Raw genomic sequence first — 140,067 nt, forward strand, 5'->3', positions numbered from 1 at the left:
AAAAAAAAGAGAACTGGGATGGCAGTGGTGCCTTACACGACACCACTGGCCACCCACCCCTGTCCCCTCACCATACCCTGCAGCTACCACTGGCCGTCCACGCTCCTACCCTATAGCCACCCTACAGCCTACCTTAGCCATCCCTATAGCCACCCTACTCCACTCGATCCTTAAAGTCCCATTTTCTTTCCCTTTTAAGGGTTTGCTCGACACAGATCTCGTTCCCACCCATCAGAAAACTTTAATTCTCCCTCACCCTGAAAAGTCCTAGCTTTCCACACTCAAAAAAACCCCAACCTCCCACAAAACTTTCTACCCATCAGAAAACTAGACAAAAAAATCCAAACACCCAAATAGAAATAAAAAAATAAAGACAAACAGCCTTCCCCGTAGGGAGGAACCCAGCATCCAAAAAGGTGTCTGCAACAAAAAAAAATCATAAGTTTAAGTCTTTAAAAAAAAAAGAGAGAAACTTCAAAAATCGATTCGCAACTATCAAAGTTTCTTCCGGTAATAAGAAGGTCAGATTTGGATAGGGGGCATCGAGAGGAGTTTTTGGTGATTTTTTTTACTTCTTTATGGTCACCGAGGTCGACCGTCGACACGACGTCGATTTCTAGCAAAGCCAGAGAGAATTGGGAGAGTTGAAAAAAAATTTTTTTCTGAAAGGGGAAAAGAATGAGCTGAAAAAAATGGAGGTATTTTATAGGGAACAAAGAACCAAAACGACGTCGTCTGGACCAGGGAGGATTCGCACTCGTGCCGTGACCCGACCAAGGATCCGCTCAACGACCCGCTGACTTAGTTCCTCCAACAACTCTGAGTGGGTTCGATCAAATCGGACTGAACCACTCCTCAGTCGTTCGACTGAACCGCAAGCCGAACTAACCCCTTTTTGGTCGAGTCGAATCGATCGTTGACCGGATCGTTGATCAATCCGGTTCAAGTAAAATTTTTTTTTTTAAATTTCCTAATTTTTTTATATATTATCATTTTTGTTATTTTGAGTATTTTTTTTATTCGTGTATGTTAAATTTAATAATAATAAAAATGAAAATAAAATAAGATAATAACTAAGCAAATATTAAAAATGCTTAAATAATAATAATAGTAGAATAATTTTTTATTTTTTCTACCTAGATGTTGGAGGGAATAAAAACATATTTCTAAAAATAATTTCGCCTAGATGTTGGAAAATTATTATAAATAAATTTTCATAAAAAAATATATATGAACATTTTTTTTAATTAATTTTAAAAAATCATAAAAATCAAACTTGTTCTGAAAGTCCGCCTAGATGTTAAAGATTTTTGAAAATGTTCGCGTTTTCTTAAAACCCTAAAATCCAAATCCTAAACCCTTTGAACCATAAAATTGAAATCCAAAAATTTTGAACCCAAAAACTAAAACCACTAAAATCCAAAATCCCTCAAACCAAAACTTTAAAATTTGAATATTCAAAATCTTGAAACCCTAACCTTTAAAACCTCTACGCAAGCTCTTACTCAAAACATTCTGAAAATCCTAAGAACATGTATGAGAATCTTATTTGAAATGATTCGTTCTCGAATACTGCATAGATGATGGAGTATTTAAGAAACTTTATTTCATTAAGTTTTTCATACGAGTTCTTAATTCACATTAATAATAACATTAATAAATAAAAAGTATAATAGTAAATTTGAATCTTAAATATAAACAGTCGCACCTAAGCTCTGCCTAGATGTTGGAGAGTCAGGGTTGTCTCATTATACTTAAGAATCTAATTTTTAAATTGCATTTTATTTTACATGACATTCATTAGCATACATACGTTAGCGTGTTATCATCGATAATTGTCTACATTATTCTCTCTTTAATTTTTATTTACTATTTGATGATAAAATATTTTATAATAAAAAAAGAATAATACATTTTAAAAAATGTGATATTATAAAATAAAATAAAAATAACATTCCGAAGGAAATAATTCTTGGCACTTTGCCTAGATGTTGGAGAGTCACTAATATTTATCTTCTATAAAGATTGTTACTTCATTTTAAGGATTATCGTGTTAAATCTTAAGCGAAAAGAGTTATTTTAAATTTTACCTAGATGTTGAAAAATTTTAAAATAATTCTTTAACTTCAAGATTTTTTCGATATTCCTAAATAAAGAGTTTGAGCAAAATTTTATTTTTTCAAATGAAGGAAATTACTATTAAATTTCAAGTTAAAACCATTTTTATCTAACATCGAAAATAGCGCATAATTAAATGGTACCAATTTATAGGCGTTGTGGGGGTGCTAATCTTTCTCCACACATAACCGACTCCCGAGCCTAACCTGATTTTTCGTAGATCGAAATTTATCTTTTTGATAAACTTTAAACTCGTTTTTATAGTTTTGTTAAAAAGATAAACTTTTTGGTGGTCAATCACATCCTAAAAAAGATTGGTGGTAACTCCCCTTTTATTTCTCTCAATTTTAAAACTTTTTACGTCCGGCGGTCCCAAAATCGTACGATAGCTTGGTGACTCTACTGGAGGCTTTTGAGAGTCAGGCCAAATTTTAGTTATGCGCTATTAATAACTGTTGGATTTAATTGGTTTTATTTGATATTTAATTTAATTCTTTTTATTTTAATTTTTCAAAATATATACATACAAGTTAATAAATAAATTGCTTGTTAGCTATTACTTTATTTTGATTTTGTGTTTATGATTTATTCATGTTATTTTGATTAATACATTACTGTGTACACTCTTTGCATATTTACTCGCATGCATGAGTTTTAGACCCAAGCTCTTTCCGTTTTAAGAGAAAGTGAAGTAGCTACGCTCTCATGAGGTGATAACCTTCGTATTTGCTAGCGAAACACTTCCACTCAGATTGAACCATTTTCGTTAGTAGCCTGTAATGGGTAAGGATCGGAGAACCTTACTAGTCTATAACAGATGATGATGTGAGAAATAGTCTGGAAATTGTTAGACGCATAAACCTTAACCCAACATATCGTGAGCCATATGAAGCTAGCCTAGGGTAGAGCCTTGTCGATCTTTTTATAGAAATAACCAAAAATAGATGATAAAAGAAAGCATTTTCTTGAAAAAAAATAAGTTGTCTCCTTACATGTAGTTCATTCATTTGGTAATTGTTCAAATTTTACAATTTCATAAAATATTTTAGAATAAAGTTATTTTTTTTAAGCATTATCCAACAAGCTAAAAAAATAAAATAAAAAAAAAAGGTTTTCAAAAAAATTAAAGATTTTTCTTAAATTCTTTGTTTATTGGCCCAATCAAAAAATCGATTTTCAAGTCCTAGTTATTTTGTTTCATCTTTTGCATTTCATACATCATAAAAAATAATACATGCATCCCATCCCATATGCATAATAAAAGGTAGTGTCAGTTTCACTAAGTTGGCATAATACAAGCATTGCATTCCATGTAAAAATATAATATGCACTTTATAGGTTCATGCATTCCATACAAGTATTCTGTTTAGTCATAGGAATACATCTCATCATTCATGTAAATATGTCATTACATTTCATGCATATAAATTCATGAATGGTAGGGTTGTATGGAACAAACGTTGCATTTCATATCCCACTATCCCTGCAACATAACATTCCTTACATGCGCATTCATGGTTGATAAAAATTTTCATTTGGGCCTTGTACATATAAAAATCCATTGTCATAGGCATATATGCATTTCATGACATTCTTTAGCCATCGTATTCATGTATTCATACTTCATGTGTCATTATTTTTGTGATATTCATTCAATAAGGTTAATAATCTAGAATTTTTATCTAAGTCCTGAAATAAAATGTCTGTCTTGGTGGGAATCAAAGTGAAAAAAATGGGAGATCAATTGGAAGCAAAGATTAGTGCTTTGAAGTTAGATCAAAAGGAATTATGGCTTGAGCTTCGAGAGATGAAACGACAAATGGCTCAATTGATAGAAATGGTTAAAGGTAGTGCTAGAGTTGAGTTTGTTCCTCTTTAAGGATCATTGTCACTTTCAATTCCATCAAATTAAGATCAACTGGCTCTTATTAGTTTTAGCACTCTTCCAAAGCATGCTAAAGTATTTGGTGACCTGAATAGTGACCAAGGTTTGGGCAAACTCAATAGAAGAATGAATGAACTAGCCAATCAGATGGCTGAGCTCAAAGTTTGATTTTTAAATAGGAATTGCCTGGTTTCAAACAACCATTACCAACTCTTTCGAGTCCAAACTCACACCCAAATCTTTTTTATGATTACTTTCAACCTCTTTTTTTGAGCACTTATGATTAGGCCCTCAAATATCATGTGACCTTTAAAAATTTCACATATGAATCTATGTCCACCATCTCATATTTTACAATCGTTTGTTCAGCGTGCTATCCTGTCACCACTTCATCAACCTAATCTTTAACCTAAAATTTTTTAATTCACTTCAAGACCAACCATACCACCATCTTTTCAGCAAAGTAAACCAATTGTAGGGTAGAAAAACTCTAACAACACTAAAGAAAAAACCCTTATTGATCCAATACCCATGTCTTACATAAAGTTATACCCGTTACTTCTAGAAAATTACCTCATTGCCCCTATCCTCGCTGAACCTCGCAAACCACCTTTCCCCAAATGGTATGACCCAAATTCCCAATATGAATGCCATTTTGGCATCACGGGCCATTTTTTGAAAGGCTACACCGTTTTGAAACATAGGGTGCAAGGACTGATAAAAGTTAGATATCTGAGTTTTGATGCCAAGATGAAGCTAGTTATTCAAAATAACCGTGTTTTTGATCCATGTTGAGATGGTAGGTAGTGCTGTAGGTAATAGTAAGGTTGGTTAGAATGATGAATAAAAAGCTTTTTAAAGCAAAAAATTGTCTTTTCCAATAATCACAGTAAACTATTTTTAGATTTTTTAGGTAAAATAAGAGGGAATGAGAGTAAGTTTAGCATTTTTTAGTCTTAGCCCTAGAATAGTTCATGATGTGTAAACTTGATGCTTTTGAAAATGAATGGAAACTTCTTTTGACCTAAATTTTCTATGAATTGATGCATCTATTTATTTAATTGGCGTGCCTAAAAGAGTGTAAGAAAGAATGATGATTGTAAGTATGTCTTCACCAAACTTTTGAGACATAAAGGATATATCTAGATGACCCATTTTAAATACAAGATGGAATTCAAGTTTCCTCTCACCAAAATAATAAAATTTGACTTGCATATCATGCATTATTTGCTTGAATTCATTGCTTTTCATGTCAGCTAAGGATAATGAATAATAATTGTAAATATACTTTCGTCAAACCTTCGAAGTAATTTTTTTATAATAGAATTCATGCCATGCATTTCTAACTTCTAGTAATTAATAAAAGGTTCAAGGATAGCTATTCTACGAAACGAGATCAGTTGAGTCTGCACACTTATAACACTTGAGTCAGTACTAGAATTATGAAAAATAAAGATACCAATCAAATGGATAGAGTAAAAAAAACCCAATGAGAGATCAATGAAACAGTTACGAGAATGCAACAAAACATGAACAGACAGTTGACAGAATTAAAATAGATGTTAATGAAGTTGACAAAAGGAAAAAGAGTTATTGAAATACATGAGGCAAGGGAGAAAACAATTGTCGAGACACTATTGCATCCGTCTGGGTCCACATATGTTCAAGACTCTCATATGCCACAAGTAGCTCCAACTACTCATCAACCTTTTACTGACATTTCTGCTAAGATGCCATCAATTTAGACAAATGTCGATCTCAAATGCACTCTTAACGACTCCACTGCTGTGCCTAATGGGGATGATCTTAAAGAATAAAAAAATTAAATAGGGTGCCAGATCCATCAAGAGATACAATAATGAAAGATAAATTTGATCTATTGAAAGAGAGATTGAAGGTAATTAAAGGCTATGATGTGTACGAGAATGTTGACGCCAATGAACTTAGTCTAGTGTCTGATCTCATTATTTCATCAAGATTCAAAGCCCTAGATTTTGAAAAGTATAACGGAACTAGATGTCCTAAAATACATTTAGCTCAATACTGTCACAAAATGGTTGGGTATGCTAGTGATGAAATACTGCTTATTCATGTCTTTCAAGAAAGTTTGACTGGGGCAGTAGCTAATTGGTATTATAGTCTGAAAAGCAATCAAATTTGTACTTGAAAGAATTTATCACAGATATTCTTGAAGCAATACCAGTATATATTAGAGTTGGTTCCAAACCGATTAACCTTTCAAAATATGAGAAAAAATCTCAATGAGAGCTACAAAAATTATGTTGTTAGATGAAAAAATATGACATCGTAAGTACAACCATCTCTTACCAATAGAGAGTTAAATTATCTGTTTATGGATACCCTTTCTTCTCTCTATTATGATAAGTTGATCGGCAATACTTCATTAGAGTTTATGAATTTATTATTTGCTGTGGGTAGAATTGAGAATGAGATAAGAAGAAGAAGAATTATAGATACTGGTGATGAAAAAAGATGAGATATTTTTACAAAACAAGCCCAAAAAATAATTGTTAAAGGGCAAAATGAGAGAAATCTCACCATGATGCAAGAAGATCCAACAGATAATTATTCACAATGGCTATCATATTATCCCCAACCAATATTTTTGATCGATGATTTTCCTCGACCACTTCATCTGTGTGCTCAAATTTCTTCATCATAAATAGAACCAAGGATCAACTTAAGCCATTCACAGAGTCATAAGAGAAAGAGAGCCAAAGTGTATCATTCACTTTCAATACCTTATATTGAGCTTTTTACTTTACTGATCAAGAATCATATGATCTCTGTTGTTCCTGTAAAACCCAAAAAACCTTCGTACCTGAAATGATATGATCCTAATATTAAATGTGAATTTTATGATGGAGTTAAAAGGCATTTCATAAAAGATTGTACTACCTTCAAAGATGAAGTTCAAGCTTTGATCGATACAGACACTGTAAAATTTAAAGAGCTAGTTGGTGGTCTTGATAATTGATAGTAATAGAGTTATACGTTAGTGATGCTAAAGTTGAAATATCAAGGGAGAATTTTTATTTGTGTAACTTTGGATATCATCTCAAAAGTACAATCAAGATGATAATTTTTTTGGTCAATTCTTAAGGTTTGCATTGCATGAGTAAACGTGGTGCATCATAGTATCTTATGATTATATTATCATTTGAGGTTTTTTACTTTGTATAAGTTTTTATATATAGTTATTTTTTTTTTAAAAAAGAGAAAAGATGTTAGATATGAATAAAGCCCCATGTGGTTAAGTATTGAGGCTAGAGAAATGTCTTAAAAAAAAGACATCAAAAAAAAGAAAAAAAGAAGTTTTGAGTCTAAAATGAATTGGCGATCACTATTAGGAATTTTTCAAATACCTAAATGCCAATTTGCTCATTCAATTGACCCCATTTCATCAGTCATGACCCTTTGATAGCTTTGAATTTGAATTTGCGAACCTTATTTTCACCTTATATTGTTGTTATATTAAAAGGTAATATTCTTTTCTAAGGCAATGAACAAATGAAACAGTCACTAAAAAATGTGTGGTTCCTAAAAAATCAAGTCTATATGACTTTCTTTTTTTTAGAATTCAAATGTGATATTTTGATATGACAAGATTATGCTGGAGTTTCAAAATTTTCAAATCCAAGTTTTGTAAAATGCACTCAAGCATACTACCATTTCAGCTTTTTATCCCAAAATTGATCCGATCCTTTGTCTTGAGGTATATTTATCAGAAAAAAAATACCTCATTACCTTTAAGGTAACTTTAGTTATGATTAACCCTTTTGTTCTCTTTTTGTGGAGTAACTTAGATCATTGGATACCTTAAACATGTTTATCCCACATAATCCTTTTCTCATCCATTCCATATGACCATTCTCTTGTAATTACTTTTATTATGGGTGGTTTGCTAAAATGAGACATCTTCCATGAAATGTGTTACTGGTAAAATGAATCTAGGTGTGAGCTATGGGGGTATAAAAAAATTAAAAAAAGAAAAAAAGGCAAAAAAATTGGTTATGACATCATGCACTTAAAAAATTTGAGTAAATCCAAAAAAAGTTCTGACAAAGTCAAAGTTTTGAAAAAAAAAAAACCAAAAATTTTTTAGATAAAATTTTTTTTTTCAAGTTCATTTTCCTAAAGAGTAGTATTCAATTTAAGTGTTTATGCTTGAAATGACAAATTGTCATCTTTCATTATCCCTTCACAAAAGTAAAAATTTATCTCTTGTTACCCCTTTGAGCCTGATTGAATTTTTTCAAAAAAACCCTAACTAAAGATCACCTTCCACATTAGGGGCAAAAAAAAATGTGTTTGAAGGTTAAGAATGAGAATGTCTAATGGAATCTCATATGATAGGGGAGTAAAAACCCAATATAAAAGTTCATAAAAGTTTTGAATCCGTTCAGTGAAAGGATGCAAAAAAAAAAAAAAATGAAAGCAAAGGAAGAATAAAAGAAAAAAAAAGAAAGAAATGAATGGGTGGAAAGCATAAAATAAAATATGCCTTAGAGTGTATCCTTTCAATAAAAAATGATCCTTAGTTTCAAATACCTTTAAATACTTATTTTGGGCCTTTCTATTCTTTTCTTTGGCAACCATGAGCCTTAACCTACATTACAACCTTTGAAAAGTCCATACTGGATCATGTATGAAAGCTTAAACTTGAAGAGTTTCTCTTGAAAAAATGAACATGAATCTTTTGAGTTTTCCTTTTATTACCTAATTTCCTATTTGAACCGTTAAACCCTTTCAAAAAAATTCTTTTCCTCTTTTGGAATAGATTTGAATTTTCAAATGTATGGTGTGTAAAAAAAATCAAATAAAAAAAAGAGAAAAATAGAAATAAAAACAGTTCTAGGGTGAAAACCCTCAAAAAGGCAGTCTAGAGCCAACCCTGAAAGGTCACTCCTGATGCTAAATATGGTGGATGCTAAACAAAAATAAAGCCAAACCTTTTTGAAAGATCTGAAATATCAAAGCCATAGAAGTTTGAGATGGGTTGATGTCAAAAATCTTAATTTTTGTTTATTCTCAAATAACCCTTTAAAATCTCAAGCCCTTACAGCTGATCTTGATATATATCAAAATGTCGCATTTGAAGACTAAGAAAAATGTTGAATATGTTTGATTTTCAAGGAATTCATGCTTTTAGAAAAGCTTATGTTTCATTTGTGAGCTTGCATGAAAAATGATATGCCTCTTTCACTCCCTTTAAGGGTTGAAACCTTTTGAATAAACATCGCTATCTACAGAACTATTACATCCATTTGGAAAGAAAATCCTCACTTTTTTCATATTTGATAGGGATTGCCAAATTTTTTTAAAAAAATAAAATTTAAGCCCAGTTTATCTAACCTCAAATAAGGTTTTAAGCCCAGTTTATCTGACCATCAATAAAGTTTTAAGCCCAATTTATCTGGTCATTAATGAAGCTTTAAGCCCAGTTATCTGGCCATCAATAAAGTTTTAAGCCTAGTTTATTTGGCCATTAATAAAGCTTTAAGCTTAGTTTATCTTGCCATTAATGAAATTTAAGCTCAGTTTATCTGACCATCAATAAAGTTTTAAGTCCAGTTTATTTGACTTTAAATGAGGTTTTAAGCCCAGTTTAGCTGGCCTTCAATAAAATTTAAGCCCAGTTTATTTGGCCCTAAAAGAAATTTTAGAGTTTCAAGGTTCTATCCAGAATTAAAAAATTTTTTGATGCAAAACTTTTTGAAAGATCTTCCATTTGCATTACTTGTATCATAAGAAAGACATTTGATCTAAAAAAAAAAGATATTCAAATTTGTATCTCTCATCTGTGTATTATGACAGGGATATTTGCATTTGCATCACTTGTATTTGTACTTGCGTAAAATATTTACATTTGCACCATAAGAAAATTCACATTTGCACCATGGCATCCGCATCTTAAGAAAAGATATTTGTAGGAGCATTTACATGAAAAGAACATTGTCATTGTCAAATGTAGTTGCATCAAGCATTCGCATTCTTGTAATTACATTGAGATTTATATTTATATCAACATTTCCATTAGCATCATTTGATCAAGATAGACATTTGTATCATTGATTGCATTCATTAACTCTAATTGGGAAAAATTCATTTTCAAAATTTTTTTAAATTTTCAAAGTTCTATTGCTTCTGATTGAGAGGAGCATTTAAATATCATAATTTTTAAGATCTCTAGGCATAATTTTGATTCGCGGTGTTGTCCCAATCGATTCATTATTCTTGACTTATGATGTTATCCCAGTCGATTCTGTAAGATCTCTGAGCATAATTTTGATTCGCAGTGTTATCCCGATCGATTCATTATTCTTGATTTACGGTGTTATCCTAGTTGATTCTGTAAGACCTCTGGACATAATTTTTGTAAGACTTTCGAGCATGATTTCGATTCGTAGTGTTATCCCGATCGATTCTTTAATTTTGACTTACGATGTTATCTCAGTCGATTTTGTAAGACCTCCGGGCATGATTTTGATTCGCGATATTATTCCGATCGATTCTTTAATTTTGACTTACGGTGTTATCTCAGTCGATTCTGTAAGACCTTTGGATATGATTTTTGTAAGACCTCCAAGCATGATTTCGATTCGCGGTGTTATCCCGATCGATTCATTATTCTTGACTTGCGATATTGTCTCAGTTGATTCTATAAGACCTCTAGGCATGATTTTTGTAAGACTTCCGAATATAATTTTGATTTACGGTGTTATCCCGATCGATTTATTATTCTTGACTTGCGGTGTTATCTCAATCAATTCTTTAATACCTTCGGACCTGATTTCTGTAAGACCTCCGGGCATGATTTCGATTCGCGATATTATCCCTATCAATTTTTTAATTTCGACTTACGGTGTTATCCCAATCGATTCTGTAAGACCTTCGGGCATAATTTTGATTTGTGATGTTATCTCGATCGATTCATTATTCTCAACTTATGGTGTTATCTTAGTCGATTCTGTAAGACCTTTGGACATGATTTCTAAGACCTCCAAACATAATTTTGATTCGCGGTGTTATCCTGATCGATTCATTATTCTCGACTTACGATGTTGTCCCAGTCGATTTTGTAAGATCTTCGGACATGATTTTGATTCACGGTGTTATCTCATCGATTTTTTAATTTTGACTTGCGGTGTTGTCACAGACAATTTTGTAAGACCCCCGGGTATGATTTCTAATACCTCTGAGCATAATTTTGATTCGTGATATTATCTCGATCGATTCATTATTTTCGACTTGCGTTGTTGTCCCAGTCGAATTAATAAGACCTCTGACCATGATTTCTAAGATCCTCGGGCATAATTTTGATTCGTGATATTATCTCGATCGATTTTTTAATTTTGACTACGATGTTGTTTTGATCGATTCTGTAAGACCTTCGAGTATAATTTTGATTCATGATATTGTCCCAATTGATTCTTTATTTCTCGACTTGCAGTGTTGTCCCGATCAATTCTTTACTTCTCGACTCGCGGTGTTGTCCTGATCATTTTTGTTTACGTCTCAACTTACGGTGTTGTCCCAATCGTTTTCTTTATCACTTGACTTGTGGTTAAAAGAAAAAAGAGAAGAAAAACTTTTAAAAAATCCATGATTTGCTTTCAGATAAAATCGTTGTCTTTATCTTTGTCCTATTCTTGATTTTATCCTGGTCTACTATTTTCAGTTTTTGTTTATTAATAATAATAATATTGGTTTAATTAAAATTAAAAATTAATTAATTAAAAATTATTAAAAAATAATATAAAATATAAAATACAGAAAAAACAAAAAAAGAGAACTGGGATGGTTGTGGTGCCTTGCACGACACCACTGGCCACCCACCCCTATCCCCTTACCATACCCTGCAACCACCACTGGCCACCCATGTTTCTACTCTATAGCCACCCTACAACCTACCCTAGCCATCCCTGCAGCCACCTTATTCCACCTAATCCTTAAAGTCTCAGTTTCTTCCCCTTTTAATAGCTCGCTCGACACAGATCTTGTTCCTACCCATCAGAAAACCCCAACTCTCCCTTACCTCGAAAAGTCCTAGCTTCTCATACTCAGAAAAACCCTAACCTCCCATAAAACTTCCTACCCATCAGAAAACCAGACAAAAAAACTCAAATACCCAAACAGAAACACACAAACAGAAACAAAAAAAATAAAGACAAACAGTCTTCCTCGTAGGGAGGAACTTAACGCCAAAGAAGGTCCTTGCAACAAAAAAGAGAAATCATAAGTTTAAGTCTTTCAAAAAAAAAAAAGAGAGAAACTTCAAAGATCGATTTGTAACTATCAAAGTTTCTTCCAGTAATAAGAAGGTCAGATTCAGATAGAGGGATCAAGAGGAGTTTTTGGTGATTTTTTTTACTTCTTTATAGTCACCGACGGCCATTGATGATGATTGCCGACGGTGACTTCAGCCGCGATCGACGCGATGGCACGGTACTGATTTCTGGCAAAGCCAGAGAGAATTGGAAGAATTGAAAAAAAATTTTTCTGAAAGGGGAAATGAATGAGCTGAAAAAAATAAGGGTTTTTTATAGGGAACAAAGAACCAAAACGACATCATCTAGACCAGGGAGGATCCGCGCGAGCATCCGTGACCTGACTTGGGATTCGCGCAACGACCTGCTGACCCGATTCCTTCAATAGCTCTGAATCGATTTGATCAAATTGGACTGAACCGCTCCTCAGTCGGTTCAATTGAATCGCGAGCCGAACCAACCCCTTTTCGGTCCAGTCGAACTGGTCGTTGATCGGACCGTTGACCGGTCCGGTTCAAGTGAAAAAAATTTTTTTTTTTGAATTTTTAAAATTTTTTATATATTATCATTTTTGTTATTTTGAGTATTTTTTTTATTCATGCATGTTAAATTTAATAATAATAAAAATAAAAATAAAATAAGATAATAACTAAACAAATATTAAAAATGCTTAAATAATAATAATAGTAAAATAATTTTTTATTCTCCCTGCCAAGATGTTGGAGGGAATAAAAACATATTTCTAAAAATAATTTAGCTTAGATGTTGGGGAATTATTATAAATAAATTTTCATAAAAAAAAATATATGAAAATTTTTTAATTAATTTTAAAAAATATAAAAATCGAACTTGTTCTGAAAGTCCGCATAGATGTTAGGGACTTTTAGATATGTTTGCGTTTTCTTTAAACCCTAAAATCCAAATCCTAAACCCTCTGAACCATAAAATTGAAATCAAAAAATTTTGAACCCTAAAACTAAAACCTCTAAAATCCAAAATCCCTCAAACCAAAACCCTAAAATCCGAATCTTCAAAATCTTGAAACCCTAACCTTTAAAACCTCTACACAAGCATTTACTCAAAAGATTCTGAAAATCCTAAGGACACGTGTGAGAATCTCATTTGAAATGATTCATTCCCAAATGATGCCTAGATGATGGGGTATTTAGGAAACTTTATTTCAATAAATTTTTCATATAAGTTCTTAATTCGCATTAATAATAACATTAATAAATAAAAAGTATAATAGTAAATTGGGATCTTAAATATAAACAGTCGCACCTAAGCTCTGCCTAGATGTTGAAAAGTCAAGGTGATCTCATTATACTTAAGAATCCAACTTTTAAATTACATTTTATTTTACATGACATTCATTAGCATACATACGTTAGCATGTTATCATCGATAATTGTCTGCATTATTCTCTCTTTAATTTTTATTTACTATTTGATGATAAAATTTTTATAATAAAAAAAGAATAATACATTTAAAAAAATGTGATATTATAAAATAAAATAAAAATAACATTCTGAAAAAAATAATTCTTGATACTCTACCTAGATGTTAGAGAGTCACTAACATTTATCTTCTATAAAGATTATTATTTCATTTTAAGGATTATCATATTAAATCTTAAGCGAAAAAAGTTATTTTAAATTCTGCCTAGATGTTGGAGAATTTTAAAATAATTCTTTAACTTCAAGATTTTCTCGATATTCATAAATAAAGAGATTTAGCAAAATTTAATTTTTTCAAATGAAGGGAATTACTATTAAATTTCAAGTCAAAACCATTTTTATCCAACACCGAAAATAATGCATAATTAAATGGTACCAATTTATGGGTGTTGTGAAGGTACTAATCCTTCCCTACACATAACCGACTCTCGAGCCTAATCTAATTTTTCGTAGACCAAAATTTATCTTTTTGATAAATTTTAAACTCGTTTTTATAGTTTTGTTAAAAAGATAAACTTTTGGGTGACCAATCACACTCTAAAAAAGATTGGTGGTAACTCCCCTTTTATTTCTCTCGATTTTAAAACTTTTTACTTCTGGAGGTCCCAAAACCGTTACAATAATGATAAAAAAATATAAAATTAGTGGAAAAGTAGTTAAAGATGCATTATCCTTAATCTAGAGCTACTTATACAAAATGTGTGTCGTAGGTTAATTAATAAAATGATTTTAAATTATGAATGTTAATATTGAAATAATAAAAATTGTAAGTGAATGATGGTCTAACAATGGTAAATTGATTGATATTGAAATATTTTATTCTACCATTAACATTTAGAGATCCCTTAATTTAGAATAATAAAATAAAATAAATTTATTATATTTAATAATGACAATAAAACAAATTAAAATTTAATTACATCAACATGCATTAATATCAAATAATAAAATTATAAAATATTACAAATGAAATCAATGTGTATTAATATTTTATCAAATGAAATCAAATGAAATCATATTTATTGAAATATAAATGTGTCAATCAAATATAAAATAATAAAATATTTTATTCCATTAATTTAATTATGGAATAAAATTTGATATATTTGCTTTATACATTTACACATGAAATAAATTATGAAATACATCAATTACTTAAATAGATATTATATTTAATCAAATATAAATGTATCAAATAATTAATTAGAGAATCAACAATTTTTTAACTGTAATTGTAGTATTTACTAATTTATTAATTATATATTGATTGATTTAATTTATCAAATTAATAAATTTTTAATACTTTTAATATGAATTGAATTAAGAGTGATTTAAAATCAATAATAAAAATATAAATATAATCAATTTAGTTTTTTGAATTAAATTTGCTTTATATATTTACACATGAAATACATTAATTACTAGATACTATATTTAATCAAATATAAATGTATCAAATAATTGATTAGAGAATCAACTATTTTATAATTGTAATTGTAGTATTTATTTAATTATATATTAATTGATTTAATTTATTAAATTAATAAATTATTAAAATTTTAATACTTTTAATATGAATTGAATTGAGAGTGATTTAAGGTTAATAATAAAAACATAAATATAATCAATTTAGTTTTTTGAATTATTTTTAAATTAAAAATATATTAAATAAAATAAAATTTATTTATTAAATATCACGTAACGATTTTTAAAATTAATCACATATCAACATTTTAAGTTATCCATATAGAATTTTTTTATTTTTGCCAAAAATTGTAATTTTATGTATTTATATAAGATTTGGTTGGTAGATGAAAGATTTGAATTATAGTCCAATATTTTCCCTCTTTGGGTTTACTCTTTCCTTTTATTAGTGTTGTAACGTTTACTAAGATGTTCTTATCATACCGTACATAAGCACTATCGAAACTAAAGTCCAAGCACCAACACCCAAAGGTTAGAACCTCGCTCAAGCACCAGGTCGGAAGACAAGTCCTGCCAGAGTTACCTGATGCTGAAAAGGCTCAGCCCTTACACTGTCACCTCATTCGGCATCATACTTCCTCCGTTAGCTCACCCACCACGTCATCATAACCTTTGTCGTAATAGCAAACGCATCCTTTTCCTTCATTTTATTTTTTCATTTGTTCTAAATAATTTTTTTTAACTAAAACTTTAATATTCGTGCCTTTTTTTATATTTTAACATATCGATTACGTTTAAAATAGTTCTATTCTTTTTTTTCCGTGGTAAATGATCCGCAAGTGCTTGTTACGTTAAAGATTGAAAGAGAGCTGATATGGACGATGGGGAAGAGACCCGATATGGCTACAACGCAACGAGAAAGGATGTTGGGCTAATTAAGGAAGAACAAAGTAGGTAACACTATCATAACGAAAAGCAGCAGAAAGAATCCATGTGAAAAGCCATCCGTCTATTGTCATTTATAGGACAGGTGGATTCCTTCTGTGACATTGTTCTCTACACAACAGTAGATATTACCAGGCAAGGCTTCATTCTCTTTTATAGATATCAGACTTTCTCTTTCTTCTGTAATGGGGTTGAAGAACGATTCATAAAAGTAAAATTCCACAACATAATTAATAGTCCTCCCACTACATCTTTCGGTGTTGATTACAAGAGGATCAGGCAAAGACATGGACAAACTTCACAAACAACATATTTTTTTAAAGAGCACCCAGGTACTCATCAGTGCAGGGGATTTTATTCAGGAGATGTGGCCAAACCATCCATTCAACGGGACAACATAATTAGCTTGATGAAGAAAATAAAACAAATTTGACGGTGAAGAAATAAACAGACAAAGCAACAGCTTTACGAGCAACAACCACAAGGGAAATGAGATGGAAGTGATCAAAATACTACTTTCTTAGCATGTTTCTTTTTAATCCACCAGTGAGTTTATACAAAGGATAAGAAGCAAAAAGTCAGGAGAAGAGAGAGAACTTTGAAGAGAATACAATTTGAGAATATAATAACCAAAATAACATGTGTAGAAGTTGTAAACAAGATATAATATCAATGATATTTAATCAGTTCAAGAGCGAAAGCACCTCTGGAAGAGGCAGGTCTTCTGCTTTCCCCTAACTGTCATCCACCGTGCCTTAATTCATCCACCTGGTGAATCCACATTACAAGCAGCTGGATGACATGCTTTAACCTTCAATAACTTGTACAGGAGTCCTGCAGCAGATATTAATGCCTAAACCAAACTGGCAGAATAATTTAAAAATATAAGTATGTATTGTGCACTTGGAAGGATCCATTACATACCCAAATGGGCTTTATTTGATGGCTAGTAGTCAACATCCAACTGCAGGTTAGAGAAGAAACAGAATGGTGAAGATGCAGAAAAGGAGGGGAGGGTAATGTAACGGCTACATGCACACTTTTAGAGCAAACTATATCCTCAAATAAAATTTATTCTATATTCTATGATTTATTTATTTTAATTGTAATCTATTACATAAAGACACTCTGCCTTGTCAACATCGTGTAAAGAAAGGTCACAAACCAAAACTATTAGTAGAACATAAAAATATTTAGACTGGTCTTGCCAATTTGTTGTGTAAAAAGAGGGAGCAAAAACTTTAAGAGGTGGCCTTCAATGTGTTCCCAATGTCAATGACAAATCGGTATTTGACATCTGATTTGAGAAGGCGTTCCATGGCTGTGTTCACATAATCCATAGGTATAACTTCAATGTCTGGTTTTATGTTGTGTTTAGCTGCAAAATCAACCATCTCTTGAGTCTCTTTCATCCCTCCAATGCAACTACCACCAACCAGCTTCCTCCCTGCCATTTTTAATGTCAAATTATGTCAATATATTTGAAGATATATAGTATAAAAGATCGACTCAAATTTGGGATATCTATCAAGATCTGATCACGTCATCACTCTTATAAAACACATGAAGAATAGATTCTAATTATTACCTTGGAGCAAAGAAAAGGCTGGTAACTCAAGTGGTTTCTCTGGAGCACCAACAAGAACAAGCTTCCCATCAGTCTTCAACAACCCAAGCAAAGGCATCAGAGGGTGTTGAGCAGATACTGTATCGATGATTCCATCCAATGTGCCTTTGGCAGCCTAAACACAGTAGACATATATGTATTGAATTTAAAACTATCATACCCTGACAATAAATTCGCTTATTAATAATTATTGTAAAAAAAAACGTTTTCAAAACTAAACCTGAAGTTGATCTTGGTCTCGACTGAGCAAAAACGAATCAGCACCAAGATTTCCCAAAGCTTCCTTCTTCTTATTTGAAGAGGTGCTGATCACTGTAACTTTGACCCCCAAAGCCTTGGCAAATTTCACAGCCATATGGCCTAGGCCTCCGAGTCCAACAACACCTATATGCAAATCAGGCCTATCAAGTCCATAATATCTCAGTGGACTATACACTGTGATTCCAGCGCAAAGAAGAGGAGCGGCGGCATCAAGAGGCAGGTTGTCAGGAATGCGGACGATAAAGTGCTCATCAGCGACCATAGTGTCAGAGTAACCTCCATATGTAATAGTTCCATCATAGTACTTTGCCCCATAGGTAAGTATAAGTTTGGGGCAATAGTTCTCAAGATTGTTGGTGCAGTCATTGCAGGAATGGCATGATCCAACCATGCACCCCACTCCAACCCTGTCTCCAACTTTAAACTTTTGTACCTTACTTCCCACCTCTGTCACTTCACCGACAATCTCATGCCTGCATCCAATAAGAATGGTTAAAATATAATCTATACTGTTCAGGTTCGTCGATAAATCGTGGTGCCTCATTGCATTCTGTCCGTGGAAGCTTAAATCATGTATTTAAATCATGATTACCGAAAATGCAAAAGCGAGAGTTCTCTGTTTTCTCACCAAATGAAGCATCAAAAAGCAATTGCTAAGTGATTGGAGATTAAATGAAAATGTTTTTAAAATGAGAGAAACGTAGTATGGATCAATAGAGACACACCCAGGGACAAGAGGGTAGACGGAAGAGCCCCATTCATTCTTGACCATATGAAGATCAGAATGACATATCCCACAATAAAGCACCTTGAAAGCCACATCCTTTTCTCCTGTTGCCCTGTAAATTCACATCATATTAATTAAACAAAACGTTTCGAAAAAACAAAGACCCATTGGAAGAAGAAACACAGATTTACCTTCTGGAAAATTTGAAGGGAGAGAGAACACCAGAAGTGTCTCTGGCTGCCCACCCAAAAGCCTTGTTGGTGTGCTCTTCTTCTGGCAATCTTGTCATTGTTGGATGTCTAATTGTTTGATCTCTTCAAGTTACAAAGCAAAGCGAAGCAAATGATAGTAACGCTGTAGAATGAAGTGGGAAGTTGTTTGAGTTGGCTTATTTATCGAAGGCATTTGTTGGACTATGCTGACGTATTGGGTGAGCTAAATGGGATGGGAATGTATATTTTCCTATTCAGACGGAAGTAACGAAATTTTTGACGTAACGGAAGTTTTAATATTTGTTTAAATTTATTTTGATATTTAATTTAAAATCATTAAATTTCAATCATAAATTTAATTATAAATGTATTATTTGAATAAAGTAATAAAATCTTTATTAATTTTTAAATAATTGAGAAGATTTTTTTCGGCTTAGTTCATGTATTTACCTATAAAATAAATACTATTTATATAGAAAGTTTATTTTTATATACAATAATTTAGGGATGCCAATGACTACCGGTAAATAAGTACTTAAAATTGCTCGACCCTATTAAGTTTAAAATATCTTATAATTTAATTCGAATAAAATTTGAATAATAAAATTATTACTCATGAATTTGAGTAGTTATTTTTGGATATTTACTCTTTGAACCCAATTATAAATTTTTTTTAAAATTATATATTTTATATTTATAAATTATTTATTATTAATGTAATGCTTAATTAAATTAATTTAGTAAATATTTTATTTGTGATTTTTTTTAATTTTTTTATAAGTTAATTTTTATTTATTAATTTAATTTTTTAATAATATGTATTAAAATTAATTTTAAATTTAAATTTAAAAGTCAAACATCATTTTATTAAACTGATATTCAGTGAGTTCGAGTAATTAATAGGTATTCCTTATAATATTATATAGGTAGGGTTCGAGTAGTAGAAATTAAAAATATTCAAGCAATTATTAGATTTAGATATTTTCATAAATTATTGAGTTTAGGTATGAGTACTTAAAAAATAATGGTTATTTTATGCATTGATATCCTTAATTGCTAATGTAATTTTTTAATTTTACAAGCAAGTTAAGAGATAATCATATGTTTCATTTTTTAATTATTTTTTATTTTAAATATATGTGTCATCCTAATAATTTTGTTTATTGATTTTAAAAATTTTAAATAGTGGATTAGATAATTTTTCATATATATATATATAAAAATTTATATATGATATATTTTCAAATTTTTTATATACTATTAGTTAATTATATGAGGTTATTTTATTAATAAAAAATAAATATAAATTTATACAAATCATTAAAATAAATACATAATTTTTTTAATTTTTTTATTAATGAAGTAGAATTGTATGATTTATTAATGATATATAAATTTTATAAATTGAAAGTACACACACATATATATATATATATATGAAAAAAAAAGAGTATATATATATATATTTTAAATTCAATGGTCCAGATAGCCAATTACAAATAAATTGTTAGCACTAATTTAGTTGGTAGATGAAAAGGTCTGAATCATAGACCAATATTTACCCTCTATGGGTTTACTCTGTCCTTTGATTAGGGTGCGACGTTTACTAGGGTGCTCTCACCTCATTCGTCATCATAGTTCCTTCGTTAGCTCACCCACCACGTCATCATATCATCATAGTTCCTGCCTTTGCTCACCTACTACGTCATCATAATTCATATGCACCTTTGTCCCAATAGTAAACGCATCCTTTCCTTCATTAATTTATTTATTTTTTTACTAAAACTTTAATATTCTTACCTTTTTATATTTAACATATCAATTACGTTTAAAATAGTTCTATTCTTTTCTATTCCATGGTAACGTTCAATGATCCGCAAGTGCTTGTTACGTTAAAGATTGAAAGAGAAAAAAAAATAAAAAAGAAAGAAGAGGTGAATGAGAGGGGGGGGGGAGGGGCAAAAGATTTATAGCATCTATGTTTGGAATGAAGACAAATAAAAATAATGTGAACACCATGCTTAATTCATATAATTATTAAAAAATATAATAATTTTAAATTTTAATATTATAAATTTTTTATTTTAAAATTATAATTCTCTTCATAAATGACATGACAATTGGCATGCATGCAGCACAAAATTAACGTTGCCTGTCCAAGTGTCCACGCACTATTTATTAAATAAAGCGTAGATTAATAGATTATAAATACCACTCAACAATCTCGTGAGATTGTTGGTTAAGTCACAGAGGTGATATTTAATTTGAGTTATATTATTATTTATAAGAAAATAATATTTAATAAGTTTTAAATTTTGAATATTATAATTTTGTTAGTTTTATTTTATAACTTAAAAAAATCAAAATTGAAGATAAAGTTCCATGGTTGGGTCATGTCACTCCTGCGGTGACTGCACTAAGAATCTTGAAAATTAGTGGCAAAGCACTTTTGTTGGAACTATTACATATGAAAGTTACTCTGACACTATAAAATATATAATTTTATAAATAATTAAGCATTACATTAATAATAAATAATTTATAAATATAAAATATATAATATTAAAAAAAATTATAATTAGTTTCAAATAATAAATATCCAAAACTAGCTACTCAAATCCATGATGAGTAATAATTTTACTATCCAAATTTTATTCGAATTAAATTATAAGATATCTTAATCTTAATAGGATCGAGCAATTTTAAGTACTTATTTACAGGGTAGTCATTGGCATCCCTAAATTATTGTATATAAAAATAAACTTTCTATATAAATAGTATTTATTTTATAGGTAGATACATGAACTAAGCCGAAAAAAATCTTCTCAATTATTTAAAAATTAATAAAGATTTTATTACTTTATTCAAATAATACATTTATAATTAAATTTATGATTGAAATTTAATGATTTTAAATTAAATATCAAAATAAATTTAAACAAATATTAAAACTTCCGTTACGTCAAAAATTTCGTTACTTCCGTCTGAACTGGAAAATATACATTCCCATCCCATTTAGCTCACCCAATACGTCAGCATAGTCCAACAAATGCCTTCGATAAATAAGCCAACTCAAACAACTTCCCACTTCATTCTACAGCGTTACTATCATTGGCTTCGCTTTGCTTTGTAACTTGAAGAGATCAAACAATTAGACATCCAACAATGACAAGATTGCCAGAAGAAGAGCACACCAACAAGGCTTTTGGGTGGGCAGCCAGAGACACTTCTGGTGTTCTCTCTCCCTTCAAATTTTCCAGAAGGTAAATCTGTGTTTCTTCTTCCAATGGGTCTTTGTTTTTTCGAAACGTTTTGTTTAATTAATATGATGTGAATTTACAGGGCAACAGGAGAAAAGGATGTGGCTTTCAAGGTGCTTTATTGTGGGATATGTCATTCTGATCTTCATATGGTCAAGAATGAATGGGCCTCTTCCGTCTACCCTCTTGTCCCTGGGTATGTCTCTATTGATTCATACTACGTTTCTCTCATTTTAAAAACATTTTCATTTAATCTCCAATCACTTAGCAATTGCTTTTTGATGCTTCATTTGGTGAGAAAACAGAGAACTCTCGCTTTTGCATTTTCGGTAATCATGATTTAAATACATGATTTAAGCTTCCACGGACAGAATGCAATGAGGCACCACGATTTATCGACGAACCTGAACAGTATAGATTATATTTTAACCATTCTTATTGGATGCAGGCATGAGATTGTCGGTGAAGTGACAGAGGTGGGAAGTAAGGTACAAAAGTTTAAAGTTGGAGACAGGGTTGGAGTGGGGTGCATGGTTGGATCATGCCATTCCTGCAATGACTGCACCAACAATCTTGAGAACTATTGCCCCAAACTTATACTTACCTATGGGGCAAAGTACTATGATGGAACTATTACATATGGAGGTTACTCTGACACTATGGTCGCTGATGAGCACTTTATCGTCCGCATTCCTGACAACCTGCCTCTTGATGCCGCCGCTCCTCTTCTTTGCGCTGGAATCACAGTGTATAGTCCACTGAGATATTATGGACTTGATAGGCCTGATTTGCATATAGGTGTTGTTGGACTCGGAGGCCTAGGCCATATGGCTGTGAAATTTGCCAAGGCTTTGGGGGTCAAAGTTACAGTGATCAGCACCTCTTCAAATAAGAAGAAGGAAGCTTTGGGAAATCTTGGTGCTGATTCGTTTTTGCTCAGTCGAGACCAAGATCAACTTCAGGTTTAGTTTTGAAAACGTTTTTTTTTTCAATAATTATTAATAAGCGAATTTATTGTCAGGGTATGATAGTTTTAAATTCAATACATATATGTCTACTGTGTTTAGGCTGCCAAAGGCACATTGGATGGAATCATCGATACAGTATCTGCTCAACACCCTCTGATGCCTTTGCTTGGGTTGTTGAAGACTGATGGGAAGCTTGTTCTTGTTGGTGCTCCAGAGAAACCACTTGAGTTACCAGCCTTTTCTTTGCTCCAAGGTAATAATTAGAATTTATTCTTCATGTGTTTTATAAGAGCGAGGACGTGATAAGATCTTGATAGATATCCCAAATTTGAGTCGATCTTTTATACTATATATCTTCAAATATATTGACATAATTTGACATTAAAAATGGCAGGGAGGAAGCTGGTTGGTGGTAGTTGCATTGGAGGGATGAAAGAGACTGAAGAGATGGTTGCTTTTGCAGCTAAACACAACATAAAACCAGACATTGAAGTTATACCTATGGATTATGTGAACACTGCCATGGAACGCCTTCTCAAATCAGATGTCAAATACCGATTTGTCATTGACATTGGGAACACATTGAAGGCCACCTCTTAAAGTTTTTGCTCCCTCTTTTTACGCAACAAATTGGCAAGACCAGTCTAAATATTTTTATGTTCTACTAATAGTTTTGGTTTGTGATCTTTCTTTACACGATGTTGACAAGGCAGAGTGTCTTTTTGTAATAGATTACAATTAAAATAAATAAATCATAGAATAAATTTTATTTGAGCATATAGTTTGCTCTAAAAGTGTGCATTTAACCGTTACATTATCCTCCCCTTCTTTTCTGCATCTTCACCATTCTGTTTCTTCTCTAACCTGCAGTTGGATGTTGAGCTACTAGCCATGAAATAAAGCCCATTTGGATCCTTCCAAGTACACAATACATATTTATACTTTAAAACTATTCTGCCAGTTTGGTTCAGACATTAATATCCGCTGCAGGACTCCTGTACAAGTTATCGAAGGTTAAAGCATGTAATCCAGCTGCTTGTAATGTGGATTCACCAGGTGGATGAATTAAGGCACGGAAGATGACAATTTGGGGAAAGTAGATGACCTGCCCCTTTCTTCATTCTTTAGAATGGAGCCAGAGGTGCTTTCGCTCTTGAACTGATTAAATATCATTGATATTATATCTTGTTTGCAACTTCTACGCATGTTATTTTGGTTATTATATTCTCAAATTGTATTCTCTCCAATGTTCTCTCTCTTCTCCTGACTGTTTGCTTCTTATCTTTTGTATAAACACACTGGTGGATTAAAAAGAAACATGCTAAGAAAGTAGTATTTTTATCACTTCCATCTCATTTTCCTTGTGGTTGTTGCTCGTATAGCTGTTGTTTCGTCTGTTTATTTCTTCATCGTAAAATTTGTTTTATTTTCTTCATCAAGCTAATTATGTTGTCCTGTTGAATGGATGGTTTGGCCACATCTCCAGAATAAAATCCCCTGCACTGATGAGTACCTGGGTGCTCTTTAAAAAAATATGTTGTTTGTGAAGTTTGTCCATGTCTTTGTCTGATCCTCTTGTGATCAACATCGAAAGTTGTAGTGGGAGGACTATTAATTATGTTGTAGAATTTAACTTTTATGAATTGTTCTTCAACCACATTACAGAAGAAGGAGAAAGTCTGATATCTATAAAAGAGCCATGAAGCCTAGCCTGGTAATATCTACCGTTATGTAGAGAACAATGCCACAAAAGGAATCCACCTCTCCTATAAATGACAATAGAGGGATGGCTTTTCATATGGATTCTTTCTGCTACTTTTCGTTACGATATAGTTACCTACTTTATTCTTCCTCTCTGGCCTTTTAATTAGCCCAACATCCTTTCTCGTTGCGTTGTGGCCATGTCAGGTCTCTTCCCCTTCGTCCATATCAGCTCTTTTTCAATCTTTAACGTAACAAGCACTTGCGGATCATTTACCACGGAAAAAAAAAGAATAGAACTATTTTAAACGTAATCGATATGTTAAATACAAAAAAAAAGGTAAGAATATTAAAGTTTTAGTTTAAAAATTTATTTAGAACAAATGAAAAAATAAAATGAAGGAGAAGGATGCGTTTGCTATTATGACAAAGGTTATGATGACGTGGTGAGTGATCTAACGGAGGAACTATGATGCCGAATGAGGTGACAGTGTAAGTGCTGAGAGTTTAAGCCTTTTGAGCATCAGGTAACTCTCGCAGGACTTATTCTTGCGCTCTGGTGCTTGAGCGAGGGGAGGCACTGGTGCTCGGACTTTGGTCTCAATAGTGCTTACTTACGGTATGACAAGAACATCTTAGTAAACGTTACAACACTAATAAAAGGAAAGAGTAAACCCAGAAAGGGAAAATATTGGACTATAATTCAAACCTTTTCATTTACCGACCAAATCTTATATTAATATATAGAAGTTAAAGTTTTTGACAAAAATAAAAAAATTCTATGTGAACGACTTAAAATGTTGATATGTGATTAATTTTAAAAATAATCACGTGATATTTAATAAATATATTTTATTTTATTTTATATATTCTTAATTTAAAAATAATTCAAAAAACTAAATTGATTATATTTATGTTTTTATTATTAACCTTAAATCACTCTCAATTCAATTTATATTAAAAGTATTAAAATTTTAATAATTTCTTAATTTAACAAATTAAATCAATCAATATATAATTAAATAAATATTGTAATTACAATTATAAAATAGTTGATTCTCTAATTAATTATTTGATACATTTATATTTGATTAAATATAATATCTACTAATTGATATATTTCATGTGTAAATATATAAAGCAAATTTAATTCAAAAAACTAAATTGATTATATTTATGTTTTTATTATTGATTTTAAATCATTCTTAATTCAATTCATATTAAAAGTATTATAATTTTAAAAATTTCTTAATTTGACAAATTAAATCAATCAATATATAATTAATAAATTAGTAAATACTACAATTGCAATTATAAAATAATTGATTCTCTAATTAATTATTTGATACATTTATATTTGATTAAATATAATATCTATTTGAGTAATTAATGTATTTCATAATGTATTTCATGTGTAAATATATAAAACAAATATATCAAATTAATTCTTCATAATTAAATTAATGAAATAAGATATTTTATTAATTTATATTTGATTGGTACATTTATATTTCAATAAATACAATTTCATTTGATTTTATTTGATAAAATATTAATACACATTGATTTCATTTGCAATATTTTATAATTTTATTATTTGATATTGATGCACGTTGTTGTAATTAAAATTTAATTTGTTTTATTGTCATTATTAAATATATTAAATTTATTTTATTTTATTATTTTAAATTAAGAGATCTCTAAATGTTAATGTCATAATAACATATTTCAATATTAATCAACTTGTCATTGTTGTACCATTATTCACTCACAATTTTTATTATTTCAATATTCACTTTCATAATTTAAAATTATCTTATTAATTAACTTACGACACACATTTTGTAGATGTAGCTCTAGGTTAAGTATAATATATCTTTAGCTACTTTTCATTGATTTTATATCTTTTGATCACTATTCAACTCTACTTAAATTTTCTCTCTAATTTTCACTTTACAACATTTCTTGATCTATGTTGCTTAAAATTTATTCTCTTTTTATATTTTATATTTCTTTAACTATGAAGTTAACTTTTTTTTTTAATTTTTTTTGTTGATGATTGATTTAAAGATGATTGGGTATATATAAAGAAAATCTTTCATTAGTAGAGTCACTATCATGAAAGTTAATACCACTTTTGGTTAATACTATATGTCATGTCAATGTAATAAGAAACTATTTGAAATTGACAAGAAATTTCAATGTTATTTTTGCAATTTTGATGCCCCTAATTCAACTACAAGGTAATTAGTATTTATATTTTTTATATTTGATATAAAAAAAATTATTATTCTATAATGATAATAAAAGTATTTTAAATTATTATATTATATTTATAATTATAGAAATTTACATTTTTTATAGATACAAGTTGAATATTGAGACATATGATAATTTTGGAAGGATGATGTTCATACTATTCAATACAAAAATTAAGGATTTAATTAATAGAGATATTGACAATCTTTATAAAATATCTATTAAGGTATTGAGTTAAAAATTATTTTAATATTATTTAATATCAAATTAATTGAATAATATATTTATACTTATAATTTAGGAAAATGAAGATTATAAAATCTAGGAGATATTCAAAAATCTCAAAGATAAAATTTGTGTATTCGAGACTAGGGCAACTAAGTATAATATTGAAATAAATAGTACCAAACTTACAGTGACTAATGATTTTGATCTTAAGCTTGCATGTAAAAAATTATTGGAATAGGTATGTATAAACTTATTATAATAATTATATTTATTATAAAATTATATAGTATAAATTATAACTCAACTGTTATCAAATTATAGATTATTGTTTTATCTATCTCTTCACCTCTATTTTTGAAATTTTATTAACTCATCAAGTAAAATGACATATGTTTCAAGATAGCAAGAAATATTGAAAAATCAATTGTTGCATATTCGCTTCAATAACAACTTATGAAAGAATCTCCCATGAAAAAAGTTCATATGTAAGATTGATTTCAAGGATGAAATTTTTAATTTTTTGATATAGAATACATTGTCTTTTGTCTAGAGATTATTTAAATTCAATAAATTTTAGTTTGATTTTTCTTTAGAATTGATAATAATTGTATAAGTATATTCAATATATAATTAATTTATTTTATTATATTAAAATATATAATTTTAAATAAAAATATTTATATAAATTATAAGTTATTCATAAATTTCATTGCTTATATTATTATTTTAAAAAATTTATATTTATATAAAATTTATTGATATATAAATATATTTTCGTGCGTTGCACCAATTTAAAACTAGTTAGTACTAACAATTTAATTGTCATTTGACTATGTTGACCATTGAATTTTTTTTAAAAGTATATATACTCTTTTTTTCATAAATATACGCACTTCCAATTTATAAATTTCATAAACGGGTAATAAATCATATAATTTTATTTTATTAATAAAAATTTTAAAAAATTGTGTATTTATTTCAATAATTTATAAATATTTATATTTATATTTATATTTTATTAATGAAATAGTATTATATAATTAACCGATAGTATATAAAATTTTTATAATATGTCAAATATAAACTTAAATATATGAAAAATTATCTAATTCACTATTTGAAGTTTTAAAAATTTATAAGTTAGTAGGATAACATACATATATCTTTTAGAGTATATTAAAAATATAAAAAATTAATTAAAAAATGAAATATATGATAATCTCTTAACTTGCTTATAAAAATTAAAAAATTACACTATTAATTAAGAATGTCAATAAGTAAGATAGCTGCTATTTTTTAAATACTCATATTTGAATTTGATTTTTTATTAAGATATTCGGATTCAATAATTATTCAAATATTTTTATTTGTTATTACTCGAATCCTATCCATATATTATAGGGATTACTCATTAATTACTCGAACCCACTAAACACCAATTTATTAAGTTAATATTTGACTTTTAAATTTAAATTTAATACTAATTTTAATTTTAATACATATTATTAAAAAAATAAATTAATAAATTAAAATTAACTCATAAAAATAAATTGAAATTAACTCATAAAAATAAAATATTTAATAAATTAATTTAGTTAAGCATTAAATTAATAATAAAATAATTTATAAATACAAAATATATTATATTAAAATAATATTTTTATAATGGGGTTCGAACAGTAAACACCCTACAATCACTATTTAAAACATGATGGGTAATAATTTTACTGTATGAACTTTACTCAAATTTAATTGTAAAATATCTTAATCTTATTTGACTGGATCCAGTAGTTTCGAGTACCTATTTATAAGGTACTCATTTTCATCCCTAAACTATCCGTATATAAAAATAAAATTTTTATATATACAATATTTATTTCATAGGTAAATACGTGAACTAAGCTGAAAAAAATTGAAGTATTTGGATCGATTTTTCTTTGATAGAACAATTTACGATTTATATTTAGATCGATCCCTATTTAGTTCAGAAAATTTTTTTTCTATTATTTAAACATTAATAAAGATTTCATTACTTATAATTATTATTATTCAAAGATAAATAATATAATTATAATTAAATTTATGATTGAAATTTGATTATTTTAAATTAAATATAAAAATAAATTTAAAATAAAAATAATTTAAACAAATATTAAAACTACCGTTACTTTTGTTTGAACAGGGAAAATATACATTCCCATTTAGCTCACCCAATACGTCAGCTTAGTCCAACAAATCCCCTATAAATAAGCTGGCTCAACAACTTCCCATTTCATACTACAACATTACGTATCATTTGCTTCGCATTGCGTTGTAACTCGAAGAGATCAAAGAATTAGACGTCCAACAATGACGATATTGCCAGAAGAAGAGCACCCCAACAAGGTTTTTGGATGGGCAGCCAGAGACAATTCTGGTGTTCTCTCTCCCTTCAAATTTTCCAGAAGGTTTTTATGTTCTTTCTTTGAATCTGTGTTTCTTCTTCCAATGGGAACGTTCTGTTTGATTAGAATGATGTGAATTTGCAGGGCAACAGGAGAAAAGGATGTGGCTTGGAAGGTGCTTTATTGTGGAATATGTCATTCTGATCTTAATATGATCAAGAATGATTGGGGCACTTCCGTCTACCCGCTTGTCCCTGGGTATGTCTCCATTGATTCACACTACGTTTCCCTCATTTCAAAAACATTTTCAATTAATCTCCCTTCACTTAGGGTCGTTTGGTAACGTTTTCGTTTTTAGTTTTTTATTTTTTGTTTTTGAAAACTGAAAACAAAATTTTGAAAAATTCTGAAAATTATTGAAAAGAGAAAATTTGTGTTCTCATTTTTTATAAACAACTTGATACTGTTACCATATCGACACTGTTTAGAAAAATTACAATTAAATCGTTACAGTGACGTTATAATTATTATATTAATAAAATAATATTTTATTATATATATATATATATTATATTAATAAATATTATTATATTTGTTGTATAAATAATATTATATTAAGAAATTATATATTATTTTAATTAATAAATAATATATTATATATAAATACATGATTTAAGCTTCCATGGACAGGAATTTGGAACATGCAATGATGCACCACGATTTATTGACGAAACTGAAAAAAATATAGATTAGATTTTAACCATTCATATTGGATGCAGGCATGAGATTGTCGGTGAAGTGACAGAGGTGGGAAGTAAGGTACAAAAGTTTAAAGTTGGAGACAGAGTTGGAGTGGGGTGCTGGTTGGATCATGTCATTCCTGCAATGACTGCACCAACAATCTTGAGAACTATTGCCCCAAACGTATATTTACCTCTGGGGCAAAGTACCATGATGGAACTATGACACTATGGTTGCTGATGAGCACTTTATCGTCCGCATTCCTGACAACCTGCCTCTTGATGCCGCCGGTCCTCTTCTTTGCGCTGGAATCACAGTGTATAGTACACTGAGATATTATGGACTTGATAAGCCTGATTTGCATATAGGTGTTGTTGGACTTGGAGGCCTAGGTCATATTGCTGTGAAATTTGCCAAGGCTTTGGGGGTCAAAGTTACAGTGATCAGCACCTCTTCAAATAAGAAGAAGGAAGCTTTGGAAAATCTTGGTGCTGACTCATTTTTGCTCGGTCGAGACCAAGAACAACTTCAGGTTTAGTTTTGAAAACCCTCTTTTTCTTTCAATAATTTATTAATGATGGAATTTATTGTCTGGGTATGATAGTTTTAAATTCAATACATATATGTTTACTGTGTTTAGGCTGCCATTGGCACACTGGATGGAATCATCGATACAGTATCTGCTCAACACGCTCTGATGCCTTTGCTTGGGTTGTTGAAGACTGATGGGAAGCTTGTTCTTGTTGGTGCTGCAGAGAAACCACTCGAGTTACCAATCTTTTCTTTGATCCTAGGTAATAATTAGAATCTATTTTTAATAAGTTTTCTAAGAGTGATGACGTGATCAGATCTTGGTAGATATCCTAAATTCGAGTCGTAATGCGATCTTTTATACTATATATCTTCAAACATATTGACATAATTTGACATTAAAACTGGCAGGGAGGAAGCTAGTTGGTGGTAGTTGCATTGGAGGGATGAAAGAGACTCAAGAGATGGTTGATTTCGCAGCTAAACACAACATAAAACCAGACATTGAAGTTATATCTATGGATTACGTGAACACTGCCATGGAACGCCTTCTCAAAGCAGATGTCAAATACCGATTTGTCATTGACGTTGGGAGCACATTGAAGGCCACCTCTTAAAGCTGGTGCTCCCTCCTTTTATACAGCAAATTGGCAATACCAGTCCAAATATTTTCTTGTTCTAGTAATAGTTTTGGTTTGTGATCTTTCTTAACAAGATGTTGACAAGGCAGATTGCCTTGGTTTGTGATCTTTCTTTACAAGATGATGACAAGGCAGAGTGCCTTTATGTAATAGATTGCAATTAAAATAAATAAATCATAGAATAAATTTTGTTTGAGGATATAGTTCGTTTTAAAAATGTGTATGTAACCATTACATTATCCTCCCGTCCTTTTATGCATCTTCACCATTCTGTTTCTTCTCTAACCTGCTGTTGGATTTTTAGCTACTAGCCATCAAACAAAGCCCATTTGGGTAAGCAATGGATCCTTCCAATTACACAATACATATTATATTTTTAAACTATTCTGCCAGTTTGGTTTAGACATTAATATCTGCTGCAGGACTCCTGTAAAAGTTACTGAAGGTTAAAGCATGGAATCCAGCTGCTTGTGATGTGGATTCTCTGCGTGGATGAATTAAGTCACAGAAGATGGCGGTTTGGGGAAAGTAGAAGGCCTGCTTTTTTTCTCCATTCTTTAGAATGGAGCCAGAGGTGCTTTCGTTCTTGAACTGATTAAATATCATTGGTATTAAAGCCTGTTTACAACTTCTACACATGTTATTTTGTTTATTATAATCTTAAATTGTACTCTCCAAAGTTCTCCCTCTTCTCCTGACTCTTTGCTTCTTATCTTTTGTATAAACTCACTGGTGGATTAAAAAGAAACATGCTAAGAAAGTAGTATTTTGATCACTTCCATCTCATTTCCCTTGTAGTTGTTGCTTGTATAGCTGTTGCTTTGTCTGGTTATTTCTTCATTGTAAAATTTGTTTTTATTTTCTTCATCGAGCTGATAATGTTGTCCTGTTCAATGGATGGTTGGCCACATCTCCGGAAAAAAAATCCCCCTGCCCTCATGAGTACTTAGGTGCTCTTTAAAAAAATATGTTGTTTGTGGAGTTTGTCCATGTCTTTGCCTGATCCACTTGTGATCAACATTGAAAGTTGTAGTGGGAGGACTATTGATTATGTTGTTGAATTTAACTTTTATGATATGTTCTTCAACCCGATTTCAGAAGAAGGAGAAAGTCTGATTTCTATAAAAGAGCCATGAAGCCTTGCCTGGTAATATCTACCATTATGTAGAGAACAAAGTTAGCAATTCCTTCCCTAAGGATGCCACAGTAGGAATCCACCTGTCCTATAAATGACAAAAGAGGGTTGGTTTTTCATATGGATTCTTTCTGCTACTTTTCATTATGATAGAGTTACCTACTTTATTCTTCCTCTCAGGCCTTTTAATTAGCCCAGCATCCTTTCTCGTTGCATTGTACCCATATCAGCTCTCTTCGCCTTCGTCCATGCACGATGATCTCAACGGAGCTGAATGCAAAGCCATTCTTCATTTGCATCTATATTTCCTTTCTTCTTTTCCTTGGTCATTACTGTTCTTCCCAGAAAACTTGTCCTAGCTGTGGTTCCATAGAGGTCCCATATCCTCTAAGCACACACCCTAACTGCGGTGACCCAGGCTATTCTCTTCGTTGTGATTCCCAGTCTCAGAAACTTTACTTTGAAGCCTTGAACGGAAGTTCTTACCTTGTCACTAGAATCATGGCTTCATTTCAACGCATGGTTGTTCAACCATCACCATGGCTGCCTGGCAAATGTGTAACCCAAGACATGCTTGTGAGTGAGGGCCTCTGGTTAAATCAAACACTCCCTTTTAACATCACTTCCTCAAACACCATCTTTCTTTTCAACTGTTCACCCCGCCTTTTGGTCTCTCCTCTTAACTGCACTCCGACCAGTCTTTGTCACCATTATTTGGAGAGCTCTGGACATATTGAAGCGAAACGAGCACTGCAGTGTGCAAGTGGACCTGATCCATGCTGCACCTTCATTGCCGGTGGGATGCCTTCAGCTTACAAAATACGGCTTCACAGTTCAGGTTGTAAAGCTTTCAGAAGCATCCTTCATTTGGATCCAGAAAAGCCCGCAGATGAATGGGAAGAGGGGTTGGAAATTCAGTGGGCTCCTCCGCCTGAACTTGTCTGTCAAAGCCAACTGGATTGCTCTGGGGCTTCTAAATGTTCACCTTCCGGTGCAAACAGCCTCTCTCGATGTCTTTGCAATAAGGGCTACAACTGGGACCCTGTTCTTGGAAAATGCTTGAGAAAGAAGAAAAACACTAGAGCTAGCGTCAGCATAAAGGTAATTGTAGGAGTAATCTCCATTTTCACACTAGCTCTGGCAACTGCTGCAATTACTTTCCGAAAATCCTGGAAAAATTCTAACCAGGCAAAGCTCATGAAGGCAAGAGAAGACATGTTGAAATCAAACAATAGTGGCAAACCAGCTAAGATTTTTCGATTGAAAGAGGTGAAAAAAGCAACAAATGATTTTTCTAGAGACAGGCTTCTGGGGAGTGGTGGCTTTGGGGAAGTCTACAAAGGAGAGTTTCCAGATGGAGCTGTTGTGGCAGTTAAGTCGGCTAAAGTTGGGAACATCAAAAGCACCCAGCAAGTTCTCAACGAAGTTGGGATTCTTTCTCAAGTCAACCACAAGAACTTGGTTAGACTCCTTGGTTGTTGCGTGGAAGCTGAGCAACCATTGATCATCTACGAGTATATCTCAAATGGGACCCTACATGATCATTTACAGGGAAAGTATTCCACTTTTCTAGACTGGAAAACAAGGCTGAAAATTGCTTTACAAACTGCTGAAGCATTGGCCTATCTACATTCTGCAGCTTACACCCCCATTTACCATAGGGATGTCAAGTCAACAAACATACTATTAGATGATGACTTCAATGCAAAAGTTTCAGATTTCGGGCTTTCCAGATTGGCCAGCCCAGGCCTGAGCCATGTGTCAACCTGTGCTCAGGGAACCCTTGGGTACATGGATCCTGAGTACTATCGCAACTACCAGTTGACTGATAAAAGTGATGTTTATAGTTATGGAGTGGTGTTACTAGAGTTACTGACTTCCCAAAGGGCTATTGACTTCTCAAGAGATCAGGATGATGTCAATCTAGCCATTTATGTTAGCCAACGGGCCAGTGATGGTGCAATAATTGAAGTTGTGGATCAGCGGCTACTTGGAAAGGAGCCGTCAGTTAATATTCTAAAGAGTTTTAAACTGTTCTCAGACCTTGCATTTGCCTGTCTGAGAGAGAAGAAGGTAGATAGGCCTGGCATGAAGGAAGTTGTCCAAGATATCCAGTCCATAATCCAAACTATGGATCAGGAAACTGTTGCTAAAGAGGTTAGCGTTGAGATTATATAATTATAAATAAACGCTGTTACTTTTTTGAGTGTTTGACTTCAAATAATGTTTCCATGGATCTCTATAATATCTGAATATTCATATTGCAAAGGAAAAGATTAGTTTAAGAGCTATGGAGAAAATGATGCTAGAGGGACCTCGGTTTTAAATATTGCACACAAAGCAAAAGTGGATTGATTCCAAGGATGGATTTGAGTGGATGGAAAGACAGAGAAAAAGATTGGGATCAGATTCTTGCTTTTCCATAGAAAGTATTAGATGGTCCAAAGGCCGAGGGACCTAAAGATGTGGGCTGCTTTTCGGAAGCATTAGCCTATAAAGTTTTAATGAAGGTAGTAGGCTTGCCATATGAGGAAAGCTTTACCTAGATTTCACTTGCTTTTCCAATATCATTTGTAATAATTACAGCTCTCTCTCGCTCTCAATGTACATGGAAATGTATGATATAAAATCTATGTCAAAATGCATATCTAATGTAGTTTGCTATTGCTTCCCCACTAATGTTTTAGTGGAGTTCTATCTTCAACTTTGGTTCATTGGCCATGTCAAACGAAGGAGAGAAAAGACAAACTAGTTTTAATTATATGAACTGTTATAAAAACATCAAGCAATCCCTTTGCTTGAAAATTTTGGAATTTTTGCTTTACAGACAAAAGCTATTGTTGTCCTGTCAAGTAACATATCTTGTTAAGCGATTTTCTATCCAACGAAACGCCAACTGTACTCGCGAATCAGTAGATATACATCAAGAGGTATAGCTGTTCTAGAAATGGTGGAACTGAATTTATCTTCTTTTTTGTGATCTGGGTTTAACTATAACTTCGCATTTGGAAGAAGGAACAAATAATATACACATGATCTTTTCTTTTGTACTCAACTGGCAATTCTGCTACCTTTTTATAAAGATAAGAATTAACATGTTCTAAAATCACAAGCTCTAAAGTAGCTAAGATGTGACCAACATTTTCGACCAGATGCTGAATTTTCAAGGAATATCTACTCTTTCTTTTTTTCCTTCATTGAGGATGCCAGCTGCACGGTATAACCAGAATATCTTTGAAGTTCTAGTCCTACATTTCATTTTCATCATAAAGGAATGGTTGATGGAATTAACTTCCATTTTGATATCTGCAATGATCTAATCCTTAGCCTCCTCATGTACTTCAAAACAAATTCTAATCTCAAACGCCACAAAAGAACATTTTAATGCCATAAAATTAATTTGGTTTGATAGATTCATACATTTACTATACATATTTGTTACAATCAAATCAGAGATCATTTGGTAGCGCAGTCTGAAGGGTTTCCACCGCGCTACAAAACCAAGTTTGACATACTTGGTTTAGATATTGGTAGCAAAAACCAACGTAGGTGACTTGTTCTAGAATTTATTTTATTTTTCAAACCATCGTATTTCACATGCTATATGATGAACAAATTGGATTGGTTATTGACCTCTTTTTCTCTCGGGCAGTCTAGGCTGATATAATTAATAAGAACAAAATGGAACAACAATCCTTCAATATAAAGAGCATATTGGACAGGGATACGCTATGTATATCTTTCCTTTGTCCAATAGGACATCGACAACGGAAAGATTTATGAACATGTAAATGAAGATAGAAAGTCACATTTTTTTTTTTTTTTTTGAGAATGGGATTAGTCAAAAGCAAAAACAATTGCTCCCAATATTTTGCTTATGATGTTCCTATAAAGTTTTCCACTGCTTCCTAAGTGTGGCAATTAGCAATCATGCTCAATTAAACCAAAATTTTGTAACCACTGTCCAAAGTTTTGTGTAAAAGCCTTCAGTCAGATGTCCAAAGTCTGGTAATTAGCAATCATCCCATGTGCTAGTTGGGCAAAACACTCATTTGAGGTGGGGATTAAGAATTTGCTTTGCAAAAAGGCTTATCACTTTTAAAATGCACTATCATTTTTAAATTACTCTGCTTGTTTTACCTTATATTTGGATAAACAATAAGATTTATTGTGATAAAATTAAAAAAAAATAATAATAAAATTAATTATTATAATATTAAACATGAATATTGTAACTATGAAATTAAAATTAATAGTGAAATATATGTTTAAATGCAAACACAATAATAACAAAATTATTTAATATTTATAAAATTAATAAATATATAAAATATTAAAATATTTTATATAAACAATAAATCATGAGAGTTAATAAAAATAAATATTTTGAAAATATTTAAGTAAAAATAAAAATAAATTAACAAATAAAAAAGTCGATATTATAAATTTATTTATCATTTAAATAATTAAAAAAAAAATCTTGAAGAGAAAAAGGGGCAAAGAAGAAAAAAGGTGCGACACAGTTGCTCACTGGATCTTTTCCTTCAGTCAAAAACTAATATGCAGTTAGGGACCGCACCGCATGTTATACAAAAAACGTGGTGCGAGTGCAAAAAAACAAAAACCAATGAAATCACGTCGCACTGGTGCTTCAGTGGAATCCAGAAGGGCTCTTAATTATTCATCACCGAGAATCGAAGTATTATATTTAATATGACAATTTCATGAAACAAAAACAAGACATAAGCATGACAGCCTGACTACTGAGAAAAATTAATAACCAGCAATTGCTTTTAATATTAGTATGTCTTTGGACGTTTTCTTTCTTAAAGTAACAGTAGTTCAGTGGAAGGAGAATTGGGGATCTTCCTTTGAGTTCTCTAAATTTATAGCTTTATCATGTTCTTCCAAACCTCTGTAAGTCTGATATATTTAATTCCTCACTGGTAACTAGGGACTTGTTTTCGGTGACAGGATTTGTATCCCATTCAAATTCCACAAACATGGGCCCAAAACCAATGATAAGCGATGCTTATTCATGTCTCCAAATTTCCTAAACGACACAAATAAATCCTACCATGGAACTATCAATCTGCCAATATGAACATATGTATCAATAGCCTAATTATCTTGCAAAAATATAAGGAAAATAACCTGATCAAAACCAAGGGGGAGGGGGAAATTGTTTACAGACTGGGAATATATTTTCTCTGGGGACTGTACTGTTAGGTGAAATTGTATCATGTTGAGAGATAAACAACTACAATCAAAGAGCCTAATTTCAATATCCAATTCCAACAACATTTCAGTGTGATAGTAAAGTGCCAGAGACCAATGGAAATATATTGGTCACAAACTGAAAGTGATGAGGAGAGGAAAAATCCAGCCCACCACGGGATAAAAAATAAGAATACTTCTTATTCACATATCTTTTTAGTAATACCACAAAATCTATTACATGACATACTTTAACGGTTATCTTGAGTAAGAATTTCAAGGCAGGCAGTTACAGCTTGCACAGTTGAAATTGCAAAATTAGCCACATTACCTACGGTAGCGATAGCGCTTGAAGTTAAAATATACATGCAAAATTCCACGTTCGAATGTACATTTAAATCCCTTCTTATGAGAATATTCCCACTCCTTGTTTACAATCCTGAAAGCCTGTCGAACAATTTAGAATAAGTTAGTATTGTACTCATGAAAAAACATTTAGAATAACATTTATAGTTGGATTAATAATTTGCTCAAGAAAAGGCTATACGAAGTTAACTTACAATGTCCTCGTAGGGTGGTCCAGCATGGAACCTTATGATACATGTCTCTGAACTGTTTCCATCCTTCTCAATAGTGTAAACAGGAGCCTTTGTCTTGTCGACAAGGTCTGGATAGAAGATATTAAATTTATATCCTTGCACAATTTTGGGAGGTGGATTATCATGATCATAATGAGTCTGATTGTACTTGTTCCACTCATATCCAGTGTGAACACGGTTGAAATATTTTGGTTTTCTAGGTCGGTATTTATCATGCCACCAATACACCTGCGCCAATATATATTAGTCGATTTAAAAAAATGAAAATAGAGTAGCCAACTGCCAATTCCTAATTTTATTTGAATAAAAATGGATGAGTGGCTAAGATACCTGTGAGTCCAAGCTAACTTCAGCACCAGAGCCAAATACTGCATCTCCCTCCTCCATTGCTCCCATAGCTTTCATGGCTTTTAGCTCAAAGTTATCTTCTGAAGGGGCAGGTTTCGATGCCATAGCTTCTTGCATCCGTCTTTGCTGCTCCTCTAACACAGCCATACGTTTCCTTTCCTGTTAACAAGAAACATGGTTAACCACAGATACTATTTAGCTAGCATGCTCATTAATGGGCAATAAAGATATTGAGTTACCAATATAGCCCTGTCCTCTTCAGGGTCAATAGCTTCTTCATTTTCATCACCATGCAATAATTCTGGTGAAAATGATCCAGCATCTTTTTCCACCTCATGAGTCTCTTCTTGTAGAATGGGTTCTGGAGAATATGTTTCAGCTTCTATAGGGGAAAGAAAAATTAGCAAATGATCCTAGGTTCAGAAAGTTAAAGATGGAACCACAATATCCCTGAGGCCTTGGCTAAGCACATACCTTTCACATCGTGATCACTTTCTTCCTCTCCAGGTCTTAAACCATGATCAGATTCCAGTCTATCTTCACCTTCTGAAGTTTGCTCAAGGCGTTGTAAATGTTTACGCAGCATTTTAGCATGTATTTCCTTCAAACAGGCCTGTTAACACATAAAGTTACACATAAGTCTCACATAAACATAGTGGATTAAACAATATTACCATGAAGAATATCAAAACAGCAGTACCTTGGCTTTGAAAATATGAAGACGTTTAAGAACAGCCTCCCAATACTCAACAACCTTTGCAGTGCCAGTTCGCATCTGTGACTCAATTTGGGATTGTAATGCCTCCAGCTCCTGGTGGGTCTTCCCTTCCAGGAGATTCTTGACATCTGCCTCAATACTAGAATGCAGACCTCGTTCTTCTGCCAGCAGCTCAGCTGGAGGTTCCTCCCCACGCACCCTAGCTCGATCAAGTGCATCCTTCTTCCGGGCTTCAGCTAGCTCCCAATCACATACCACCATAAGTGCCTATGGAATTAAACACATCAAGATTTTGTCAAAGAGCATTGGTGAAAAAGATAGAAAAAAAAAAGAAAAAAAAATTCTAAGGGACATGCTTTACTGCTCTTGATTCATTAAACTTTTACCACAACCAATTAAAGTAAGCAATGTGAATCCTTTTCAGCGATTTCCTTCTATCTGGGGCTCTTATATTTTACAAATTCAAGAGAGTATGGTGGATGGAAAATTCAAATAAGTAAAATCAAATTAGAAATTGCCTGATGGGAATCTTTGCAATAGACACTGTGAAATCCAAAAACAGTAGAATCCATATCCAGAGTGAGTAAAGAGGAAAGGGACAATACCTCCCAGTACACTATGTGTGTTGGAGTTGCCCTGTCCAAATCAAGATGCATTTTGATGTCATCACGAAGCTCTTCCATCTCTTTAACAGTCAAGCCCTGAATCAGACACATCAAACACCAAGGTCAATAATAATCACAAATAAGACTATTGAATGTTAAAAATGTTTTATATCAGAGTACAGTAGTCAACTACTCATGATAGTGCAATGCTAAGGGTCACTACCCAGTTTCAGTCCCATTCAAGTGACGCACTGAAACAACACAAAATATAGTCCAGTAATTACGAGAGAAAGAAAGAGAACTTCCATAGTCTAACTATATTTACCAAATTGGTCATCACTAAAAGAATCTTTAAAATGTTCTAACTTACAAGTTTAAGGTTAGAAAAAGTGTCAACTCCAAGGGAAACAAAGATGGAGGGAGATATACCTTGAAAACCATATATGGTTCATTTAGCTCTATATCCATATAATCCAGGGGATTAAGGTGCTTGGACAAAACATCAATAGGCTTTGTACGGCCTTCACGCAATCTAATCTCTGATCTGACTTTGCTTTGATCAAAATGAAACTGTAGATAGCACATGTTACTAAACCAACAAACTTTAACTGGAAGAGAAAAAATAGCATCAACAACAACTCAGCACCATACCTCCTCCTCCTTCTTCTCCCAATCTTGGAACTCAGCTCGAGCACGTTCTCTGGCTATCATAGCCTAAAAGAAGAGACGCAGTTAACACCGCAAAAGATATTTACCAAGAAAACAAAGAGAAAGTTTAATTTAGAAATAGATCACAATCAAAATCTTCCAAAAACCAAACTTTACCATTTCTTCCTCATGTTGTGCTTTCTCAATAGCTCTTTCCTCTCTTCTCTTTTTAACCTTTTCAATCTCAGCCTGCAACATGAATTTGAATAAGCATTTATGAAAAATTAGATTTCATGTCACAATCACATGTCAATATGGTTCCTAACTATACCAACTTACCATTCTTTCTTTCTGTCTCTTCTTCTCAGCTTTCACTGAAAACATGTCCAACGGCACTCCTTGGGCAACATCACGCTCAATTTTCTTTCGCCACACAAATCTACAAACCACATAAAATCACATTTTTACTCAAATAAGAAACAAAAAGAATTTTGCATCATACATCTAATTCTGTCAATGGTAATAACAAAATTGCCTAATCAATGGTAAGGTCAGAAGTACTCTAATTGCGCTGATGCATATAATCTGCAAAGTTTGAGTTTCTTATAGTTTATTTCTTATAGTTTGATCAGGTTCTAACACTCTAAACTTTCACCACTACTAATAATGAGTCATTCATAAATAAAATAAAATTTGAAAAAGATAAACTTTACTTTTCGTTGAGATTGGAATCGCCAAAAGGATTTGAATCATTCGAATAACCAGACACCGTTTGGGCTTTCAATTTCTTCGCAGCTCGCATTGCCTAATTGAAAAAAAAAATCAATTATTAAATCACCATAAAAATCCAAAATTTTCTACCAAAAATATTAAAGGAAAGGAAAAAAAAAAAAAAAAACCTTTTTTTGAGCTTTCTTGGCCATATACTCTGCAATTTCCTCCTCCGTGATTTTTCTAGAAGATCTCCTCTTCTTACTACTGCCTCGATCGCTTTCATCGCTATCTTCACCGGAAGAATCATCTTCGTAGTCACGGTCACGACGGCTTCGGCTATGGCGGCTACTTTTGCTTTTACTGCAACGGCTTCTATCCTCGCCACGTTTGCGGGAGCTTCTGTCAGGGGAAGAGTCTCGGCTGTCGATTTCGTCTGATTCGGACTCGGAAGCAGAATAGTCATCGGATCGTCTTTTGCTTCGACTGCTTGTGGCCATGGTTTAGAGAAAGTTAGGGCTTTTGATTTGCCGGTTTGGGTTTATCGGACTTTAATAACGAGCAAAGAAGAGATTCAAAAAGAATGTTAAATATAAAAATAGTCTGTATCATTCATCTTTTTTCAGTCTGCTATTTAAAATACTAAATTATTTTGTTATTTTAATCAGTTATTTATTTTTTCACTTTAAATTTTTAATATTATTAATTAATTTATTGACATGATATAAACAATTAATATAATATTAATATATGTCAAAAAATTTAATCATCCTTATATTATCAATTATTACATTACCATTAATAGAAATTTTCTTAAAAAATTTTAAAAATTTCAAAAGAATTTAAAACATATTTTAAGAAATCTCAAATATTTTAAAAAATAATAAAATATAAAAAATGAAATGTTTTTCAAAATTATAAAAATAAAAAATTATTAAAACATTAAAATTTTCAAAATTTTTCAAAATTTTAATAAAAAAATTAAAAATTAAAAATTAAAATAATATATGAAAAATTAAAATAATACAAATTTTAATAAAAATAAAATTTTCTCAAATTTCAAAAAAATATTCACAAAAACTTAAAAAATTGAAAATAAAAAAATCTAAAACTTTTCAAAAATTTTTGAAAAATAAAAAATCTAAAACATCTAAAAAAATCTAAAATTTTCATAAAATATATTAAAAATTAATTTTTTATAATTTTTTTATTTTTTTTAAAATTTTATATTTTTATATATTTTATAATTTTTTAAATATTTCAATTTTTAGTTTTTTAATATTTTTAAAAATATTTCAAATTTTTAAAAAATTTTAGAACTTTTTAAAATTTTGTGAATTTTGGAAATTTTTTTTACTCTTAACGTGATAATTGATGATATAACACTAATTAAATTTTTTTATAAAAGTCAATATCTTATTAGATATTTATGTCACATTAATAAATTAAATAATAATATTAATTTCAAATATAAAGTGTACGATGGAATGAAAATTAAAATATCAAATTAACAAAAAAAAATGAAAGTTAAGAGTATAAATTAACAAAAAAAATAGTTCAGAGCCATTTTTATATTTAACCCAAAAAATAAAATACAATGAGTAAAGTGATAATAATAAAATAAAAAGTACCTAATTTCTTTAAAATTTCATAATTTAAAATAAAAAATAATTAAAAAATAAGTAAAATGTGTAACAACATTCCTTGTGTAAAATTAAAATATTTTATTAACAATATGTAAAGCCACTATTTTTTACCTATATTCATTTGATAAAGTAAATAAAAAATAGAAATAAAAAATAATAGGAATGTCACAATAATAAATGGTGGAATTATTATATAAATAAAGAAAATATTGAAAAAAAAAAAAGAAAATCATGAAACAAATAGCAAAATAATTGTAAAAGCTGAATTTGAATGTGAAATAAAATTTAGATGTAACAAAATCCATACAAGAGAAAAGAAAAACATTAGATAGTTTGGCTTACCTTGCTATGGGGAAAGTAAAGGATTCGATTCAGAAGCTAAAGAGGGAAGAAGTAGAATTTACAATAATAAGCTACTACTCCAAGTTTAAGTAAGCAAAACTAATTTAGCCTTTAAAGAAATTTGAAGTTATAAAATTTAATTGCATTGCATCTCTATAAAGGAAAAAGAATGTTCAAACTTCAAAGTACCAAAAACATCCTAAAAGAAAAATTAACTGAAAGAGTACTGTTGTGAGGACTGGGAAAATTTTAAAGGTTCAATACTCTGATACTTGGATATCAAAAATTTAGTTCCTGTTAAGAGCTTCAGATGGTTTTTATTTTGAAGACAACTGCCATTCCTTTTTTTTTTCAGTTGACTGCAACTTCAGCAGACAGGAAACTTGAATGAAGGGCATCTTGGCCAGACACTTTAGCATTTGAGAGCTTCAGCACTTCCACAGCTTCCTCCACTTTGGTAGCCAAAGATTCTGGTGATTCTAATAAAAGAAGCAGTTCAGAGTTGTCCATCTCTAAAAGCATCCCTGTGATCTTCGGAACCAGATTAGGCTGTAGATAAAGAACATACGGAGTATATTAACTCGGGATATCGAAACACCCTTACCACTATATATATACCTTAGTATATATTATAGAAATTCTATGGAAATTACCTGGTGTTTCTGCACAAGGGGGTAGAGTCGTTCACCGAGTATTGTTTTTTGCTGCTCAGGGGAAGCGGCAGCAAGCATACTACTCAACATCTCAGATCCTTGTGATACAGCTGCAATAGAATTGGAAGCAGCTGCTGGGACTCCAGAGCCTTTGTTCACCTCTCTTGCACTACCATTTGGTACATATTTAGCTTGTCCTGCCCGCTGCAAAATGTAGCTCTCAGGGATCAGAAAGTTTCAATTATAGCTTGAACATGAATGACAGTGAATCTTTATAAAAGGAAAAATGAGATGAAAAAACAATGAACTGAGCATACATATAACCACTGAATAAAATCGAAAAAATAGAATCAAGTCAAGAGAAAACAACCTGTTGGTTCTTTAACCACTAAAAAAATGGAATCAAGTCAAAAGAAAACAACCTGTTGGTTACTTTGATCTTTGGAAGAAGTGACTGCTTGGGTTGGCTGTTGCAATTGTGGCACATAAGAGACAGAGTGAGAACCACCCTGCGGAAGAGCATGCCCATTCAACCTACCCCGGTTTTGCCTAGTTTGTCTTGGAGCACTAGGAACCTATGGTACAAAATAGAAGTATTGAAATAGTTGTTTGCACCACTAATGTACTCATTAAGATGTTACAGGAATGATTAGTGCAATTAAAATGAGTTAAGATAAATGAATACCATAGGCAGTGATGATGGTTGAAAAGTTGGTCTGGTTGGAGGTGCAAAGCCATTAGCCCTCCATCCTGGCCTCAAACCTAAAGGTTGGTACATCATCCCTGGCCGTGGAGGTACTTGTGAAACAATGCCAGTTGGAGCTGTGTAGTAGACTGGAGGATATCCTCCGGGGAGAACAGCTGTGGAAGGCCCTGCTAATCCTGCCAGACGTTGTGCATACTGAAGTTGTAATTGTGCTTGTCTATCCTCCTTCCTTTGAGCAATAGCTACATACAACGGCTTGCGATGAAACATATATCCTGTAAGATATGCAAGGATGGGATCATTGACAACTTCACCGAAAAAGCATGAGTAATGCAAGGATGGGATACATTGCAAAATAACTTAAGATGCAAGGTACAAGTGAATTTTAAGATAAATTCCGAGATGATCTCCATTCAGATTTCAACCATTAAGGGTAGAACAATCCCTTTGCTTTTCCACTATATTTCAACCATCAAGGGTAGGACTCATTAACATACCATGAAATGAGCTCACAGCTTTAGCGGCCTCCTCAGGAGCAGAGAAGCAGACAAATCCAAACCCCTTGCTTATTCCTTTGTCATCTCGCATAACTTTTGCAGAAGTAATTGTGCCATACTGACTGAAATGTTCTCTCAGCTCTTCATCGGTCACATCATCATCAATATTCTTCACATAAACATTTGAAGCCTGAAATTTGGAGAAAGGAATACAATCAATGATAAAAGGCATAAACAATTAGGATCATGAATTGCATCAGGTAGAAAAATGAGCTCAGGCTTACTTTATATTTCATGATCTGCTCCTTTCGTCTGTCCTCAAACTGATTACGCAGTATTTGCTCACGCTCTGCTTTCTTTTGTGCCCTTGCTACATATAGAACCTTGGAGCCTAATCCATACAAGTATACAGCCATATATCAAAATATGATAAGTAAATCAGTCAGTTATTCCCAGCAATTAAGGCAAAAAGGGTTAGAAAACCTACCAAGTTGTGATCCATTCATCAGTTCCATGGCCCGCTTGGCATCATCTGGACTATCAAAGTTTACAAAGCCAAAACCTCTAGAGGCCTTATTTTCATCCTTTGCTATGACCAGGCTAGCAATTTTCCCAAACGCAGAAAATTTCTCTTGCAAAAGCTCTTCTGTGATATCTGGATCCAAGTTCTTTATATACAAATTTGTATATTTGACATCAGGACTTGGCAAAACACGATCACTCTTTTTCATAAATTTCCCAACATATCTGGGCCAAAAAATAAAATTATAATTTTGAAATGATTAATTTCCAGAGCAAAGAAGAAGGGAAAATGCTTGAACAAAAACATCCATACAGAATCACATTAAAAAGAAGACATGAAAATATAGAACTTAGAAATGAAGATTCATAATTTTAAGAAATTTCATACATCTGCTTATGACCAATGGTGGTGTCGTTGAGTTTCTCAATAGCAGCATTTGCAGATTCTTCTGACTCAAATTGAACAAAGCCGTAACCCTTACTCTTCCCATCCTCAAATGTTGCAACTTTACAAGATGTTACATTTCCAAACTTGCTGAATAACTCTTGCAGTCCCACATTATCAATTGAGTCACTGAGATTCTGATATGATCAAATACACCGAATACTTTTCACATTCAAAATTCCACTAATGAAGGGAAAAATAAAATGACAGTAATAATATTTGCTCAATCTTAATTAACATATCTGTTAAGGGAATGGGAAGACTTGTACCTTAACAAACACATTTCCAACTCCATTTTTTCTTGCATCAGGATCTCGAAGAGACCACATCACCCTTATCATTTTTCCATTCAGTAATGTGTGATTCTTTGCCTCGATAGCATGATGTGCTAGTCATATCAGAAAAGAAAAAAGGGACATTTTAAAGATGAACCGTATATAAAAGTTGAACCGAGAATGTACATACAAAATTAGAAACTACACCAACCAAAAAGCCAGACATAACAGTATAGGAAACATTCTGTCATTTCATAATAAGCATTTGCTCCACACTATCAAAGAGATTAACAATAGCAGGACACTCGAGGAAGAATTCCTTAATTATACTAGTAGGAGTATTTCCTTTTTTTTTTTAATAAATTATGGTGTTTTATTATCCAAAAGAAGTAGGGAAAAAGTATCTATCTACCAATAAACTGTGCAAAAACTATATGTCACCAGACTGTACAGTAAAAATTAACAAATACAAAACAAAACCTATGAACAATTAAGGAAGCCCGATTTTCCAATTATACCAAATGGAGAGACTCCCTGTAGTTACCCCTTGCTTCAGTCCACATAGTCTGAATCTGACACTGTCTTTGTCTAAACAGGTTTTAAAGACCAGAAAGTAATGGAGGATGAATGATTTTAAAAGATCAAGAAAACCCAAGGTTTAACAGAATCAATAAAAGTAAAATTAATGCAAATATAAAACATTTCATATGATCTTAAATCTGGTGAGGGTAATATAAAGATGATGACTGAAACTTCACTCTTCCCATATATTTTCATTAATTATGATCTTTAACTTTTGAATCCCTTTGTGCTTGTCTTATAGTAGTAAACCAGGATCTGAATAGAGCTTTAGAAATTGATTCAACCGAAAATTATTGAAGATCAAACGTAATTGGACAAGTGAAACATGTCCTTTTTTTGGGAAAAGCCAAAATCCCAACCCAAGTTCCATTACATAAACTTTTTTCCTTCTACTCCACTCAATATCCAATCTACAAAAATCCAAAAAACGCCGTTGATTCCAAACCAAGCGCCCAATATTTCACATTATTCCAATACCAAACAAGACCCTTTAGAAAGAAGAAGAAAAAAAAAAGTAAAATTTTGGAAAATTTTTTACAATCTGTTTGTAACCCACAACAGATAAAAGATCAAACTTTTGAAACAATATGAACGGAAAAGCAGTGAATAATTTGAAAAAGAAAATTACTAACAAAATTAACGTACCATCCTGAGGAGACATGAAGTTGACATAGCCGTAACAAAGAGACCTCCCAGTAGAAGAATTCCTACAAACACGAACAGAGGCCAAGCTCTTGAACTCAGAGAAAGCCTCAAACAGTTGTCCATCAGATACGTCAGGGTGCAAGTCCCCAACGTACAATGACGCCAGCGTTGCCGCTACCGTTACCGCCGATGGAAGAGCCATTGTTATCAATTATAATTCCCACTTCTAGTACCGCAAAATATTCACGAAATTCCCAACAAACTTAAAAAACAGCTGTACCCCAACAAAACCGACAATAACAATGGCGTTTAGGGATTGTTCTAGAAAGAATGGAGAGAGAAGTGGCGTTTCCTTTCGGTTATCTTGAGAGCGATTAATGAAGAGAAGTTAGGGTTTTGTTAGGGAGAGAGGAAAAATAACAGAGAATTTTTTGCATGGATGGAAGGGGTGTTTGGGACGTGCAACTATAAGGGTTGCAACATACCCGTTCATTATCCTACGCGCTGTTTCAGAACGTTTCAACCACTTCCCTTTTTTTTTTTCTTTTTTTTTTAATTTTATCTATTGTCATAATAAAACTTAGTATTAGTAAAATAAAAACTTTCTCAATTATCTTTTCTTAATCTCATTAATCTTATCATAAAAACTATTAATATTTTGTCTTGTGGTCATTATTTTTTAAAAAATTTATTAATTATTACTATTACAAATCATTTACTATCTAATTAATTTTTTATTAATAATTTTATTTTTAATTAAAGTGTCAATTTTCTATAAAAACACTAATAGTCCTTGTTTAATTAATATTTCAATGTTATTATAAAAAATTAAAAGATGACATCAATAAATTTAAAGTTTAAATTTTAAAATTTATAAATTTTTTATTTTCATATTATGATTTTTTATTACAAAATATATTAATATTTTAATTTCTTTATTTATCTAGAAAATTACTAATTCTTGTGTTTTTTAAATAACTTTTATCTAAATAGTTTCAAGCTGAAAGTGTAGTTGCAAAGGAGCGTGTAGAAATATTGGAAGCCTTTTAGTAAAGAATTTTACACATGCGAATTTCGAAGTCCAAAAGTAAAAAAATAAAAAGTGAAAAGATAGATCCAAAAGACTACTTCAAAGTTCAAACTTAAGAAAAAACGCTTTTTACTGTGATTTTTCGGAACCTTTTACAGCCTCTGTTTACCCTAACACCACGCCTTCTTTTACGCACACGTGTCCTCTTCAACTTTTTATACCCGTTTAATATATTTTCCGCTTATTTTTAACAAATTTTTAATTTACTTTTGACATAAAAAACTATGGAATATCAAAATTATAGATAATTCAAAGTTTTTATGGATAATTTTTTTAATCTTTAATTATCTACACCAAGTTTATTATGGAATAAATTTTGAACATTTTATGAATCAAAAATGTTTTTTGAACATTTAACCCTAAATTTTAAACACAGTATTTTTTTAATATGTAAAAAATTTAGAAGTACTTTTATTGGAAATAAAAAATTTAATTCAGCTTGGTTACAAAAAATCTTAAAACTTTTGTTTTTGCTAATAACATCATAATTTGTTAATAGAATATTACACTTTTAATTTCAGTAATTATGATTTAAATCCTAATAACATCTAGTATTAAAAAAAACTTAATATTTTTTCATTTTATATCTTATTTTATATAAATATATAAAAATCAAAACCTTTAGTAAAAAAAAAAATTATCCAACATGGATAGCTTATATAAATAACATGTAGATGGTTTTAAAAAATAGTCATATATCTTGCAATTAATTTTTTATTTAATTTGATTTAGATTAAAAATATTTTAAATAATTAATTATATTTCTTTACTTTTAAAACTTTAATTTAATTACTTACTTTTTTACATTTATGTGACTTTTTATAATCTTTTATATTAAGATTTTAACTTAAATTATATTAAATAGCAATATTTTTTCCATATTTGTCAAAAGACTTTAATATAAATTTAAATTGTCCACAATCATGCTTGATTTTATGTCAAAATAAGTTATGTAATGAGATTATTTTTTGCAATATATTATTATTACCTGAAATTTTTCTTTTAATTTACGATCAACTTTTCATATTTAAACTTCAAAATTTTAAATATTTTATAACTAACTTCTCATGACCTACCATAATTATAAATTGGATGTTGATTTAGAGAGCGATAAAGCTTTTAAGTTTAAGTTTGTATGGAAAATTTTTTACAACCCAATCTTTGTCTACGTATTCATTTGCATATTGAAATGATCTTATGATAATGTCTTTGCATGTATATTTTGTTATGTACGGTGCAATATTTTATTTGCTTAATTTTTTTAGGATCCATGTATAATTTTTTAGAGAGTTTAGCAATTCTATCTATGTATTACTTTTTATATTAAGAATTACAATATGTGTTTCATAGTAAAATTTACAGCAATTTGATTTTGTATGCAAGTGGTCTTAGCCAAAGTATACAAAACAGTTGATATTAAGAAATTGTAGACTATTGTAGAAGTCCAAAGAAATAATTATTTATCTTGGTTAAAAGTACAATAATTCTTGATAATTAGATTTAATTCTTTATATGCTTCATATAAAAATTATTCTGCTCATAAGGTTTTGAAATAAATTGATGAGGATATCAAAGGATGATTTAGTAACTACAAAAGAATTACCCAGAATGTTGGCATTTTTCCAATTTAAGGCATCATTCAAAAATACTTGATTGATTGTTTTCTTTAATAGTTTTTTTTTTTATTACAAATAAGATGTTATATATCATTTTTAATTTGATTGTAGGGTTTTTTTTTTTTTTTTTGTGAGCTATAGTTGATTTACAATTTTGATTTTTGATTTAGCATGTTTGTTTTAATAACTTGGATAAATAATTAATTGATGCTATTGTAGTTTATTAAATTTTATATAAAATTTCTTTTCATTTTAGTTGATATTAAGTTTATTTTTTTACATGAGTATGTTTGGAGATGATGTGAATAAGTTTTAAATATGTCATATTTTTCTTATATTCTTTTTGTAATCAAAATATAAAACTTATTTTTGTTGAATTATTTATTACAAAAAATAAAATACAAACAATGTTGTAACTAATTAAAAAGTATTTTATTATAATACTTTAAGCCTAAAACACAAGGAAAAGGAAAGAATGAAAAAGTATGAACACTTATATATTAAACAAACAATGATGTTTTACAAAATTGACTTGTAACCTGGACACAATATGCCATTTCTACATCTCTAACTAAATCAAACCAAGTAGTGACCGGAAAAAGGAAAATGAGTACCCTTGTTCTGCTTCCAATGGAGACATAGTTCATCCTTACAACAACTTGAATCTGGTAGAGATAGATAATATACAGTTCTAGCAATGTTGGACATGGAGGATCCTTTACAAGGAGAAGGCCAAGTTATCCATACGAAGAAGAGAAAGACTCATATCGCGCCATTCGCAAGCAATCCAAACCAGAGAAGAATCTTAAGGTGTTGCTATCTGAGTAAAAACTAAAAAGTGCAAATGCCTTGCCATCACCATGAATAAAGATTGGATAATCGTCTATATATTGAACAAGGAAAGAATGAATTTTGCGGACTTGAGGTTTAAATTACAAAAACTGGAATTCCACAAACTCCAAGAGTTGTATTAGTAGAGTTATAAAACTCAAGGGTATAAGCTTCAATAGCATCTCTCTTGTTGAGTTACTTACACTCACCTGTCCTTCATTTATGAAGTCCTTACTGGAAGTAATGGAGACATTTACAGATAATGAACCTAAGAAGTAGAAATTCCGAGAAATGTAAGAGACAATAGTGCTAAATGAAGCAATAAAACTTTAGGGGGAAAAGCATAAAATTTCCTTATCGGTTGAACTTACAATCATAATTAGCCCATCCAATTCGTTGACGAGCAAGATCATAAACAAATATCTTATCTTTTAGGACAAGATCTGCAAAATGGATAAACCACAAAATGGTTAAATTCATCTTTAAGAAAGTAAAGAAGTTGAGCAAATACATGAAAATGTAATCGTTATGTAGTGTAAATAGCAGGTGTTACTTGCTGAAACCCTCCATTCAAAAAGTCCCTCAACTTTGATGGTTTATCGATTCATGCAGAAATACTAACACTCATTTTAAACTGTGGAGCAAAAACAAAAAAACTAGGAGCTGAAGCAAATTGTTTCTTGCTCCAAACTTAATTCAATTCAAAGAAAACCATATCTAACCTCCTAAAATTGTTATTCCAGTCTGAACCTTTTGGAAACCGATGCACCACATTGTAGCACCATTCTGCAAAAACAAAGTGATCCATTACACTTAACAGTTCACACAGCAGAATTTCGATTCACAGCAATCATTTCTACTTCATAACTTTGAGAGATGTTGAATTTAACAGAATACTTGGGTAGGACAACTTACATAGAAACCGGAGCGTATAAGATACTCTTCTGGTTTTAACATCATTGATGCACCAGCAGCAAAATTTAGACTAACCAGGGGAAATATCTCATTTACACTGAAAATAAAATAGATGTCAATCATAAAAGGATATTAGGTGCAGTGAAGTGATATGTAGGAGGAGATCAGAAAAGCAAAGGAAAACAAAAAATTTCTCCAAAGATAAACATAATTATGAAATTACTACATAAAACATAAAACTAGAGAATTAACCTGGTGGGGACTAGATAACACGGGTTTCCTTTAGAAATGGTGGGAGTCACAGATGGTGAAACAGCAGCAGTTATCTGCAAATTCAACTTGCAAGTCAACTTCAAAACACATTAGTAGTAAAGTAATACAATAAAAGTAAATATCTTATGCTTTCATCTCAAGAAGAGATAATTTGTTTTCATTTTAAAGAAAACTGAAAGAATATTAATACTTACAGCACTAACAAATGGATCATATGCCTCTTGCACAAGGTATGCCAAAGTTGTTCCAGAGTCAACAATAGTACCACGATTACTTGATGTTGTGAAAACTGCTGGATCAATTGGCAGCAACTGTCCATTGACAGCAATGCTCTGTAGAATTAAATTATAATGGGGCCTGAAAATTTTAAGTAAGGAAATGGTCAAACTTGCTGCAAAATTGGTAGCCATATATTCCAAATGAAACTGAAAGATCATCTGTTTGGAAAGGAAATGTTTACACAGCAAAGACTGAGATGGTTCAGGAAAACATCCATTCACCAACCAAAAAATAAATAAATAAGCATGTTGACAACATCTACCCCACCTCTTCATTCATCTAAACTCCTTTCCATCCCACTATAAAAAGAATAGCAAAAAATATGATGTGGGATGGCAGAAAAACCAAGCTTTTGCAAGATTCAAGAGTGGCCTCGACTCCTGTAAAGAGTGGTAATATAAGGAACACGCACAGCTGTATCAAGTAATGTCTTACCCATAATACCACAAATACAATCATAGCAAACTTTCAGAAGTTAAAAACAACATTTAAAACAAGAGGGAAATCCAATTTCTAGAAGCACAGTCAATGCAAATTGTTAGCAACACCAATCTTGTCTTTATGTTATGCCAACAAAGTCCACCCACCAAGCCACTAACTGCTGGGAAAAATGAAATATTAGTTCTCAACAAGGTTTAAAGTTCAAATAACAAAGAAAATGGCATGATAGGGTGAAAAGGCCCGAAAGGCCGGTCTAGCACCAGCAAATGCCCTACTTTTCCTTTCTTTGCCATGAAATGTTACCTAGGTCCCTAGCTGAGCACTAGTACTAATAAGTGGAATGAAATTCAAAATAACCAACAGCATATGACCCGTTTAGACTAATGGAATAAGAAAGACGATATTATCTAATTGCAGCATGAACAAATCTGAATTACTTTACCAACAGTATTTATAAATGTTCCACTTCAAGCAAATAGATTCAAACCATCAAAGTAAAAGCAGCATGGGCAAAGACAACAAAAGTTATACAAGAAAGAGGACATACTGTGATGTGACAAGTGGACTATAAACAATGTTGGGCTCCAAAATCTCACCAAGAACCATTATACCCCCTCCATTGCCATCTCCTTTCAAACAATGTGAGAAAACTCTAGGTGTTATACCCCGTGATGACAATTGTGATATAACAGACAGATCACCTCGGCCAAAGCCAAATATCCCATCCACTGCTTTATCTGTCTTAGTTAAGTCGCCAGACTGATATGTGCTGCACCTGTTTCGACAACATATCCATAGGGGAAAAAGTTTTAAACAACATAGTAAACTGAGATTAACATAAGACAAACAACTATTAAGATAGTTATTTGATGAAAGACGGTCAAAAGAGAAAAAATAACCAAAATTTCTTTGTTGCAGATGGAAGATAGTATGTGCAACTTAATTACATGACCAAGCTTACATTCCTTCCTCTAGCAGAATTCAACATTAAACTCACATTAACCTCATTCCATTTCCCAGGTGCTCAATTACTTATGATTTCATAACATCCAATCAAATGTCATGACATTTAAACATTTTAATTTTATAGTCCATCTCTGTATTTAAGGATCATCCCCCACTGACACTGATTGATAACCATATAAACTTTATCTCACAAGAAGAATTCCATAATAGACTAAGGTTGTTGGGCAGTTTTTTTTTTTTTTTTCTTCCATGTCTTCAATTTATTTTAACGGTTTTTCCCAATCCTGTATTATTAGCAGACAGCAAATCTCTACTGAGTCATGGTAGCTCACCCAAACACAATGAGAGCTGAAGAGTTCGCAATCCAAGACTGTCCCAAAACTGCATCAAAATACAACGTATCAGATACATAATAACCTGATGTCCCACTTCCATCTCCATACTGGAAGGTGTAACTGCACTGATTGCTCTGAGAGCACTGAGTTGCAGTACTTTGAAATTCTGAAGAACACATTGGATCTGAACAAGAAACCAGCCTAGCAGATGATGAACTTGCAGTGTCAAATAAGCTGAGCTGAATCTGTACAACACATGACAGAACAAGTTAGCAATTACATTTTCGATTTTCAATTTCATGGTAAAAATTTATCAAATTATTGATGTAAAGGGAAGGTATTTTACTCCGAGTCCACTGGATTGGGGACAATCTGTGCAAGAAGTGCAGGTGACCCATAAAATGTCACTTCCAGTGTCTATCTGTACATTGAATTCTCTAGGAGGAGACCCGAGTTTCACCTTTGTAAAGTAAAGCCTAAACAAAAAAAAAAAAAAAATTAAAAACAAAATCAAAGGATGAAGAGCAAAATTAATGCTACTATCTATATTCCTCTACATCATCAATTACATTTCCATGATAAAGAAAGCATGGAAAAACAAAAAACAACTCAAGAGAACAGAGACAAAACTGAATGACAAGAACACTAGCGATAGAAAGCAAATGTAAGGAAAAGGAAGACAAGATTTCATCCTTGGAAAACCCAAAAAGACAAAAAAAAAAGTTTTTCCTTTTCTTTTTTTTCATTTTTTTTTCTTTTCCCTTCAGCCTTCATTATCTTCCACTTCCTTAGCAGTCAAAAGTAAATGTTTAAACGCAACATTCAGCAAATGATAACAAAAGAAAAAAATTCTTGATAAATAAAGAATGTAGTTTAGCCATTTTCGTAATCTACAAATTCACCAAAGAAAACCCATTAAAGGACATAAACTAGAAATTCAAACTGTAAAGAATAAATAGAAACTTCTCTAAAGACGAGCAAAAATTCAGTATAAAAAAAACCTTTGAAGCAAAACCCAAAAAGAACCTTGGAATCTGAAAACAAGAAATAAAGAAACAAAAGGATAAGCTAAAATTACCCGACGAGGTAGGGATCGGAGGAACCTTGAACAGAGAAGTCGACGACCCCACCAACGAAACCCTGCAACATTCGGGAGTGTCTGAGTTGGTCTCGAGCTACGAGTTGGCTCAACTCAACTCGTTTGTTCAAAGGAAAAGCTCTCTCCAGAGGGATAATGGCAGAGCAAACCACCGACAAAACTGCTAAAAATCCCAAGATAAGCAAACTCAAAGCCCTCATTTTCCAAAGGCTTTGAGAAAATTTTAAAAAATGGGTTTTTCCTCTTTTTCTATAAAGAGAGATCGAAATGAAAAGATCGATCTTGTTTGGTTCTCTGCATTGAGAGCAAAAGAGAGAGAAAAGAAAAGAAAAGAAAACGAGAGTGTTTAGACTTGAGAGAAAGGTAGAGACATTAACCGGAGATTTAAACAAAATGGAGAAATGGATTAGATTGATTAATTAGGAGCTACATTGGGGGTTAAGCGAATAATATAGGCGTTAAGATAAAGGATCAGAAAGACGAAACTATCCTTCATTTATTAAGGACGAGGAAATTCAGTTGGCAATGATTTGGCGGTAAATTTCTTGGTGACATACGACACTTTTTTTCAGTTGGCAATCATACTTTTTTTTTTGAAGAATTTTGTTACGAGTGTTTTAAGATAATAATATTTTTTTGTTGAAAGAAAATATTACTTTATAAATTAACTTTAAAAAAATATCTTTCACAAAATTATAATTTTATATTTTGAGACGAGTAGAATAGATTTGCCTGTAAGCTTGGTTTGTACAAAATTATTAATTAAAACCAAGCATGTATGATTTTGAGGATAAAAGGAAGTTGCTATCTAATGATTTTGAGGATAACAGGAAGTTGCCAAGAAGAGGAGAATGTTGACTCTAAGTCTTCGAATGGTACAAAAATATTAATGATATAGTTTGACTCGATCCAAATCATGAATAAAAAGAGCTTGTTACTTTTAGGGAGTTCATTGGTTGAAGTATTGAAGGCATTAGTCTTAAAATTGACATGAATTTGATGTAACATTAATAAGGAATATGTCTTGATTCTTGAATATGATTTATACGAAATTGGCAATTAAGTCGTTTTCAAAAAAAAAAAACAAAAAGACAAATATAATAACTATAGCATTAATTCACATTTTATTATATTTGTTGACGAGATCTAAATATGATTTTATATCATTATAATCAAGATTTAGAATTCGTAATAAAATTATATTTACATAAAGGTTAATAATAATAATAGTTACATCATCCAATTAATTATACATGATACAAAAATTATATAAAATAAATATATAAATTTTACATTAAATATTTTTATATTGGCAACGCTCTCTCTTATAATTAAATTAAATATCGAAATGTATTTTGAAATTAAAATTTCAATATTTTTTAATTATTTTTTATTTTTTGACAAAATTTTTTATTCATTTAGAGCAATTACTCTACATCAACACGTACAAATCTCTCAAACATCGTTAGCAATGTTCATTTACTTACTCATAAAGAGTTATAATGAGCACAAGCAATGTAACTTTATGATAATGACACATTTTTAGACTCGACAAATTATTGAATCAAGATCTAATAATAAACCATCAAAGGGTAATTTTGACCATGTAAGAATTTAAGCTTTATAATCGAAAGAAAAGGCAAAAGGATTGTACTTGAATACGTTGGCAGATGTAATTAAAGTTATAACAATAAGGGTTGTTAAAAATAATAAAATAATAGCCGTGAAGGACGCTGCAAAGTGGGTATGGACGTGTGGTTTAGAATCCAAATTTAAAGAGCGTACGGTGCGTATTAGCACGCCTGACTTGACCAAAAGAGGCCAAAGGAGAATCGGAAGACTCAGGACAGCATCATGCCCAGCTGTTGGGTGACGAAGATTTGGACGCGATGATTGTTGACGAATTGCCAGGAACCAATGTGGGTCCCACTACTTCAAAGGGCAATTATGACGGGAAAAAAATTTTTGGAATATAGAACTTGATTTTTTTTTTATGTTCGAAGATTGAGACAACTTAATTGCTTATATTATGTACATTGATATAACGTTTATGTTCATTAAATTACTTGTAATCTTAAATAAAAAAGAAAATTAGTAATTCTTGTATTAATCATTTTGTTAATAATGTCTTTAGATCATGTTTGATGTATAAAATAATAAATAAAATAAGGTAATAATTATTTTTATTATATTTGATTTATATTTAAATAAAATGATTGAATTATCAAAAAAATTAATCATTTTTTTATAAGATGATTCAATCATTTTAAATATAAAAAATTATTTTTAATATATAAAATTAAATTTATATGTTTTATTATACGTTTAAAAATTATATATATATTATATTTAACATACATAGTTACTATATAGTATTTGCTATTTGGACACTTACTTGAATAATTTTTTTTTTGAAACGTAAGATAATTTTTAAAATTTCTCATTATAATATTATATAAGATATTTATTAATTTTTAATTATTTATAAAATATATATTTTATAAATATTAAATTATCTTAAATTTTAAAATTTAATCAAAAACCAATTTAAATTCTAATGAAATTCTTTTCTTTTATATATCACATTATCTCTATTTGAAACTAATTTTAAAATAATTTATCTTTTTTAATTTATTTACAGTTAATATGATTATTTAAATTTATCATAATTTTTTAAATATTATTTAATGTTTTTAATATTTTTGATAAATAATTCTTATATTATCTCTAGCTTTTAAATATATTAATTATAAATAAAAATAATTTTAATAAACAATCTACTAGCTTTAAAAAATATATTTAGATATATTTGAATAAAAATAAAATTTAAATTTAAATCAATATTTGTTATAAACTTTAATATTAATATTTAACGAAAATGTAAAAAAAAAATATAAATACTAAAATAATTTCAAAAAAGCCTTTATTGTTGGTAGTTTTTAGTTATATAGTTTTCTCAATGTCACACGAAGCATATGAGTTAAATATATTTTCTCTACTATTAATTTAATCTCTCATTTTATAAGTCTATTATTACTATAGGAACTAAAATATTTTTTTTTTATTTTATGATAGGTACTATTTTACTAAACATACTATTCATTCCATAAGGTAAGATTTTTTTTTTAAAATCAATTGTAACATTTTGTTTTTTTATTTCTCAATTCATAATAAATTTAATTAGAACACACTTAAGCTAATATCTTTTTATAATGATTTAAAAATAAATAAGAAAATAAACTTAATAAATTTGCTTTATTTATTTATGTAAAAGATGGAGATGCTAAAGTGAAAAAAAATATTAGAAGAGTTGAGAGGTCGTTCATATATTTTTGAAATAGAACTCAATGATTACAATTTTTTTTTATGAAAGTTCAAGATTGATTGTTATATATGTTTATTAGATACTTTATGCAGAAGATAGTTGATATTTACTTGAAAAAAATACAAAAGATAAGCAGTTTGATACATTTCATTAAAATCCTTTGCCAATAATTTTTTTAAATAATTGTTTATAATTTAATATTATTATTTACTCAAAATTTAAAACTATTTCATTTTAGTTTTTACAAGAACATAATTCTGTATTAGATATCAACCTCAAAATAATTGAAAGGCACAAATATTTGAAAAATCATATAGATGCTGAAAATTATGATATTATTGAAACTCTTAAAAACTTATATATACACACAAGTTAGTTATCACGTATATTATTTGAACATTTAAAATCATTGTTTCTCTTAAACAAATAAAACTTATCTTAAAACTATATAAATCTGCAGGTGTATAAAAATGATAAAAGAAGCTGAAGATATGCAAATTGAATAAAGTTTACTTGAAGTGATAAGATTTTTAGTTGCTATTTTAATATTTTATTGGTATACTTAATAATATTATTTATAATATCTTCTTATGTTTTTTCTTTCTCCAATATTGTTTATTATATATTTTAAAGTTTGTTAATTTTTTAATTAAAATTTTTATTTTTATTATGATTGGATATTTTAATTATATTATGTATATTTTACATATATTTTGAACATGTAAATAATTCAATAATATTAATTTATATTTTTATTTAAATTTAAATAAAATAAAAATAATCCGTGCATTAGTAGTAAGCTAGTTTCATAAATAATTTAAATATTATAAATTTTAAAAAATGTTAATTTTGACCAATAAATAAATTATTTTATTCTAATTCTTGCTCACATCAAACACAATATAAGATTATATTATTTAATTTAATCATATTCACAATATCATCTTATCCCGTCCTATCCTAATCTTGTGCACTAAATACATCATTAAAGCATTATTTAAGATTATTATATATTCATGCAATCACATTGCATTTAATAGATTTGAAGTTTAAATTACAATATCTTTAACTCTTTTTTATTTTTAAATTACAATATTTTTAATAAAAAATATATTTATCTAATGCATTAAAAATCATGATTAAAATGATCAATTATTACATTTAATATCAAATTATTATTATAAATAATATATTATTAATCTTAAAAAATATCTTAAAGAAACTAATTAACAAAATCCTTCATTAAAAAAATGCTCTATTTGCAGTTATTAGCGTGTGATTCTTTCTATCATTCCTTTTTAAAGAGTAATCACTTCATCATTTTATGTTCTAAGAAGTATTTATGAAACTTCAATGTAATTTATCATTAGTTTAGAATTCATGTTGTCATTGTATTAAGTAAGCATATATTTGTGTGTTTTGAAAAAAAGCATAGTAATGTAAATTAAAACTAATGTATATCCAAGTTTAGTTTAGGGACTCAGTGATTAAATTGAACTCTCAAATCAAGGATCAGTTACTATCTTTCTGCTGTGTAAACAAATCTAACAATGAATCATTAACTGTAAATTTGAACATGTCAATCATATTTATCATCTCTTACACTTAGGTAACCTAATTAAACATATGATTGTTCGATAAATATGATAAAGAAAAAAGAATTATAGTCAATTTGAAGTCATTTTCATCGAGCCTGGCACATATTTGCAGAAGTTGGATATCCGATTGAGACTAGACATGGATTTTGTGCCATTGGTCTTGCTTCAACGGCTAATATTAAGCAGCAGTCCAGGCAGCATTTCCTGCTTTGAAGTGTAACCTACTCAAAAGAAACGCCCCCAGCCAATCAATATTTCTGATAGAATTCCCTCCCAATATATTCTTTAATAAAGTTGAAGATCGATCAGGTTTTCCTTATAAAAAATAGGGTTGCTTTTCTTGTTGAAACACTATGCCTTTATATGGTCGATGCTGATGTTTATCTGCTTTATTTTTTCAAAGGGTATGCATTTTGTTTATAAAAAAACCATGGATGAATCCAGCTCGAATTTGGAAAGCTAGATACACACATTTGGCAACGATGATAATCACATTAGATCAAATGAATATATAAAAAGATTTACTAATCTTTTTATAAAGGAAACCATAACTTAAAAATAAAAAAAAAATTGTAGTTATTAAAATTTGAATTTTAAATTTGATGAATTCAAGATCTACTAATTTAAACAAAGAAAGAGAAAATTGAATGCGTTTGGGGAGTTAGACGAGACTAAATAAAGCAATAGAAGATGAGAGTGCTTTAAAGCTTTTGTTTGTTTTTGCATTTTGATGTGTTGGCCAAAGCAAAAGGTGGAAATTTCGGCGAGTGAAAGGGCTTTGTGATCAGCAATTCAGCTAATCAATCAGCATAAATTAAGAAGGATCGATATACCTTGTGGAAGTTTGCCTCTTTCAATTGAGAAAAGGTGAAAAGGACAATTTATTCCAAAAAAAAGAAAGAGCAAAAGGGGAGAGACTGACACTACTCCAAGTAGGAAAAAAAAATGCATCAATGGAAAGTATAAAAATAGTTTGGGGTGTGTGGTTTAAAAAGAAAGCAAAAAAGAAGTTGACCCTCCCATTTCTATAGTACCTCATCAATATCTTTTGGAACATGATCACATGATTGTGTAGGAAAGAGCTAAGAATTGAAGAGATAATCATTTTTTTAGTACAACATTAGTTAGAACCACCTAAAATTCATATAAAAGTTAATAATTTTTCATGTTTAACTGTGGCAGGCTGGCTGGTAGCCCAAAAGCAGCTTGCAAACATTGTTTGATTCATTCAAGCACAGCCTGGCATATAATTACAGAAGAAGGATTTTTGGTTGAGACATTCCATAGTTTTCTGTCACCAAAAAAGTGGATATAAATGCTAAGTTAAAGCAAACTCAATCCTAATTTGGATCCTTCTTGTTGTTTTTATTAGCTAGCAATGTTGGAAATTCTTTGGCTATTTTCTTCGAAGTATAACTCACTCAAAAGACTAATCTCATGGTCAATATTATTTATAGCACGAGGATATCATTCAAGAAATCTCAAAATTGATCATTTTTAGCAAATTACCAAATCTTTAATATAAGTTGAAGATCAAGCATTTTTCAATTTAATAAGATTGCTTTTCTTGTTGACAAATCGACTTCATTTCTTGTTATTTGAAACTTGATGCTTATCTTTCCACTCCTTTGATCTATTAAAAGTAGGCTTGTAGTTCACAAAAACCACAAATAATTCAAGGTCCGGCTCAAATTTGGGAAGAGATACTTTTTTCAATGCTTTATTTGGATGGTAGGATTTTCTTATCACGTGGCTTTGAGATCGAATCCCTAACATAAGTCTTTTAGTGGGAAATTATCATATTTGGTTATAATGATAATCTCATTTGTTCAAAGATCTATTGGTTGCATTCAAGCACATGGAGTAAAGAAAAAACCTGAATATGTGGTCTTATACACGAGAGAATAATTGTACATGCTCAACTGAGATGCCATAAAAAGAGACTCGAATATGAGTGGTTTGAAACTTAATTTTTATTTGGATTTCATCGCATATTTGATACTATACGATTGAGTTTATTATATTTTAATTAAATCTAAATATTAACTTCCGTAATATTTATTTAATATAAAATTTTTTATTAAAATTTTTTTAATCGTAATTATAATAATTTTTATTATTTTTTTTAATTTTATTAAAATCAATTTCACCGTAAGTTTTAATTTGTCTGCTTTGCATTTTTTAGTTGTTGATATCGGCCAAGTGGAAAAAAAAAAATGGTGACTGTGGCAAAATTAAAGGGCATTGTTCACCCAACGAATTTCTGTGCCACAATTGAGAAGGTTTGTTGGCATTCACTTCTTTTTCACTGAGGAATGGGTAGAAAGCCAATTATAAGTAGGAAAAAGATGCATGATGGATCACTTTTATATTGTTTCAACTTTCAAATTTTTTAGACTAAAAACAGTTGATTGGCTTGTTTAAAATTAAGAAAAAAATAGGCTCAACTTGTAGCAAGGGTTTTTAAAATTTTTCATATGCGGACAAAAGATAGAGTTTGAAACTAATTAATATGTTTTGCTAAGTAATTGTTTTTTATAAACAAAATCACAGCGTGAAAACAAAAAAAAAAAAAATTATAATGTTGAGATTGAGATTTAAATTTTAAATTAATTGAATGATTATTTCAAAAGTTGACATCAAAATTATGAGATATAAAATTTAATTTATTATTATTGAATGATTTTTTTAAAATAATTATATTAATCAATTAAATTAAATTCTAAATTCATATCTTAGGGAATATTTTGGACAATCATGTCAAAGAAAGAACTTGTTATACTCAGATTAATGTTAGTTGAAAAGGGCAGAATTTTCTTTACAAAAAAGCAAAAATTTCCTTGATTTTCCCACTTGGTGAAGTAAAATTCTTCATTAGGAGTTGAAAAGGAATTCTTGAAATCTGGTGGGAAATTTATTTGAATAGGATTCTTGGTCCCTCCTATCTATGCTAACTTGGATTGAAGAAATTTTTTTTTTATATTAAAGTATTAATTTGGATGCTTTTTTAATTCTACTTTTTTGAAAGATGGAAATAAAGAGGGAGAAGAACACAGTCCATTATTCCACGCGGAACGGAGAGCTTTTATTTGATCATTTTGTGGTCACGAGTGTCTGTAAGTTAAGGAAACGGCGGACTATCTACACTTGTTTAAGAGTTAAATTACTCATTTAAATTTAAAAGTTTATTCAAATTTTGAAAGAGTTTTGATAAAATATTTAAAATTATTAAATAAATTTAATTTTTAAAACTTTTTAACTTTAGAATTGAATTTTAAATAAAAAATTTAAAACTTGAATTCGGTTCTATTCAAATTTATATATATATATATATAAATTTTTTTCTTATATATATAATTCATATATATATAAATTAAAAATAAAAAATATATATTTTATTAATTTTAATTTTTATATATATGTAAACTAAATATAATCTCATTAAGTTTAATTTAATTTTTTAAATTTTTTATTATATAAATTAAATTTAATGAGTGAATTTAATATTTATTTTTTTAATTTAAGTCAAACTTGCTAGATCGTATATAGATAAATATATAAGTTATTAATATCAAATATGATTTCAATCAAAATTTGATTCGATATGATTTATGAACATTTTTACCCTGATCAAAGTTGTATTTTTTTAATATAATGAATATTTTTAAATTATTATGAAATCTATTTAAATTATAAAAGTATTAATTAATGTAATATTTAAAGTTATTTATTCATCATACATCATCATTTAAAATTAATCACATTAAAAATAAATATCTCATTAATTAATATATTTATAATTTAGATACCATGCTATACGTTTTTAAAATTTAAATGTTATATGAAATATTTCATTATAATTTAAAAATCATTCATAATATTTATCTTTTTTATAAAGGAATAATTGGCAAATAAGGTCTTCTTATTATAAAGTAAAATGAATATAAGAAAAAAATTATTGTAAAAGACAATTATCTCCTCTATCCTTAATAAAGTATTTAGATTTTACAAAAGTTAATAAATTTGTATAACTCCTTAGGGGACATTAAAAAAATAAATATGTGATATTTTTTAATTTTATTTTTAAAGTTAAAAAATTTTATTATAAAAAAAATTCTAAAAAAATAAAAAAATAACGTCATTGGCCTAAGAGCCTTGCTAATGTGTCCATATGAAATTGGATTAATGGAAGGATAAGCCTTATATAGACTTCGGATAATATCCACAAGGCTCAAATGGGCCAGACTACGTACACGGCAGGTATGAAGGCCCAGTATATATGGAGAGTTAAAAAGAAATAAATTATTGTGCCTGTTTGGGAAATATTTTTTTCTTAAAATTATTCCAAAATATTTCTATGAAAAAGTTAAATTTTTAATGATTTTAAGGTGGTGTTTATCACATGAATTATTGGATTTTTATTGAAGCCGATATTCAATTTAATTGATTTATACAATAATTTTTAAAAAATTTAAAATTTTTTATTTTTACATTGCTACTTCTAAAAAATATTAACTCTTTGGAGAAAATTTATAGTAACAAAATTTTAGATAAAAGTATTTTAATATATTAAAGAAAATTTTAGTAATTAAAAATTATGAAAGAGAAATTAAAAGAGAAAAAAAAAATTTCTTACGAAGCCCCAAATATGTAACTATCAATATAATTTTATTTTACTGTTATAAATCACAGCTGAACTTCATTTTTTTTTTCTAATTTCCTTAAAAAAATAAAGTAATAAGATTAATTAGTTTGACCGTCCTCATTAAAAAGAAATATTAACAGATAACTTTCCCGTTTAAAAATGACTGCGTCGCTGAAAAGAAAATTATCGCGTCGGTATTAAGCTAAACTTAAGTCGGTTAATCGGTAACACGTACCACTCTATAACTTTCTCTCCTAATCACCCAAACAGAAGAAGAAACCGATTTACCTTTTCCTGTTTGTTCCCTTCAATTCGAGAACTTCATGGCTGACAGCGCCGCAGACTCCGCCACGCCCACCAATGCTGCCGCCGAGGTGCCACCGTTACAAGAAACCAAAAAGGCCACCGATGCTTCAACACGATGGGCCGATATAGAAGACGATGCTCCGGAGGAACCGAGCGCTTCCTCAACATCGGAAGAAAGAGGCGCGCCGGAACTCGACGTAGAAAACCTAGCAATCGACGAGAATAAAAAGATCAACAAGTTCCTGGACGAACCTGAGGACTCCAACATCAAAGCCGTATATATCCCTGAACCCAAAAACTTTAGCTTTTTCTTCATAGTTTGACTGAGATTTATGGTTTTGACCTTTGTAAGGTTTTGTTTATTTTTAGGTTACATCAGGGGATACACCATATACGTCAGCATTTACATTTGAGGAATTGAAGTTGTCACCAGAATTATTGAAGGGGTTATATGTTGAAATGAAATTTGAAAAGCCTAGTAAAATTCAAGCTATTAGTTTACCAATGATTTTGACTCCCCCTTTCATGGATTTAATTGCTCAAGCTCATAATGGTTCTGGAAAAACCACTTGTTTTACACTTGGAATGCTATCTCGTGTTGATCCGAATATAAAAGCTCCTCAAGCACTTTGCATTTGTCCCACAAGAGAATTGGCTATTCAGGTTAAGTTTTTGGAATTTTGAATTTTCGAGGTTTTAATGAAATTTGGCTTGTGATTTTGGTTTTGATTATAGAATTTGCGTTCTTTTTTTTTTTTTTTCTCTCTTTTTTGCAGAATTTGGAAGTGCTTCGGAAGATGGGGAAGCATACTGGGATAACTTCAGAATGTGCTATTCCGATGGATAGTTCTAATTATATTTCAATTAATAAACGGTCGCCTGTTACAGCCCAAGTAGTTATTGGTACTCCTGGCACTATTAAGAAGTGGATGTCCGCGAAGAAATTGGGTATGAGTTATGTGAAGATTCTTGTGTTTGATGAAGCTGATCACATGCTGGCTGAGGTAACCTTTGCTTTGCTGGTTTATTTGCTTGTTGTTTTGATGGAATTTAGAATTTACAGTTCTCTTGTTTTCAGTATTAGGAAATAAAAAAAAATTTGTTGCAACTTAAAATTATAAGTAATGTTGTTTCTTGTGGAACATTTTTTAACTTTATTTCTCTATGTATGAACTTGTGACTACCTTAGTTTGGTTGGGTGAGCTGTATAGGTATATATGATAATGTTTTATACGTGTTTATTAGTGAAGCATTTTATGCATGTGAGGAGGCATATCGGGACTTATCTTTCTAGTGGTATGTAGTATTTATAGCTGTCTTAGCTATTGGTTTGCATCTTACAGATTGATTTTTCACAGCCAGCGGTTAACTTTTTTGGATTTAAGAAGTGTTCAGAATTTTTACAATAATTCTTTGTCTGTTATTCATCTTATTGGCACAGAAATGCAGGATCCCCAAAGCATGATGACAAGAATAGGGTTCAAGTAATAATGGGACGGGTGATAAAACCATTTAAATTAGGTGAATGGTAGGATTAATGTGCCATTAAATGATTTTGTTTTCTCTTTGCTATCAAGAATTCCAAAAAACTTTGTTTATCGTATTCATTGAGAAGGACTGGAAATGTGTGTTTGCGAGAGAGCATTGAGAAGGAGTGGAATGATTTTGCTTGTAGACGATTGATTTTGGAAGGAAGGGCATTGTTTTAACTATGTAGTGCATTTATATGATCTAATGGTTTGAGTAAATTCCGTGCTTAGAGGAATGTGTTGTTGATTATTGATTTGCTTATGTACATTTCTTTGCTGCAGGATGGATTTAAAGACGACTCCTTGAGAATAATGAGGGATATTGAAAGGATGAGTTCTCATTGCCAGGTTTGTATTAAAGATGCCTTGTAAAGTTATTTGGATCTAGGATGTGGTATGTCAACCTTTTTTTATATACTGTCTTAACATTTTTTTATCTAGAGATCGTTGGAAAAATGTTACTTATAGTATCGTTGGAAAGATAGTACACTTGATGAATATTTTCTATATGGTATCTTAACATTTCTTTATCTTGATATTGTTGGAAAAATGCTACATATAGTTTATCAATTTGGATGAATCAAGTGCCTAATAACATTGGAAAATGACATAATAGTGGTGGTCTTAGGTACGGGTAAAATAGAACACTATACTTGGAAACTTTTCAGAATGAAGCGAGACATAAATAATAAACTAATTATTCTGCTAGTTGGCTAGATTTCCATTTTTTTGAAGAATGCTTGTGCATTGAAATTTGCTAACATCTTGATGCCAATGGGCTTGAATATGTATCTTTTTGTCTATAAAGGGCTAGTCTATATGGGTAAGAAAGCAGGGTTATCCTCGCAACTTAGTTGCATGCTTGGTATTGGAGAACAATGACTGACTGAATGCTTGGTTTTGAATCAATTTCAAGGTTCTCCTGTTTTCTGCCACATTTAATGATACAGTCAAGAATTTTGTATCAAAGATAGTTAAGAGAGATCACAATCAACTATTTGTCAAGAAGGAAGAACTATCGTTGGAGTCAGTGAAGCAGTACAAGGTGAATGTTCCAGATGAACTTTCCAAGGTTATGGTGATTAAAGAGAGAATTTTTGAATTTGGAGAGCGCCTAGGGCAGACGATAATATTTGTACGCACAAGGCATAGTGCAAGCATGTTGCATAAGTCACTTGTCGATCTTGGTTACGATGTTACCACAATTCAGGGTGCTCTCAAGCAGGAGGACCGAGACAAGATTGTCAAAGAGTTTAAAGATGGTTTGACTCAAGTCCTCATTTCAACTGACCTTCTTGCCCGGGGTTTTGACCAGCAACAGGTATCTCTTCCCCTTATTCCTGAGTTGTCCGGTTGTGTACAAGGTATGTCATCCTTTTATTGTATCTTTCTGCAGGTTAATTTGGTCATCAATTATGATCTTCCTGTGAAACATGACAATCGAATGGAGCCTGATTGTGAGGTTTACTTGCATAGAATTGGCAGAGCTGGGCGTTTTGGTCGCAAAGGTAGGTTTCTGAATCAAAATGTGATAAATGCTGGAATTGAGCCCCATTTCCATTCCTCATTATGAGTGTTAATTCTTGCTTGTTGAGGCCTGACAAACCTGACCGGTAGCTAGATATAGAGTTGTTAGCATGATTATAATTTGAGCACTTGGATGTATTAGTGATAACTCAACTTGTTTTTGGTTCAAGCAGCAACCAATTGTTTGGGGAGGGTTTTCACTTTATGCTGTTTTATGAACATTCATGGAAGAGTAAATTATTGAGAGCTATTGCTATCTGATTTACAGGAGCTGTGTTCAACATGCTCTGTGGCGATATGGACCAAATGATAATGTCCAAAATCGAAAATCATTTTGGCACCAAAGTAGCAGAGGTAAGCACTCCATTATCTATGGTTGTTTTTCTTTTTATACTTTTCATTTTCATCCAATTGCTTTTAACATGTTATCTTGGATGCAGGTTCCTAACTGGAGGAATGAGGAAGACTTTAAAGCTGCTCTCAGATCAGCTGGTTTATTGTAAACGAACCTTCCTGTCAAAACTGTCATGGTGAAAGGCTAGAGAAACCAGCAGATTGTGATTTTATTCTGTTATATGCTCTACTGTTTGGAAAAATGAATTTGTTTGATTTGATTTCTTGATCTCCTGTTTTATGAAGTTGCTATACGAGAATCTTTCAACTGATAAAAGGAAAATAAATTATTTGCGGTCTTAAATTTGTAAGCTACATGGGAGAATTTTGATGAGTTCATTGCATCCAAATCATAGTTTCAGTTTTATGTTTTGAAACTAAAGATTGTAATTTTCCAATGGATTCTTAGATCAAGTTCATGAGGCTTTTATTAAAAATGATCAAATTATTAAAAAAATGAAAGTAATACTCGAACTGAAAGTTGAACTGTCCAAATTGCTAAGAGCCAAGTTCTGAGTCTTGGATTATGTTCATACTTAAATCACCATTGAGCATAACAAGGTTTTGAAAATTTTCTGTTTTTAAAGAAAGAGGGAAATGAGGAGACAATTGGTCATGGCAATTCTCATCGACATGGTAACTTTAAAATTAAGATCCTAATTGTTGGAGAAGCCAAACCAAGAACTCTTATCTCATATGATACCAAGTTTATAATTTGTGTTTAGTAAGTGGTGGATGAAGAATTGTGAATTAAGCATAATAAAAAAAAATCACAATTCATTGTTAAGGGTTTTTAATATTTTTGGCCAATATAAGGTTTTTTAATTCACAATTATAAAAAAAATTATGTTACAGCTTTTTGAGGGTCAAATCATGTTAACCTGTTTGTCCAAAAAAAGAAAATACCATTAAAGCGAAATTATGACTTCAGTTTGGTACTTCTAAGAAAATAAGAGTCATATACGTTCCTTATGTATAAAACTTTCTTTCTTTTTTAATCTTATAATAATTTTAATTTTTTTTTTATATATAGAAGTTGTAGTTTGAGAGAAATAAAGAAGTCGAAGTGTTAAAATTTAAAAATTAAAATTATTAGATATTATCTTTTAAAAATAATTTTATAAATTAATTAAATTAAAATTTAAATTCGTATAACTTAGATTTTTAACCTCTTAACCTCTTATTCATACATGAAATGGTGTACTAACCATAAGGAAGACCAATAACTACAGAAAAATTTTATTATTGGGGGGATCATGCATATATTAATTAAAAAATAGGCAGTTCTACCTATATATCATGAATTAAACAATTCTTCCTCAAAATATATCTTTATTTAGGCATCTGACTTGAAAAATATATATAAACTATGCACATAACATAAGATAACGAAAAAAGGAGTGCACGTCTCAAGTAGTGCTCTTCCACCCCTGCCCCTAATTCAGGACACCTTCACCATCTTCCTTGTATTATATACGGTGCTTCTTCTAAGGCAAATATGTCCAAAGAAGAAGAGTCGAAATCGTAAAAGATGGCTACGATGGTGTTGATGTTAATTGCAGCCTCGGTTTTGATGGGATGCACCACTAATCAAGCAGGAGCCACCTTGGCTCCTGGCCTCCAAGTTATAAATCTTGGTGGGAAAGTCTTGTGCCAGGACTGCACCAAGGGCTATGGGGAATGGGCCCAAGGCACCCAACCTATCAAAGGTAGGTTGGAATATCGATCAATGTTAATTTCCTTTTTATTTCTTTTCTAACATAATGTTTGAATATATTTTCTTCAATAAATTTCATCTTTCATCCATTCATCAATATACCAATAAATATTTTGAACAATTTTAACTATATATATATATATATCCATTCAAGCATCGATTAACAAATTTTTATTCAAATTCTAACAGCATATTAATTGATTAATGAATTTGAAATAAATTCAAAAACTTTCAAATTTTTTAAATCGGATTGAAATTAAAGCATTATGAATAACTCAAGGATAATTAATGAATGATTTGCAGGTTGCAAGTTATCAGTAACATGCATGGATGACAGGAGCAGGATCATGTACTATGGAAGTGATGAAACCGACGAGCAAGGGCAATTCAACATGGTTGTAAACAAATACATCAATGGCAAAGAATTGCAACCAAAATCATGCTTGGTTAGGCTGGTTTCGTCCCCTCATCCAACATGCAACATTCCCACCAACTTCGCTGGAGGACAAACTGGAGTGAAACTCCCCATTAGGCCTACTGTTCTCTACCGTGATTTGGTTCAATATCAACTTGGCACCTTTTTCTACACTACCCCAAGGTGTGATAAACCAGCTGCTGGCACCGATCAGTCCTTGGAATGCAATGGAAACAATAATTACTAATTACTTGTTTTTGGGGAGAATCAAACTTCCATTCTTCCTCTCTTTGTTTTCTCAAAATTCACTGACATTTTTTTAATGCATAAATAATATTTTTAATTGAAATTCAGGTTTAATTTGTTACTATTTCTGAATCAATATCAGACTTTTGTTAATGATATTTATATTAATATTTCATGAAATATTTTAATTTTGTTAATTTTAATAAAAAATTCAATGGAATTAAAATTACTTTTACAGAATTTATCATTTGGAGTATCTGCTAAATATTCCAGTTTCATTATTTTATTGTTAAGAATTAATTAAATTGATAATATAATATCATTTGGAGTATCAAAGTCCAACTTTAATTCTTCTTGCCTTATATTATTTTTATATTTTAATAGCAGAAAATTATATTACACTAAAAATGATGTCAGCTGACCCAAAAATATATTTTTTTATAGAAATGAATAAAAGAAAATTTTTATGTTCATTTAATTTGCAGTGGCATTAGCTGAAATTGCCACGTGGCAAAACCTTAATCTGTCGTGTATCTACTTACCAAAAATATAATTGAAATCCTAATTATGAGGAGCAATTAGCTAGAACCCTCCACAGCTGTGCTTCACCCATGGCCACTCGGCTTGCGAGAAAGCTGCTTGCATCGTCGTCGTTGGTTTCTTCGTCGTCTTTGATTACTAGATCAACGGTAGAGATCTCATCTCCGTTGGTTAGCCATGGCGGGTCCAGACTCAGGTGGTCCTCTTCTTCCTCTTCGTCCTCAGCACCAACAGCTTCTAATTCTTCATCGTCGAAGCGCGAGAAAAAGATAACCGACCGTTTATCAGCCGTGATAGACGCCGTCAACGATCGTAAACTTCCTCCCGAGCTACGTGGCCAACGCAACGCCGTCAGGTCTGAATAATTCGATTTTGTGTATCTTCATAGTTTCACTTTACCTCGTTTTGACATCAACTACAATATTATATAAAAAATTCAAAATTTTAGTTAAATAATGAAAATTTTTCATATTTAGTCTCAATTATTTTCAATTCTTCATGATTCTTTCGTACAATTCACATCGCTGGCAAGAGCCTCTTCGATTTGGGCATTGAAGGTGACCTGATATTCCTTGTAGAAATGGATCTGGTCCTGTTTCTATGTGCTAGTTGTCACTTGACTTCAACTTAAACCTCCCATTTTTGTTGGCTTATTGGTACTATGATTGATCTGGTTGTTTTCTTATATTGGCTTCATTTTGGGGTCTGCTTGGGTTTAATGGGGTTGGCTTCCTTTGTTTTGGGACCTTAAAAACTGTTGATTTTGGTGTGTGATTTTTGCTTTTGAAAAAGAGGTGGCTATGGTATTAATTCTACCATTGTTAATTTAGAGGAAAACTTTGGAATAGACGCGTGCGGATGCATTATACATACTTATTTCAATGATTCACATTCAGGGTAGAAAACTTTAATGGTTTCAAAAGTCTTTCCAATTTGATATCCACCTTTTTAGAGCAATGTCATGGTTGGGTTCTTTGCTGAGATAAAAATCTGTCATGTAATTGTTTTGGACAGGTCAGAAACCGACATTATCAATGTAGTCGAGCAAAGAATATGGCATTCAATGGAAGAGGGTCAGTTTGAGAATTTACCAGGAAAAGGCAAACCTCTTAACCTTGACACAAATCCTCATGCAGATCCAGCAGAAGACACCCTCTATAGGATTCTCTCAAAGAATGGATGTGCACCCGAGTGGGTTGAACTTAACAAAGAGATCAGGAGTAAAGTATCCGAATGGCGAGTTGCCTTAAAGATAGCATGGACAAGCAAATGCAATGGAGATCATGTCGAATGGATCGAGCGTTGTGAAGCACTAAAGATGCAACTGCGTGACATTAATGATAAGGTAACCCCTTAATGCATTGTGTTATTCTCTGTATTTGGTTACTAATGTGTCCCAAAGTAAATGAAAATGGTATTTGGATTGCAGGTTTTCCGGTATAATCTGATTGTTCCTTTTGGCCGGCAGATGTTTGGACTGAAATGGGAAAAAGAAGTAGCTCGCCTAGAAGAATAATTGGAGTCTCCATATCTCCTAGTCTTATGTTTTCTCTTACAATCTTTTTGCTAGTCATAGATATATGCATATTTGTTGGTTTGATACAAAAGTAGTAAGGCATATCATAACTGCCAAATTTGGGTTCTGATTATCTCAATAAATATTATAGAAATGTAGTAATACAAATGTAAATATATGCACATCTTCCCATCTCGCTAAACTGCCAAATTCATTTTGTCATTTTAAAGTATATATGATTCTTCTCAATCTAGCTGGAGGCTGAATGAAGGATCGAATTGAACACAATAAAACTACAAGGATTTAATCGATCGGAAAAAGTTCCAAGGTTTTATTCGGCTTTTCGCCTAAAACAAAGTGAGAATATATGAATTTCATACACCAAGAACAAGCAACAGCCTCTCACTAATAAGGTATACAATGGATAACTATCTCCAGGTTTTCTCATCATCCAAATGGAGATGTTTTAGCTGCAAGATGAATGAGAGCTCGCCGGTGGTAAGTAGTTCGGAGCTTCTTGTACTTTTGAACAAAAGTCCCTAGGTCTATCTCCTTGTCAAGGAGCTGCCTGTGCACAATTTCTGATTCCTTTTCTGTCTCATTCATTGCATCTGCAAAGAAGAACACACTATCCTTAATTTCTATGTATCAATGATCTCAACCCTCGAACTTAGGAATATATAATCAGTAATAAGTACCTTGAAGCCTATTGATAAATGATGCGGGGGAGTAGAACTTCAAAATCTCTTCTTTCTGTTTCTCAAGCTCATTTAGTTTTTCCTGAGCTGCAGCCAGTTCAGTTGTTCGGATAATTCTGCACTGTGAAAGGAAAAGAAGAAAAAAACAAGGTTTTACAATTGATATACTGACATTAATTAATGGAAAATAGAAATAAGACAGTTCTGAAAATCTCACCTGGTTTCTTAGCTCAATTATTCGTGGTTCTTTATCCACATTGTTCCCTGTTTAGTTAGAAAATATAAATTAGCATTCGTCTCCAGTTGCACATTTCTATCTATGAAATTCATGACACTATCAGAACTATGTTGGAATAAGAACTCACTAGCAAGCTGCAAAGTCTCCTTGCGAAGTTCATCTCTTATCTGGTGAAAGTTATCAAGAAAGAGTAAGAAACCACCGAAATGATGAAATACGCAATAATGACAAACATGGTTTTCTCGTTGCATGCATGTGTTGTTCAATCCAATGGAATTCCAACTTCAGATAGCTAAGAGAGTAATCACATCATAATACCAACAAGGAACTGAAACAGTAACTGCAATTTACATTAAGATAGAACACAGAACAAGGTCATAGTTTATGATGAGTAGTGCTCCTATTTAAAAGCACATCTGAATGAATGAAACAAGGTGAACCAAAAAGATCCAGCTAACAGAATTTGACAGGCTAGCCAACAGAACCATGAGGTCATCTTTGCCTCAGTACTTGGAGTTGAGTCTTACTTTCCATGTCTTTTAAATGGTCCTAATAACAACCATTGTGGACTAATCCTTTTTAAACAGGAACGTGGTCCCACTACCGAAGCAATCAAAACTTTATGAGACCCTAGCTCCTTACTACTATGTACCTGTGGGCAACCAATAATGGCCTATCTTTATAGCCCCTATAGTATCAGCATTTGGGGGTTGGGATATATGACAAGGCAACACCAGCACACAAAAACTAGTATTATGAGTCAATAATCTGAATAGCCCTTATCCTCTAAACATTTTGATTTTGGGGTCCGCAATAGACAATCAATCTCGACAAACTGACTGGTTAACCAAAAATCTTCGTTTATGCTATGGCCTAAAAGCCAAACCATCAGGCTATTTGAGACCAAAGGGGAAAACCACAAACCATGAACATGACATATGGTGCAAAAGGACAGACAACATGCAAAATTCTTACTTTGAAAAGGTGAATTCAAATAAACTAGAGCAAATTTTGCTACTCACATTGTTTTGGATTTTAACCTGGTCAACTGATAGTAAAAACTGATTGTATGCATCCTTGTCAGACAAAAGCTTCCGTAATTCATCAACACTAAGAAAAAAAGAAAGTGATTAGGAGTCAAGATACATTCTTAAGAAAAACAAGCACTCTTCCTTCAATAATTTCCCAACATTTTCTTAAGCCACAAATGCAAATAATCAAAACTGAAAAATGAAAATTAATAAAAGAGAATAATTCATTAGTAAAGCAAAAAAATAATATGGAATTAGAAATTTAAATGTTTGTCACAAGAGGAAAAGAAGATTGGCTTTGCCAATAGCATGATGAAGTGCAAGAACCAGACGTCTCACCTTTTGTCCTTTAAAAGTGCAATGATTCCTGCAGCTTCAGGAGGTGAAACAGGTGAGGAAGAATGTGGCCGTTCTGCAGGCTTCTGTAAGTTGAAGCTGTTAGAAGCACTGCCACTAGGAGTCATAGGTCGGGAAGAACTAGGAGAGCTGACAGAAGGAGGATACCAAGAATGTGAAGAACCCTCTTGCGGACGTGGCTGAGCTTGTTGCTCCTGTGAACCCCTGCAACATTGTCAAAATTTTAGTGAAACCAAAATAAACTTCACAAATTATATGTGAGTGGAAAGATAAATAACTCCAAATAAAGATACCAAGATCACGTTTAACCGTGGACCATTATTGTATGAGTACAACTACAACGCAACTTTATGTACCCACGCAACTTTTTAAAATGATATAATTTCCAAAGCATTTGTCAGGGTTACCCCATTGAAATCCATCATAAGGTGTATAAATTGCTGGTGAATATTAAAAGAACTAGGTAATAGCACCAACAATACAAGAAACATGTCTACACTTGAGACTTGCCCTAACATGTTAAGCAATTAGGAGATGCTCATCCTTAAATCCAACTTCATGAAAATAAATATTAGCAACTAAAATCCCACGTTATGCTTATTTAAAACTGCTAATGCAAGTTTCATTTCTGTCATGCATTTGTTCTATATTTCAAACAACAAACGAAGGGAAGAAGATTGAACGCTTTTGGTTTAGTTAAATTTTTCATCCAACTAAAACAAGTTTTATACTACAAAAATAAAATGACCCAACTGTCCTTTAGCATAAATTTTGGTCTTTTTGATAATCAAACAGCCTTTCAACGCCCAAAAAAATTGTAAATGGTGATTCTAAATATACAGTATACATTAAAATTCTAAGGAAATGGGGAATAACTCACAAGTTAACCCTAAAAATCAAACAAACCCGCAATTATATGAATTTCAAAGAAACTTCGAACAAAGTTTAAACAAAGTCACAAATCTAAGTGAAATTAATCAAAATTCACAACAATTGAAAAAATCAGCATAAAAAAAAAAAAAAAACAACAAAATTAGAATCTGGATATCGAAATTCAAAACTTTAAAAACAGAAGCGAATAAGTTGAACTCAACCATCCAAATAAATCAAAAGGAAATTAAACAAAAGTGATTAAAGAAAGAAAAATACCAGAACTTGAACATTGCTCCGAAAAGGGAGGGTTATTGATCGTTGGATAATCAATCAACCCAATCAGTCGAAACCCAAAAAATGAAACAGAAAAAAACCTTGATTGATTGAATCTTCCACGAAGACGAAGAAGAAGTGAATTGTTTCTTACAGAGTAAGGAAATATTATTTCGATTTTTTTATTTTAATTTTAATTTTTTTAATTTGGGTTTGAGAGATTATATTATTTATTTATTTATTTATAATGGTGTAAAATCAAGGGAAGATCAGACTTTTGTTTTTAAAACCATTTTGGTTACACGTGGATGTTTTTTATTGGTTTTGGACACGCGTCAGTAGACGAGGCTCTGCAATGAAGTAACCGGGAAAATACAGGTAAACTTCCTTCAACGGGACCGTTTTCTCCTTTCATTTTCACTAGTTCTAAAATTGAAACGGAATTTCCTCGATCTTACATCGACATTAATGAGCGAAATTTCCTCGATTATTCCATACGATTAACAAATATTTTCTTCGACCTTTTTTTAAAATTCTTTTAGATATTTAAAAATTAGTTTTTTTAACAGTTAAATCTTTTATTTTTTTATATTTAAAATTATTTTGGAATTAAATTTATGCAACATTGATTTATAAAAAAATAAAAATTTAATATTATATATACTAAAATCATTTTCTTAATTTCATAAAAATTAATGAAAGAGTTTATTTCTTCCATCTCATTATTAGTTTTAAATTCAGTGTTTTTATCAAATATTTTTAAGTTTAATTTTTTTTATAAATCATTATTAATATTATTTTAAATATAAAATTTCTTTTAATTTTTAAACTATATTTATTAAATTAATTCAAGCAAATATTCAGAATATACTAATAACTAATTTTGATGGTTTTCATATTTTCATTTATTTATAGGCATATTTAAACCAGTTGCTTCCTCTTTAACACATTTGTTGAACGAAAATGGCTACGTCTTTTACAGGGCCTAGATACCAATATGGGCATTAGGTCCAATCGACCAAAATTATATCAGAGGCCTCACTGCAAAGCCTTTATCCAATTTAAACCTGGTAACCGACAAAATTTGATGAAGGAATTCCATTGCTGTGTACTACTATTTTTTATTTTTATTTATTTCTTTAAATTTCCGGATCTATTAAAATTAAAAGTTAAAAAAATTTTAAGTATATTTATTTACATTGAATTTAATGAATTTATAAAAAATTATTTTTTTTAATTACTCAACGAATTTGAAACAATAAAAAATGAACAAACCCTCTAATCACTTAAACCAACATTCAATGCTATATATTTTATAATGAAATTTCTTAAAAGAAAATTTTTTTTAGAAGATTCTAATTTTTTTTTTCACTTTTTCTATTGAAATACAAATCACAAATATCTTCAAATAATATGCTGATTTATGTCAATTTTGGGTATGCCCACCTAGGTACCTATTGATGTAAACATCTGAACCACTCGAACATGTTAGTTGGTGGAAATTAATATTTCCTATGGATACTATTCCCAATTTCCCATGCTTGCCTTGGGACTTTCCTAGCTCCTATATTTAAATAATGTATTTAAATTTGTTTTGGATTAGATTGTTTACGTATGTAGTACTAATTTTGATTAAATAAACAAAGGGGAATAATCTAAATGATGGTTGAGAAACAAGCTTTTTATATAATATGATTGACTTTAGTTCCTAATTACTAGTTTATAAAAAAAAAGATAGTTAATCCAACTAACAAAGAGAATAGTTTATAACAAATATAAGAATTTATTGCTCGATATTATTTTTTTAATTCTTAATTTACTCTTAAACTTTTTTATTTAATTATATATTTGACTGAAGAGAATATTATGTGCTTAAATTTTTTTGTATTCATAATTTTTAAATGTAAATTTCAGTAATATATCAATTGATTTAAAAAATAATCAACTATTACTTAATTTTATTAGTAAATGGTAGTTTGATAGTAAGGTGTAATTGCCAATTGAAGAATAATAAATAATATTTTAATGCATTAAAATATATACTTATAAGAGAAAAACATTTTTTTTAATCAAATAGATTCGATTTTTGTGAAAAGCATTTCATATATAAAATTATGAATATAATAAATTAGCATGGGAGAACATGCTCTTATAATTTTATAAGAGAGAAGATTAAACCTAAGCAAAGCATGTGATCTCTCTCACCCCCATTATAAAAATTATGCAAATTAATTAAACTTGTGACATTGATCTCTTTTATTCCAAAATTGGAATTCAGACCCTCTAAATTGAAACCTTAACTGCTAACAGTTGGGAAATTATCAGTTAAACAGCAGCTGTTTACTGGTTATAGTTCCCATGACAAAGGAAACGGAATGCTGAAAAGAAAGAGACTACAAATGGTGGTGACATTCGAGCAGAAAAAAAACCAATCATTGAAATCGAAAAGCAAAGAGGGGCATTGCCATGGATAATCACAAAATTTTGTCAGATATAGACACTGTTATTTACCTTTTTAAACTCAGGAGACATTAAAGTTTTATAAAAATTATCAACGCATGTTTAAAACTATTAGATACGATACATTTTATTTTAATTTGAAAGATTAAATAATTTATTTATCTTCAAATTTTATCTTACAAAGAAAAAAATTATCGACATGATAATCAATTTATTCGTTCATTCAAATGAATTTTAAGATAATATGATAATGGTCCATCAAATTAAACATCGAAATTCTCATATTTACTCCTTTTTCATGCTGATTAATGGAGACACACCAGGGGTTCACCTCGTTTACCTAATTTTCTATTATGTGGTTAATGAAAACAAAAAGTTGAAAGGTTCCTTCAATTGGCCGTGTTTTAAGGAAGGGACAATATCCTTTTTGGGAGGACCACATTTGGGTTTTGTTTTTCATTGAGAAACGTAAACATTGATACAAAGCTTAATGACCTTTTAAACTTGGAAATGGGCGCAGTCTATCCAAGTTGGCAGAAATGAACATTAAGACAAATTCATTTCCTCTAGAAATGGCTAAGCGTGTGACTGTTTACTTGTTCAAATTTGTAAAGGAAGGGACATAGCTTTCCTCTCAACTTCATGTTAGTGGGTACAGAAAAGATGATTTGTCATGACTACTTGATTTTTCAAATTATTCTTCTTTCTCCAAAGTAGGAAAAAAAACCTCTAATGAAATTTAGCTCCCTTGAAAATGCAATGAAATACATGCATTAGAAAATGAAAAAGCTTTGAGTCAAGTAAAAAAAATTATAGAAGCTTTATTTTTTTAACATAGAAAGCTGCAATTTAAAAATAAATTAAGGAGTTAAATATGCTGAGATTTAGACTTCGAAATTGTTAGTTACTAATTTTTAAAAATAATTATATAAATCAATTGAATTAAAATTTAAATTTACAAAATTTTTTTTAATGATCCTAGGGTTAAATCTTCCTTTTAAGAGTAACTTGGTGAAAATTAGTCATTCTTGTAAATCCTTATTGGTTCATATGTTTGGATTTACTTACAAATGATTTCTTGTCATCGAAAATAAAAATAGAAACTCTAACCAAGTTTGATCCTTGTGACCAACATTCTAAAAATAAAGGTATAAGGGTTAAAATGATTTTCAAATAAAAATTAAATAATTATTTAAATTTTTGATATTTTATTACAATCAATTGTATCTTAAATCTTTTATTTTGAATCAATTGAACTCTTAAATATTTATTTTTACTTAATTAAACTCTTATATATCTATTTTAATTTAATTAAGCCTTCAATTAAACAAAAACAGTCAATTATTTTTTCTCTAATAAAAGTTAAATTGATAAAAATAAATATTTGAGAAATTGATTATTTGAAAAAAAAAAAGAATTTGAACGATTATTAAATTTAAGTGTAAGAGTTTTTTTACTCTTTTATCAAAAATAAAATCTTAAAATATATTGAACTGTTTATGCAAAAATGTATTTTTAAAATTACTATGAAAAATTAAGTTAAGATAAAATATAAAAATACTTTCAATAAAAAATTCATAAAGTTGAAATTTGTTATGAATAAATTTGTATGTACCATTTTTCTAATACTAAAATTGTAAGGATATTAATATGAGAATGGTTTCGTAACCTTCTTTTATCATTGAAACAAAGTATGGTTACCATTTTTTTTTTATCAAAACAATATATAATTCTATTTCATAAGCAATCGAAATATAAGGGAAATGTCTTACTTAATTACTAAATTCCTTGATTAATTAATTTTTATATATCAGAGAATAAATCATTAAATTCGAGTGGTATTTTGCACCTCTAATGTCACTCTCCCGGCAGTTCGAAGGTCTTCAGCTTACTCATTTTTTTACGTACTCTTCTGCTTTTCTGCCAGCTACTTACGTACATTTTTCTGTTCAAAATCTAATCAAACCCTTCAACATTAAAAACTGCCATGTGGCTTCAAATGATTGATATGCCGGGAACTCATAGTATTACCTTTTTCTTATTATTTTATTTAACTCTAGATTCTAAGGATAACATGGACATTTTATGATTTGATGATCATCACAAATTAAATTTATTTATTTTTTGTAATTAAAATTATTAAAAATTAAATACTTTTATTATTATATCATTTTTTTGATAAAAAATAACAAAATTTGAGAATAAATAAGTCATTTAATTTTTTATGTTAAAATAAAATATATTATATTTAATAATTTAAAATAGATAATTATAAATTATATATTCAAAATAATTTTAATAAGTGATTATTAACAAAATTTAAACATAAATTTTTTTTATAAAAAAAAATAAATGTAATCAAGTAAACCAACCTCTTATTAGTTATTATATCAATTTATTACATATGATTTTACAACTAAGGAGAGCTTGACATGATTCACATTCCCATGTTGCCAGCGATGATTCGTACACAAAGGTAGCCCACCTTTTTTTTAAATATTTTTTTTGTACTTTGAACCAATCACTTTCTGCCACTTCAAGGAAAAAGTCGACCAAATGAAATGGCAAAGTTGCAGAATATGATCTTCAGTTTTTGATCTAGTTATAAAAAAAATCTTAAAAAGACATTAAAATTGGGATTCCATCCCAATCTCCTTCTCTTGTAGGGCTATGTCCCCTTTAAAAAAAAAAAAAGTTGCAGCATATAGAATTCACAATCATATGCATGAAAATTAACGTTAGTGATGCTATGATAACAATTGTCCTTTTGGCGAAAATTTATTGCTCTTCTTTTTTTTTTTTTTCTTTACAACAATGAAAAGCCCTTTTTAAGTAAATTTTAAATTAATATTGTAAAGACAAAAGATCTTTTATTTAGATAATAATACCTGATTAGTGATTAGTCAAGAAAATGATTATTATTATTATGAAATGTTTACCTAAAACACTTCTAGTGAAATTTAAGAGCCCTATCAACAGACTTTGGAAAATTGTCACACAGAATGTTTTAAAAAATTAATAAATTCTTATAACAAATAGTAATTTAATATAACTATTGTTTTAAGGGGAATTAATTTTATCATAATTTGGAAATAAAAAAATTTTATAAAAATTAAAATTTAAATTCAAATATCCTGATATTGTTATTAAAGATAGTTACACAAATTAATTAAATTTAATTTAATTTCTTTAAAGAATTTAACTTTACTATTCCGATTGCATTAATCTTTTTTTCTAGCCCACCAACACATGCGCATCAAGAAAAGCATTTTTTCAGACAAGTCCTTAAAATGTTCTGATATACTGTGGGATTTTTTTTTTTCCATATTCCTTTAATTTGTTTGTTTAGGCATAAAGTTTTGGATGACATTTTACCTCATAATTTGCATCCGTTTAATTTCCATCATCGTCATCATCCATACCTACCTTTCCTTCAACTTTTCTTTCTTTCACTTGAAAAAATGATTTATTATTTTTTTAAGTTCTATATATAAATTAATTTTTCTTATATATGATGAAACTAAGATTCTGATACCTAAGTGATCAGCATTACATTTTAATTATGAAGATTATGAATCCCTTTCCGAGCCGAACCATGTCATTTTCTAATTTTTCATACTGTAATGGAGCATAAAATGAATGATTTAATTTTAACTGGAACCCACCCAAAAGCACTGTGATGCTGGCAACCCCACAACTATATATTATACTGATTTAAACAGTTGGGTATTTTATATATTTTACCATTTTATATAAAAAAATTTAAAAAATTATATTTGTTAAAATTTAAGTTTTAAACTGTTAGATAATATTTTTTTTAAAAAATAATTATATAAATCAATCGAATTAAGTCTCAAATTTCATAATGTTATATAAATATAATATTGAAAAGAGACTATACATTAAGCTTTTAATGGTCATTGTTTATACCCTAAATTAATTTTGATTTGTGAATATGGAAAACAAAAAATTAAAGTAGTGGTTGATTTTTTTTGCTTTTGGATTGAGGAAAAGTTTTATTCTATTTGTTATTTGATTGATGTGCCCCTTATGTGACTTATGTCCCCTTTACATTATGAAAGGTTGAACATGTGATTTTGCAGTCAATTAATCAGAAAAAAATGGACTCTTGTTACACATTTTAATTTTGGACACCTATAACTTAATTTAATGAGGGTGTGACATGAATTCATTTGTCTAAATCTAAACATTTTCTATTATTTATAAATTAATTAAGTTCTTTTTCATGAAAATCAATTTATGTAAAATTTCTTCCCTACAATTATTGTAATGAATAATAATGATATATATGAAAAAACATTAGGGCCCTCTTATTTCAAACCAACCATCCTGATTAAGCCACGTGGAAGCCTGCACATGTGGCACATAGGTAGGTGGTGAACAATTTCTGTGAATAGCTATATTCATTGAAGCCCTCATGTTGAGTAGCTAAGGGGGCCGACCTTGTGCCTACGTAGAGACGCAAAAGGAGAACCAAAAGTAGCGTAAGCGCCAAAGCCATCCTTGTCTATTCATCCAACGGCTGTTGATAAACTTCAGCCACCACCATCGATCTCCTCCGTCGAAAGCACTCCCCACACTGTGCTGCATTTGTTTATGAGCCTTGTCCCTTAGTCCAGGCGCTGTTTTGTTGGTTGAATTCCAAGTTGCAAATTGGTTTCACCTCTCTCTCTCTCTCTCTCTCTCTCTCTTTGCATTTTGATCTTAAAGTTTTCTCTTCCATTATCGTCAAAGGAAAATCAATCCAGCGTTTCACATTTCCTTATCTAAACCCCATATTGCTCTCTGCTTTAATCAGCAATGGTAATGGCGCCATTGCCATTACTTCTTTCTTGTTCTTTGTTCTTCCCTGGTTTGGTTTCTTTGTCCCATTATTCATTTTGTTTCTTGGTTTTCTTGAGACAGGCTACAATGCTGGTGCCAACATGGCTAGAGTCATTGCTAAGTGCAGCTTTTTTCACAGTTTGCAGAACACATGGAGATGCAGCGAGGGGTGAATGTAACATGTATTGTTTAGACTGTAAAGGAGATGCATTTTGCTTTTATTGCCGTTCTTCTAAACACAATGATCACCAAGTAATTCAGGTAAACTCAATATGGAAATTGACATTTTTTTCTGCTATTTATTCATTTCCATTATTTTAAAACTTGTTTTTGGTAATAATGGGATGTGGGTTTAATTTGTTTTTAGATAAGGAGATCTTCATATCATGATGTAGTGAGGGCTACAGAGATTCAAAAAGTGTTGGATATAAGTGGGGTGCAAACTTATGTGATAAACAGTGCAAGGGTTCTATTTCTGAATGAGAGGCCTCAACCAAAATCTGGAAAAGGATCAGTAGCTCATTTATGTGAAATCTGTGGAAGAAGCCTCTTGGACCCAGTTCGTTTTTGTTCATTGGGATGTAAGGTTAGCCATAATTTACCTTCATTTTCTCTATTTTGCTTCACATTCTACATGTTTTCTTCTAATCATCATCATCATCATTCACCACCCATCACCTATGTGGTCACATTATCATCAACATGCATAATAGTACATCATAATCATCATCCCTCATTCACACACACACACACACACACACACACACACACACACACATATATATATATATATATATATATATATATATATAAACATCACCATCACAACTACCACCACATTGATCATCATTATCAATTCCATCAATTATTATATGATATGCGTAAAAGATGGCTTGTATCACATTGTATGATATTTTTCGAGATGTATCTATATATGTAAATTTTGCTTGGATTGAGATGTTAATTACTTAATTAAAACAGTGAAATTTTAATCTCATTTTAATATCAACTTAGCTTGTAGGAATCAAGAGAAATGGGAATGCAAGTTTTGCCTTAGAGGCTAAGAATGAGGTGTTAATGGATAGAAGAGAAGGCATATCAAGGGAGGAAGAAGAAGAATTGCGTGAAGGCTCACAACAAGGCATTTACCCGCCCACGCCTCCCCCACCTCCTTCAAGTGCAAGGAGAAGAAAAGGAATTCCTCATCGTGCACCTTTTGGGTCCTAAAATGCCACTCAAAATCAAGTTCAATTCTCCATTTCTTTACCAAAAAAAAAAAAAAGGAAAAAAAAAGTCCAATTGTCCTAACTAAAGGGGATATAGGGTATCATAATTTGGTTAGGGAGTCCCAAAAAAACAAAAGGGCAAGTAGGTTTTATGTTTTGGAATTGGGTCCCATTTACAACAATTCCTCTCTCTCTATATATTGTTAAGAATCCAATAATGCAAGAATTGAGAAATGTTGATTATTGATTGTTGCAAGGTGTACATTGTAATTAAGAAATTAAAAAGCAAAGTGTTTGTGGAGTCTGTTTCATAGTTTTCATGGGTCCACCAACCACATGGGCAGTTCACATAATTAAAGAAACAAACTTTTTTATTGTTTATTAATTCATCATGAAATGGGGCTAATCAACTTTTTCCTCTATGTGAAGTGCTGTTTACCAAAATTTGAAGAGCTCTCTTGTTCAATTCAATTTGTTTGTGCGTATCTATCTACTTTATCTCTTTATAATTACTTTTTAAAGTTTATAATAGAAATAGATACATTGTTAATGTAATTTTTTAACTTTATAAATGATATAAAAAATTAATGTGTTTTTATTTTTATAGTATACTTTAAGAATTATGTATCATCTTATTAACCTTACACCTAAAATCTAAAATTCCACTGATCTTTCACCATTATCCATCAAATGGTTGAAGCTTTAAAAGGGAAAAAGCCAAAGTAACTAAAAGCTAGTGCAAAACTGCCTGCCTTTCCTTCACAATTGATCACATATTTTTAGGCTTTTCAATTGACTAAATTAAGGTGAGAATTTTAATAGAAAGGGGCATTAATTGCATTAAAACGTGCAAAACAATCGAGTTATTTTCAGCTATATCTATATATAGAACTTCGGAAGCTCTAGTTATTAGAAAAACACTAAGATGAAGTTAAAATTCAATTCAACTTAAGCTATATATATTGGCCAAAAGAAGAAAACTTAATCTATATGTGAAGCATTTGGAAAACATAATTGAAAATTTTTTTCCTAAAAGCATCTTAATAGGGAAGGATTCCATGAATGGTGCTACTCCTTCCAATCCGCAATTGAGTGTAAGACCTCAACAATGAAGACATTTGATCCAACTGTCTCATCGATCGTGCCTTGTAGGAATTACTCTTTGCCAAAATCCTCTTTGATGTTGAAGAAGAAGAAGCTTTTCCACTATCATCTCTTAAGTTAATTAGTATATAGGACTGATCCATAGACAAGGATCGCTTCAACCCCGTGACCAACTGTTTTGGTTTTGTTTCACTAGGGAAAACCAGGGAAACACAATGCCTTGGCAAAGTATTTGATTGAACTCCGGATGTGGAAGGGGCCTGGTCACGGCCTTGTCCAGTACCTTGAGGCAAATCCTGAACCCGTTCCCTTCCATCACCCCCTGGAGGCGAGGCTACACTAGAATCTGTGGTTACAGCAACAGGTGTTCGACAAATAGGACAACTAGAATGCTCCCGGAACCAATTGTCAATGCAGGAAACGTGAAAGACATGCCTGCAGTTAGGCAACAGACGAACAGTGTCTCCCTCCTCTAGTTCTCCCAGGCAAACAACACATTCTGTTTGATCAGTACGGAATTCTTTAACTTTTTCCCTGGAGAATGACAGGATTGGAATTGTTTCCAGGATTTTATGTTCAACCCCAGTTGTAAATCCTCCATTATGATCAGTTGGTATCGAGGGATTTCTAGCATCCTCTTGATCTTCCCTTCTCAGGCAGTATTTGGCAAGTAACGAATGGTATGCAACTATTGCTAGAGCACTGGCAACTACGCCGGCGAAGGAAATCAATAATGGAGTTAGAAAGGATCCTGAAAATTGAGCTGCATCTGTAGGATCCATGATTCACCATCTACAGGATTTTCTTTCAATTTCCAGGTTGAGGGGCCTTGCGGGTTTGTTTATGAATTCTGATGCTGTGGAAGCTTAAAGATGGGTTTATGGGATTTTGCAGTTGTTGAGAAACTAGAATTTCTGACACCATCCGCTGGGTATTAAATAGGAAAAAAGACAGATTACACTTTGGTCTGCTCAAGATTCCAACAAAGCTCGGTTTTCTGTTGAATTAAGAGACAGTAGACAGCTGTGTACACGTGGCACTCTAAGATTTAGAATCTGACGGAGCTGCACGTGTGTGGTATCGAATTGGACAAGTGTTAAATTTTACATGGTATTGTGGAGGATGACATTGACTAAATTGGAAGATACGATCAGATCAGAATTCAGATCCTGTTACATCCTACCCTATTTCTAGAAACATAGGCAAAAAAAATTACAAAGTGAAAAGCATATGGACCTTAAATTGTTTGCTATGGCGGTCCTGTCGGATAAACTAAAGAATTTTAATTACTTGGTGCCATCGAGAGACTTTACCATCTGCCCTTTTCTGATAGCTGCATGTTGTGGGTGCTGATATCAAAACACGCCAGATATATAAAGACAGGTTACCTAAAACAAAGATGTGTTTCTTATTGCATGATTACACGTATTCAAGAGTAGAATTTAAAATCAATACAAAGTCACCAAAATATTGATGAACAATTCAGCCGCTACTTGAAAAAAAAATTAAGTCAATACAAAGTCACCAAAATATTGATGAACAATTCAGCCGCTACTTGAAAAAAAAATTAAGTTGTTTTTATAAATTGAATACTCAGCTTCTGCACAAAATATGTAATGGTTCTAATCAAACAAATCTTTTAACCCATAGAACAATGTTTGATTCTGGGGATCAGAAATGAAATTCAGAAAATATAAACCAATTGTGGTTTTTAAATTGCCTTCATAATATTTTAGCTTTTATCTGTACTCTGGACTACGAGTTTTTGGCTCAACTCAACTAGTCCAGGCCTGCATGGTATGAGGCTTATATATGCAACTGAGCCCCATGCCATGACCCAATCCGTGTACTAATGTATAAAGTACAACAGTACAAAAACTGTATCAAAATGAATATTCTTGACTCCTTGGTAAAAGAGGGAAAATAATTGGCACTCAGGTTAGCATTCTTGGAAAAAACAAATTGAACTACTAATTGAAGACTTTAATCTGCCATACCAAGTTAACCTCGTAGGACAAGGAATCTTATTTCTCTAAGCACAAATAGAGCGACAATTCTAACCGCTCACCTATCTCCATAGAACAGATACCCCACAGATTCTCAGCCTCAAGATCTTTGGAATTTGTTTTTGAGTGTTAGTCATGATTTCCAAATGCATCAGCTTCCATCTCCATCTCCATCCCCACCTTTCTCTTTACTCTGCAATATCCCAAAATCCAAAATTCTTAGGTCTTGCTCCCACTCCTTTATTCTCAACTGTTACAACTACCAAAACTGAGACCACCCACAATCAAATTTATCATTTGTTTCCCAAAAGATGTGCCATTTTAACTCCCATGGCATCTTCAGGTCAATCCATTCTTGGAACAAAGTTTGATGAATTTAACCTTGATCCAACTCTAACCAACGATGATCTCAAGCCGACAACCCCTAGTCAAAGGAACTTCCACTGGTGGGAAATGGCCAGTCTCTGGATTGGTCTTGTTGTTGGTGTCCCATCATATTACCTGGCCGGTAGTCTTGTTGATCTTGAGATGGCGTGGTGGCAGGGAATTGCCACTGTTGTTGCTGCCAACATAATCCCGTTAGTGCCTTTAGTCCTCACGGCTCATCCTGGCGCCAAATATGGAATCTCTTTCCCTGTCTTGGCAAGATCATCTTTTGGTATTCATGGTGCTCATGTTCCTACTTTGCTTAGAGCATTTGTTGGTTGTGGCTAGTATGGGATAGAGAGTTGGATTGGAGGTGAGGCAACTTTCCTTCTTCTGCCAAAATCCATTAAAGAATCTTCGTTTTCTCAATTCTTACCTTGGCTTGGCGCTTCTCCTCTTGAGTTTGCTTGTTTTATTGCCTTTTGGGTGGCCCAGTTGGCCATTGTTTGGAAAGGAATGGAAGGAATTAGAGACCTTGAAAAGTACTTAGCACCAATTCTCATCATACTCACATCTATTCTTCTCATTTGGGCTTATGTCAAGGCTGGTGGTTTAGGCCACATGCTATCTTTATCCTCTAGGCTATCTTCCACAGTTTTGGTCTCTCTTTTTCCCTTCACTGACCGCGAATATAAGCTTATGGGCTACTGTTGCGCTTAACATTCCTGATTTTACTCGATTTGCCAAGAGCCAGACAGATCAAATTATTGGTCAGGATGGCCTCCCAATCTTCATGAGGGTGTTTACATTTGTTGGCTTAGCTGTAACATCTTCTACTAAAGTAATTTTTGGCCATGTGATCTCTAATCCAATTCAAATTCTTGGCCAAATTGGAGGATTCACAACAATGATTCTAGCCATTCTTGGAATAAGCCTAGCCACTATCACAACCAACATTGCCGCCAATGTTGTTGCCCCAGCAAATGCGCAGGTCAATCTCAGCCCTTCCAAGTTCACAATCAGACAAGGAGCTCTGCTGACTGCATTGCTTTTCAGCCTTGTAGTCTGCCAAAATCTCGTGAGAGCTTTGTATATACATGGCTAGTTGGCTACTCTGCATTGTTGGGTCCAATTGGTGGCATAGTTTTAGCAGATTATTATCTCATTCATCAAATGAATTTAAGCATCGTAAACTTGTATTCTTTACACTATGTTTGAATAAATATTAATAAAAAAAAAAAAAAAAGGAAAGGAAAGGAAAAGAATAAAAAAGAAAGATTTTTAAAAGAAAAGAAAGAATACATGTAACCCTTGTTTGAATAATTAAAATTAATAAAAGAAAAAAAAAATTCTAACAACTATTGTTTGAATAAAAAGTGAAAAAGAAAGTAAATGATTTATTATAACAATTCTTTTCAATTATAACATTTCATTGCTTGTAATTTTATAGCATTTTTGGACCATGATATGTTTGCTATCTTGTTTAGCTTCACAATTGCTACTATATCAATAATTTTTAATCAAGTGAAATAAGAAGATATTTTACAAACATGCATTGATGGATTTTGAGTTAGTCTGTTATCTCATAAACTTAAAAAATAAATCTATTTATATTGAACCATTCATCCAAATTAAATCACCAAAAAATTATAAAAAATTTTTATATTAAAAGAGATATGTGAAACTTACTTGAAAAAAAAGATGACTTTAAAAAAATTATAGGATAATTGTGATCTACTTAAGTTTTTTTATTAGGTTTTAGTATTAATAAAAAAATGAACATAATAATCTTTTTATAAAAAAATATTTTTCAACTTTCCTTTCCTTAGCTTTTCTTTGAAATTGGAGTATTAAAAAAATTGGGTTTACAAAAAAAATTAAAAATTATTTGATTTTCACTTTTTTTTTTGTTTTTTTTTTACATTCTTTTACTTTACCTTCCTTTCTTTCTTTTCTCTTCAATCCAAAAACACTGTTAAATCCTTATGGAGTTTATTACTATTCTGAAGCTTCAATTTAGCAGCATTGGTAGCTCTGGTAATTGGGATTTTGTCAGTGATCCCAGGTTTCTTGCAAATGGCGGGGATTCTATCTTCAGTTTCAATGCTTTTGTTGTCATTTATAACAATGCTTGGTTTTTCAGCTTCTTCTTTGCAGGTCCATTATATTGAATTTTGTCAAGTTTGAAAGGGAAACAAAATAAACCTTTACCCATTAATCCCCTTTTGCCACCTGCAGCCTAAGTGTTCTCAAATTTATATTTTCTCTTTAGTTCCCCTTTTCGTTCCTTTGTATATTTTCACTTTGCAAACAGTATTAAATCTGCACATTATTTGTGTAAAACACTCTCTACAGGGCTGGAAATAGACACCATTACTTATGCAGTTGTAAAGAATACTCAAGCTGTCCCCTGTATAGCTATTTCAATGAACAAAATTTACAGTACCCCAGGTCACTATTTGCTTGCATTTTCAGTTCTTTTGTATGAATGAATGAAATCATTTCTATTAAAAAAAAATTGGATAATCCAATCATAAATGGATTTTTGTGGCATGTCAAGATTGGTCGAAGCCAAAAATCTATTGGGATATTCTGTCATTCCAAAGGAATTTGCACAGCAAAAACTATCCAAGAAAGAAGAATGATAGCTTTAGTAGCAAATGAGTAGAATTTATTTGAATGTTATGTAGGAAAATAAATTTTGTTACCAGTTCCTCTTAAAACATCCTTTTCCAGCAAATGTTGCGCCATGACTAACAAAGACCATGTTGTTTCCCAAACTTCCCACTGTTCCAAAATATATTCTCTCTTTCATGAGTTTCATCCAACTTATAAACATAAACCATTCTTGTGTATATTTTTATGATCAAAATAGCTAACACATCGCCTTCGTTTTCCACCATCATAAGGAGAAAATTAATTATGGAATGGGAAAAAGACAAAAGAAAGAAATCTAACAGAAAAAAAAAAAAGGAAAAACAAATGAAAATAGCACTATTGGATTGGCTTCGGCTCATCTTCCGGTTGGCGTTTTGTAACGAATGGATCCAATTTTTGCAGTCCAACTTGAATTTGGATCTAGTGTTTGCTCAAGTTTGGATCAAGTTTTTTAGCCCAAATGTAACAAATCTGGACCGAAAAAGAAGTTTTCATTCTACAAATCCCAAATTGGATAGGCTGAGGATAAAATTAGTATTTTATTCAAGAGTTTTAGTGCCTTTGACTTTGAAATTTTTTTAATATATATATATATATATATAACTTCATCAATCACCGATCAACTTTTTTTTTTTTTTGAAAAAGAAACCCTATCATGAATCACGGGATTCAAACATAAAAAAAAATATATTTTTTAATATAAAGGAGATTATAATCTCAAAATAAGAAAAGAAATATCATGTGCTGTAGTTTAAATCTCATACTTAAAGTGATTGCATGAGTTAAATGAATTAAATTTCAGATTAAAAAAATTTATTTGATTATAAAAATAATTGAAATTGTTGAGATTTTTATTTTCATTCTAGTTTTCAACAAAATTAAAGAAGCACCAAGAAAAATAAGGTCAAGAGACAACTGCGTAGCTAGATGAATTAAAAGCACATGCATTCCCAATGAGTCATCAGTTTGCTGAACAAAAAAAAAAAAAAAGTCACCAATAAGATAATTTTGCTTCATCTTGGTCATCTTATTACTTTGTATTGATATAGCTATAGCTAGGTACCAACCACTTCCATTGCTCGTTCGGGCTATGCGACATGCATGTACATTGTATTTGAATCCGTCATCGAAACATTATATAGAATATATACTTCACATTGAACAACCAATTTCTTGCTGGTTAGTTTTGTGTCAATTTCATGAATGAAACTAGACCAAGAGAGAGGGGGATAAGAAACAGTGATAGGAGACAAAGTGGGGGAGAGAGAGGATTATGACCTTGGTTTGAACTTTGAATATTATTGTTTTTTTCCTCAAACAATCTAATGGTTAGATTACATGAAAGAGACTTTTATTTTTTTTGAAGAAACAAGATTCTGATCATTGCAATTAAAAGAGTTTGAACTTTGAACAACTTATTCTTTTGTTTTTTAAGAAGTAGGCATCTGATCATTATGAATTGGAAACTGATGAACACGTAACTCTATAATTTTGTAAAAAATTAGGCATTTGATTAATGTATTTTTTAACAAAAAAGTCATAGACCGGGAATAATTAATAGAAAAAAAGATTATAAGTGTTGAGATTTGAATTTTAAATTTATTAGATATTATTTTTTAAAAATAGTTGCATAAATTAATTGGTCATTTGATTAATGATAGTGAAACAAAAAGTTGAGGTTAAGAATAGACCTCATCTAATATCCAAAATTTGGAATTGTTTTCCTTTGTCCAAAAAGACTGTTGCTTTGAAGAACTGTGTCCAAGTCATGTGGTTCACGGCATAATCTCTAGTTTTTGCCTTTCAAATGAACTCTTTGGATAAGACACAAACACCTCTCTTGACCCATCACTTTAATTAGCAAAAATTATTGATTGTGATGTTTACACCTCTCAATTGCAATCCATTATTTACCAAGATTGTCCTTTGAACTTGAAATTGTGCAAACTATAATGGATCAATTTGGGAGACCAAATCTTATTGTTGATGGTAAAGATACTATATATAAACAAACAATTTCCATTTTCCCTTTTTTTTTTTTTAAATTGAAATTTGAAAATGAAGATATTGATCTTCCAGGAAAAAGGGTATCTACCTTGGGACATGGACCCCCAACTCATGCAACGAATGTAGTATAAAAGGACAAAATGAAGATAACAATATATAGCACGAGAGTCAGCACTGTTAAACTTTTGAACCAGCTCGGCACCACACAAAGCCCCACTTTTGATACCCCATAATGGTCGTTTTTGGTTGGATAGTAATATTGACTTTTAAGACCAACCCTAAGTCACACTCATTGCCTTAGAGGGATGAGGGAAACAATATTTAAGGGCATAATTAGGGGTCCCTCACCCCTGTTTTATGATCCCGAATTTAGAAAGATAGCAGGCCGATGCAAAGAATTTGTTTATGAAAAAAATGACCCATTTTTGACCCATCAAAACAAACTTCAATCATTAAAGTATATCCTATTCACCATATTTACATGATTTGAAACTTCTCAAACTCAAAAACTTGGATTTTCTTGTGTGTGGTGATGAGGAGGGCCATCCATAAAGTCCTAGAGAAAATGATTTAGATCCGAAAGAAGGGGGGGGGGGGGGGCGCAAATCAAATAAGCTTTTCAATATCTACCTTGGGTCTACCAAATTTATATTGGTTTCGTTTTGTCAAACCCTAGATTAATAATATAATGAGCAAACGTGCACGTTTGCAAGATATATAATTGTATACTAGCATTTATATAACTATATATACATATACTATACACACAATTAATAATGAAGATATTTTTGCTCAACAGCTAAGTAATGAATATGGATACACTTAAAATGTCGATATTTTCCTTATTCAGTTCATGAGAAAAAAGAAAGAATTTCTTGCAATATTTTTATGGATTCTAAAGTCTGTGATCTTTTAAATTATATATTCATTTTCACTTTTAACCTAACCATCTCACATTTAGCATCCCTGATATATTTTTTAGATTGTTGAAATATATCTTTACAAAATTTGACATGTCAATATCCATGTGCATGTTCATGTGGATTAGCCAAAGCACGTCTACATCCACGTAACTAATTATAATTTAGCATTGTGTAACATTTTTTCTAAAAGAAAATATCGTATACAATTACTGTAATAACTAATTATAATTTAATATTGAGTAGAACATAAAAAAAATTATGTAGAGCTCACAAGTTTAAATGGATACTCCTACATAATTTTTTGTTGTGATTGATAAATTACAAAATTATAATAAAAAAAATTATAAGTGAAATACTCTCTTCTTATAGTTATATATGTTAGAGAAAAATAATTAATTTGATACCAATTATAGCAAACTTGCTGTTAATGGGATCTCTAGCTTTCTGGTCGCATGGCATCTCATACAAAATGTACCATTCTAGTTCATCAATAGTTCACAAGAGAATGCATAAGCCTGGAATCTAGGGCAGAATAGTGACATATTATTAATTTAATTAATTCACATAAAATCTCTCATATTGTCCTGATTATTTTAAAGTATCTTTCGACCAAACTTAATTGAATTGAGCTCCCCAAGTCCATGACATCTACAGCTTATCATCCGTCAATGAATTAAAAACTTTTTTTGAAAGAACCAGTGAATTAAAAAACTTAATTTTGAACAATTAGAAATAATATTTGAATTCGTTTTTGATACATTGATATGTAATCTATGTGTTACTTTATTAATCTTGACAATGAAATTTAAAAATTCCATTATCAATGGATGTGATAATCTTTTAGAGTATTTTTTATACATTCATGGTGCGCTTTTTTAATTTTACAAAAAGAACTAAAAAATCGTCACATGTTTTATTCTTTTAAATATTTCCCCAAGGATTTTGTCAAGAGCATATACAAAATGACAAGGAGATAATCATTCATCAAATTGTTATCATTATCTGACCACCAACTTGTAAACCACAAACCCTAATAGTTTAGAAAGTTGATTAATTGTATAATTTTTAATAATCCATTGTTATTTTGACTAAAATCTATGTGTAAATGAGATGCTTATTGGTTGGTCGGTTGATACTACGTATAGTCACGAGCATAAATTTTGAAATTTATAAGGTTTAGTTTATGATATACTATATGCTGAGCCTACAAAATAATTTTGTTTAAACCAATACCAATATTCTATTGTATGTCAATAGAAAATAATAAGAAAATAATTAGAATCAGTGGTACCAAAAAGAATTGCAACTTGTCAACCCTATGTTATGAGCTCGACAACCATTTTTTTTGTAAGCTTATATATCGTCGTGTTCTGTTTTGATTTTTTTTTTTTTGGAAAAAATGATCATTAATTCATGTCGTGTTTTACTTGTTTTACAAACTTGTGAGCAAAAACTAAAGTTTCGTTTGGATGGATGGTGAAAGTGCTCTTAACACGCATCCGCATCAGATATAAGGCCAGCAAATTTGTAACCATGTGAATCAAGACCAAGAGTTGATGTGGTTTCTTAGGGACCGTTAGAAGGAAGGATAAAGAAAGAAAAGACTGATGGAAGAAAAAGATTAAATTAAATATATAGAAATCCAAAGAAGAATAATAACCATTGTTTGACAGAGAAAGGAACAGTTCTGGCCTCAAAATTTTTGCAGTACATCTTGGAGGTTCCTAGCAATTGCTCAATTATGCAATCAATCAAGGGTTAAAATCACAAAGTAATATGTAGGAAATGGTATAAAGAACCTAGATCTCTAATTTAATTTCTTCACATGATATCTGTAATTTTTTTAAAAAATGACATTAGCAGATTTAAAATTCAAAATATCTGTAATTTTTTTTTATCCCAAACTTGGAGTCTTCGATATAAAAAAAAAATTAGAAACTTAGCAAGGTATTATGATATACTTATATTTAGCTTTTATGGGTTGACAGTAAAAACTTGTGTGGTAGTAATTACAATGAGTATCAAGTTGAGCAATTTTTTTAAAGATTAAAGGTAGTAATAACCATCCATTGAAGAAGTAAATGGAAGAATACATATTATGCTATAAAAGAAATAAAACCCAAACTGCTGGATCAAATTTCCTAAATAAAGAAATAAAATAAAACAAAGAAATCATACCAACCCTACTGACGATGAGCTGGATGCAAAAAGAAAGAGCCATAAGACAGGAAGCCAGAGAGGAGGAGAGGCTGCTTCTTTTATCATCGAATTTCAGGGCCAAATAGGAAAGAAGACAAACTTAATACAGTTGGAAAAGTTAATTCTTCTTCGTATTCATGATGAGGAAATGAAAAATTAATCTTTTAACTCTTTGATCTGGTGGTTAAATTTTTTTTAAAAAGACAGAAATCTTGGTTTCAAATCAAGACTCCTTCTCCCTTTCTCATTGGCTACGTTTGTTTAAAAAATAACTAAATTCTAGTCCCTGCCTTCACTATGATTTGACTGATTATGTCAACGGTTTTTGGTTACATAATGGAACCAGTCAGTTCCCGGGTTCATAAATCCGAAACTGGTTTTGCCAAAACTTGCTTCTGTTTCAGTCCCTTGATTCTAATTTCCTATAAATAGATTAGACACCAAACCCTCCCTTCTTCATATCCCTTGCTTAATTTCATTCTCTTAAAAATCTCACTGTCATTGTTACCTTTCTTTTCAGCTTCTTTTTTCACCAAAAAAAAAAAAAAGTTAGGTGGGTAGTCAGCTCTCCATTCTTTCATACACATGCAAACAAACTTCACAGTAATTGATTTCCTTTTTTTTTTTTTCTTGGAAATGTTTTCAGGAATTCATGTCTCCTGCAATGGCAATGACAAATGATGATGATGCAATTGGAGAAACTGAATTCCAGAAGGGAGTGAAGCATCTCCTTGAAAATGGAGTTAGCAAACTTCCAGATAAGTATATATTGCCTGTATCTGATCGACCCAATGTGCATAAAGAACAGCCAAATGTGGCGAAGGCTAGTCTTAAACTGCCCATAATCGATTTTGCTGAATTACAAGGCCCAAACCGGTCCCAAGTCCTCAACTCCCTATCCTCTGCTTGCAAAGAATATGGAGTTTTTCAGGTAGCTAGGCTTCAAGATATATAACTATAAATTATAAACGAAAATGAATTCATCAGAATTGAAATATATATGAACAGTTTGTTCTTTTTCCATGCTTTAATGCAGGTGGTAAATCATGGCATCCCCACTGAAGTTATAAGAAGCATGATTGATGTGAGCACCAGGTTCTTTGGGCTCCCATACGAGGAAAGAGCAAAGTATATGTCCCTTGACATGGCCTCACCTGTTCGATATGGAACAAGCTTTAACCAGAACAAAGATGTTGTGTTCTGTTGGAGAGACTTCTTAAAGCTTGTCTGCCATCCATTGTCGGATGTTCTCCCTCGTTGGCCTTCCTCTCCCCTGGACTTCAGGTAAAGAAAACCTTTATTTGTTTAACAGCTAGCAAGGCCGGTTTCTGGCCACATTATTCGTTTACACTATTTCTTTATATTAAAATACAAGGTTAGAGGAGTATGTAGTTTAATTTAGTTAATTTATATAATTGTGATTTAGTTTTAGCTTCCTTATTTTGAGTACTTTTGTTTCCATTAGCGTACTAAGAATATATTAATCTTTATATGATTAAAATCTCTAAATTAATAGGTTTGTTTTATATTTTTAACAGGGAATTAGCGGCCACCTACACAAAAGAAACCAAGTACTTATTTCTGAGGATCACGGAGGCCATCCTAGAGAGCCTAGGCCTGTGGGGTGCCACCCAGGACAAGACACCAGAAGATGATGAAATACTAAAGCAATTCCATGATGGAAGCCAGCTAATGGTGGTTAATTGTTTCCCTCCCTGCCCTGAACCTGACCTTACCTTAGGATTGCCACCACACTCGGATTACGGATTCCTAACCCTTCTCCTCCAGGATGGAGTTGAAGGATTGCAAATTCAATACAAAGGAAAATGGATCACTGTTGAACCAACGGCCAATACATTTGTTGTTAACCTTGGTGATCACCTTGAGGTGAGTTGAATTTTAAGTAATTTGTGGCTGAAAAAAAAGGGGGAATTTTAATGCCTATTATCGTACGCTAAAAGCTGAAAATGACTGTTGATTTTGAAATTTGTTTTTGTTATTATTATCAGATATTTAGCAATGGGAGATACAAAAGCGTGCTGCATAGAGTTCTTGCGAATCCAGCTAAGCTTCGGCTATCAGTGGCCTCACTGCATAGTCTGCCATTCAATTGCATGGTTGGGCCATCACCAAAACTGATTGACGAAGCAAATCCAAGGCGCTATAAGGATACAGATTTTGCCACTTTTCTTGAATACATCTCATCTTGTGAGCCCAAGAACAAGGATTTCTTGGAATCCAGGAAATTGTCCTGAAAATCAATTTGGAGGTGGAAACCAGAATTGGAAATGTTTGTGTTGACTTTTCTATAACATCTATTATAACGTAGACAGTATTAGTTCAGGTACATGTAATCGTTCATAATTTTTATATATATATATATATATATATATATATTTCCTTTGGTCAACTATAAGGAAAAAAAAAAAGACCCAAAAATCTTCCCTTGCTCTTTCACAAGGTTATAAATGCTACGTTCCAAAAAAAGACCAAGACAAATGAGCAGTTGGAGTATGTTGTCAAGACGCAGTATGGAATCAAACATTATAAACTGTATTCAACAAGCATGGGTAATGAAAGCTTTAATTAGCTCAATTCTTCTCTTTCTTGCATTAATCAACCCGAATTAACGGAAAAATGTTAAAAAAAATTCTATAAATACTTTTACACATTACGTATTCTATTCTAAATGAAAGCTCACACGATAAGTAGATGTTAAGTTTTATTAATCAATAAGTGTTTGTTTTCTCTCCTAAAGAAGATGATATTGTTACTTTTTATGAAATCAAAGTCCAAATTTTTGAATTTAAAATTTAATTTAATTATTCAAATTTTTAAAAAATAATATTCAACAAATTAATTATTCAAATTTTAATATTTACAAATTTTTTTCATAAAAAAAAATTTACAAACCCATTCTTGCATTCAGGTCAAAATCAAACGTATAAGAAATTAGGAGAAGACTAGACAAAGTAACTTCACTGTGTACATACAGTAGCAAGAAACATTTCTTACAGTCAAGACGGCCATGACTGACATTTTTAAATAAAGATGTTTTCTTGAATAAAGATGTTTTCTCTGCAACGTGATGGAACTTTTCGTCTAAGAAATCTATAAAATAAAAAGGCTCTTAGATTACACTCAAGTTAGTACAATTGTTAATATATATTTTAACTTGTTTCCAAATCTTTCCGCCGTAATAAATTTCATTCATAAAGAAGTTCCAAATCCTTTCCCTTTAAACTTTGAAATGGGTTATTAAATAAATCATTTGTTTGGCACATGATATACATGAAAAATTGTGTTTCTTTTTTTTTTTTTTTTGGTTGCATGTGTTTGAAGATTAAAGACTGCAGTTTGAAAGGGGAAGGAAAATTATAGAAAAAACTTTGAATGTCCAATAAGTGGGAGACGAATGATCAATTAAAGCCGCCAGCTGGTTCAATCATCTGGTGAAGTGGTGATGGCTTGGGAGGTACATGATTTCTGACTATAGGCCATTGTGTTTCTTGACTTTGGGAGACAAATTACTGACTTTTCTTAATTAGCTTGAGTTTTCCGACATGCTCATGGCTGCCATTGACTTGGAGATTGCTAGCTTAGATTCAGTCCAATGTCTCTTACCAACTGTTCTTTTAGTTTGATGGTAGATTCATTTCAGTCCAAATTCAGTTTTTTTTCTTTTAAAGAATTCAAGACAGATAAATTATTTTTTTAATTTTTATCATAATAAAGTACGTGTCTCAAAAATTTTTATAATATTCATTGATTATATTTTAGATAAATATTAATAATTAATACGGTGATATTATCTAATTATTTTATTAATAAAATAATATCATTTAATAATGTATAAAATATATAAGTTGATAATATATTAAATTTAAATCATGCAATAAATTAGAGATATTGCAGATAACAGTATGTTTGATGCTAACTAGGGAAAATGAGGAATTTCACACCGGATTCATATTGCGAATCAACCCTATTACCTTCTAGCAAGTTGTGAAGGTGAAAATTTACTGAATTTTCAATTTTCGCCAAATTAATTGTTGAGTAAAGTAACTTGCATCTTTCAGTTAATAACAACTGACTGAAATTAAAAAAAAAAAAAAAGCAACCGGGGAAAAAAATCTAACTAGAAAAAGAATTACAAAATATGCAGAAAAAACCTATTACCTGCGAAGAATGATGTATGTGATATACTGAAATCATTATGTCTTGACCAGCCTTAATTTTATAATTTCCAGGAAGAGTGTCATCAACTTGAGCACAACTTATCAAGACCTAAGAGAGAAACCGTAAAAATTGGGTCAATTAGTCGAGAAGATATAGGAAAAGTTACTAGGTTATGGTCTTTGTTGTCTATTTTGTATCATATATATAACTCTACTTTAAAGGAAGCTAGACAGGTTGCAACTTACTGGAGGATGCGGGTACAGACGCAATGACTTGGTTATATATCTAGTTAGAAACTTGAGATCATTGATGTCTTCATAGGAAGGAGGCTTTCCCTTTAAGACTCTGTCAACTTGTTGTTGTGTTTTTAGAAATGAGGAGGAATCCTGCATTAAAAAATGGAGGAACAAACTAAAGGAGGAACATACTCCTTTAGAAGAACATCCCTTATCACCTATATCTATGATTTCTAAACAATAAAATGATGAAACGTGCATATTGACAGATTCATTAAATGTTAGAAGCTAAAGGCTTTCAAGAAAGATTGGCGGGCGTAAAAGTGCATTATGTTAAGAGTAATTTGTTGTCACTTACCATTAACTTTGGATTTCTGGAATGACTAGAACTGAAAAACAAATCCTTAGAAATGTGATAAATGGACCAATGCCTAGAAGCTAAAACCACATGTTAATTTGGCTATTACAAACATTTGGCTCTCAATTTATTCTTTCCAGCAGATTTCATCGATCTCTGCAAACAAAGGAATCTGGACAAAACATAAACATGATGCAGAAGACAGAAAACAAATGTGACAAAACCTTTGTTCCACAAGAATTTTCTGACATTATTAATGTTTGACCTAGTTAACTGATATTTCTCTATTGAAAGTACTAGCCTGGCTTGTAACCAAATAAGCAGTGTGAAGTAAACCAGGGACAAGCAGGAAGTTGTTTCACACTGCAACTGAGTTTTGATTTGCAGACGGTAGCAAACGGAACAACATATTATGCAGATAGAGTTCAAGTACCTTGCTTAGAAGATATAGTGTTCATGTCAATACTGAACCAGTAGTCTCATGACCTGCAACTAATATTGATAAAAGTGTTACGAATATGTACGGTCCAAACCCATTTAATTGATTTTGGACCAATCAAAGGTCATAGACCTTTTTTTTTTTTTTTTTTTTTTCTATTTAGCCTTAGATAATAAATAAACGAGTGGGGCTGTGTTTTTGGCGTGGAATGACAAAGTGTGGCGTTGAAAAAGGGATAAAAGGGAAGTAAGAAAAAATAAAGAGAAAAGGAGAAGGAAAAGTTTGTTAAATGAAAGTCGATTCATGATTTGATTAAGTTAAAATTTTGTCAATAGATTTATGATTCAGAATTCTACATTTTGAAAGGTGAAGATTAGTTTTAAAGCTCTTTAGGAACAAATTTAATATGTATTTATTGAGTCATCTATTTGATAAAATTTCTCTACGATTCTCGCTATTCGCCCAAGGTAATGTATCTAAGATAAGAGGATAAAAGATTCGTTATAGTTGACTATAAATAGTTGACTATAATTGTAATTGTAATATAATACACCCCCTAAAAGAAAAAATTACTAGTTAATAGAGTCAAGATCTTTTTAGTTGTTGATTAGCTTTAATTTTAGATAAAAGAGAACTTTGTTTATCCATTATTTGACAGTGTAAATTTTTTCTGGTGGTCCGTGATTTTTTTTCTCTACTCCGGAGATTTTTTTATATAAATCTTGGTGTGTTTTATTCTTCTTACATTTTGGATTATTGACTGTTGTCTATTGCTGTAGTTTATTGTAATATATTGCTTCTGTGTTATTATGTTGGTTACTTCAGGCCCAATAAGTGGTATCAGAGTGAAGATTATTTTTGAGACTTCAATATAAAAGTAACCCATGATAGAAATAAATTATGTTTGAGATCATGAAGGGTGATACATGTTTCATAATAAAATTGACAACATTAAATTATTCAATTTAGAAGCCTATGATAGAGGATCATATATGCAAATATTTGTATGAGCCGGTATTAGGTTATTCGTATAAACCAATAGATATAAAGGATGAAAGCTAGAAGAAACTAGGCAGAAAGACGCTAGCCATAATAAAAAAATGGGTTAATATCAGCGTGTTTTATCATGTAATGTAGGAAACATATGCTCATACTATTTGAGAAAAATTGACAACATTGTATGAGAGAAAAATAAGTATGAATAAAGTTGTGTTTGTTGTATGAGAGAAAAATAGGTATGAATAAAGTTATGTTTGTTAAAAAGCTTACAATTTTACAATATGGTGATGAATGATTAGTTACAAAGCACTTGAGTTATTTTCAAGATATATTTAGTTGGATGATTGCTATAGAGTTTAGGATGAATAATAAAATGAAAGCACTGTTTATTTTAGGTTTATTGTCAAACAGCTGAATACTGTAATTGTAACTGTTTTTAATTCAGCTCTTGATTACTAGGTGATAGGAGATAATAAATGATAGCATGCTTAATGGAGAAATAAGGCAAAAAAATTTAGACCCTCGAAATAAAACTTTGGTCATAAAAAATAGGGGTAAAAATATCGATGAGGTCAAAACTTAAAAAGTCATAGTAAATCTAAACATAGATCCATGTCCAGAGATAAAGTGAAATGCTTCTGTTATGGTAAAGCAAGTCATATAAAGCGATACTGGAAAATCTTAAAGCAAAAGCAAAAAAAAAAAAAAAACAAAAGTTTAGATAATGACAATGTTGCAACAGAATTCAGATAGTGATTCAGTTACTTTAATTTGTACACATGATGATTATAATCATATTGATAATCCCGGCATTGAGTGGATAGTTGACGTAAAAGCGGCATATCATTGTATTCCTAAGAGGGAGTTGTTTGTAACTTAAAAAGTAGAAAACTTTGGTTACACCAAGATGAGAAATAAGAGTGTATTGTAGATTGTTAGGATTGGTAATATCATTGTACAAACTAGTACCAACTGTATGTTGACTTTAAGAAATGTTAGACATATTCTGAAGATGAGAATGAACTTATTGGCTATTAATATCCTTGATAAGGAATGATATGAGAGTTGACAGAGGGCAATGGAAGCTTCACAAAGGATCTATGATAGTTGTAAGAAAAAAACTATATTGCACAATGTACAAAACATAGATGCAATTGAATGGCAACTAGATAGATGCCTTTGAGGATAATGCTTCAACAAACTTGTGGCACAAAAGGTTGGCACACATGAGCAATAAGAGGTTATAGGTTTTGGCAAAGCAATCTCTCATTACCTTGACTAAATGTATATTCTCAATTTACGTAATCATTGTTTATTTGGCATGTATTGTAGAGTTTTTTTTCGTAAAAGTTCTCAGAGAAAAGAAAACAGATTGGAAATGATTCATTATGATGTATGTGATCTTATTGGGGTTGAGTTATTAGATGGTAACAGATATTTTGTTATTTTAATTGATGATGCTTCACGTAAAATTTATGTGTATATATTAAAAAATAAAAGTCAAGTACTGTAGTATTTTAAAAAATTTCATGCCATGATGGAAAGGATGACAGGTTTACCTCTGAAATGTATTCGGACTGATAATGGTGAAGAATACACATTCAAAGACTTTAAAGAATATTATTCAAAGCATGGGATTAGGTATGAGATGACAGAACTTGAAACATCACAGTATAATGATGTAGCTGAAAGGATGAACTGCACCATTATGAAAAAAGTTAGATGTATGTTAAGGATGACAAAATTACCAAATCTATTTTGAGTTAAAGCAGTCAACACAGCTTGTTATTTGCTTAATAGATCACCATCAATTCCTTTAACATTCCAAAATGAATGTGGATAGGAAAAATTACTTCATACTCTCACTTAAAAGTTTTCAGATGTAAAGCATTCATGCATGTGCCAAAAGAATAAAGGTTAAAACTTGACAGTAAAGTTACAAAGTGTGTATTTATAGGATATGGTGATGAGAAATTTGGCTATAAGGTATGGGATCTAACGAAGAAAAAGATAGTTAGAAGTAGAGACGTGATCTTCTATGAAAAAGAAACCATAGCAGACCTTGAGAAAAATGAGAAGACTCACTACAGGGAAATAGATCTTTAGCAACATTTTTTTTTTATGTTTAGAGAACAATTCGTGGCATTTATCAAAAATGCCACTAAGAGTGTCAACTATATTTACGTTAGAGAATATAATGGTGTTTTAGGAAAAAACGTCGCTAATTTAACGACGTTTGTACACAAAATGTCATTAAATTTAACGGTATTTGTACGTAAAACACCATTAATTTTGGTCATTTAGTGGCATTTTTAAATAGGAAATGCCGCTAATTTTGGTCATTTAGTGGTATTTTCATATAGAAATGCCACTAAGTTTGGCTATTTAGCTACACTTTTGGCAAAAAACGCTGTTAAATTAGAAAATTTATTTTTTTTATGTTTTTCAGTATTTACTAACTATAATTAAATAAAACAATGAAATAAATAAAAATGAATGAAAATTCATAAATTGAATATTATAAATATTTAAATACACAATTTATTACGGTATACATTCAACCATAAAGTTTAATACAATAACAATTTATTGTTCCAGTACAATAATTCTATGCAAGTAATATTATGTCAGCACTCATACCAATGATGTCTCAGCTGAAAGATGTATTCTTGTATTCCTGTATTAAATTATTCTACACCACGAAATCGTATAGCAAAAGCATTTTCTATTTTCTTTGATGTTGCAACTTTATTTGTACCAACCTGTAAGGGAGTATCTCAACATAGTACATAAACAACATCCTAAGGCCTGTTGAAAAAGGCAAGCATACACCAATGTGAGACAGAAGTAAACAAATAGATCATGCATGGTACTTGGAGATCATTCAACTTGACAAAGTGAAATTAGAAGCAATTATCACAAACATTACTCAACCATGTTTATAAAATTTTGACTAAGATAATATGACAATTATACAAGAAGACAATGAACATAAATAATATTGCAGACTATGGATAATAGATAAAAGAAAAACTTAAGTATCATAATTTGTATTCCAAGATTCAGGAATTGTTGGCAAAAGCTAGAATGACTCTAGCTGAAGTTGCACTAACAAGTTTGGATAACCTAAATCCAAATCAAATTATCAAATATATATTTTTTATATTCTTAACTCACAGCAAAAGAATACATAAAAAGTTTTATTTGTTTGTAAAATATATAAAAGGATAATATGAGAGATACATATTAGAGATTAATATGTTGGATATCTAAAAGCAACTAATTGATTTGAAATATATTGATTTAAATCATCAATTGATTTCTTCTTTGATTTTTTTTAATCTCTTGATAATTGTATATATTCAAAAAAAAATTAAAAAAATATTAATATTTTCAACCGAGAAATGTAAGCTGAGAGATAAACCAAAAAATGTAGTTCAATCTCTCCAGAAAACCTCAAACTTTTTTTGGTGTGCTGGGAGGTGACAGATTCTGAATGACCCGTATCTTATCTGGATCGATTTCAATTTCTCTTTCACTGACTACAAAGCCTAGTAACTTCCCTGACTTTACCTCGAAAGTGCATTTGGCAAGGTTTAATTTGAGCTGAAATCTTTTCAATCTCTCAAATAACTTTTTAAAGCTGGTGACATGATCTTCATCCTCACAAAATTTTGCAATCATATCGTTTACATATACTTCGATCTCTTTATGCATCATGTCATGAAAGAGTGTTACTATGGCCCTTTGATATGTTGCCCTAGCATTCTTTAACCCAAAAGGCATGACCTTGTAACAAAAAGTTCCTCACATAGTCACGAAAGTGGTCTTTTTCATATCATCTGTAGCCATTTTTATCTAATTATACCCTGAAAAACCATCCATAAAAGAGAAAATTGAATGCCTAGCTGTATTATCTACTAATGTGTCGAAATGAGGCAAAGAAAAGTTATCTTTTGGACTAGTCTTATTCAAGTCTCGATAGTCTACATACATTCGTACCTTTTTATCTTTCTTAGAAATGGGTACTATATTGGCTATCTATTCTGGGTACTTGGCCACTTGTAGAAAACCTGCATCAAGTTATTTCTTCACCTTTTCTTTGATCTTTAGTAGCATGTCAGGCTTTATCTGTCTCAGTTTCTGCTGAACTAACTTACATTCTGGCTTTAAGGGCAATCTATGCTCCACTATCTCCGTGCTCAGCCCTGGCATATCTTGATAAGACTAAGCAAATACATCTACAAATTCTTGAAATAGGTCTGCCAATCGTTGTCTATCTCCTGATGAAAGTAAAGAGTGAATTCTAACATCTTTCTTATTTTCTTCATCTTTTAGATTCACTAAGTCAACTATCTCTTAATGAGGCTCAATTGGCTTATTTTCTTGTTCAATCAATCTCATTAAGTCCGGAGGCATAACATATTCCTCAGAATTCTCTTCATTGTCAAGTTCATCAGTGTTAATTGAGTTCTCAAAACTAACCTCTTGATTGTTATCATAATTATCTTCATGTTCATTTAAAGACCTGAAATTGAACGAAATGGGATATATTGGTAAGATGTGTTTAAAAAGATGTAAATAATGAAGACACAAGAAAAAATGAATGAAAATACATTTTTCCTAATTTTTATTGAAAATAATAAAAGATAAATAGCCCAAACAAGAAAGATTACCCCAAAGCCTTGGGCAATAGCTATTGGGATGTTACAATTACATTATATTAGTTTCAAAAGTCACAGGCATCTCGATGGCACTCTAATTATTCAGTTCATAATTTGATGGACAAAGGCGAACCCACTCCTCTTGATTAAGCCCCATTTCATCTTCAATAACATTAATGGTTAACTGGGTAAAAGTATTTTTCATACTTTTTTTTTGTATTTGGGTACATGAATCCTCCAGGTCTGAAAGTCTTATACAGGTGTGGGATAACTATTAGTCTTGTTGTCTTTCCTGCTGGCCTTTTTTTGACCTTTCATTCTGTCATCTCATAGTTTAGGCCTAACCTGTCGCTATTGTCTATCATCGTTGGAGGTTCTTTTATTCCTTGTAAGTTCTTACCCAGCTTTAGTCTTGGATACCAGTCCTTGTTGATGACTTGGCTTATCACTATCCTTGAAAAAGGCTGATTTTAAAATCTTTCACCTACAGAATTAACCAATTCAAAATATTGATAAGAGCATTCTAATGCTTCTTCGACAGCCTTCACATATAGAGTATTCAATGGTTAGGTCACTAGCATATCTTTTTCTCCAACTACCACTACTAATTGACCTTCTACATTAAACTTGATCTTTTGGTGTAAAGTAGAGGACGCAGCTCCTGCCATATGAATCCATGGCTTTTTTAATAGACAATTGTAAGATGAAGAGATATCCATCACTTGAAAATTCACATTGAAAGTGCATGGCCCAATTTGTAAAGGCATCTCGATATCTCCCAGAACTTCTCTTCTGATCACATCAAAAGCTCTCATAATCATCTGACTGTCTTTCATATGAGAGTAGTTAATGGGTAGCCTCACCAAAGTTGACACAAGCATGACATTGATAGCAGAGTCATTATCAATAAGGATTTGGCTATGATATGGCTATTACACTTGACTGTGATATATAGAACCTTGGCATTTCTTTTTTTCTCCAAGAGAATCTCATCATCGCTAAATGAAATATGATTTGGCATGACTAGATTTTCAGCCAGATGATTCACATATTCAATAGATACATTATGTGCCACGTATGCCTGATTCAACACTTTCAACAGGATATTTCGATGTGAGTCTGAGTTTAGTAGCAGTGATAATAATGAGATTCGAGCTAATATTTTATTCAACTGTTCAACAACTGAGTACTCACTATGTTTTATCAGCTTCAAGAATTCACAAAACTCTCTTTCTGATATCGACTTTGAATGATCTTTTTCAGGTTCTACTTCAAGATTATTTTATCCTTCTCCTTCCTTGATTTTCTCTTTTCTAGTCTTCTCTAACATTTTTAGAGTGTAGCACTTTTCACTTCGGGTAATACCTCATACACAAGTTATATTGAAAGCGTCAGCTTTGGAGACATCTTCTTCTTGCCCCTGAACCACTGTATCATAGCCATATTTTTAAGGTATAACTTTATCATCCTTGTACGAGAAAGGTGTCGAAACTTTAAAAGTTACCGACCTTGGAATGAATTTGTCTATGATTGACTTTGGCTTGTTCCCACAATGAATTGTCACTGGCTTTGGAAACAGTTTTGTAGGCTTATCGATCATGGACACCTCAACACTTCTTAAGTCTTCTCTTTCCTCATAGACCTTCATCTTATATGAATCCAAGAGTTTTTACACCTCTTGGTGAAACTGCTCATAGGTTTCAATGGAATGGCCTATTGCCCCATTATGATACTTACAACTAGTACCGGCTATATATGTTTCATGATAACCATGTGGACTTACTAGTTGTATCATGTCAGCTCTCTATAGAACATCGAACAATTGGCTGAGAAGTGTTTTAATATCTGCCACTTTTTTCTTCACATGGCGCTCTTGTTCTTCATTTATAGCATTCACATTATGATTCGACAAGAGATTGCCACTAACATTCGATGCAGTCACCCCTCCCGTATCAAATCAAATCATTCCATCCTTGATCAACCGTTGTACTTTGTATTTTAGAGCAGTGTAATTTTTAATGAAGTGACCAGTAATCCCATAATGATAGTCACAGTGGGCTGTGGGATCATACCACTTGGAATAAGATGGCTTGAGGGGTTTCAATTTACTAGGAGCAATCAAATGACTATTGTAAAGCTCATTATATAATTATGTATAAGTCATTGGAATTGGGTCAAACATAGGTTTCTCATAAGTAGTTCGTTGCTTTCGTGAACCACCAATGAGGTTAGTTGGATGATTTTGAGGTCTTGAGGTAGGCTGAGTATTAGGACTGTATATGATATTTTGAAGCCTAGGAGGGGTTTGATATGTTTGAGGGTAAAGTGACTGTACAAATGGTTGGTATAGGTAAGGGAAAGTGTTATTTACAGTAGGATAAATGACAGGTATCTTGGTGGTGAGTAGGGTTGATAGCCTCCAAATTACTGTCTATCAAAGCTCACAGCCTGAGTTTCAGTCTTTTTCTTCTTCGAGACTCTCTTGCTAGATGCTTCATTTTCTTCTAGCTTGTCATTCTTGATGGCACTCTCAATAATTTCTTCCGAAATTACCATATCAGTAAAATTTTTTGTTGTATTCTCTATCATCTTTTCATAATAAGAAGGTTTCAAAGTGCTAACAAATAGCACTGTGGTCTCTTTTTCAGTCAGTGAAGGTTGTACCTGAAAAGTTATATCCCTCCATCTATGGGCATACTCTTTAAAAGACTCATTTGCCTTTTTATCGAGGTTCTGTAAAGACAAATGATCAGGGCCCAAATCGATAATATGTCGATATTGACTAATGAAGTCATGAGCCATATCGTTCCAAGAGCGAATGCAAGTTCTGTCCAGCTGAACATACCACCTGACAGCTGAGCCTGTAAGGCTATCCTAAAAGACATGCATCAAGAGTTTTTCATCATGAGCATGAGCTGTCATTTTTCGGTAATACATGGTGATGTGGGTTTTGGGGCATTTCATACCATCATATTTTTTAAATTCTGGTACTTTGAACTTATGAAGAATGACCACATCAAGGACTAAGCAATGCCCAGTAACATCAACTAAACCGTAGAAATTAAATTTTTTCACAGCCCGTAACCTTTATTCTAGCATACTAATCTTGAAGTTTTCTTGAGTTTTTACTTTTATCTTTTTTTCTCCTTCTCTTTCAAATCATCTAGATCAGAAATTGATTCTACTATCTTTTCAATAAAAATAAGATTTACATAGCTATGATAATACTCTAGGTTGGATGCTGATGGTATTCCAGGATATGTTGGATATACGAAGTGTTGTGGTGGAACCTCTTGTGCAGACTGGGCTTGAGATGGGCCAAAACCTGGAGGATACAAAGGATCAGCCACTTCTTGCAATGGGGAAAATTGTTGGCTTATATTTTTTTCAACTTTTTTTCTCTTATTCATCTTATTAAGAGCATCCAAAATCTTGCTCAACTCACTTTCAATCTTCTCCTGTGCTTTTTCTATCTTTTCAAATCTGTGAGAATTTTTCTGCTCTATTTGTCTCGCTCTTGATCTTGTATTGTATCGATGGGTAGGGTTCTCGCTAGATGAAGCTATCCTTGAACCTTGAGTACTATATCTTAGAATTAGTAAATTTGCATGACTATCACATGATTACTTTGTTAAGTGTAATGAATGAGAATGTGATGAATGGAAAATGTATGTATGCAAAGAACATTTGCCTTAAAAACTATATTCAACTAAAGATTTCATTTGTTCCAAAAAACTTTTATTTGCATTGAGTTTATCATCCTAGAGTTATAACCATAAAATTATTTAATCTGCTCATACTGGGCCTTGGCTTCTTCGATAAAGTTCAACAGACGCTGTCCATGTTCTTCTACTGGGGCCACCACTTGTTTCAATGCCTTTGCCTCTTTCACCATCTCTCTTGCCTTGCATACCCCTTTACAGATTTGGGTTGTTAGGTGCTCAATGTATTTTTATCTTCTTAAGTTCTCTCTATAAAAAATATTTTTATATATTTTATATAAAAATATTCAATGTAAATATAAATATTGATACTTTAATAATTAAGATTTTAAAATTTTAATGGTCTTAGCGTAGTGAACAATAGCATTACATTAGCATAAGATATTGCGAGGGAAAGCAAATGTAATTCATGAATGCATATCTCAAAGTTGACTATCCTTGCTTTGGGGGACGGGTGGGCTTAATTAGATAAAATGAGACTACCCCAAATTCTGGACGATTTGCTCTTACAATCTTAGTGGGCTTAAACCAACTTAAGGAACTGATAAATGAACGCCTAAAAAAAAACTTCAGACTGGCCTCAACTTTTTTTTTTCCTTACTAATCATGGTAACCAAGCAAAAAACCAGATTAAAAATTTCGGGTTCCTCTCTCGATGAAAGAGCCCTTCCATCTCCATTCATACAAGAAGCTTCCTGTACAACGAGTGGCATCGCATTCTCCAACGACTTCGACGAGGTTTACGCAGTTCCTCCACCAAACCAAATGCCGGTTGTTCTAAGATTTTGCCTCAAATAAAAACCAGTTATTATTTAAGATTTTAAATGGCCCAATAGTTCTAGTGGATTTGATTTGTTTGAAAGTTCTTGCTTTGATTCAACTTCAGTTGGGATTTTCAAGTATTAGGTGCTTCAAAGGATAATAAACCCTTTCATATAACTCAGCTTCTCGTGTAAACTATACCCATTTTTCAATGTCACCGTTCCTGTTCTTCTTCTTCTTCTTCTTCTGGTTCGCGCTTCTAGAGGAAGCAAATCTGGTAAGCGTTAAGGTGTCTAGACGTGTCGTCACCGTGTCCAATTTTTTTTTTATTTTTTATAGTGTTCGGCCGTGTCCCGTACGTTTTCCGCCTTGTCCGCGACGTGTCCGTGTCGAACACCAGTACGCCGTGGTTTCCCCGTGTCCGCGCTTCATAGCCTCAGAGACAAGTCCTTTAGCATAATTGCCATAATTCCATAGTACGTGCTTGGCAATGGCAGGGTCACTAACCACCACAAAATTCCTAGGACCAGCTGCAAGCCGATAGATAGGTCCATATTCATTCATCCACTTAAACAATGGCAAAAACAAGGCACCGCCAAGGAGTTCAGAGACATCCCATCCAACCGAGCACTGGCTATAAGTATCCCTGTATCATGGTTTGAGCCAATTGTTAAGGACTTGGTCAAAGAAGTAAGCCAATTGGGGCTGACCCAAGAGGTGGACTTTGGAGGGATTGTTGGTTTGGGTTTGGTGGTGGGAGCTTTTTGAATGGAAGATTTAACTGAGAAAGATTGAAGTGGGATATTAATGGAAGGTCTTTGATAAGGAAGTGAAAGGTAAGACAAAGTACTATGAGTAACACAAGATTGCATGGTTTCTTATATGTGTTTTAGGATGAACTACTGTCAAGTTCATACGAGTGTAGTTGAGTTCTGTTCTGTTCCCCTTTCACTCTCCAAACAAACGGAAAGAGAAGATGTTTTGTTTGTGGTCAAATTTTACAAAATAAATCAAATACAAAATTTTGATAGATTCACATAATTTTAAATTATAATTAATTAGTTATATTATAATAATTATAGTTGATACACCCCTTTATAAGTGAAATACTAATATTTTGAAAATTGATAGGGTAATTACATTAAATATTTTAGGATAATATTTAAATTTCACTCCATTTAACATGATAGATTAAATTTATAACTTCTTTTTAAACGAATATAGTTTTATCATAATACTTTTTAATTTAATTCATAAATAATAATAATAATAATAATGCATAACCCTATGTCTAAAACATTTTATATCAATTTGATATTTCTATTTATAATATAAAATTACTTTTTTATATTTTATAATAAAAACAACATAAAAGGAGGGAAAAGCCTAAACTTGAGTTTTAGAGATATCAAAGAAGTTTGCCTTGATCTAGTCCTGTTCATGGACGCATCTGATCAAAAGTTAATAATAAAAAAATATTTTATAAAAAATAAAAAAGAATATTTTATAAAAAATTATCATTTTTTAATCAAATTAGAAATGCAGTAATAAAATTATATCTATTTAAAGATAACTAATGAATTTAATCATCACCCTTACTAAATTGATAAATTTAAGTCTTATGCTAATATATACTTTAATATTGGTTTTTTTTTTTAATTTTAATATAGGTTGTCTGTATCAATTATTAGATTAAAAATCAATTCATTTTCTTACATTAAATTAATTAGATATTAAGACATAGGGTTTAGATTTGATAAATCTAGTTAGAGATTGAAACATAAGAGTTTCTCACATTAAACGGTTGATTATACCTTTTATAAAGACCGATTAAATACAAAATAAAGACAATCTTTATACATATAACTCTAAACCCAATCGAGCTACACATTCCAACCCTGTGAGCTTGGCAAATCGAAGAGACCTCATAGTTGTTGGATAATTTCTTTTTTTGTTATATTTTTTGCCTGCCTTTTAATGGCTAAGGCTGCTTCGTCATTCTCTTTTGCAAGTTGAAATGAGGGCGAGGCCTTTCATTGCCCTAGGACATGTCCTCTCTCGCAGTCGGAGGGCTTGTGCTGAGAAATTGACAGCAACAGCCATGGCCTAACAAGATGAGATTTGCAATGTGATTCAGCTATTGAAACATGTAGTTAGAGTAGGACACAAAATGCATAAATAAGCCTTAAATACGAAGGATTGTAGGTTGTTCACAATATATCCTCCCCCCCTCTTGATAAATTGTTGGTTGGTTTAAGTCTTAACACCAGAGAATCTTTCGAACAGCTTTGCATGACAAGACAAAATTTACATCAGATTAAAGCACCTAATATAGTTGAAGTTTCATTGCCTTGCGCGACAAGTTCCTACCAGGTACTTATCAAACCCTAGGAATACAACACGACGTGGCTCCACAAATTCAACTTCTTTGAAAAAGAGGAGAACAAACTTTACTTCGGAGCTAGTATTTCCTAAAGGGAAATGGTAAAAGTGGTGCGTGTAAGAAAGTGAGCCAACTTTATCAGCCTCTTCCTCAGTCATGTAAGCTTTCAAACATATGATGAACACCAAAGTACTCAAAACAGACGGAATTTCAGACTCGTGACTGTTGAAGAAAGCATAAAATTGTAATGTACATCTAACAGAAAACAATTCAATGTATCAGTTACATGTAATTAAATAAAAGACTTATGCTTACCAATTAAGTGTGGCTAGCAGCAAAGCTTCCTGATCATCAGGTCTAATAAGTGAAGTTTTAATTTTAATTTTAATAATTAAAGTCCAATTCCTGACAACCTCACATTTTTTAAAAAATAAGTTATTATATTATTTGGTTTAAGCAACATAAAAATCTAAATGTTGGAACAATAGTTGTTAATCTCGTTTTAGTCCAATACATGTTGATTTTGATAAAATCTGATATTAAAAGTAATTTTTTGCACCAATCTTGTTGGTTTCGTGACTTTTGGACGATTTTGTTTGATTTCAACAAATTTTATTTTTCAATTTATACTTAAATGTTAAAAATATTTTATTGTTGAAAAATTAATCGTGTCTAATGGAACAACCATGATTTGGTAAATGAAAAATAATAATTAAAGAGAAAAAGAAAGAAAATAATATAAAATTAAAAAGAAAAGTATGGCTTTATTATTTGCTTTAATATTGAAGTAGATATATTTATAGTTAATAGGATCATAAATAGATAAATGTATTATCAATTTTGTTATAAAAGTAATTTTATTAATTTTATACTTATCATTATCAATATTAAATGTTTTATATATTTATTTTGCATATTATTAATAATATTATTATATATATGAGTATATATGTATTTATAAATATTTTTTAATTAAATAAAAAAATTCAAAATAACGTAACAACGAAACAAATCTCATTGTAAATAAAAAAAAACCAAAATATTTTCCTCTACGAAATTTACAACCTTGGTTGTAACTTTTCAATAAATAAATAATTAATATATGCAATTAATTGATGGTCTCAAGCCTCTGGAGCAAATTAGTTGATCAATTAATAAACGAGCAACTATAAATTTTGGGAAATATGAATTAATCGATTACAATGAACAAATTTTGTTTTCCTTAATGTTTGAAAGTGACTTATATTTTAAAGTTACAACCTTAGGGAAGAGATATATTTACTGATAAATAGTGTCTAAAGCACCTTCAGTGGCCTATAAATACTCCTTAGTAATCCCTTTAAAAATAATTGAGTTCCTTGTGAATCTTTTATTGCTTTATTTTCACATTAAAACAATAGTGGCAGCTCGCTTTATCTATGGTCCGAACTGTTCACCAGACCCACGGGTGGATCGAATGTAAGTCGGGCCTTGAATAAGGATTTTAAGGCCAGCCCAACTGAAATCATGTTATTAATTAAAAATATTTTTTATTTAAACTTAATTCCAAAATACATTTAAAAATATTAATATATAAATAATTTTTATTTTTTAAAAAAATAATAGTGGATCCATTCAAGTTTAAATGTGCAAATCGAGCTAAGCTCTAAGCGAAATTTTAAAACTACCAATCAAATTTGATTTTTGATTCAATTTATGAACACTTCTAACTTCTAAATTTAATGTTTAGCTCATATACATATATTTCAAATATTTTTCTTATAAGTCCTTTGGTCATGGAAATATTTCAAGAGACCAAACTATTTATAAAAATAAATAATTAGAGGTACCCTGCGGCCATACCCACGTAATAACACCTCAGGCAATTACAAGAGAGACTTTGGCAGATACGAGAATAAAACAATTTTTTTATAGAATGGAATTTATCGAACAAAGCTAAGGTGGAGATTAAAACCCAAAAATCATATTGGTATAATCACCTAAATATTGATTTTTATGTTTCTCCCATTTCCTAATGATTAGACCGTTGAATCTTGATTAATCACCCAACCTTGTTCTACTTTTGTCTCAGGGCAGTTATGTCCAGTTTGTTTGCACGCCTATTGGAACTTTCTTCTTACCAGCTTAAATCACCAGCAACTTATTTTGAGCCATCTCAAACTCACCTTTTTTGGGGGGCCAGAAATCTCAAAGTCTTGCTTCAATGTTGACTTTTGTACATGTGTCAGATTGTTGCAAGTGTAGTAGTATAAAATTTGGTTCACCAGAGTTTTTCTCTTCATAGAAGGACAATAAAGTTAACCAGTATGCTTCACAACAATGACTAGCAAGCTAACAATCTCCCTTTAGGTGGTAATGTTTTTGCTACGTTTTCTCTGAAATTTGCAGATTAATTCAGAAAGAAAGGATATAGGAAAAAAAAGCTGGAAAAACAATGTTCAGGTTGCACAAAACAAGGCCAACTAATAAATCAGGGGAAAAGATTGATTTTAAATTCTCCAATTTCAAAGCTGTTCAGGTAATTCATAGTGTCGTAGTCTTCTTCTGTTTTGTTTTTTCCTTTGTTCCATTTTTGAAAACATTGCGTGTTTTCTGGTATGTTTTGATAGGTACCAAAAGGATGGGACAGGTTGTTTATGTCTATTGTCTCTGTGGAGAATGGGAAAATCATTGCTAAGACAGGCAAAGCAGTAGCTCGAAATGGAACTTGTCAATGGACAGAGACAGTGTCAGAATCTATTTGGGTTTCAGGAAAACAGGCTCCCGATGAGATTGGAGATTGTCTTTTCAAGTTTGTTGTTGCAATGGTAATGTTAATAAAAATGTTGATCTTTGTTTCCAGTGATCAGTTTCAGCTCCATGATTGAATTCTTAACATCCTTCTTATTTTTGCTGGGGAATGACACATTTTCTTCTGTATATTGTTCTGTGAACCTGATCTGGCCATGTTAATAACATGTAAATGTTGCAAATGAATGTTGAATTGCAGGGATCAGCCAGATCTGGCATTCTTGGAGAGGCTACAGTGAACATGACTGGCTATATAAATTCAACCGTCATTGTTCCAGTTTCATTGCCATTGAAAAAATGTAGCCATGGGACAATTTTGCAAGTGAGTATCAACAATATGATTTTCTCTCCTTTGGTTTTTTTTTTTCTTCTGTTCAAGACCTGTTTTATCTTTTCCTCCTTTTCTTTTTTGGTTTTTATTTTAAAGAGATCAAAATGTAATCCATATAGAACAGGTGATGATCGTGATTACTTGGTCAGAAAAACAAAAAATTATGGTGACTCTAAATTGAAAAAATTTGAATGGAATAAAGACCAAGCCGAGGAGCCCTTCGGCTCGGTAGTTAACTGACCCGTTATAAGGCGCTGGGGCTGGCCATAGGAGTTAGGGTCCTATGAGTAAACCTTTTCTTTTATGGCTAAATGGCCTTTACTGGGTTTGGCCCCTGGATCATTCATTGCACTAACATGTTGAAACTCGGAAAATATGGTTGAGATTGCTTTAAATACATAGGCTGGCAATTACAGGGATTATTTGATTGGAAATTTTTTAGTATCTTAGTTTTGTTACTTGTTACGAAATTCGTGTTCGTAAGAAATCTATAATTTAACTCGATTTATATAATTATTTTTAAAAAATGATGTAAAAAAGTAAAAATTTCAAAATCGTAACATTTGTAATTTTTTTCATGTTCTCAATTTTTGATTTCATTTATATAAAGAAAATCCAGGTTTGGAAGAGATGAAAATTGAACTAAAATCTTAGAAAGATAGTCACTTACCAAATTCACCTTTGCCACTATCTAGTTTATAACGAAAACCAGAGCTGCCATGCCCTACCAAATTGTTGGTATTTCACCGAGAGCAGAAAACTTTCACCTACTTACTTCAAAGCAGAACAATGAAATAACCTTTTTTGGTTAAGAATTGATAATAAGATCATTATTATTTCACTTTTTTTTATCAATACATAGTTTAAAATTCCTAATTTCTTTTTAATTTCATGGATACTTATACAGTACAGTATGCTATACAATTTTTTTTTTCCATTTAGCTGCTGTCTCCAGGACGTACATTTTGCGTAAAAAGAGCATTGGCGGAACATGAAACTGGAAATTATTACTATCAAATTAGAAGTTAGCTGAATGATTTTTTTTTATATCGCAATGGGAGTAATAAGAAAACGATAATGCAGAAATCAAAGCATTTTGCTAATCTGAATTAGACATAAATTGAAGCAAAGTTTTGTTTCTAACAACATTATGCTTATACTTTTTGATATGCAGGTAAAAATTCATTGTTTGACACCAAGACCACAACCAATGTTAGTATCCTCCAGAGCCCTTTGTTCCCTTTTTTTTTTCTTTTTCTTAGATGTTCTATAGGATTAGACGATTTGGTATGGATTATTTCAGGGAAGATGAATCAAAGCAGACAAATTCCCATGAAGACGGTAATAACACTGACCCTCCTAATCTGAGCCTTAATTCGGATGGGACAGAGAGTGTAACAGCAAAGAGTGTCGGATCGTCCCCTAGTCAAGATTTGGTCTCTGCCCCACACCAAGGAGCACTTGAGAGTAGGGTACGTTCTGCTCTCATTTTTTTGGTTCTTGAATCGTAAACTGTTTGCCATGAGTTATTACATTCTTGGAGGAAGAGAGTTGCAATTTTTTGTGTACAAACAAATCTATTTTTAATATGTTTGTCATATTTGTTGTCCTGGAAACTAACAGAATTTCTTCCTTCTTTATAGGAAGCAAGTTTCTCGACTTCAGATTCACAATCACTTCACAGCTATGATTCAGCAGAGAGTTCCATAGGGAGGGAAAGTTTCTCTCCAGTAAGCAATTTGAATGGTGATGCACAGAACCTGATACAAAAACAAGATTCACCCACTTTTCAATACAGTTTACCTGATGGGAATTGTAATCTTGATGATCCTTCTCAATCAAATCATTCATCATTTGATTCACAAATTATGGATTCACAAAGCACTTTTTCGGATAATCAGAAGGAGTTTTCTGCATCAACTCTGAGAGTCACAGATTCTTCTAAGAATCTTCTTGAAACAGCAGAAAAAACGATTGAAGAACTTCCTGCAGAAGCAAAGATGTGGAAGAGGAATGCCGAGAAGTTAATGCTTGACTTAGACATACTGAGGAAAGAATACTCTGACCAGTCCAAAAATCAAGCAAATTTGGATATGGAACTATCAGCAGCAAATTCAGAATGTGATGGACTAAGGAAAGAAGTTGAACAGCTGAAATTGTTGTTGGAGAAGTCAATGGTGAAACAAACAACCTTGGAAGATTCAACATTTCAGGATGAAGGAGTAACCCATAATCATCAGGAGTTGGGAAATGAAATTAAGTTCCAAAAAGAGTCCAATGCTAACCTGGCTTTGCAGTTGAAGAGGAGTCAAGATGCAAATGCTGAGCTTGTTTCAGTTCTTCAGGAACTGGAAGGGACCGTAGAAAAGCAAAGAGTTGAAATGGAGAATATTTCATCCCTGCAGTCACAATTCAGAGGACTGGAAAACTCTATCCAGCTAAACACAGAGGAAAATAGGAACTTGGTTATCCAGCTGCGGCAATCAAAAGAATCAGAGAAGAATTTGCAGGCCAAGGTTCAACTTCTTGAAAAGGCCTTGAAGGACAAAGAAGATGAGATGGAGTCTGAAAAAAGTGCTTGCCTTTTGGATATCGAGGAAGAATACAAAAATAATATAGCAGCTAAAGAAAGAGAAATTGTCGGTTTGAAAGTAAAGCTATCCGAGTCTCTCAAAGAAAGACATTTTGTGAAACTGGAGTCCAGAAAGGGTGGTGATGCACATCTGATCAGAGAAATTGAAGCCTTGAAAGCAAAACTAGAAGAGTTAGAAAGTGATTGCAATGAGCTGACTGATGAAAACCTTGAATTACTACTGAAGCTAAAGGAAACGAAGAACAATTTCAAAGGAGTTACAACCCCTGATTTTTCATCAGATGAGCTTTCAGCTAGTACCGGGTTCAAAATGAGTGAAGACAAGTCACAAATGCTTTTTCTTGAAGAGAAGCTTAAAAAGAAAATTCTCAGGGAGATTCAAAGTGACTATAATAGTTACATTCAGGAACTTGAAAGTCAGAAAATGGATTTGGAATCCGAAGTAACTGAAGTAGGAAAGGAGTTAACTCAAAAAAGGACTGAAATACAAACACTTGAGGCTACTATGCAGTCAAAGGAAGAGAAGAATGTGGAACTTAGACGGAATCAAAGTAAACTAGAGGCTGAGGTGTCTAATCTCCAAAGAGAAAAGGTTCAACTAGAGGCTAAGATGGAAGTCGTCCAAAGAGAAAGTGATAGTGCTACCAAGTGCCTGGATGATCTGCGAAATGATATGATGGTGCTGAGCAGCAGCATGGATTCCGATGTTTCTGCTGATAAGTTTCCTGAGAGGAAGTCTTCAGCCCTAGAAAGAGTAAAACATGAACTTGAAATACATTTATTAGAGCTGGAAGATGAAAATAAGCAGTTGTCATTACGCCTGTCCCTTATGGAAGATCAACTAGAAGATTTGAAAGATGAGAGGGATTCAACTCAAATGCAACTTGAGGATTCGAAATCACTTGCTACAAGTCTCAAGGATGAGAATACAAGATCTAGAAAAGAGATGGAGGCTCAAAAAACAGATATGGAAACGCATCTGCAGGATATGCGCGATCAGTGGTTAGCTTCTCAAGATATGTGTGAATATCTGAGAAGAACAAATGCAAAGTTACAAGCAACTACTGAGACACTCATCGAAGAAAGCAATTCACATAAGAAGTCAGCTGGAGAATTGAGGAAGGAAAAGTCAAAATTGGATCAGCATTGTGCTTACTTGGCGGCCAAATTGAGAGAGTCAGATAAAAGCTTGACTGATTGCAACAAAAAGATTGAAGTTTTGGAAGAAAATCTTACTTTGGTGATTGAAGATTTTGCATCAAGAGAGGAAAGCCTGACTTTGGAATTGGATGCCATTCATGACAAAAGCAAGAAACTTGAGGCGAAACAGAAGCTTGAAGAAAGCTCCTGGAATCAAATGTATTTGAAGAAGACAAATGAAGTTGAGAATCTTCAACAAGAGGTGGAAAACCTTTCAAAGCAACTCTCTGAAGTGAATAATGAGAAAGAGAAAACAGCTTATGATGCTTTACGTGAAATTTCTAGTTTACATGCAGGAAAAGTTAGACTGGAGTCAGCTCTCCAAGAAGCCGAATCGAAAATGAAACATACTGAAAATGAACTCAAGAAATTACATACTGAAGCTAAAACAAAAGTGGAAGACCTGTTGGATGAACTTGCAGCCTCCCGAGAAAACCGGGAAAAACTGATGGCAGAGCATGAAAGAGCTCTAAAGTTGTTGGAGAGTTACAAGTCCAGTGAACGGAAACTTAAAACCATTGTGAATGGTCTTGAACTAAAGCTAACTGTTTGTGAATATGAAAGGCAGAAAGGATCAGAACAGTCTACCAATATGAAAGTTCAGCTGATGAAACTAGAAAATCTTCAGGATGACATTTTGGCTCTCAGAGATGAGCGTGATGCAATTAAAGCTGACAAAGAGAAACTGGAAGCTTCATTCTCTTTAGTATCTGGAGAATGTGATGATTTGAAGGCAGAGAAAAATTCCTTTTTGGAGCAGATATCTACCTTGCAAGAGGTTGTATCAGAATTAGAGGACTATAAACACGAAAAAGTAGCCTTGGAAGAAACACTTGTGCGGATGGAGGCTGACCTCATGGCAAAAGAGGCATTATTAATGGATAATGCAGAGCTTAAAAATGAGCTTCACCAGATCAAGCAAACAAACAGACAATTCCAGCAGCAAATAAAACAGCTGCAAGAAGAGAAAGATGAGCTTCTGATAAAAGCTCAAACCCTTGAAGAAAAATTGAAACTGAAAGTGGAAGAGAAACAGAAGCAGCGGCAGTCCAATTCCCACAGAAACCAACATAAAAGAGAAGTAAGAACTTCACTTCCATTATGAAATTTTATAATTGCTAGATTTAGAATTGACTTTTTTTTTACTGCATTTACATCTTGTTGATTCCTATATGAAATCGTATAATTGATAGTTTTCTTTTAGGAAATGCTTCCATCTCACCCTTTGAGCATTCAATTCCTTTTTCCATCTTTCAATCCAGGACAATAATTACGATTTCCATGATGGAAGCCCTCAATCTGTTGGAGTTGCTCCTGTCTCTAAGATTCAGTTCCTTGAAAATGAACTTGCCAAGGCTATGGAAGCAAATAACAAGTATAAAGTTCGTCTAAATAGGTGAGTGGAGTAGGAACATGTTACAGCGTCAAAACCCATAATTTATCTTCCCATAAAGTTCAACTCCATGAATCCTGCTTATCCTACTGCTATCATCTTCCAGGTCATCAGAGGGTCGGAGAAGTCAATCAAATACACCTAGAAAATCACCCATTGAAGGTGAAGTTGTAGCAAAAGAAAAGTATGAACGTACAAAATCATCTCTGGAGGCAGAGCTAAGAGACATACGCGAGCGTTATCTCCACATGAGCCTTAAATATGCAGAAGTAGAAGCTCAGAGAGAAGAACTTGTCATGAAACTTAGAGGAGTCAAGAGTATGAGGAGGTGGTCCTCAAACCCTTCCAATTAAGCAATTCTTTTCCAATTTTAAGCAATTTCTTTCATTCCCCCCCGTCCTTACAAAATGCTCATAAAATACTGTGCTAGCTACACTCAATCTCATTGATATTCGAGAAAGTATGTTTTCCATAGACAAAAAACAAAGTTGCTTATCTGGGTTTGTAACCAATAAAATCCCCCAGGCTTTGCCGATGGCAGCCTGATTGTAGGCAAGAGTACCATATTAATGCAATATTTTTGGTCCATTCATGCCAGCAGGCCAGAATCCTGAAGCACATTCTCAAGACAGATTTAGAACTAAATTCAATCTCCTTTTCGTTGAAAAAAGAAGTGGATTTTGTGTGTAAATAAGGCATTTAGACATTTAGTTTGTAAAGAACTCCACATTATTTCTTGTAATATTTTTAAAATATAACATCTAATAAATTTAATAAATTTAAAATTTTAATCCCAACATCTATGGATAAAAGTAACTTTTGATTGCTAGTTTACAAATCCGTAGGTGAACCTTGCTTTCATTGGTAAAAGAAAACTACTGCCTATATAATTTGGTATTGCACTTTATACTGCATGAGTCACGAATCAGCAAAGTGAGAATTGTGCTTAAAATTAAAGGCATTACGCCATAAAAAAAAAAAAAAAAAGAGTATCTAAGTTCTCTGTTTCAGAGAACAAAAGAATGATACTGCTGGTGTCACGCAGAACGTGAATGTTATTCAGACTAGAAAAATCTATAGAACAATAAAGAAAAAGCCATCCCTCTATTAAATATGACATGCCCTTTTGTGAGGTTTTTATTTTGTGCGAATCAAACTACAGAATGCTTTGTGAACATGGTATAATATGATGACACGTGCTAGAAATCGGATCTTTAACGATGAGAAGTTTCAATCAAATCCTTTATTTTTCTTTATCAAAATTCAAAACTGGATTCCAGGGTTAGAGATTCCTTAGTTGGATTGTTTCTGCTTTTCTTTCCTAGAAAAATCATATTCTCGTGCTAGCAAATTTCGAATAGTTGGTAAATTTTGAGATTTAAAATTATATCAAGAGTCAACTCTTCAATTAAGTTCACTTTCCTACTAATATTCAGTAGCGGCGTATAGACCTCTCAGCCCAAAATTTGTTGCACCTGGCAGGACGTGTGTGGTCGACAAGTCCCATTCGTGAAACGTGATCCGCGACAGGATGAAAGGGGCTATCCCGATGCGATAAACAGGAAACGGTAGCCATCGCAATATAAAATCCTAGGGGCTTGAAAAAAGAAATGAAGGAAAGAAAGAAAAGAGTGCTGTCATCATATGTGGCCCAAATTAGGGATGGTGGCAATAGCATATCCCTTGGAAGATGCTGAAACTAGCAACGTCCAGTTCACTCTTTCCACTTCACTTTTTGCTTTCCCTTTACCAAGAAGTGACAACACATGTACTAATCAATAAAAAATTATAACCTATATGACCCTTACAAAGCTTCAGTATAAACCCTCTTAATTCTGCACCATTGGCCGCCCCTGCCAATGGCATCAAATGCTCAAACCCCGCAAGGCAGGGGTAGCCAAGGCGCCTTGTTTCTTGCTGATGGTGCTCTTTCTTTCATGGTTCTTTTTTATCATTTCCCACCAATCTTTTCCAAGGAAAGTGGGAATTAATGGAGATTGTTTGAAACTGAATCACGCTCCTTAAGGGCGATTTGTCTCTTAATAGGGCAACTTCGATACTTTGGCATTTTGTCTTCCTCGAGCGGCATCTCTCTCCACTTCCTTGTATGATTTGAAGGGTCGAGGAAACTTTTACCCAGGGCGAGTCAGATTTTGCTATACTTCCTTTTTCTTGTTATCTTCTGCTTTTCTGTATGGTACTTTGGTATCTTACCTATGTATTTGTAGGCCAGTGGCCAAAGTTTCAGTGTGCTTCAACCTAGTTTATGCCGGGTTGTCTTTGCAGAATAAATTTGCTCTGTATCATGACTGATGAACTTTTAGGGTCAATGGAAATTTGTACAGTGAAGAAACCATACACGTGAAGGCTTTCTATAACATTATTATGCTATAAATTTAATTGCTTTTACTCTTACGCGTTTTGTTTAAGAAGAGTTTGATATCATTTTCAAATTTTATACCGTAATTAAACAATTATTGAGGTAATATTATTATTATTAAAGCGATTTTATTATTTGTGATTTAAAATATTTTTTTAATTATTATTAATTTTTAAAAATTAAAAATTAATATATTTGATATTATTAAAAATTGAAAATTATTTTATTTTAAGATATCGAAATAATTATGCATATTCATATTATACAATTATATAAGTTAATAATTTTAATATTATTTAAAAATAATAATTTATAAAATATTACTAATTTTATCTTTATAATAAAATAGAATTCAATTATTAAATTAACAAATATATTTATTGAAAAGAAAACTAATTTTTAAAATATAAAATTAGGTAAAAATATTCAAATTAAAAAATAAAGCTAATTTATTAAAATCATAGCAAAATAAAGATAAATAAATTGTATTATATATTATATAAAACATTAAAAAGTAAAAAAAAATTATTAAAATTAATGTTAATTTGAAAATATAAAAATTTATAATATAAAATAATTATAATTTTTTAAAAAAATTTTAATTCACATATTAAATAAACAATAATATTAATATTTGTTAATTTTATATATCACGTTACATCAATAATACAAATTTTTTCATTATTTTATATGAAAATTAAATTATCAAGTTATTTGATCATTTTCGTTAATTCAAAATTATCGTCACCTAAGTGTTTACCAAATTCCACATCTAATCATGTATAAATTATTATAACTTTTTTTGGATTGCTAGGCCTAATCTAAAACCGGTAAAATGGGCCTAACGGGCCACAACAAACACAAAGTAAAAGGCCTGCACCACGCTCATCAGGACTCTGGAATCATTAAGGGCTACTTTAGGCAACGAGGAAATTAAAATGGGCTAATATCGTCAATTCATATAAATCTCCAACTTTCTGGTGTTGACGGATCTTGTCACTGCCCCGTCCCCTTAAAAATCCTCCACTTCTAATTCTCACTCTACCCCTCTCTCTCTCTCTATGGAGCTGGTCGGTTTCATCTCCCAACGATAACCCAAAAAAAAGGCCCCACAAATTTCAGATTCCTCTTTAAATCCAAAAAGATTAAATCGAAAACCCTAAATCTCCTCGAATCCGATCTCAAAAGCCTCCATTTTAATTTCCCCCATATTTTTTTACTCTCCTTACTCAAAATCAAATCTGTCATGGCCTTTATCTGATCATAATCGGTAAAAATCCATCACTCTATAGCAGCTAAATTTTTCGAATTTACTCTCTTTTATTTGATTAATGATTTTTAAAAAAATGTTTTTTTTTTTTTTTGCAGAATTTTAGTGGATTTTGAGAGTGAAGTGAGTGAGACATGAAGCGAGCGTTGGAATTCGGGTTGGAGAGTTCACTCGGTCCAACTCGGGAGTCGGTGACTCAGTCTCAAACTCAGGCGAGTTCTAGTACTAGCTTTAAAAGAGTTAAAGGTACTCAAGTGAATGGTTACATTGTTTACACTCGAGTTAAAAAGTCAAGAATTAATTGCCGTGATGAGCTTTCCGAAAATTTAGAAAACAAAAAGCCCGAGGAATTTAATACACCGATAAATGCTGTTAAAGAGTCTTTAATTGACGAGGATCAGAAGAATAAAACTTTGATTGAAGCAAGTGATGTGAACAATAATGTGATTGAAGGTGTAATTCGAGGTAGACTGGGAAATGAAAATGTATCACGGGATAATATCATAGTAGAAAATGTGGTTGATGAGAGCTTAGTTGTTCGAGATATTGTTGAAGGGGGTCTACTTGTAGAGGCTTCGATTGATGAGAGCCATATTATTGGAGAAAATGCCATTGTAGGGAACTTAGTAGTTGAGGAAATCAGAATAGATGGTGGGCCTGTTGTTCAATCTAGGTTTCATGAAGTGTCTAGTTATAATTTGGCAATGGTCATGTCAAAAGAGGAGTCAATGAATGAGCTGGAGATGTGTCTGGTTCAGAAAGGAGGTTTTAGAGGATCTTCGATGCAGATTGTTGACAGTAGTGATGCTAATAATGATGATTTACTCTTGAAGGCCCTGAGGCAGTCTAAACAATCGATCTTGAGACCAAAGGTTGAAGCAGTAGAAAGTTTGGAGAGCAAACAGCAGACTGTTGAAAAAGTGTTAGCATCAAATTTTAGTGGAGAGGAAGCAGCTGAAGGAAGTGGATTGACGACTCCAAGGAAGAATTTAGAGTTGAAAATGTCAAAAAAGATAGCCCTTAATAAGTGCCCAATGACAGTTAAAGAGCTCTTTGACACTGGTTTACTCGATGGGGTGCCAGTGGTTTACATGGGTACAATAAGTAGTAAGGTGATTCTTTGCTGCCCCTGTTACTCTTTTTTTTTTTTTTTAAGAATGTATGGTTTCTGTTCTTTGTTTCTATTACTTTGAAATTTTAATGTATTGCATAGCTTAAGGCTTAATATTAGTTGTATATTAATTTCAGACAGCTGGTCTTCGGGGCATCATTGCAGATGGAGGAATTTTGTGTTCGTGTTCCTTGTGCAAGGGGCGCAGAGTAAGCAATCTCTTTCCTAAGTTGCAGTGTTGTACTGTGGAATTCCATGATTGATAATTGCTGTTATTGAACTTTTTGCTGCCATTTTGTTTCCTATTTTAGGTTGTTCCACCTTCCCAATTCGAGATTCATGCTTGTAAACAATACAAACGTGCAGCACAATATATCTGCTTTGAAAATGGAAAGAGCCTCCTTGAGGTGTTGAGGGCATGCAGGAGAAGACCTCTGCATACCTTAGAAGCAACAATTCAAAATATCCTTAGTGCTTTACCTGAGCAAAAATTTTTTACTTGCAGAAGATGCAAAGGTGACCTTTTATTTTGTTAAATTCATTATTATTGACGGAGGCTAGTAACAAGAATGGTTTTGATTGTATTGGGATCTTATTCTTTTTTTCATTCATTTGTTTCTAGGTTCATTTCCAGTAATACATGTTGGCCAAATAGGGCCGCTTTGTAATTCATGTGTGGAGTCAAAGAAATCTCAGTGCAGCACTATGAGTGCACCCAGTGCTGGAGCTAGGTATGCATTCTTTAAGCATTGCTTTGTTAGGGATCTTAATGTTCTTCATTAGTTCAATTTTCTATTTGTTTGATAATTGCATTGTTATGTGTCTGAATTTTGTAGTTTTATTATTGGATATGCTAAACTATTTACAATTTGCACTATCCCATCCTTGTAACCAAACGTTTATTACAATTCATTACCGGTAATCCCTTTTAGGGTGTTAGATTCAAATCTTTGTATGATATTTTATGTAGTTTTTGATTGTCCATTCAGCTATAATTGATTGATACATTATAGCAAAATGGGCATGTTAAGTTTACTTGACTGATAATTATTCAGTATGCATACTCCTTCATAGAAATGGAATTTATTCATTTTTCCCTGGGTGGATATGAAACTGACTTACAGTGTGAAATTTAACATAACTGAAGTTGTAAGTAAATGCTAGAGTGATGTTTGTTCATGGTTTTCAGTTTGTTTCATGTATTAAGGTCTAGACACATTATTTTATATGGTTGCATTGTGCTATATCAGATCACATTCCCTTGGAACTGCTTCAATGGGTATCTTTCCACAGTCCACAAGTCAATGGAAGATAACGAGGAAGTTCGTAAATTTTAATTTATTCTTGATATAATTTTTCTTAATGTGTATCAGTTAGTATCTGGTGTTAACATCTATATTTCTTGTTTTATATGTTCTATTTTTGTGTTATTTCAGATCACAAGAACCAGTTTTGATGTCGCAGTCCTTTGGAAGTGCATCATTGGGTATCTCTCCACAAAATAAAAGTCAATGGAAGAAAGCAAGCAAGTTAGTACCATTTTGTTTTTATTTTCTTTTTCTGTGCCATCTCTTGCCATCCTTTTTGGCTCATAAATAGGCCTTCAAATATTTGTTTCAAAATGAGATGAATTATTGATATTTTTTGACCTTTTTTCACAGGTCAACAGAGCTTGATTTGACATCAAATTCACCACCATATTCTTCATTATCTATTTCTTCACAAAATAGAACTCCATGGAAGACCAGAAAGTTCGTGACCTTCTTACTGTTGTCATTTACTGTCGCATAATTCTGCCTTTAACCAATTTCTTTCCATTCATGGGAAGTAAATAGTTCTATTTGGAAGCTCTATAGTGGTGCTAGGTGGTAGTTTAAACTTTAAATAGTGTTCCCTTTCTTATAGGCTTATAGTTGGTGCATCATACTTAAATCTGTGTTATTTCCAGGTTAACAAAACCAGGGTTATTTGCGAAGTCCTTGAAGAGTGCTTCAGTGCATATTTCCTCACAAGATAAGGGCGAATGGAGAATAAAAAAGAAGTTTGTATCATTTTTTTATCCTTTTTTTTTTGTCATCTTATGATGGTATGTTTCTGACTTATGCTGCAAAGTTTGGAGACACAAAGGCCTGTTTTCATTGAAGCTTATTCTCATAGTCTTTGGCATTTTCTTCATACTTATTCCCCTTTTGTGCTTTTGTTGGAACTCAGGCCTTTGAAACCTGTTTTGTTGTCAAAGACCTTCAAAGATTCCTCATCGCCAATGTATTCACCCATTGGAAGTCAATGGAAGATGACAACAAAGTTGGTACCTTTTAAATATATTTGTAGACTAATTTCTTTTCCTTTCTCCTTTTCTTCTTTGATTTTTTTTTTCCTATAGAGATCAGCGATTGCATAAGTTGGTATTTGAAGAAGATGGACTGCCTGATGGAACTGAAGTTGCATATTATGCCCGTGGACAGGTAATTGAGATAAAAGTAATTTATTTTATGCCTTTGTATCTCAGTGGTGTGTAAAGTGTGATTAGTTTTAATGGGCAGAGATTGCTTGAGGGTTACAAAAAGGGCTTTGGGATAATTTGTCGTTGTTGCAATTGTGAGGTATTGTGCTTTTATTGCTTGAGCTTCAAATTTTCGAAATTGCATTGTGTGTCTGTTTATGCTATTTCCTTTTATTATGCAGGTTAGCCCCTCACAGTTTGAATCTCATGCTGGTTGGGCTTCTCGTCGAAAACCGTATGTTTTCATATCAGAGCTTTAGAGCTTCCTTCCCAAGTTACTTTATCTTTGTTACGTATATCTTGATTATATTTGTGTTTTTGGCAGCTATGCATACATTTACACATCTAATGGGGTGTCTTTGCATGAATTGGCAATATCTCTCTCAAAAGGTCGTCGTTATTCTGCCAAGGATAATGATGATGTATGCATCATTTGTGCAGATGGTGGAGATCTTTTGCTTTGTGATGGATGCCCAAGGGCCTTCCATAAAGGTTTGATTGTAAATATTAAGAATTCCTTTTCATTTTCATTAGGAAATGCAGGGATGGATGGTTTGATCTTGTTTTCTTGGTTTCATAGCTTTACTTTGTGGTATTTTTTGGACGCTGTAAGACTTTATTTATTTGTCTTTGGGGTTTTAGAGATTGATCTGAGCAGCTATTCTTTTTGTATTGTTAAGAATGATAATTGGGCAACCTGAGGTCTGATGTCTCTAATCCCTGTGCCTGATATGCATCTGGCATCACTACGTAGATGATAAAGAATTTATATATTTTACTAAATGAGAAGATAATAAGGAGAAAAGAAAAAAAAAAAGGAGAGAGAATACAGTTTCTTAAATGTACAGCATGATTTTTGAATGGAATGTTTTATTCAAAAAAGGTAGGGACAAAGGAAAATAAACAGGAGTAGTGGAGTTTGAGTTGGATGAAAGACAAACTCTTTTAAATGGTAAACAGAGACTGAGTTGTTGGGAGACCGACTCAGTCAATGGCATTTCATATCAACATAAATGTACTCTTTCTTAGTCTCTCTTGTGCATGTTATTAGATGTTTCTATTGGCATTTTGCATGGCAGATTTACTTTACTAGACCTTTTATTTTAAACTTTTAAGAAATTCAAAGCTTGTTTTCTGGTGTCCCCTTCATTTTTCCACTTATTGAAATCCGGTCCTTTGTTTCATAATCTTGAACAAAGATGGTTATGCTTAGAGTTGTGGTTTAGTTTTCTGTGACCTGTCGAAGACTATTGTAGTTGCCTCTGAAGATTAATTTTACAGCTCTGTTTTACCTGATTTATATTGAGTAGCAACTTTATTGATCTATGCAGAATGTGCATCTCTACCAACAATTCCCCGTGGTCGCTGGTACTGCAAATATTGTCAGAACATGTTTATGAAAGAAAAGTGTATGGAGCGTAATGCTAATGCAGTAGCTGCTGGAAGGATTTTAGGAGTTGATGCTATAGAACAAATAACCAGCAGATGCATACGTATTGTGAAAAACATTGAGGCAGAACTTAGTGGATGCGCATTATGCAGGTGATGAGTACACACTAGGATGAACTGATTGAAGCTTATATTGTTCATGAAGACTATTCTTATACAGTTTGCATTGTGAAATTTCATAAATTTCTTTAGTTCTGTCTTCATTACCTCTTGATTTGGCTTGAAATTGTTGTTTCTTTCATTTTATTTTATATAGGGCATGTGATTTTAGCAAATCAGGATTTGGTCCTCGGACAATTATACTGTGTGATCAGGTATAATGTTAAATTTTCATTTCATCCTGTTTTGTACATTGGCCTTCAGGGCTGCTAAACATTTTTCCTTTTAATTGTTTCCACTAATTTGCGCATCTTTTGTTTTTTTTTTTTTTTTTTTTTTAAATAATTTTGGATCAGTGTGAGAAAGAATTTCATATTGGCTGTTTGAGGACTCATAAAATGGCTGATCTAAGGGTATGTATTATTATGATTATTGTTCCTTTGATTCTTTGATATGAAACTGTCCGTTCCTGTCTATTGGACACATTATTCCGTTACTGGGTGAACATACTGATGCCACTTGTACAACAGGAAATACCAAGAGGGAAGTGGTTTTGCTGCTCAGATTGCAGTAGGATCCATTCTACACTGCAGAAGTTGCTCATTCACGGAGCTGAAAAGCTTCCGGACTCCCTTTTGGATGTAATAAAGAAGAAGTATGTGGAAAAGGGTTTGGATGCTGATATCAATATTGATGTGAGATGGAGGCTTCTTAGTGGCAAATTTGCATCTCCTGAAACTAGATTGTTGCTTTCTCAAGCAGTTGGAATTTTCCATGTAAGTCTTGTTCATGTTGTATTTATATGTTTCATTTTATGACCAATGGTTGTTGCCACTATTGATCAAAGTGGCCAGACAATGTTTTTCTGTAATTACTGCTATTATTATATGTTTATTTTCAAGTATTTATTTGCAAAGTACACTTTCTGGGTTGAATTTGTTGCATGGAAATGTCGATTGCACTCTGTAACTAACCTTTATGCTTCTTGTCCTCATTCTTCTGCTAAAGGGGTAGAGAAAGGCAAAATACTGAGTCTATACGGTTAATACATATTTATCTCTTACTTTCCTTGTATCCTTCTCCTTAACATTAGCTATTTATTTTTGCTGTTCTATCATCACTAAAATTTGGAGGCATCTTAATATTTCCTTGTTTTGACATTATTATGATGGTGGAGCTTGTTGCCCATTAAATACAATATATGGAAAGAGACAATGATTGTACAAATTTAATCTTTAAGAGTATTTAAGCCGAAAGGATTGATAAAGGGATGCATTTTCTTTCTCTGGCTGAAAAACAAATTGACACTTGATAGCTGCTTTGATGCCTCTGCATAGGGGCTGCTTTAATGGCTTTTGGGGGACATGGGATGGTAAATGTACATTTCCGATGAGGTTTTTGCAACCAGGATTGTATCCTGCCAGTTTGAAACATTGCTTGGTAAAATGTAGCCATGATTTGCATGTTTTATTTCAAACTGTGATTTTCTAGTGTAAGATAATTTTGCCATTGTGGGATTCTGATTTGATATGCTACTTAAGTCATAGGTATGTTCTATTTGTCAAAACATAAAAGATATGTGGGGCCATGGCTTGCCTTATTTCACTGAAATTTTACTGATTTCTTTCTTCTTTTTGTCAAAAGGAATGTTTCGACCCTATAGTTGATGCAACAACCGGGCGGGACCTTATCCCATGCATGGTTTATGGGTAAGCATGAGAACTTTTTTTGGTGCTTGATATAGCTGGTTGCATATTTACACGAGTGTGTTGTCCTTTTTTTATTTTTTGACAAACTTGCTTCCTTGTTTCTCTCTGTCTCTATCACAGAAGGAATTTAAAGGGCCAAGAATATGGGGGAATGTACTGTGCTGTATTGACAATCAAGTAAGACATATTTGCATAACATTCAAAGCTTTAAATGCTTTTGCTATTAGAATGTTGACAATATTCTGTTTTGCTAATGCTGCAGCTCGTTCGTTGTATCAGCTGGAATAATTAGAGTTTTTGGGCAAGAAATTGCAGAACTTCCTTTAGTTGCTACAAGCATTGCTAACCATGGGAAGGTGAGGCTAATGGTCCCAAGTTTTGTCTTTATGACCTTTGCCTACAGTTCCTACCTTTTTTACATGTTCTAGTCGGGTTTCCACTTGTCTGGCTTTGTAATTTTTATCACCATGGTAGCAAACTGGATTTTTTTTTTAAAGTTCTTAATTGTTGCCCTGCCCACCATACAATCTGAAGAATATCCTTCTTGCTGACTCCCTTAGAGTTGCTTTTCCTACACTTGTCATTTAATTCCTTGTGATTTTAGGAAATTATTAGTTTTGAATGCATAATATATATACTTTGACGATTGCTTTTATCTTTTACCTGTTTCAATATCATTCTCTTCAGTCTTGATTTAGTGGAGCTAAATTACCTTATAGGGCTACTTCCAGTTGCTGTTCTCTTGTATTGAGAAGCTGCTGGCATTCTTGAGTGTCAAAAACATTGTGCTTCCGGCAGCTGAAGAAGCAGAATCAATCTGGACCGATAAATTCGGTTTCAAGAAGTTGACTCCAGACCAGGTTTGTCAATACATCATAATGTGCTTATATTCTGTTATCCAAGTTGGCTGCCATGTTTCTGAAACTTTACATCTGCCTCTGCCTTCAGCTTAGTGAATATAAAAAATCCTGCTGCCAGATGGTGATTTTCAAAGGAACTTTGATGCTACAGAAAGAAGTTCTTCCCTGTCGAGATGTTAATGGTACAGAGCCAACAGAGTTATGTAACGGAATGGAATAAGGGGGATCTATTTTTGGAGCGGAAGGAAGTGTATGTGTGTGTGTGTATTTTTTTTTTAATTTAATTTGTGCATGTACGTAGATATTGAGGTAAATAAATGTTTTATTCTCTGTCACTTTAAGGTCAAGATAAAAAAGTGAGCTCAATTTGTGAACTGGAATGAGCTCCAATGTGAAGCTGTTAAAATTTCTAATCCGACTATTACCAAACATACAGGCACAGGACTTGAATTTAGCAGAATAGTGAGTAGGTATTTGAAATTACTAGGGTTTATATTTCAGTGCTTGGATTTTTCTGTAAGTGGATTAGGACTACGGTGGGATTGCAGTTCGAAGTTTTTTTATCAATAACTCGTACCAACAACAGTCTTTTTCCCACAAGGATTGAGGAAGAACATTGGACAATGTCCAAATTTCTTAGCGTGTGAGTGCGTGTGTGTGTTTTTTTTATTTTTTTAATTGCTGAATAAATGTCTGAATGAAAACCAGAAAGCGAGATACCGACTTAAATCAGAAATGGGTAGCCCATACCAGTGTATTTGATTTTAGAATTACCTAAAAGCAGAGTCAGTGTAGGTTGGCTTACGGCTTCCACCTTTGTGATTTAAGAAATAATGATTTCTACAAATTCCTTGACCAGGAATTGTCACGCCTCATCTGCGGTCACACGAATCTGAAGCAAAACCAAACACTTGTGTTCTTAGCATAAAAGAGGCAAGTGAGTTTGTCTCCAACGCTAGGTTATTATATGTGTAGAAAAAGAATCTCTCTCTGGTTCATACTTGTCGAGTACTCGGAAAACTCCTGCGTTTAATCATAAAGCTCTGGACTCGAGAGACCATTAGCAGAAAGTCACGTACAAGTTGCTTAATATAGGCGTTTGGCTGATTGTGCTAAAATGCTAAATATATGGCCTCAAATCGAAAAAATCTTTGTAGTCATGATTATCTTTGGCATTTCCATCATCATCTCTTGAATATAAATGTGAAGAAGTATCTGTTACTCAACATTCCGTGCCAATTTTTTGTTGTATTTGAAATTATTTAAATTTGAATATTAATCATTAAAATTAAAAATTTAATATTTTATCAACAGATCACATATTTAAATGTTATTATCTATATAATATTAAATTTAGATAATTTTTATAATAAGAACTCGTGATTAATTTAAGTATTTTTTTATGTCTTACATTGGTTAAGAAGTATCTAATACTCAATAAACATGCAAACCTTGCACTTCGTTTACTTTCATCATTGCCATAATCTTTCCTTCTGTCTCTCTCTTTCCCTCATGGCTTAGCGTATGCAGTTTCCAACCTTCAATTATATTTCATTTCTTTTCTTTATCTCTGTAACCATCTTTCATTTCTTTTCTTCATCTCTTTACCATTACTTTTAAAGAAGAGGGCATAATTATCAATAGATGCACAAACATGACACTGACAAGGCCTATACGTATCTTACCTCCCACGCCAATCATCACTCACCCCTTCAGCCATCCCAAGGGAATAATAAAGCCATACCTTGCTTCTGCTCTTTTCAACTTAAAATAACATCATACTCTTAACTAAACCCATAGCATTAACCATGAGTATCAGAACAAACTCCTTTTGGCTCTTTCCCTTTCTCATTGCACTGTTTTCCATTCTAATTGCTCTATATACAGTCCCTCCTTTCTCCAAAACAAGTATCACCGTAAGCAGTCAGCATAGTAGTTTTCAAGTTTCCCTCGTCAGGCAAAGTGGTGAATTCCTATCTTTGTTAACAAGGATGGTGTCTAGACGACATCATCATCACCACCACCACCATCGAAGGCGGCCTAAGCACAAATGTGATCATACCAAATGGAGGTCTAACCTCATTTCACAGTACAAAGTATCACTTGTATTAACAGTTGACTTGAAGGGTTGCGCCAATTTCAGCAGCGTGCAGAAGGCGATAGATGATGTTCCTGACTTGAGCCCCTCCAAGACCATGGTCGTTATTTATTCTGGTACATACAGGTCATTATTAAGGCGTTTCCGAGGTTCAGCAACTCGTTAATTTCTTTGTTCTGAATTCGTACATGCACCATAAACATCTAAAACTACTCATCCTGCACAATGAAATCTTCTGCATGGAACCTAATTGATTGGAACCCTGCATGAATGACAGGGAGAAGGTGGTGGTCCATGCAAGCAAATCCAACTTGATAATTCAAGGTGAGGGTTTTCTCAACACAGTAATAGAATGGAATGACACTGCGAATTCCACTGGAGGGACTGTATACAGCTCTTCAGTTGCCATCTTTGCTCCTAACTTTACAGCTTACAACATTAGCTTTAAGGTAATTAGTCGTCACTCTTACTCTTTTAGGTTGAGAAGTAGCCATGTAACTTTGCATCCTACAAATTTAGCTTCAGCTCACTGTGCATGTATGTTGTCATATTCACTCCAATCTACAGGTGCTGAAAGGTGACTATGCTCCATTTATCTGTCCAATTTGCCCAAAATCCAACGTAAATTTTATTTCGATAAGTCAAAGACCAAGATTAAAATATGGCATAATTAACTAGAATCCAGAAACCAGTTCAATTAGCCCAAAACCCAAGTTAAACTCTCAATCTTAAGTCCAATAATCTATTACCGAAAACTAAGTAGCTCATGTATATCCTAGTAAAAACCTGAAGTTGTTTATATATTTACTGAAATTTAGTTATTGGTTAGCATTGATTTCTTATTCATTTGATATGGCTATTTGTTGGGTTGGGTTCCAATTTCTCGAAAAGAATACAGCTGCAGAGCCATCTCCGGGTGAAACTGGAAAGCAAGCAGTGGCACTTAGAATAGCAGGTGATCAAGCTGCATTTTACAATTGTGGATTTTACGGAGCCCAAGACACGCTTCTTGATGATCGTGGGAGGCATTATTTCGAAAGATGTTTCATACAAGGTTCCATTGATTTCATATTTGGAAATGCTAGATCACTCTACAAGGTACAATAACTTTGGTGAATTTTCTCACTAAATACTGAATTTTACCATTGCAGTTTATTTTTATTGAATTTTGGACAAGCAAAGGCATACTTGCTGGGCATGCATAGGCATCTTAATTGATATTCTAGGCATAGTGATGGTTTTGGTGAATCACGACAATGTTTAGTTATTTTTTAGAGATTTGGACCAATATATGTTGGGGCCATTAACTGTATCATTTAATTTTAAGGTAGCTCATGTAAGGATTTGAGCCGGCTTGAGTTAGGTGTTCCATTTTTGGTTGAGATTATACATTGGCTCATGATATTGTCTCGTCAAGTTAGAGTAAGGTCGATTTTTTGAGTGACAAAGGTAGCTTTTCTCTCAAGTCACATATATGTTCACATGCTAACCTGCTTCTTTCACTTTCAGTGTTGAACCGTGAGTGACACATTGCCTGAATACCAACACTTTTTGTCCCCCAAATGTTACAAACTTACACTAATTTATGACAGGGGTGCGTTATTCATTCAATTGCTAAAGAAGGGACAACTGGAGTTAGCGGATCCATCACAGCTCAAGCGAGGCAGTCGGTGAATGAGCAAACAGGGTTTTCATTCGTGGATTGCATCATTCGAGGAACTGGGAGCGTTTGGCTTGGAAGAGCTTGGGGAGCTTATGCCACTGTCGTCTTTTCCAGAACGTACATGTCTGATGTTGTGGCTCCAGCCGGATGGAATGACTGGCGAGACCCCTCTAGAGACCAGTCTGTTGTTTGATCCATCAATCCTCTTAATTTATATAATACAGTTTCAAACATATTACAAAACTTTTCTTCTAACTTTACATATAAAGTATGTTTTCTTCTCATGTTTTCAAAATTTTTACTGATTTTCATCATGGTGAATCGTATTTATATACATTGTTTTATGTTTATATGGAAATTATTTTACAGTACTAATAATAATTTCTCTGCGATTTTAGCATAATATGTAAAATTTTTATTTCCAGGACAGTACTTTTTGGAGAATATGAGTGCTTAGGGCCTGGAGCAAACTACTCATTTAGAGTTTCTTATGGGAAGCAGCTAATGGAATATGAAGCAGCTGCCTACATGACCACTTCATACATTGATGGAGATGAATGGCTTCAAGACTAGGCCTTGTTATGAGGGTAGAAATAGATAAGATAGAATATATGTAGATACATATACACTCATACCCGCCACTCGTTTATGTAGAATTTATGACTATGAATTCGTGTCAGAGGGAAATTTTAAATGTAGATGAAATAAAGAGGATTAATTAATCCTGTCATAAGGGTAACTCTTTGTATAATGTCGATCAAACCCTTCCGAGAAATCATTATTTGCAAGTTAATGTGATTAGTTCTTGCAGAGTCGTGATTGAACCTTCAAATTTGGGTTTTAAAACCAAAATATTGATAAATTGATGGAAATCAATAGTTAAGCTCCCTTTGGTTTAAAAAAGAAAGTGCAATGTGCAACACATGAATATGAGGAACAAATAAAGACCTCCAAATTAAGTCTTATTTGATAGAAACAAAAGCACCCTTTGGTGCAAACAACAATATCATAAAGGTACAGTCCAGTCCTAGCAATGCTCTTGTCAACAAACAGCATATATAATCAACTCTTACGTTGGGAAATTAGAAAAGCAATTGACAAACAAATAAAGATCAGCATATGAGGTTCCTATTTTTATTTTTATCTGTATCTTTTATTGAGTCAGGTAGTTTTCCATTCTATTTTTGAAATTCCAAGACAGTGTAGAAGTGATCAAAATAGAATGCTCGAAAATGAGGGAAACCAGCAGAGAGGCCAAGCTGTTTGAATTCTTCTTCTGTCCTATGCTTACCCTTGGCCCTGTAAATTGTCATCACAAAAATGTCACCTTGCAGGAGAGCCCGAGTCCGATGACTATCATCTGATTCCTTGGGCAACACTGGCTCACATGCAATCAGTTTGCCTCCTGCAGGAAGTGCCTTGTAACAATTCTCCATTATCAGCTTGCACTCATCATCCGTCCAGGTAGTCAAGATCCACTGCCAGTCATAGTCAAAATGTCAAATGAATGCCATCAGCTTTTCATCAAGTCTCTTCAAAATTTTTGTGGGCTTAGACCTAACAATTAACAGGGCTTCAAAGCCAGCGGCAAGTCAATAATTTAAGTTGATTAACAAAACGACAGGACAGAGAGTGAAGTTGGCAATGAAAGGACATCCTGTGTGGAAAATAAGAAGCTTTGATTGATTAAATATTTCCTGGCTGTATTTTGTATCAGAGGGGTACAACAATGACTTGGGCATGCAGTTCTTTCTTTTACTTCCTTGGCTTTCCGATCAAACAAAGAAAACCTATGCAGCCACTAAATTCATAATTATCTAGCGAGTTCTAGACTAATATTGACACCAAAACTTAAAAGAAAAGGCAGAAGGAAACCAGGACATGTGAAATTCTCAGACTTCTTTTTCTATACTTTGGTTCATTTGTGTAAATTAATCAATGAATCTTTGTAAGCATAGCAGCATTTAATTCCTCCCCATAATAAGATAACCCTATGAGAAAAAGGAATCCATGGTGCGGTAGGTGATGGGTCTTTCCTTGTTTAAGGGTTTCTTT

At 31.9% G+C, this 140,067-nt stretch overlaps 18 protein-coding genes and 2 pseudogenes across 26 annotated transcripts in view; 13 read left to right on the top strand and 7 right to left on the bottom strand.

The window, feature by feature from the left end:
* Window positions 1-16,689: 16,689 nt before the first annotated feature.
* Window positions 16,690-19,102, bottom strand: LOC111311782 (putative mannitol dehydrogenase). 2 transcript variants are annotated; one of them, XR_016341731.1, is made up of 7 exons: window positions 18,928-19,102; window positions 18,735-18,848; window positions 17,969-18,482; window positions 17,710-17,863; window positions 17,287-17,568; window positions 17,046-17,085; window positions 16,690-16,955 (listed from the first exon to the last, which is right to left on the bottom strand). XR_016341731.1 is itself a non-coding variant. In XM_089759965.1 (5 exons), exons 1-5 carry the CDS (start codon window positions 19,023-19,025, stop codon window positions 17,363-17,365), a joined length of 1,086 nt encoding a protein of 361 aa, XP_089616091.1. In that variant the 5' UTR covers window positions 19,026-19,102; the 3' UTR covers window positions 17,179-17,362. The 2 variants fall into 2 exon arrangements, 1 of the variants encoding a protein (XP_089616091.1); XM_089759965.1 differs by lacking the exons at window positions 16,690-16,955; window positions 17,046-17,085 and having other exon boundaries at window positions 17,179-17,568.
* Window positions 19,103-22,041: 2,939 nt separating this feature from the next.
* LOC111311785 (putative mannitol dehydrogenase) lies at window positions 22,042-23,953 on the top strand. Its single transcript, XM_022911479.2, has 5 exons — window positions 22,042-22,211; window positions 22,291-22,404; window positions 22,657-23,170; window positions 23,276-23,429; window positions 23,571-23,953. The coding sequence occupies exons 1-5, from the start codon at window positions 22,114-22,116 to the stop codon at window positions 23,774-23,776; spliced, it is 1,086 nt and encodes a 361-aa protein (XP_022767214.2). The 5' UTR covers window positions 22,042-22,113; the 3' UTR covers window positions 23,777-23,953.
* A 5,760-nt stretch (window positions 23,954-29,713) lies between these two features.
* On the top strand, window positions 29,714-30,714 carry LOC149520292 (vomilenine reductase pseudogene; annotated as a pseudogene).
* Window positions 29,917-31,860, top strand: LOC111311786 (putative mannitol dehydrogenase). The gene is made up of 4 exons (XM_089759987.1): window positions 29,917-30,006; window positions 30,528-31,021; window positions 31,130-31,283; window positions 31,432-31,860. The coding sequence occupies exons 2-4, from the start codon at window positions 30,719-30,721 to the stop codon at window positions 31,635-31,637; spliced, it is 663 nt and encodes a 220-aa protein (XP_089616113.1). The 5' UTR covers window positions 29,917-30,006; window positions 30,528-30,718; the 3' UTR covers window positions 31,638-31,860.
* Window positions 31,861-32,068: 208 nt separating this feature from the next.
* On the top strand, window positions 32,069-35,464 carry LOC111311784 (wall-associated receptor kinase-like 20 pseudogene; annotated as a pseudogene). The gene has a single exon (XR_016341733.1). The product of XR_016341733.1 is annotated as a wall-associated receptor kinase-like 20 pseudogene (transcript).
* A 2,730-nt stretch (window positions 35,465-38,194) lies between these two features.
* LOC111311787 (cactus-binding carboxy-terminal, cactin) lies at window positions 38,195-42,260 on the bottom strand. Its single transcript, XM_022911480.2, has 13 exons — window positions 41,831-42,260; window positions 41,645-41,736; window positions 41,271-41,370; window positions 41,109-41,180; window positions 40,935-40,997; window positions 40,713-40,853; window positions 40,284-40,379; window positions 39,661-39,945; window positions 39,435-39,573; window positions 39,200-39,342; window positions 38,943-39,119; window positions 38,574-38,840; window positions 38,195-38,460 (listed from the first exon to the last, which is right to left on the bottom strand). Exons 1-13 carry the CDS (start codon window positions 42,140-42,142, stop codon window positions 38,341-38,343), a joined length of 2,007 nt encoding a protein of 668 aa, XP_022767215.1. The 5' UTR covers window positions 42,143-42,260; the 3' UTR covers window positions 38,195-38,340.
* Window positions 42,261-43,760: 1,500 nt separating this feature from the next.
* On the bottom strand, window positions 43,761-48,271 carry LOC111311003 (polyadenylate-binding protein 7-like). The gene is made up of 10 exons (XM_022910382.2): window positions 47,956-48,271; window positions 46,723-46,841; window positions 46,397-46,590; window positions 45,974-46,233; window positions 45,771-45,877; window positions 45,487-45,676; window positions 44,969-45,264; window positions 44,706-44,858; window positions 44,284-44,487; window positions 43,761-44,179 (listed from the first exon to the last, which is right to left on the bottom strand). The coding sequence occupies exons 1-10, from the start codon at window positions 48,155-48,157 to the stop codon at window positions 43,982-43,984; spliced, it is 1,923 nt and encodes a 640-aa protein (XP_022766117.1). The 5' UTR covers window positions 48,158-48,271; the 3' UTR covers window positions 43,761-43,981.
* A 2,866-nt stretch (window positions 48,272-51,137) lies between these two features.
* On the bottom strand, window positions 51,138-56,148 carry LOC111311788 (aspartic proteinase 36-like). 4 transcript variants are annotated; one of them, XM_089760004.1, is made up of 12 exons: window positions 55,780-56,148; window positions 55,048-55,177; window positions 54,859-54,946; window positions 54,699-54,747; window positions 53,948-54,175; window positions 52,875-53,037; window positions 52,660-52,733; window positions 52,408-52,504; window positions 52,215-52,278; window positions 51,864-51,935; window positions 51,702-51,760; window positions 51,138-51,492 (listed from the first exon to the last, which is right to left on the bottom strand). In XM_089760004.1, the coding sequence occupies exons 1-12, from the start codon at window positions 55,998-56,000 to the stop codon at window positions 51,478-51,480; spliced, it is 1,260 nt and encodes a 419-aa protein (XP_089616130.1). In that variant the 5' UTR covers window positions 56,001-56,148; the 3' UTR covers window positions 51,138-51,477. The 4 variants fall into 4 exon arrangements, with proteins under 4 accessions (XP_089616130.1, XP_089616129.1, XP_022767217.1 ...); XM_089760003.1 differs by having other exon boundaries at window positions 51,345-51,492; window positions 54,699-54,946; XM_022911482.2 differs by having other exon boundaries at window positions 51,483-51,760; window positions 55,780-56,146.
* Window positions 56,149-65,637: 9,489 nt separating this feature from the next.
* LOC111311789 (DEAD-box ATP-dependent RNA helicase 38-like) lies at window positions 65,638-69,438 on the top strand. The gene is made up of 8 exons (XM_022911483.2): window positions 65,638-65,949; window positions 66,044-66,337; window positions 66,451-66,678; window positions 67,486-67,551; window positions 68,120-68,524; window positions 68,600-68,711; window positions 68,999-69,084; window positions 69,171-69,438. The coding sequence occupies exons 1-8, from the start codon at window positions 65,692-65,694 to the stop codon at window positions 69,231-69,233; spliced, it is 1,512 nt and encodes a 503-aa protein (XP_022767218.2). The 5' UTR covers window positions 65,638-65,691; the 3' UTR covers window positions 69,234-69,438.
* A 1,077-nt stretch (window positions 69,439-70,515) lies between these two features.
* On the top strand, window positions 70,516-71,610 carry LOC111311004 (Pollen Ole e 1 allergen and extensin family protein). Its single transcript, XM_022910383.2, has 2 exons — window positions 70,516-70,832; window positions 71,144-71,610. Exons 1-2 carry the CDS (start codon window positions 70,655-70,657, stop codon window positions 71,500-71,502), a joined length of 537 nt encoding a protein of 178 aa, XP_022766118.1. The 5' UTR covers window positions 70,516-70,654; the 3' UTR covers window positions 71,503-71,610.
* A 456-nt stretch (window positions 71,611-72,066) lies between these two features.
* Window positions 72,067-73,733, top strand: LOC111311790 (uncharacterized). Its single transcript, XM_022911484.2, has 3 exons — window positions 72,067-72,396; window positions 73,056-73,386; window positions 73,471-73,733. Exons 1-3 carry the CDS (start codon window positions 72,113-72,115, stop codon window positions 73,555-73,557), a joined length of 702 nt encoding a protein of 233 aa, XP_022767219.1. The 5' UTR covers window positions 72,067-72,112; the 3' UTR covers window positions 73,558-73,733.
* A 102-nt stretch (window positions 73,734-73,835) lies between these two features.
* Window positions 73,836-77,281, bottom strand: LOC111311791 (vacuolar protein-sorting-associated protein 37 homolog 1-like). Its single transcript, XM_022911486.2, has 7 exons — window positions 77,031-77,281; window positions 75,864-76,085; window positions 75,516-75,603; window positions 74,621-74,660; window positions 74,473-74,519; window positions 74,256-74,376; window positions 73,836-74,168 (listed from the first exon to the last, which is right to left on the bottom strand). The coding sequence occupies exons 1-7, from the start codon at window positions 77,042-77,044 to the stop codon at window positions 74,005-74,007; spliced, it is 696 nt and encodes a 231-aa protein (XP_022767221.2). The 5' UTR covers window positions 77,045-77,281; the 3' UTR covers window positions 73,836-74,004.
* A 6,683-nt stretch (window positions 77,282-83,964) lies between these two features.
* On the top strand, window positions 83,965-86,048 carry LOC149520293 (protein RGF1 INDUCIBLE TRANSCRIPTION FACTOR 1-like). The gene is made up of 4 exons (XM_089760028.1): window positions 83,965-84,311; window positions 84,414-84,593; window positions 84,700-84,918; window positions 85,347-86,048. Exons 1-4 carry the CDS (start codon window positions 84,309-84,311, stop codon window positions 85,557-85,559), a joined length of 615 nt encoding a protein of 204 aa, XP_089616154.1. The 5' UTR covers window positions 83,965-84,308; the 3' UTR covers window positions 85,560-86,048.
* Window positions 86,049-86,371: 323 nt separating this feature from the next.
* LOC149520294 (RING-H2 finger protein ATL8-like) lies at window positions 86,372-87,594 on the bottom strand. The gene has a single exon (XM_089760022.1). The coding sequence runs from the start codon at window positions 87,442-87,444 to the stop codon at window positions 86,599-86,601; it is 846 nt and encodes a 281-aa protein (XP_089616148.1). The 5' UTR covers window positions 87,445-87,594; the 3' UTR covers window positions 86,372-86,598.
* A 446-nt stretch (window positions 87,595-88,040) lies between these two features.
* LOC111295603 (purine-uracil permease NCS1) lies at window positions 88,041-91,441 on the top strand. Its single transcript, XM_089758563.1, is given in 6 exon segments — window positions 88,041-89,681; window positions 89,683-90,074; window positions 90,077-90,236; window positions 91,009-91,037; window positions 91,040-91,135; window positions 91,138-91,441. Coding segments are annotated over 6 exon segments (1,695 nt in total). The 5' UTR covers window positions 88,041-88,803; the 3' UTR covers window positions 91,278-91,441.
* A 5,724-nt stretch (window positions 91,442-97,165) lies between these two features.
* Window positions 97,166-99,231, top strand: LOC149520295 (putative 2-oxoglutarate-dependent dioxygenase SLC1). Its single transcript, XM_089758643.1, has 5 exons — window positions 97,166-97,374; window positions 97,468-97,752; window positions 97,858-98,105; window positions 98,360-98,708; window positions 98,831-99,231. Exons 2-5 carry the CDS (start codon window positions 97,474-97,476, stop codon window positions 99,074-99,076), a joined length of 1,122 nt encoding a protein of 373 aa, XP_089614769.1. The 5' UTR covers window positions 97,166-97,374; window positions 97,468-97,473; the 3' UTR covers window positions 99,077-99,231.
* A 17,653-nt stretch (window positions 99,232-116,884) lies between these two features.
* On the top strand, window positions 116,885-123,511 carry LOC111311792 (uncharacterized). Its single transcript, XM_022911487.2, has 8 exons — window positions 116,885-117,081; window positions 117,173-117,370; window positions 117,553-117,675; window positions 118,859-118,896; window positions 118,988-119,156; window positions 119,328-122,558; window positions 122,740-122,873; window positions 122,977-123,511. The coding sequence occupies exons 1-8, from the start codon at window positions 116,998-117,000 to the stop codon at window positions 123,221-123,223; spliced, it is 4,224 nt and encodes a 1,407-aa protein (XP_022767222.2). The 5' UTR covers window positions 116,885-116,997; the 3' UTR covers window positions 123,224-123,511.
* A 2,782-nt stretch (window positions 123,512-126,293) lies between these two features.
* LOC111311793 (uncharacterized) lies at window positions 126,294-134,851 on the top strand. Of its 4 annotated transcripts, XM_022911488.2 has the most exons (23): window positions 126,294-126,520; window positions 126,619-127,632; window positions 127,769-127,840; window positions 127,943-128,147; window positions 128,254-128,362; window positions 128,882-128,953; window positions 129,068-129,160; window positions 129,293-129,382; window positions 129,580-129,672; window positions 129,843-129,935; window positions 130,015-130,096; window positions 130,175-130,234; window positions 130,317-130,369; window positions 130,460-130,626; window positions 131,466-131,676; window positions 131,840-131,897; window positions 132,039-132,095; window positions 132,213-132,458; window positions 133,327-133,391; window positions 133,512-133,568; window positions 133,654-133,747; window positions 134,111-134,251; window positions 134,340-134,851. In XM_022911488.2, the coding sequence occupies exons 2-23, from the start codon at window positions 126,655-126,657 to the stop codon at window positions 134,469-134,471; spliced, it is 3,228 nt and encodes a 1,075-aa protein (XP_022767223.2). In that variant the 5' UTR covers window positions 126,294-126,520; window positions 126,619-126,654; the 3' UTR covers window positions 134,472-134,851. The 4 variants fall into 4 exon arrangements, with proteins under 4 accessions (XP_022767223.2, XP_022767224.2, XP_022767225.2 ...); XM_022911489.2 differs by lacking the exon at window positions 130,175-130,234; XM_022911490.2 differs by lacking the exon at window positions 129,843-129,935.
* Window positions 134,852-136,004: 1,153 nt separating this feature from the next.
* On the top strand, window positions 136,005-138,810 carry LOC111311005 (putative pectinesterase 15). The gene is made up of 5 exons (XM_089760048.1): window positions 136,005-136,475; window positions 136,627-136,798; window positions 137,241-137,447; window positions 137,942-138,192; window positions 138,438-138,810. Exons 1-5 carry the CDS (start codon window positions 136,060-136,062, stop codon window positions 138,583-138,585), a joined length of 1,194 nt encoding a protein of 397 aa, XP_089616174.1. The 5' UTR covers window positions 136,005-136,059; the 3' UTR covers window positions 138,586-138,810.
* Window positions 138,811-138,942: 132 nt separating this feature from the next.
* Window positions 138,943-140,067, bottom strand: part of LOC111311006 (O-methyltransferase family protein) — a 2,723-nt gene continuing 1,598 nt past the window's right edge. The window contains exon 4 of the mRNA XM_022910386.2: window positions 138,943-139,490. Within this exon, the coding sequence (XP_022766121.2) occupies window positions 139,191-139,490 (300 nt within the window). The 3' untranslated portion in view covers window positions 138,943-139,190. The remainder of the gene's footprint in view (window positions 139,491-140,067) is intronic.

This window comes from Durio zibethinus, chromosome 1 (genome assembly GCF_047325235.1).
Source record: "Durio zibethinus cultivar Kanyao isolate XHJ-2024 chromosome 1, ASM4732523v1, whole genome shotgun sequence".
Classification (NCBI taxonomy): domain Eukaryota; kingdom Viridiplantae; phylum Streptophyta; class Magnoliopsida; order Malvales; family Malvaceae; genus Durio; species Durio zibethinus.

Excerpts from the sequence above, each read along its gene's own strand:
- LOC111311782 (XM_089759965.1), bottom strand. The coding sequence starts at position 19,025 with ATGACAAGATTGCCAGAAGAAGAGCACACCAACAAGGCTTTTGGGTGG. Across the intron at positions 17,864-17,968 it reads GAGACCAAGATCAACTTCAG|GCTGCCAAAGGCACATTGGA; the intron begins GTTTAGTTTTGA and ends TACTGTGTTTAG. Across the intron at positions 17,569-17,709 it reads AGCCTTTTCTTTGCTCCAAG|GGAGGAAGCTGGTTGGTGGT; the intron begins GTAATAATTAGA and ends TAAAAATGGCAG.
- LOC111311785 (XM_022911479.2), top strand. The coding sequence starts at position 22,114 with ATGACAAGATTGCCAGAAGAAGAGCACACCAACAAGGCTTTTGGGTGG. Across the intron at positions 22,405-22,656 it reads GTCTACCCTCTTGTCCCTGG|GCATGAGATTGTCGGTGAAG; the intron begins GTATGTCTCTAT and ends TATTGGATGCAG. Across the intron at positions 23,430-23,570 it reads AGCCTTTTCTTTGCTCCAAG|GGAGGAAGCTGGTTGGTGGT; the intron begins GTAATAATTAGA and ends TAAAAATGGCAG.
- LOC111311786 (XM_089759987.1), top strand. The coding sequence starts at position 30,719 with ATGGTTGCTGATGAGCACTTTATCGTCCGCATTCCTGACAACCTGCCT. Across the intron at positions 31,022-31,129 it reads GAGACCAAGAACAACTTCAG|GCTGCCATTGGCACACTGGA; the intron begins GTTTAGTTTTGA and ends TACTGTGTTTAG. Across the intron at positions 31,284-31,431 it reads AATCTTTTCTTTGATCCTAG|GGAGGAAGCTAGTTGGTGGT; the intron begins GTAATAATTAGA and ends TAAAACTGGCAG.
- LOC111311787 (XM_022911480.2), bottom strand. The coding sequence starts at position 42,142 with ATGGCCACAAGCAGTCGAAGCAAAAGACGATCCGATGACTATTCTGCT. Across the intron at positions 39,946-40,283 it reads CACACATAGTGTACTGGGAG|GCACTTATGGTGGTATGTGA; the intron begins GTATTGTCCCTT and ends TTAATTCCATAG. Across the intron at positions 38,841-38,942 it reads AAGTTAGCTTGGACTCACAG|GTGTATTGGTGGCATGATAA; the intron begins GTATCTTAGCCA and ends ATATTGGCGCAG.
- LOC111311003 (XM_022910382.2), bottom strand. The coding sequence starts at position 48,157 with ATGGCTCTTCCATCGGCGGTAACGGTAGCGGCAACGCTGGCGTCATTG. Across the intron at positions 46,234-46,396 it reads ACCATTGGTCATAAGCAGAT|ATATGTTGGGAAATTTATGA; the intron begins GTATGAAATTTC and ends TTTTTGGCCCAG. Across the intron at positions 45,878-45,973 it reads GATGAATGGATCACAACTTG|GCTCCAAGGTTCTATATGTA; the intron begins GTAGGTTTTCTA and ends TGTATGGATTAG.
- LOC111311788 (XM_022911481.2), bottom strand. The coding sequence starts at position 56,000 with ATGAGGGCTTTGAGTTTGCTTATCTTGGGATTTTTAGCAGTTTTGTCG. Across the intron at positions 54,947-55,047 it reads CCCAATCCAGTGGACTCGGA|ATTCAGCTCAGCTTATTTGA; the intron begins GTAAAATACCTT and ends TGTGTTGTACAG. Across the intron at positions 51,936-52,214 it reads TGGAATAACAATTTTAGGAG|ATCTTGTCCTAAAAGATAAG; the intron begins GTTAGATATGGT and ends TCCATTTTGCAG.
- LOC111311789 (XM_022911483.2), top strand. The coding sequence starts at position 65,692 with ATGGCTGACAGCGCCGCAGACTCCGCCACGCCCACCAATGCTGCCGCC. Across the intron at positions 66,338-66,450 it reads CAAGAGAATTGGCTATTCAG|AATTTGGAAGTGCTTCGGAA; the intron begins GTTAAGTTTTTG and ends TCTTTTTTGCAG. Across the intron at positions 68,525-68,599 it reads GGGGTTTTGACCAGCAACAG|GTTAATTTGGTCATCAATTA; the intron begins GTATCTCTTCCC and ends ATCTTTCTGCAG.
- LOC111311004 (XM_022910383.2), top strand. The coding sequence starts at position 70,655 with ATGGCTACGATGGTGTTGATGTTAATTGCAGCCTCGGTTTTGATGGGA. Across the intron at positions 70,833-71,143 it reads AGGCACCCAACCTATCAAAG|GTTGCAAGTTATCAGTAACA; the intron begins GTAGGTTGGAAT and ends AATGATTTGCAG.
- LOC111311790 (XM_022911484.2), top strand. The coding sequence starts at position 72,113 with ATGGCCACTCGGCTTGCGAGAAAGCTGCTTGCATCGTCGTCGTTGGTT. Across the intron at positions 72,397-73,055 it reads GGCCAACGCAACGCCGTCAG|GTCAGAAACCGACATTATCA; the intron begins GTCTGAATAATT and ends TGTTTTGGACAG. Across the intron at positions 73,387-73,470 it reads TGCGTGACATTAATGATAAG|GTTTTCCGGTATAATCTGAT; the intron begins GTAACCCCTTAA and ends TTTGGATTGCAG.
- LOC111311791 (XM_022911486.2), bottom strand. Across the intron at positions 74,661-75,515 it reads AGGTTAAAATCCAAAACAAT|ATAAGAGATGAACTTCGCAA; the intron begins GTGAGTAGCAAA and ends AACTTTCACCAG. Across the intron at positions 74,520-74,620 it reads GGAGACTTTGCAGCTTGCTA|GGAACAATGTGGATAAAGAA; the intron begins GTGAGTTCTTAT and ends CTAACTAAACAG.
- LOC149520293 (XM_089760028.1), top strand. Across the intron at positions 84,594-84,699 it reads ATGATCACCAAGTAATTCAG|ATAAGGAGATCTTCATATCA; the intron begins GTAAACTCAATA and ends ATTTGTTTTTAG. Across the intron at positions 84,919-85,346 it reads TTTGTTCATTGGGATGTAAG|CTTGTAGGAATCAAGAGAAA; the intron begins GTTAGCCATAAT and ends ATATCAACTTAG.
- LOC149520294 (XM_089760022.1), bottom strand. The coding sequence starts at position 87,444 with ATGGATCCTACAGATGCAGCTCAATTTTCAGGATCCTTTCTAACTCCA.
- LOC149520295 (XM_089758643.1), top strand. The coding sequence starts at position 97,474 with ATGTCTCCTGCAATGGCAATGACAAATGATGATGATGCAATTGGAGAA. Across the intron at positions 97,753-97,857 it reads AAGAATATGGAGTTTTTCAG|GTGGTAAATCATGGCATCCC; the intron begins GTAGCTAGGCTT and ends GCTTTAATGCAG. Across the intron at positions 98,709-98,830 it reads ACCTTGGTGATCACCTTGAG|ATATTTAGCAATGGGAGATA; the intron begins GTGAGTTGAATT and ends TATTATTATCAG.
- LOC111311792 (XM_022911487.2), top strand. The coding sequence starts at position 116,998 with ATGTTCAGGTTGCACAAAACAAGGCCAACTAATAAATCAGGGGAAAAG. Across the intron at positions 117,371-117,552 it reads TCAAGTTTGTTGTTGCAATG|GGATCAGCCAGATCTGGCAT; the intron begins GTAATGTTAATA and ends GTTGAATTGCAG. Across the intron at positions 118,897-118,987 it reads ACACCAAGACCACAACCAAT|GGAAGATGAATCAAAGCAGA; the intron begins GTTAGTATCCTC and ends GGATTATTTCAG.
- LOC111311793 (XM_022911488.2), top strand. The coding sequence starts at position 126,655 with ATGAAGCGAGCGTTGGAATTCGGGTTGGAGAGTTCACTCGGTCCAACT. Across the intron at positions 128,148-128,253 it reads TACTTGCAGAAGATGCAAAG|GTTCATTTCCAGTAATACAT; the intron begins GTGACCTTTTAT and ends ATTTGTTTCTAG. Across the intron at positions 132,096-132,212 it reads ATAAAATGGCTGATCTAAGG|GAAATACCAAGAGGGAAGTG; the intron begins GTATGTATTATT and ends CTTGTACAACAG.
- LOC111311005 (XM_089760048.1), top strand. The coding sequence starts at position 136,060 with ATGAGTATCAGAACAAACTCCTTTTGGCTCTTTCCCTTTCTCATTGCA. Across the intron at positions 136,476-136,626 it reads ATTTATTCTGGTACATACAG|GGAGAAGGTGGTGGTCCATG; the intron begins GTCATTATTAAG and ends CATGAATGACAG. Across the intron at positions 136,799-137,240 it reads CTTACAACATTAGCTTTAAG|AATACAGCTGCAGAGCCATC; the intron begins GTAATTAGTCGT and ends TTTCTCGAAAAG.